Genomic DNA, 144179 nt, shown 5'->3' on the forward strand with positions numbered 1-144179 from the left:
AAACGGCCACGGCAGCGGATTAGATGCATTTTGGAGTGTAGGCATAGCTTGCTAGCTAACTGCATGTCACAAATGCACCAGGTAACCACTAATATGAACAAAGGCACTCAAGTTGTGATATCGTGGGTGAGGTGCTACTTGTGCAAGACTCCAAAGTGGAGTCTTGCACATGTGGCATCATTTTTGCAAAGACCAAGAAAAATCAGGAAGGCTGAAATGGTGAAAAACAGTAATGCTACTTCTCCACAATTGAGTACTACATAGTTCTAAGTTTATGCACATTTTCAACAATAGGGGTTATGTGCAAGCAACTTCTGCATTCGGCAAAACAGGTCAATGCACTTCCTTCCTGTTCAGGTGACTGGCGGAGCCCTATGGCAGGATACTGGGACAAAACAAATGTACAATTATTAAACGTCTTCTGTTGTACACAGGTTGATTTCAAGATCGGTCACTGAGGGTGTAGTGGTACACTCGCCTGACTTTGGTGCGAGCAACGTGGGTTACGTTTTCTGTAACCTCGAAAGGTCAACGTCGATACTGTCACAAACCCCCTGTAATATTTTACTACCTGTCAGCGACCCACCCAAAATGGCTCTGCGATCCACTTTTGGATCCCGACCCACCAGCAGAGAATCACTGCTGTATATCTTATAATTTTTGCATCGAGTAATTAGTGGAACCTTGATAGAACGGACTAATAGGGGCGAGGGTCGTTCGATATAGCTGATTGTTACACTGAAGCACTTTTTGGAAGCCATAGGCACCCGTATTACTGTAGAGTACAAAATAGTTCTGTAGGTTTTTTTCGTGGCCTAAAACGCCTTTTGTACAGTACAAAATTATTGTAAATAATAATATTAAAAAAATCTTGAAAATGTTTGAAAGTTCCACATTTTATCCAAACTTACCATGCCGGTGTGCTTGGTCATGGTGACATTGTTGATGTGCAGTACTCATAACAGGCAAGTCACGTTCATGAGCTGCGAGGAATTACTTTGGTACCTAGTTTCAAATCTGTTGCCAAAGGCGAACGGCTTGACAAAAAAAAACTGTTACTGTACCAAAAATAGCATGTTACAGACTCCATTCCTCAGAGCCATGCTGATCTCTCTCTCTGCCACGCTCTGTGCACAATAGACAATAGATATAACCATCGTCACATGACTGGCACGTCAATGCCCCCACATTCAACATGGCCACCATGTAGGAGAGAGGCATGTCTTTTGGAATTGGATCTAGTCATACTGCATGTCTCTGACTTGGAAATACGTGAGAAATACGTCTCTGCCTGCATTGCGCTACATTGCCAGTAAGCAACAGCTGCCAATTCTGGAACTTAAAGACTTTGTCAACAGCAGTTTTAAGTGACCAATGGAAACTATTTTTGGAGATATTGTTCAGTCCCGACGGTCCGTTTTATCTGATATCCTTTATATCGGGGTCTGTTTCATCGAAGTTCCACTCTACACTTATTTAACTTTTGTTTGAACACACCAGCCATAAAGAAAACAAAATTTTAGCATGTATGGGTTCAAACCATCATGTTATCAACCCCTAGTTATCCTAGCAATTGCAGCATCCGCTAATCTGTTTTCCAGGTTTGATCACATGATGTTCCGCATACACGTATGATGTAGTTAGAAACAAATCTCTACTATTAACCTAACAGGGTCTTTGAAATGCTCGCATTTTAGCATTGCCCATCTGTCTAGTAAGGACAGCTGGAAAAGGACTCTAAAATGACTGCTTAAAATTAAGATGTCAGACTTCCTGTGTCTTGACAGGCATAAGTTCTTGAGACATTTTTGTGGGTTTATTCATGATTGACATACTAAATTTCCTGTCCGTAAGTGAAACTGACTTAATATTTGGTGAAAGCCACCAAAATGTGATTTATTTGGTCCGAAAAAACAATGAAGAAACTTGTCAATTTCAAAAGTGCCTAACAATAAACAACCTTTTTGCAGCTCCTGTAAACCCACAGGTCTCACAACCCAATTCAAATTCATTTTCTCTCTCCTTCCTTTGTGTGCGAGCAGTGCTTTCAGGCACATTTGGACTTGAGAGGCAGAGAAGTATTTAAAAAAAAAAAAAAAAAAAAAAAAAAAAGTAGTAGCAGCACAACAACCAAAAAGGTCGGCAAAAATACCCTAGTTTCATCTACGCCCACGCGCACATAGCTGTGTGTTGCAGTGAGTCAAACGGTGTGTTCTGACCCATGCGTTTGACCCCCCCTGCCGTGAATGAGAGGAGCACAAGCAGGCCCTGCCGCAGACCTGAAGCGACGGCGAGGAAAAAAATACACAAAAAAAGCCCCGCAGAGCCACCGTCTCTTCCCACATGCTGACCCCAGAGGGCAGCGAACAGCGAAAACCACAGCAGTGTGACGACACAGCTGACACCCGGCACCGACACACACATTGTCTTGTGTTCCCCCCGGCAAATTGACAAAAAAGTATAGACAGTAAATACGAAGAAAATTGGATGGCTCAAATTACATCACAAAAAGAAAATCCCCCTCAGCTGCACTTTTATAAGATTCCATAATTCAATTCCCACATGGGGAGAGGCCTAAAACACTAGCAACTGTCTGTCAAGAAAATGACAATGTAGAATTCTTTTGCCATTTGACTTTTGGGTAAAAGGTTAAATAAATGTAAGGTTTTATGATTCTATTTGTTGATCATTTTGCGGGAGCTATATAGGCTGTACATTTACGCCCGTGGGACGGAACACGGCTGAAAGCATGTGTCACGTAGCTGGATCTAATAGAGGGGGAGAGCTGGATGGAATCAGCTGAAAATGGAGCAGTATAGGAAGGGAGTAGGATCGTGAGCAGAGGGAAGGAAAGCATCAGGCCATAATCATCTGAATATTAGGGAAAATTGGATGTGAGAAAGGCGAAAATTGGACGCGGGGAAGATTTGAGAGGAAAGAAAAGCTTGAATGTATCATTACGTGAAAACAATGGCCCATTTTAAGAAGGGACAGAAACAAATAACGAGACCCGCCGGATAAATTGTAAAAGATCCTTTTGGGCTTCTAAAAGCCATCTTCGCCAGACCAATAAGAGGGTCAGGGTCAGGTACACATGGTGCACTGGTAATATGATACAAACATTGTTGCCGGTGTCCAATGAAAGCAAAGTAAGTCCGCAAGATTCCGACTAATGTGGAGAGGGTCCTCGGTTTACGACTTACAAGTTCTGTTCCTCTGGCGACGCAACTCAAATTCAAACGCAAGTCAGCACTGCAGTCCAGCACTATCCTACACTAACACAGTTTTAAAGTCATAACTATCGTAAATGTTTGTTTGAAAACACTTCTTGGCCATTAGTATCAAACACACAAATGAAAAACAGTAAGTACGGCAGGAACCAAGTGTGCCGTTTGCACGCTGCTGCGCAAAGTAGTTAGTTCCGTGGCATTCGTAACCTGGAAATGTGGAGTGTCTCGAACAATGGGGATGTACTGTAAAAAGTCATGTTTTTAACAAGTATCTCCTGAATGAGCAAAGATGGTAAAGAAAAACACCGTCCACGGTTACCTTATTTAAATAACCCAAGTTTTGAGACAAGCTTGTGAGTCTGCTTGGCCAGATTTACAAGTCAGATTTTATGCATACAGTTCAAACGCCAGAGGTTAAACCATCAATTAACCTTTGAAGTATGGTGATTTTAAATGTAAAACATCAATGTCGGGCTTTGATGAGCCTTGTGGATACATGTTGAATGGGGCAAATAATTTTGTAATCGGGCATTCTACCGATTATCCCTTCAATTAATCGCATTCAAATTGATATTACATTCCATCCAGCCATCCATTTTCTGTACCGCTTATCCTCACTCGGGTCGTTATTAAACACAATTACATTTTGCATGTGAGGTGCAAGTATTTTTGTCCACTTGGAGTCACCATCCTCACATTCGACTGTAGTATCTGACTTTGAGTGTGCGTGCTTATTACGTGTTTGTTTTACTATTTTTTTCAATAATGCAGTAACAGTTATTATTAAATTATCCCCGCAAAGCGTCGCACAGAGATTTTGCCAGACCTTTTTTTAACTGAATTCAAGTTTTTTTCGATTACACCTTGCTGCCCTACATTGTTACAAGCTGAGAGGACAACTTGTTAAGTGTCTGTTATCAGAGAAATCCATTACGCCGTTGTTCAAATCTGATTGTTGATCAAGCCTCAAATCTTGAAGCTCGATAACATTTTTTGCTTTCACACATCAGTATGGCGTATTGACCTGTTCTAATCTGCCTGCGACATAAGCTTCAGTACATTAGCTGGTGCTGTGGAATACCAACAAATAAGTATGACCACTTTGTACGAGAGGTGCAACAATTTATAAAATTAATCGAAAATGATTTCTGAGAATCGATTAATCATTTAGAGACCTAGTTTCACTTACAACTGTCCAAAGCCTCCTGTCGTTATGATCTGTTTTTGTTGTTTAGATTATATTTAGTTTCCTTGTATGTTACATCTTATTTTCTTTTGCCCTATGTTCATGTCTTTTCTTGATTAGGCTTTCTTTTCCACCTGTTCTCATCAGCTCAGTCCCTTGCGTCTACCAATCAGCTTCCTCCAGCCACTTGTGTCGAGCCCAGGTGTGCTTCGTTGTCAATTTGTTTGTATTTATTTCCCTGCTTTCTCTCAGTTGTATTTTTTCTTCTACGTTTCATACTTTGAAATCAGATTTTTGGACTTGGTTAATTTAGTGTTTGCCTTTTTGAAAATAAATCTTATTTGAGTAAATCCTGAACTCCTGCCTGCCTCTCTTCTTCACTGCGCTTGGGTCCACCTTTTGCATCTACACCACAAAAATCACAATTTGTGACACGTTTTATCCAAATAAGACAACATTTGCAAACATCTGCTTTTACTCAGGAAAACAACATTTTTGCCTATTTTCTGCCATGTTAATGACCAAACTGGTAACTAAATCATCATCAATTTGTGTTTGTGCATTTTCTGCACTTTCAATTTGAAATAATGTCCTGTTTTTGAAGAAAGGATGGAAATTTAAAATACATTTTAAAAAATCTGATTTATCAATTAATCGAAAAAATAAATGACAGCTTGATTACTAAAATAATTGTTAGTTGCAGCCTTACTTTGTACATTACCATGCCTGTGTAGTTGCAGTGCTAAGTACAGTGGTTCCTTAATTTACAAGTTTAATTAGTTTGTGAGTGAGCTCATACTTAATTTACTTTGTATCTCTAATCGTGACACATGGCATGATAGGCGGATGTGGTTTTCTCTGCCATCTGTTGCCTGTTTCATGAAGCTCCTCCCCTCACTTCAACATTGTTTACTGCCACCAAGATGCCACAAGATGGTGCCAAAGCAATACTTTTATATTAGACATGGCAATGGCTGGTCTAAATGAAGTGCCTGCCCTCACTTCAACACATAGTTCCTTGGCACCAAGATACCACTAGATTATGCCAAAACAATACTTTTATATTAAACAGGGATTTGGCCTGTGTAAATTTGGCAACAAATAACTTAGAATGGGTTCCAAAAGACAATTTGTGAGGAGGTGAATCTGCAAGTAGCGATGATCTAAGAACACTGTAGTTATCTTTCTTTTCCAATGCAACAGAAAAACAGAACAAAGCGTGGGTGTACTTGATGACAAATGAATGAATTCATGTGTTTATGAAATATTCTTGAAAACAATTTGCTCTTCCTCCTAAAATGTAGCATACACGACCATCTTCATAACGCAAAAACAAATGTTTTCTCTTTGCAACGTTGACTACAGGCGACCTTCGCTTTTAAAAGATGGCTCGACAAACTTTTCCAAAGCTTGCGTCTTCTTCCACAGTGATTCATTTCCCCCTGGTGCCTCGAGAAGGGAACTGCCACTTGCTTCTTCAGTGCAGGTTTTTGAGGTGTCAAACACAAGACAAACAACAGAGACACCTTTATTCACCGGGGTGCATTCTCAAAGACAAACACCTCTTCATCCCAGGAACATATTTGTCCTGTCGTAAAGGTGGAGAAAAAAATTGAAGGGGAAAAAAAAAAAAAAAAAAAGACAGTGGTAAGCGGCGTGATCCATCTCAATTTTCAAAATCTATTAGCTTTCTTTGTGGGGCCTGCCTCTCCTCGAGCCCGATCTTTAAAAGCAGCCCTTGTTCAACAATTATGATAACTGCAACCGGGCGAATTAGAGGCTCCAACCCATTCATCTCTCCGCCCCTCCCACATGCGGCCATGACGCGGCTAAATGAAAAATGGACACGCTTTAGAAAGTATTGATTCCAGCTTTAAACAAAGGTACAGTCAATATTATTTACTCCAAAATATATCTTTGTTATCTGCGCGGGAGTCCGTCCCGCTCGCTGCTCAGTCCTCGTAATTGCGGACATAAAAATAATAGAGCAATTGCCACAGAATTGACGGTGACAGGTTGGACGTCAGTGTGTTTTGCTGTGATGTAAATGAATGAGAAGGCACGTATCAACTACGATCAAAACGGGAGATAACGAGAAAACGCTGGGGAAATAAACGAGGTCTTTCAAAGGTAATTCAATGCACTGAAGTGCCAATCAATCTTCAGATGTTTCCATATCGTTGCTATCCAATAAAAACCATGCATTTCCAAATTCTGTATTTCCTTTACTTGTGAAACCGAAAGAAAACCATTTTTCTGCAAAAAAATTAATTAATTAATCAATTAATTTTTTTAAATAAAATAAAATCTGAAATGATCTAATAATTACAGGACCCGTTTAAATTTGTCAGAATTGTCTTTTTGACAAGAAATGTAAGTTTGTTTACAACAACATCTGTGTTTATCGTGTGTGCAGAATTATTAGATATTTTTTTGTTTTTTTTATTTGTTATTTATTCAAATTTCTTTGTGTGTTTATGTAACACAGAAATGATTTGTTTTATTATTTATTTGCTTTTTATGTTTATCAATTAATTTCCAACTAATAGAAGATCAAATTAATGGTGAACTATTTTGCTCAATACCAAATCTCATTTAACATACAAGCCTAAATTCTCCAACAGATTAAATAAGAATAAACAAACAGCACTAAAACCTTCAATAGAAATCATGTATTTGAATATTTAAGACTTGTTAAAGATATTATTTTTGTCTGCATTTGGCACCAAAATCAAACAAAAAATTACAATACAAGACTACAATTTATTTAAATTGTGTCCCGACAATAATCCCAGCAAGAGCGATTTAATTAACTTCATGTTTGGAAAAGAAAGGGGCTCCAATCTGCCAACTAGTGAGCAATACTGTATATCCACATTAAACAAGTTGTTGACAATAAACTAGGATTTAGTGGGATTTGTTTTATTATATCATCCGGCCAATGTTTTTGTATGACATGTAATTTGGCCAAAACTTAATTAATTTTGCCATAGCTTTTCCGCCCCCCAAGCAGTAATAAATGTTCAAAGGGAGGCAGACACAGCTCTCTGGTGGCTCAAACTGCACACTACAATACATTTGAAAGCCACAAATTTGCACCGTCAAATCAGAGCTAATACAAAAAGTGCCAATTTTAAGTCAAATGATTTAGTTTGACTGTCCTAGTAAATTGAGTTTTTACATAAACGGACTCATGTTGATATTATTGTGATCTTATAAAGTGAAAATCTCAGAGCAAGGAATGAATACTCCTATGGGGCTCTACAAATAAGGTTTTTAAAAGTGACCTGCACCTGTGGACCACATCTTGTGCGATCTTACCTCATAGTGCTCATGAAATTCGCTGAAATACGATCCGGTGTGTCAGGAAGGGGTTTCATTTGCTTCCATTAAGTAGCGACCTGCAGAGCAAATGTCAAAAAGGATGTGGACGTTAGTCCAATATTTAACTGAAATACAGTGAGGGGAAGTTTAAATGTGACATATAACTGGGATGCACAAACCCTAGCTATCCACAATCCACTGAAATAATCTGAAACTCAATTTTACTTGAATTGTGAGGCGATTTTCTGTAGTTAAAAGTACCTTGCTGACATGCACTTCTAACACTAACAGCATGGCTCAAATTTACAAGTTTTGCACAAGTTTTATACAGTGGGGGATGTGAGACTTATGCTCGGGACCCAGGTGCTTCAGTGCCCAGTTTGAACCACAAACCCCAAAAACAAACAGTTTAACACTATTCACCACAATTGAGCAATAGATATAGTTCAGTCTTGCACCTTTTCAGCAATTATCGTCAAACACGTATAACGTATTTAGAAACAAATCTCTGAAATCACTTTACAGCCTTTTTAAAGTTGACAATTATCTTCTACCTATGTTATGCCTAAACTACATGTACCTCAAATTTAGTTAAAAGTGCCCGTTCCTTAAAACTAGATGACAATAAAATGAGTATCTGCGATTTCATACTTGCATGTAAAAAAATGAAAAAATAAAAATGTAAATTCGCTTGAGTTCCAAGTTGCACCAGCAACAGCCTCAGGAATTAAAAGTTGGCTAAAATATGTTGTATATGTGTATGCTACGTGGGGGTTTGAGGCGTTGTTAAAACATTATTTTACATTCATTTTTATGAGTTAGAATTTGACGAAATGTGACTTACTTAGGCTACTTAATAGAAGGGGACTAGTAGTGCTGTGGGATAACCACAGCTAGCTTCCCCGGTCCCTGGTCTCATGACGGTACTGGTCACCCAAATTCAAATTAGGTGTGTTTGTTTTTGTGCCCGGCGCCGCGCTTGTTTCCGCAGGCGGCACTTCTACTGCTCATACAGTGCGGTGGGAAGTGTACCCGCCCCACAGGGACACACCTAAATTAGTGAGCTAATTTTCGCTCACATTTGAGGTAAATTACACGATGAAGCTTTTCATTGTCGTCCCCCGTGGAGTAACGCTCATTGGCCATTAATTAAAAAAATTACACACACACACAGTGTTAATGCACTGGTCATATAATTTATTACAAGTAGAACAGCACGAGTTAGTAGAGACGAATCAAACATGTACATCACATTGTATACCACATCACTTTGTACTATAATTGTAATTTAAAAAATAGTGAAATAAATAGTTTAGAGTACTGTAGACCTACCAAATTATTAAAAAAAATAAAAAAAAATAAAAATAAGAGCATCAATTTCCATGTAGCGTTTTTTTAAAATACAGTGGAACCTCGAGTCAAATTTGTAAAATTTCCCTTGTGGGTGATTTATGTCTGGCCTCCAAGTGGTAAAGATTCCACCAAAAACCTGGCAGGTTGACTTCAGCTTAGTAAGCATCTAACCGATTCAATTCCACAAGTGTTTTCCTTGTTCTTTGGCTTACTTCAAAATTTTGTGCGAGTGCAGCCACAAATGAAATGAGGACAAAAAGTGTGACTCTAACCATAGAACTGAAAATGGAAAAATGCCAAACAGTGGTGCATACGCCTCTTTCTGTCCTGGCTGCTCAGTACAACACGGTGAAAAGCCACAATAACTCGACATTAGGGCAGCAACGAGTAATTGGGTATTTCAAGTACCTTGAGTATAAATAAAAAAAAATATTGTGAAGCTCAAGGGACCCACGGGCATTAATGTGACACAACGCGCTACGTCACTTAGGAACTAGGAGATGGAAGCGGAGCTATTTGGTTGACGAAGCAGGAACATGGTGACAACGAAGAGAAGAAAATGCAAGAGAAAAAAATGACAGAAAATGGCAAAAGAGTGGAAGCATTTCAAGGCGAACACTGTGACGTTTAATCGTTTCAACAAGACACCCATTGCCCCAGGATTAATCCGTGAAGGACCCAAAACATGGTAAATTAAATGTTGCGCAAATCAGTGAGACTAATATTAACGTACCTTACTAACACAGAATGTTAGCCCTGTGGAGGGCTACTCTCTTAATTATGACTACGGTCAAGTTTGTGGCTGGTTTATTTACGATGGTGACAACAGTATGCCTGTCACCATGACATTACTTCATACAGGGTGCTTTTAGTTTTGCTCAGGCACCGTGTGAGATATGGCCAGTGTACTACCATCTGATCTTTAACACGTTCACTGCCATTGACGGCTTTAAAAGTCAAATATCCATGTTACTGGGAAGGCTGGCAGTGAATGAGTTAAGTGGCTACATTTTGATACACGTCTTTGAAAATCTTTGCTCGAGTACTAAAATATTTGATAGCTGCCCAAACTGACATCAGTCATAAAAGAACCTAATGTACACTGTAGTCAGCTGCCTTGAGTTATGCTTCTTATCATCTTTTTACAGGTACGTATATGACAGTTCCTAACACTCCACAAAATACTTTGCAGTCATCAAGCATCTCCAAAGGGTGAGTAGTTTTACATTTTATTACACTAATCATTTGTTTTTTAAATTAGTCTTTTATGGTTTATGTACAGCACTTGGTTGTTAAAGTGCTCTACCAATGCTAATGTACTGCTCTAATAAGACTGAGTTAGGTGACAGCTGATCATGTGAAAAGGGAAATATGGAAAATTTACATTTTAATATAGCTTGCATCTAAATAGTTGGGCCTCTGAAGGGCTTGCTCAATATATCTGTAAGCGAGCAGCTCTGGATTTTGCCAGAGTGTGATGTTACAGTGTGTGAAATTTATAAAAATAAAATAAATAAATAAATAAAACATCTTCGAATAGAGTGAATTTGTGAATTCCGAACAACAAATTACCGGGGGTGAAAGTAAGTTGACGGTGAAAGTAAATTGAGTCATGCGCTTGGTAACGGGACAAATTAAACTCAAGCCATGGTACCACAAATAAAATAATTGGGGGTAGGAGGGGGGTGTCAATTACTTGCGGGAGGGCTGGACAATAAATCGAATATCATTTTATTGGGTTAGGGTTAACACGTGTTGTGGCCATTACATTGACACAATGTAACAATCTTATCACAGTACTGCACTGTAACTGTACGAGTGGGAGGGGGACAGCATGAAATAAAACTTCCCATGGCTGAATAATAGATGCTAGAAAAACCTATCGCTAAGGGAATATTTTTGTCAATACAGTGATGGTAAGTTCTTTAACATTTACATTTTTTTTAATTTAAAATGTATAAAGTGTTGTGTTTAAAGGGCCACTTTCTGCTTGTTTTGACAAATGCTTTATTCATTTGCTTTTTCTTTTTATCGAATGGGGCAGGGGAATCAATTAAAACCAGAAATTAAAAAGATCTGGAATTTTATTGAAAACCGCATCACCCAACCCACACTCATGGTTTTTATGCTATTCGCAGCAATGCTCGGTCCCGACTACTGTACCCCAGTTCAGAGGTTCCACTGTAGTTTTCACATTGAAAGATTTTGATAAGTACACATTTTTCAAGTTAGCGACACTTAGCCACGTGTCCGGAGAGATGGTGGGAGCGGGCGAATCTGCGCAGACAGTTGGGGCAGGAGAACGGTTTCTCACCGGTGTGCGTGAGCATGTGCGTCTTCAAATGACCCGACAGGCGGAAGCTCTTGCCGCATTCCTGACAAATGTACGGCCGCAGGTTGGTGTGAGTGCGGCGGTGCTTGCCCAGGTCACCGGATGACGTGTAGCGGCGGTGACATTCGGGGCACTCGAAGGGCTTCTCCCCGGAGTGCGTCCGCTTGTGCTTCACCAGGTCCCCTGACTGCGTAAAGCTCTTGTCGCACTGGTCGCACTTGTAGGGCCGCTCGCCGGTGTGCGTGCGCTGGTGGTTGCGCAGGTGCGCCAGACGGATGAACTTGTTGCCGCAGACGGTGCAGTGGTAGGGCCTCTCGCCAGTGTGAGTGCGCAGGTGGATCTTGAGTGCGCCCAAGTCGCTGATCTTCAGGCCGCAGTCGCTGCACTGATGCGTCTTGTCGCCGTTGTGCAGCTTGCTGTGCACGCGCAGGTTCTTGCGGGTGTTGAATCTCTTGGCGCAAACCACGCAGTGAAAAGGCTTCTCGTTGGAGTGCGTCCTCAGGTGGAGATTCAAGCTCGCTTTGAGTCCAAACTCCTTCCCGCATTGGCTGCAGGAGAACTCTTTCTTGGCCGAGTGTGTGGTGAGGTGGCATTTGAGCTGGTGTCCCCTCTGGAAGGCCTTCCCGCACACTTGACACTTGTGCGGCTTCTCGCCCGTATGGATCAGGGCATGTTGGCGCCAGCTGCTTCGCTCCACAAACCGCCGGCCGCAGTCCTTGCACACGAACGGCCGGTCGCCTGTGTGGGTGCGCATATGGTCCTCTAGACTCTGGGGCGTGCGCAACTTCTTGCCACACACGCTACACTCAACACCCACATCCAGACAAATTGGCTTCTCCTCGCATTCGGTGTTCGGCGCATTGCACAGGTGGGGCCCCTGTCCCCAGGTGGCCTTGAAGCTCTTCCCGCAATGCATGCAGCACAGATGCCCACCTCTGATGACCACCGACATGTCGTGCCAGCGCTGACAGTGGTTCTTTAGGTTCTTCAAGTACTGGAAGCTACGCGCACATGTCGGGCAAGGGTGGAGCCGGCGAGGTGGGGCGGAAGGGTGGGCTTCTTTGACGTGGACCCGCAGGTAGACTTTAGAACTGAAGGTGCTACCGCAGGTGGTGCAGGTGTGCTCCGGGATGAGGCTTTGGTCACGGTCAGAGAGACATTTCTTGAGCTCGGCGAGGTACTCCTTCTGGTGGACCCACTTGACATGCTTCTCCAGGAAGTCCAGGTTTGTGAAGGAGACATCACAGTGAGGACAGGGGAAGAACTCGGACAACAACTCTGAAAGGAAAGAGAGAATGGGGAAAGAGAGCGGTATATTAAAAATAATGTAATTTATATTGGTGATGGGCAAAATGGTGAGTTAGTGGTTAGAATGTCTCACTCACAGGCAAAAGGATCTGGCAAATAAGGGCTGCAACAACAAATAGATAAAATTGATAATTAAAAATGTTGGCAATCAATTTCATTATTGATTTGTAGTGTTGCACAAATATTACATCAGTCACCCGTTCTGTTGGACACAGCAGCGGACCCAGAGGCTTCCCTCATGGGGAAGACATTTGCGTATCTAAACCAATAAATATGCTGAATTTGGATGATTTCAGCACTGCCAGTTAATGACTGGATCCTGATTAACCAATCACAATCAAGTCTTGATGCTTTCAACGCACACAGAGGCAGACTGAAGAGACTTAATGGCGACAGATATTCCAGCAAAATGTAAGTGCTGTTTTTCGATCAAAAATACATATTTACTGTATGCTGGCCATGCTAGCCAAATGAACTTGCTCTCACTATAATTTTAAGTGTTACAAGTGTCAATATTCAAAGTTATTGTGGATATTATTATAACTACTACTACTAATGTTGTTGTGAAAGTGCTATATAAATATGGTATCATCGATTAGAGAAAAAAATAACGGAGCGGGGGGGTTTCGCGGGGGGTCATCCATTCTGTTCTGCTGAATGCATTGAAACCACGCCCTGCTCAACTTTCAATTGTCAAGCAAATACCAATTCTACGACCTCGAAAAATGGATGCTACTTCATCGAGCATTTTTCTTATTCCTATAAATAACTATATGTTTGAGCCGCGTAAATATATCCGCTTAAAGCCTGGGGTGGCTGGAATATATCCCAACGGGTCGTTGCAGGGCTTTTCCACACCGCAACAAAGCGGCCTGCTTGCTGCCACATCAGACATTTTTTATTCCGCTCGCTCTTCTGCGCGCGCTCACGGCTGACAGCGAGGCGCTCTAATGCAGCCACGCCTGCGCACGAGTTGAAGGGAAGTTCCATTTTCAGGGTGTAAGCATAGCCATTTAGAAAACCACGTCGCAATTACGTCGGAAAACTGCTGAAGTGAATGAAGGCGCTCAAGTTCTTAAATAGTGGCGGAGAAACGACTAATGCCGGACTTCAAAGTACATAACAGAGTGTAGTTTTAGCCACACCCAAAACAGCACATTTCCAGCAATTATTGTCAAACGTATAATGTATTCAGAAATGACCTGTGGCACCGGCAGGAGTGTAGGAATTGAGCATAGAGGTAAGCCCCTCCCCCCGAAAAAAAAATAATCATGGAACACTTTCACTCACATTTACGCAGTGTCCCTGACCATACCTTGTGCACTCACACAGCTGTGACGTGCCTGCCTGCAGTAGCTTCATTCTAAAGAGCGAAATAGGGGCTGCTGACCCTGCGATTTGACTATTGCGCACACATATATCACAATGATATACAATTATAATGTACCTTTAAATGAAATGGTAAAGCTTGTGGCAACAATGTACACAAGCAGTACGTAATGCGCTGGGGAAATTCTAATAATTGGGAGCAAGCGAGCCTTTTACATCCCCTCTCTAGCACCCCGCTTCTTTCTTAAATATTTTAATATAATATATTTTTATGCTTTAATACATGTGGTAAAGTGCAATATACTGTGTCCTGGGCCTCAAAACGCTATACAGGCTCACCGTTCTGGGTGTCAATATATCAAATCACTTTATGTGTGGGGCTGAGTTGTCAACTATCATGTTTTTGCATTGGTTGGGTCCAAGTCAGGTGGGCTTAAGGTACAAAAGCTGCACTTAACTCCTACACTAATTTGCAGACTCAATTTAAAATCACTGTCCAACATGAAACCAATTTGATTGTTGGCTTCAGTCATGCGCCTTTTCAATTGGACTGGTTCTAACCCTAACCCGCCTCGCTCCACCCCGTTTGGTCCCTTATCCATTGCACTGTTTCGAGGTGAAATTGGCATCGCCTTTCAGAACCTCCTCCAACCTGGTTCTAAAACGCAGGTCGAGGGGGGCCGTGACATAACTGTCGTCTGATTGGCTGATAGATGTAGGTGGGGTCGTCAACTCTCTCAATGGTCCGGTCCAGTCGGGTTCGACCACGTTGCGGCAGGCTTAAAGCAGCTTTTGTTCTGTGGTGACTGAAGAGGTGCGGGCATTTTTGTCCATGTTGGCAGAACATGAAATACAGCAAGATGGAAGGCACGACAAGAAACTAGCCGTCACCTTCTTCTTGATCCGGCCCCAATCCTGCCCACTTTTGATTGGTGCCTGTTGTAACAGAAAAGCAACAGGGGCAGAGCACTTAAAATCTGTCGTCTGCATACCAGTGAAAGGAAACACCAAGCAAGTCAAGATGGAACCATCCATCCATCCATTCTCAATACCGCTCATCCTCTTCAGGGTTTCGGGGCGTTGGATCCTATCCCAGCTGACTTCAGGCAAAAGGCGGACAACACCCTGAACTGGTCGCCAGTCAGTTGCAGGGCACATATAGACATGGACAACTATTCGCACTTACATTCACTCCATCACTGAGTGGGAACTGAACCCACGCTGCCCGCACCAAAGTCAGCCGAATGTACCACTACCCCATCAGTGACAAGATGGAACCCAGAGGGGGGGGGGAGAAAAAAAAAAAAAAAAAAAAAAGAGAGACAACCAAGGGCTCTAAATATTGAACCTTAAGACAGCGAAAAAACACAAAAGTAAAAAACTACTATGGCAAAATGACAAAATATAATCTATATACTCTTTTATTATATTATTCCATTGTTGTGTATTTTAATACTTCAATAGTTTTTTGTTCTTGTGTGGCCTTTTCAAATGTACTTAGTAGCTTAATTGTTTAATGTAAAAGGTGGTAACTAGGACAGCATGTGACAGCAATGACGTAAATAACCTGAGTTGTGTTAGAAATTTTTTTTCCTGTTCACTGATTGCAGCTAAAAGTGTATGCTAAAGACCTCTTTATACTCACACGGCCGACAACACCCGAATTGCATCACGTGACCGACTAATATGCCCGCGCGGCCCCTCTGCGTACCCTGACGCGCACACGCAAAAATTTTTGCTGCGCGTCGAACGCCGCGGAGATCATCTCTCGTGATTGGTCCGTTTTAGTCACATGCTGTGATGACGTACTCAGTGTGCCCCTTGTTTCTACATACCATCTACACCGCCGCCTTCTCGATCGATTTTTTAGCATAGTTATCGTATCATCTGGTCATCTTGGTAAATTTGTTTTAGCAGACACTGTTCTACGGTCGTCATTGTTGTTGCTTTGTTCCTTGATACTGAAAGTAAAGTAAAAACGGCTACCGAATATGGCCAAATAAAATGCAGGAGGAAACTCCACCCTGTGGTGTCCTAGCCAATACCAGCCGTAGCGACACCCCCGACTTGGAGGTGAACTGCAGTACATTTTCAAAACTGCGCGCGTGGGTTGCGCTCGAGTATAAAGGCAAACTACGTGAGGGATAGCCGCAGTGACGTCTGCGCGAGTTTAAAGAAGCAGTGAATCCTCTTTCTTAGCTCTTACTTTGCTCATAGCAGCTTGTAACCTCCCTTGACTGTCTCTCTCTGCGCAAAGATAGTATTAAAACTACAAAAGACAAGATTGTTTCCTGAATTAATTTCCAAAACACTGCCAAGACTTGTTTGTCTATACCAGTGATTTCCAACCTTAGTGGAGCCAAGGCACATATTTTACAATTTAAGAATCTCACAGCACACCAACAAACAAAAATGTCACAAAAAGAGGAGGCATTAATTACTGCCATCTAATAGAAGACCATTGATTTTTTCTGTCTGTCGCGATGCCCCACTGGCATAAATTGATGAACAAAGATACATTATTTCTTGTAAAAATAAAGATTTTTTTCAGGAATTAGATACAATTTGGCGGCACGGTGGACGACTGGTTAGAGCGTCAGCCTCACAGTTCTGAGGACCTGGGTTCAACCCCCGGCCCCGCCTGTGTGGAGTTTGCATGTTCTCCCCGTGCCTCCGTGGGTTTTCTCCGGGCACTCCGGTTTCCTCCCACATCCCAAAAACATGCACTAATTGGAGTCTCTAAATTGCCCGTAGGTGTGACTGTGAGTGCGAATGGTTGTTTGTTCGTATGTGCCCTGCGATTGGCTGGGAATAAGTTCAGAGTGTACCCCGCCTCCTGCCCGATGACAGCTGGGATAGGCTCCAGCACGCCCGTGATCCTAGTGAGGAGAAGCGGCTCAGAAAATGGATGGATGATTTGTTCTGTCTGTCGCGATGCCCCACTGGCATAAATTGAGGAACAAAGATACATTATTTCTTGTAAAAATAAAGATTTTTGTTCAGGAATTAGATACAATTTGGCGGCACGGTGGTCGACTGGTTAGAGCGTCAGCCTCACAGTTCTGAGGACCGGGGTTCAATCCCCGGTCCCGCCTGTGTGGAGTTTGCATGTTCTCCCCGTGCCTGCGTGGGTTTTCTCCGGGCACTCCGGTTTCCTCCCACATCCCAAAAACATGCATTAATTGGAGACTCTAAATTGCAAGATACTTTGCAAGATTGTTCATGGCAGACTAATGTGCCACACCACACTGGTTGGGAATCACTGGACTAGAGAATGAATACTTTTAGATATTCAGTATACATTACACAACTATATACAGTAAATTAACAAGTCATTTAAATAGACTCATTGCTCCAGCTTGGTGATCTGTTATCAGTTTTTTATTAAACTCGCTGATCGGCCCCAAAAATCCTGATCGTGTAAAGCCTACTTCAGAAGCTGCTTCAGCTTCAACTACGTCACTGATGTCAATTACAGGTTTCTCACACTACGGCCGCAAAAAAAAAAAATTTTCATAATAGATTAAACTGACTATTATTTTTTTTAATGAATTGATGATGATTCAGTTACTGTTTCGGTCAGTAACATGTCAGAGAATTGGGGGAAGTGTTGATCTTTTATCCAAAATAAAAGCAGAAGTTTTTAAATGTTTCATTTTGATGAAACACAAAAGATAATCAGTCTGCTTTCATGAAGGACTATAAAAATCAGAAAATATTTACTGTTGAGAGGCTTAAATCGGAGGATTTGGACTATTTTAAATTAAACAATGGCTCTATACGATTGATTGATTATCAAAATTGCTATTGATTAATTTGATGATCAAGTAGTTGTCGATTAACCGATGAATTGTGACACCTCCATGTCTGACTCACGCTCAGTCATCTGGGATCGTGTCCAGCTCACCCGCAACCGTAATGAAAACAAGCGCGATTGACAACGGATGGAGAATTCGTTGTTTGTCCATAAGTGGCCTGTGATTGACTGGCGATCCGTCCAGTTTACCAAGTCACGTGTCCAAAACTCATAGGGTGCACCAGCAATCATTACACCAAATGGACAGACTTCTTTTTTTGGATCTCTTACCTGTGCCGTCCTCCTCTCCGTCATCCTCCACCTGGTCTCCATCTTGTGAGTCCTCGTCCTGTCTGTCGTCGTCGTCTGCTTCTTCTTCTTCTTTGATGACGTCCTCCAGTTTGACAGCCACCTCGTACTCGCATCCCGCCTGGAGGTCCAAGTCGGACTCCTGTTTGAAAGGACGGTCACCATCTGGCGTCTCTTCCAAATAGCTTAACGGGACGCCACAACGGACCTCGCTGATCTGCGGGAAGCGCGGCTCCTCCTTGATTCGGATGTCGAGCATCTGCCCGTCCGTGCAACCGTCCTCCGTGCCATCACGTGACCCCGCTTCATCCTCACTTTTGAACATGACCACGACGTCGTCCACCGTCGCCCGATTCAGCGACTCCACAAACTCCACCTTCATCTTGTTCTCCTCCGAGGAATATGCGCGAACAATAACGGCGACGATAGTGAAGCTACACTGGCGACAACAACAACGCTGTGATTGAGCCGCCCAAGGCTAGCGTGATGGCGTTAGCATCGTGGCTAACCGCATCAACCTGCCTGCGGTCGCGAGACTGAGTGAACCACCGTCGTGCCGTCACATATCCTGGGTTCGGCCGCTATGCGTATGTTAATATTATGTAACTGTCTTTAAAGCTGCTGTTTTAATAATATTAAGAAGTACCACCCCAGCTCGCCCCCCGTTTACTGACCTGCTTCATTCGTGAGTTTAATAACATATAAGGGGATGAGAAGGGAGTACTTCCGGATGACGTGTCCAATCAGCGCGTAGGGGGGGACGTCCATATTTAAAGCTCCCCAAGGAAGACCACGTCCCTTTCAACCCATTTATGATTACGTTCTAATAATAAGTATTACAATTGATAATAATAGTATTGGATATTCCATTATACACGATAATACAAATATTTATGTAACATAATAATAACAATATAATACAGTACATAATCAATATCCATCCATCCATTTTCTTTACTGCTTATCCTCACTTGGGTCGCGGGCGTGCTGGAGCCTATCCCAGCTTTCTACGGGCGAGAGGCGGACATTTGAAGATTTAATAATAAATACTAGATAACATTTCCGCGAACCTATTTTGAATTCTAAAAAGAAATTGAGTAAAAATAGTATGTACAATAATTAACTATGGATTATACTAAAAAGAGTTACATTTTTAAACAATATTTTACAATTTGAATAAAACAAACGAGTTCATGATTTCTCAAGGTTGCATTGTAGTAATATGCAGTATAGAATATTAATTCATTCATTTTCCATTCCGCTTATCCTCACGAGGGTCGCAGGCGTGCTGGAGCCTATCCCAGCTATTTTCGGGCAGGAGGCGGGGTACACCCCGAACTGGTTGCCAGCCAATCGCAGGGCACATACAAACAAACCATTCACACTCACATTCACACCTTTGGGCAACTTAGAGTCTTCAATTAACGTGTATGTTTTTGGGATTTGGGAGGAAACCGGAGGGCCCGGAGAAAACCCACACAGGCACGGGGGAGAACATGCAAACTGCACACAGGCGGGGCCGGGATTTGAACCCCAGTGCTCATAACTGTGAGGCAGATGTGCTAACCAGATTCCCACCATGCCGCCCAGTATAGAATATATATTTTTAATTTCATTCTGTAAATAAATCAGTTATAACATATATATATATACATTTTCTCTACCGCTTTATCCTCACTAGGGTTGCGGGCGTGCTGGAGCCTATCCCAGCTATCTTTGGGCAAGAGATGGGGTACACCCTGAACTGGCTGCCAGCCAATCGTAGGGCACATATAAACAAACAACCATTTGCGCACACATTCACACCTCGGGGCAATTTGGAGTCTTCAATCAACCTACCATGCATGTTTTTGGGATGTGGAGGAAACCGGAGTACCCGGAGAAAACCCATGCGGGCACGTGGAGAACATGCAAACTCCAGACAGGCGGGGCCGGGATTGGAACCCCGGTCCCCAGAACTGTGAGGCAGATGTGCTAACCAGTCGTCCACCGTGCCGGCACACATATACACATTCACACACACACGTACAGTGGTGTGAAAAAGTGTTTGCCACTTCCTGGTTTCTTATTTTTTGCATGTTTGTCATTCTAAATAAATACATTTAAATATTTGTCAAACAAAACACAAAATGCAGTTCTTAAATGGTTTTTATGATTAAGGGAAGAAGGAAAATCCAAACCTACATGACCCTGTGTGAAAAAGGTGATTGCCCTCCATTTAAACATACCTGTGGTTTATCATACTAGAGTTCAATTTCTCTAGCCACACCCAGGCCTGATACAGCCACACCTGTTCTCAATCAATAAATCACTGAACTTGGACCTGCCTGACAAAGTGAAGTTTACCAAAAGATCTTCAAAAGTGAGACATCATGCCAAAGATCCTAAGAAATTCAGGAACAAATGAGAAAAAAATAAGCTATCTATCAGTGTGGAAAAGGTTATAAAGCGATTTCTAAACCTTTGGGACTCCAGCAAACCACAGTGAAAGTCATTATCCACAAATGGTGAAAACATAGAACAGTGGTGAACCTTCCCAGGAGTGGCCGGTCGACCACAATTACCCCAAGAGTGCAGTGACGACTCATACAAGAGGTCACAAAAGACCTCACAACAACAGCCAAAGAACTGAAGGCCTCACTTGCCTCAGTTAAAGTTAGTGTTTATGATTCCACCATGAGAAAGAGACAGGGCAAAAAAGGACTGCATGGCTGAGTTACAAGACGAAAACCACTGCTGAGAAAAAAGAACAATAAGGCTCGTCTCAATTTTCCCACATCTTGATCCCCATGACGTCTGGGAAAATACTCCGTGTGGTCTAACGAGACAAAACTTGAACATTTTGGAAGGTGTGTGTCCCATTAGAGCGGGCGTAAAAGTAACACTGCAAATGAGAATCATGAGGTCAAAGGAACTGCCTGAAGAGCCCAAGGACAGAATTGTGGCAAGGCACAGATCTGGCCATGGTTACTGATAGAAAAATGTAAATAAGTTATCATGTGTTGTGCTTACTGCTTACTTCTAGTTAGAGAAGTGTTTTGATAACTGCGTGCAAAGCTTTTCCCCACAGGATGAGTCATGTGCTTGCAGGTGCAAGGACAAACTTGAGCCGAGGTGTTCCCTGTTTTCTGATAAGAAGCATGATAACCCCTCAACTGTCTCAACCGCAACAAAATGTGTTATGTGCTGATCACGAGTTGCAACGAGCATGTTTGCTCCCACCTTTTTGACGTTGCAACTCGTATGTAACAAGGGAACCGCCCTAAAGAAATAAAAAGAGGGTTCGGCAGAGTGAATTTAGAACGGGTTAGGGATTGTAACAAAGTACACTCTCGTCCGTCCTCTTTGCAAGTCTGAAAACGCAACTGCCTCTGTGTCTGTCTTGTTTTTACAAATGTTCTAGGTGTCTTTAACCTGACAGTTACAAAAAAAATTCTGCTGCACTAAAGGTTCCTAAGAGCACAGTGGCCTCCATAATCCTTAAATAGAAGACGTTTGGGACGGCCGGAACCCTTCCTAGAGCTGGCCGTCCGGCCAACCTGATCAATCGGGGGAGAATAGCCTCGGTGAGAGAGGTAAAGAAGAACTTAAGATCACTGCGGCTGAGCTTTGGAGATGCAGTCGGGAGATGGGAGAAAGTTCTAGAAAGTCAACCATCACTGCAGCCCTCCACCAGTCGGGGCTTTATGGCAGGGTGGCCCGACGGAAGCCCCTCCTCAGTGGAAGATATATGAAAGGCCGCATGGAGTTTGCCTAAAAACATCTGAAGGACTCCAAGATGGTGAGAAATACGATTCTCTGGTCTGATGAGACCAAGATAGAACATTTTGGCCATAATTCTAAGCGGTATGTGTGGAGAAAACCAGGCACTGCTCATCACCTGTCCAATACAGTCCCAACAGTGAAGCATGCTGGTGGCAGCATCATGCTGTGGGGGTGTTTTTCAGCTGCAGGGACAGGACAACTGGTTGCAATCGAAGGAAAGATGAATGCAGCCAAGTACAGGGATATTCTGGATGAAAACCTTCTCCAGAGTGCTCAGGACCTCAGACTGGGCCGAAGGTTCACCTTCCAACAAGACATTGACCCTTAGCACACAGCTAAAATATCGAAAGGAGTGGCTTCAGAACAACTCCGTGACTGTTCTGGAATGGCCCAGCCAGAGCCATGACTTAAACCCGACTGAGCATCTCTGGCGAGACCTGAAAATGGCTATCCACCAACGTTCACCATCCAACCTGACAGAACTCGAGAGGATTTGCAAGGAGGAATGCCAGATGATCCCCAAATCCAGTTGTGAAAAACCTGTTGCATCATTCCCAAAAAGACTCATGGCTGTATTAGCTCAAAGGGTGCTTCTACTAAATCTTAATTTATATAATAAATCTGTGATATTTCTGTTTTTCGTTTTTATAAATCTGCAAAAATTTCAACAATTCTGTTTTTTTCTGTCAATATGGGGTGCTTATGTACACGAATGAAGGAAAAACATGAACTTAAATGATTTTAGCAAATGGCTGCAATATAGACAAGAGTGAACAATTTAAGGGTTCTGAATACTTTCCGTACCCACTGTAGGCTCTGGGGGCAATCACTTTTTCCATGCAGGGCCATGTCGGTTTGGATTGTTTTCCCTTAATAATAAAAACCTTCATTTAAAAACAGCATTTTGTCTTTACTTCTTTGACTAATCTTTAACTTTGTTTCATGACGGGAAACATTTAAGTGTTACAATGATGCAAAAAAAAAAAAAAAAAAAAAAAAAAATCAGAAAGTCAAACTTTTTCACACCACCGTGTTTGTGTGTATATATGTGTATAAGTGTATAATTATTGTTGTGCATGTATTTTTGTGTGTGTGTAAAAACACCACAATAATATGTCACAGATTTTTATTTCATCCGACAAAGGACAGATAATCTTCATGCAATCTTTTGTACAACACTGTTCCCTTCTTACAAAATCAAACAAAGGTTATGTACAAATATAAAGCATGGTAACAACAACAACAAAATACATCCATCCATTTTCTTCACCGCTAATCCTCACTTGGGTCGCGGGCTGGAGCCTACCCCAGCTTTCTTCGGGCGGGAGGCAGGGTTCACCCTGAACCGGTCGGCAGCCAATCACAGGGCACATAGAAACAAACAACCATTCGCACTCACATTCGCACCTAAGGGCAATTTTGAGTCTTCAATCAACCTATCATGCATGTTTTGGGGATGTGGGAGGAAACCGGAGTGCCGGGAGAAAACCCACCCGGGCACGGGGAGAACATGCAAACTCCACAAAAGCGGGGCCGGGATTTGAACCCCAGTCCCCAGAACTGTGAGGAAGATGTGCTAACCAGTCATTCACCGTGCCGAACAAAAAATCATTAATGCTTATTCAAGGGGGTTATAAAGTGACAGTATTCAATGGAAAATGAATGTTGCGGGATTTACGTAGAACAATTCCTAATTGTGTCGTCCATGGATGAGGCTGGGTGACTTTTAGTGACAGTAAAGGGGGCTCATTGGCTCTATGCAGCATAAAAACTAACTCAAACAAAAGTCAACCAGTGGGGTGGATATGTCATTCAGTCTCACTTTTGTTAATAATACTATCAATATCTGTCGCCAGAAGAAGTTTTAGAGAGAAATATCATTGTACTTGCACAATTTGGACACTATTTAATTTGTTGTACAGGATCTTTTAAACAGTAGCTACGATTGCTAATACAATCCTCTGTAAGAGGCGAATTGCCCCAAATAAAAGCAGTCCCGCAAAACAAGCCAAACAGACATTTCCCACACAAAGGCTAAAGTTTCTCTCTTTTATTTTCATGGACAAATGTGCATCTGTAAGTAAATTATGAGTGTCAAAACAGAACATTGCTTTTTTTCTTCTCTTTTTACAAAACCATAAAAAGAAGTCCATATACTACTCTCGTGACAGGAACTCAACACACTTCCATTAACACGTGTATTTAGAGGAGAGGCGGGGAACCTTAGCGTCTCCCATCTGTCGCGGTACGATAGCTGCCTCTGATTGGGGCTCATTTAGGTGAGTTCCCCAGTAGTTATTTGTCAAGAATGACTGTTTCAAACCAAAATTGCCCAACTTTCTGTTAGATTTCAGGCACTGTCACTTTATACTTTTTGGCATGTCCTATTATGATAGACATGTCCACTAAATTTTGTATTAAGCAGTGAAACTGGGGCACTATTTTTTTTCTAACATTCCAGGAAATGCTGCTGAATGATTTTTCTCTATTTATTTATTTGGGGGGCATGTTGGGGATCCCTACCAAACCTGCAGAATCACCAAGATACATCAGCATGGAAAAACACAGGGCCTCAATATGGCAATTTAGCTGATGAAAGAAGAATAGCTAAAGCTGCAAGCAGCGATGAACGAGCCCTTGCATCATCCCTTTTTTTTTTTTTTTTTAGTGCGAAGCTACAAAATGATCATCGAATTTTGACACAATGCTCTGCCCACTTTAGACCCTAAAAAAAAATAACATTAAAATAAAACAAATATTTTCATAATTTAGCCTCTCCCATCTGAGATAATTTATTCCTATTGGGGCTCATTTGGGTGAATTCCCAAGTAGGAATTTGTCTAAAATGGCTGCATGAAACCAAAAATGACCTTCTTCCTGTCTGATTCTCAGCATGGGTCCTTGAAACTTTTTCATGTGTCCTGTTACAATAGACTTGTCTACCAAATTTGGTGTCGATTAGTGATACTGGTGTCTGGGACAATGTTTTTTCGAACTTTCCAGGTGGTGCTCCTGAGTGAGTTTTGGGTGGTCTTTTTCAGGATTACTAAAATTGGGGCATGTTGAGGAGCCCCTAAAAGGGGATTCAGTCATTGGAAAAATGACAATAAATAGTGATTACAATAGCTCTTACAAAAATGCTCATGATACTTCATTGCATAATTTTTTTTCCATAAATTTAGTATGGCCCTCAGAGGCCATATTTACGTAAACTGCAATGGCCCCTGATGGAGGTGAAAAGATTCCCCACACCTGTATTAGAGTAAGCCACAGACAAGGCAAGCAGTGAAGGCAGATGTGCTGGGAAAAAAACAATGTAACAGAACAGGTGGGTGAAATATAAAATAATAAATATCAAATCATATAGACCAAGATATTAAAAAAAACAAAAGTTGTTTTCCAGCTGTAACAATCACAAAAAGATTTGTTTTCTCTACTGCAACTTTGACTGTCACTTTTAGAGGTACAAAGCACATGTTAAAAGCCCAACTTGGTACCTCCCCAGTGAACAACAGAGGCGTGACGTCTATAGTACGTATAGTATAGTGCATTCTAAAGGACAGCTGGCTTGGTCACCGGGGAACGTTGGAATACAGTATGGCCAAACATTATAGAGGACACTCAATAGCCAAGCATTATACAGTGTATGTACATATTATGTTTGCTCACCACAGGTGATAAAACTTTCTATTGGATTCTTGTGAATGGTTTTTACAGGTGTAGTAGCCCATTGAATTGACCGCATTCCCTCAAGTAGTGGCCCCTACACGCTCTGTCTTCAATAGATAAATGCCTCCAAACAGACACCTCTACAGAGACCAAGATATAACATGGGGAGGGGGGGGGGAGGCATTTTATAAAGTGGTCACGTTATTGATAAACGGCACACTAAATGCTTATCTGTGGCCACAAATTAGAAATTATGTCAAACGTACGCACGAGATATTAATTTGTGGCCACAAAGTAAGTATATATAACCTGCACACAAAAAAATATTACAAAAAAATATCATTGCTGGACAGTAAGCGAATCAAGGGCACCTTCTCTGGAAACAGTAAGCTCCTGTAGAGCAGTGATTCTCAACTGTTGGGTCGGGAGAGACCTATTATAAGTGGTTCGTGGAGAGATAGTAAAAAATTACAGGTTTACGACAGTACTGACATATGACGTTTTGAGGTTATGTCCCACAATGAACGACTGTAGTTTCCGAGATATAGTGCCAAGATATATGTGAATGTTTGGGGCTGTATTTTGTGCAATTGTGATATTTGACTATATTCGTGTTTGTATGTGCAGATGTCATGTTCATCCTCATTTCTTAACAAGGTGCCCCAAAGGTACTTTAAACATATTATCACGTATAGTCATGTTTAAAAATAAGATACAGAGTGAACCCACACCCATTTGCAGTTCGTTATTCACGATTTCCGCTGTTTTGTTTTTCCTGTGGAACCTATCCCCAGCTTTTCACTGATAAACTCACCTAGTTGTGATTTTTGTGCTCTTTCTGTTATGCTCTAAGATGCCACCAAAACCCAGGCTTATAGCAAAGCAATAATTGGTGTCAAGGAAGTACTGTATGTTGAAGTGATAATCTCAACTAAGAGACTAACATCTTTGTATGTCGGTGAGTGGCTAAATTTAGCCTGGGTTGTTAGTGGAATTTACAGAGAGTCTTTGCCGCATATGCATGTACACGCTTGGTCCATCCCCTGCGAATTTGTTGCGGAACACTGTACCTATTTTGTGGCCATAAATTAGTATTTTTGGTACCACAATTGGATTGTACTTTTTTCCTCGTGGTGTCTGGGGCTCCGTAACCCTTCCTTTTACCAGTCATTTGCTGACTGTTGCTATGTAAAACAGCAGCACTTAGCAGTCTCTGAGAAGAATTAGGGAATGTGCCCTGCGCAGTATCAAACATGATCTTACGTTATGTGGAGTTGACGTGTTTAACAGGGATTGGTGTTCCAGTAGACTCAGGCGGGGTCGCTCCACAATGTCCAAACTTGCCATTTCTCTACATTTCTCCATTTTCCTTATGCTTTAAACTCGACTTTAAACACCCTTGTAACTTTTAACGCCCCTGTACAAAATGAAAATGCCTTGGCCCAAATAAATGCTTCTTTGTTCTCCTCAGGAATAAATGGTAGCTTTTGTATATGGACATTAAGGATTTCGCCTTTTGAACTCCGTTGCCAACCAAAATAGCAGCATATAACAAAACAGAAAAAAAATCGTTACACCAATAGATGTCTCCATTTCTCTCCTCGGGTAAATAACAAAACAAAACACGAAAGTGAATGTAATTATCTCAGGAGTTTGAAGACACAATCGTGAGGATGCTTTGAACTCTGTTGCTAACCAAAACAGCAGCACCTAAGCAATTGCTCAGAAGAATGACAGCATCTACAGTATTACAGATGATAAACTGCTGCCTGCCTGTCACTATCCATCCATCCATTTTCTACAGCGCGTGTCCTCATTGGGGTCATGGATTAGCTGGAGCCTATCCCAGCTAACTGTGGGCGAGAGGCGTGGGCCACCCTGGACTGGTTGAAGGGAAATATAGACAAACAACCAGTCCCACTCACATTCACACCTTTGGACAACTTAGACTCTTCACCGAACATGCATGTTCTTAGAATGTGGGAGGAAGCCGGAACCAAGAGAAAAGCCACAACATGCGAACTCCACACGTTCCAAATTCGAACCCCGATCATCTGACAGTGAGGCAGATATGCTTAACCACTTGCTTCACTATGGCCCTCTTTATCTTTAATGCGTCCATTTTCTACAGCGTTTGTCCGATCATATCCCAGCTGACTGTGGGCAAAAGGCGGACGACAACCTGGACTGGTTGCCGGCTAATTACAGGGGACATGTAGACGAAGAAAAATTCACTCTCACATTTACACCTGTGGGCTATTTTAAGTCTTCACAGAACATGCATGTTTATGGAATGTGGGAGGAAGCCAGAGTAGCCAGAGAAAACACACGCAAGAATGGGGAGAACAACAGATCTTAACCTCAATCTCCTGACTGTGAGGCAAACGTGCTAACCGCTAACCACTAATCCACTGTCAGCCACTATGAGGAAAATGCAGTAATTCTTTTCCTGCCTTGGTGTTCGCCCGCGTCCCTACATGGCCATAGTGGTAAGGTGTTGATGCCCGATCAGCCCCTTGCGGCCGCCACCCGCCCCCGTGTGCCCGCCTCCGTTGCCGTGGCCGCAGTATTCCTGTAGGTTCTGCCGCAGTGTCACCAGCGCCGAGCCCAAGCAGGCCCGATTGGGAGCCAAGACTCCGCCAGGGAGCTGGAAGAGGACGGTGGCCACCCCAGCCATGCCGTCGTCTGTGGGCTCCAGAGTGATGGGCCCCACCTTGAATGAGGAGTAGGAGAATCCCATGAGCTGTGAGAGGAAGGGGTCGGAACGGCAGAAGTGCTGGTAGCCGCTGTATGTGGAGGGGTGGTGTTGTAGCGAGGCTTGTGTGCCGGTGGTGGTACCAGCGTAGTGGTGGGTGTTCAGGTAGTGCAGAGGGAGGTGCTGGCCATTGTTGCCGCCGCCCGGGGCAAGGTGGTGCCCCGCCGGCCCCGAGCCAAGGTCGTGTTTGTAGGACACTGCTCCGGTGCGGCCCCTCTGGCCCACCATCACCCCTCCGAGCTTGGTGGAGCGGGAGTGAGTGACCGACATGCCGCCGCCCGGGCCGCCAGTCGACGGGAGATAGATGAGCTGTGGCTCGTCCGGCTCCAGGTAGATGGTCAGCTTGGCAAAGGGCCGCGACGCCATTTTAGTCATCTCCTGGATATGTCGCCGTTGTTCTCGCCGGAAGTCCAGAAACTGCTTGACCTTCCACAGGAGCACGCAGACGGATAGGAAGAGGAAAAAGCAGGAGAAGAAGACGGAGAAGAAGACAAATAGGTCGATGTGGGCTTGGTCCTGGCGCAAGAAGAGCAGGCCTTGGGACTCGCCATGGTTGGCCACTGTTCCCACCCCTCGGAGGGCGATGTAGAAGCGGCTGGACTTCAGGGAGTGCACCTCGTGCGGGAAGGTGATGACCACCCGGTCCCGCACACCATGGACGATCAGAACTGTCTGTGGTTTCCATACGGTGATGTAAGAAATGAGGCCTTTGGCGTGCTCCTCACGAATCTCCCTTTCTGAGCCCGGCGGCTTTGCCTGCAGCTGCAGTGGATTATGTGAGATGATGCCCCCACCAAGACTGGACGAGGCGTTGGCAAACACCTTGATCTGGGATTGCAGCGAGTCCTTGTCCACCCCCACGGTCGTTGTCCCTCGCGACTCCTCCTCGATCTTAATGGCATGGACGCCCGAGCGGCGGTCCAAGTCCACGATGAAGGTGTCGTGCGAGTTGGACACGTACACCTCCACCTCACCAAATGTCACATCGATGGTGACCCTGATGTCAACGTTGGTGAACTTGGGCTGTGCAGCAAAGAATACCGTGCGACCCTGCGGCAAGTTGCGGATAGCTGGGTCATGGAAACAGTTGGTCTGCGACGTGGGGTCGAAGCAGCACTCTGTGTCCACGTTGAACTGCCGGTAGCACTGGCGTCCGTTCACCGGCGTGCCATTGAAGGAGTCTTTGCACTTGGCACACTGGGGGTAATTTTACAAAGTTAATCAACAAACTTGACAAGCTGTCGCACACTATTTGAGGTCATTGTGGCTTCATTTTCATTAAGCAATACAGTTAATTTTGGGATGCTTAACACTTTCACACTGTCTATCTTAAGCCTAGAGAGAAATAGCCCCATTTGAGCCCAATTTCCCCCTTACAATCAAAGCCAGCAAAGGCCTGATTGACGGATGTCTCTAAAATTTCCTCCTGAGCGATTATCCTGTGGTGGGGAGTGTTCTAAGAGTGACGTTTCCTCTATGATCTGCTCCGAAAACGGTCTGGCAGACAATCATAAAACTGGAGTACACACATGATTATTGGGCCACATTTGAGCACTCCCTTACAATAAAAGTCAGCTAAATCTAATGTCACTAAAATATTTTTCTGAGCGATTATCCTGTGGTGTGGGGTGTGCTTAGTAATTTCCTCCCCTATTTGCTCGGACAGCAGTCGGGCCAAACAATCGTGAAAGTGGGGTACACGCACACCAATAATTTATCAGATTTTTAGCCCATTTCCCCCCCTTCCAATCAAATTCAGCAAATGCCCGATTATCGGATCCTGTGGTGTGGGGTGTATTAATAGTGATTTTTAATCCCCTTTCTGCACGGAAAACATTAATTCCGATAATCATAAAAGCAGAGTACAGTAATCTCTCGCTATATCACGGTTTATTGACGATTCAATGCCTCGGGGCTTTAGGGCTATAGTTCAGTGTCGTGTAGTTACTCACCTACACATCTCTGATACAGTTAGCTTTAGCGGCTATATGATTTTAGGGTGGCAGCAATGACGCACATAAGGTAAATTGGGCTCCTATTTTTAGTCGAAAAAGAAACCTTGCTGAGCAATCTCAACACATACATTTGGTGACTCACCAAATTGAGGGTACAAAGAACATGAATGGAAAGTCACTGTTTAAAACACCTTCCACAGTCTGAGTTTCATGAAATAAATTCACAAATTCCAACCTTAGCCCACGGATAGCTAATGCACACACTCATAACAATATAAACAGGAACAAACGCAATTAAAGAGCAACGTTTAGCTTCATTTTCTACAACTGCAGTACTGTACTTAAAGCTGAAATCCACAACTTTTTTGTGTGCGGGGAAAAAAAAAAAAAAAAAACTCAAACACCAATACTCGATGAGATGACAAAATGCTGATTAAGCTTGTCAGCTCCTCTTAACATCTTGTAGTATACTTCAATAGTTCATTTTTTTATATTAATGAATGCCTGATTCATTTTCCGTGCTGGCCCATGTCAGATTTCGCTTACCCGCAGCACTAATCGGGAGAATTGTCCTGACCGACTCTCCGTTTAAAGGGTCAAGCTCCCCCTTTTTTCCCTTTACCGGCACCAACACCGTACGCGCAAGGGGACGAGGAGCTATTAAGCCGGTGTCGAGATGAATTCGCCTAGCTGTGCTAACTGCCTTTAGTTTTACGGAGCCAATCCGGTCTGCCCTCACTAATCACCCCTTGATGAGTAACCGCACCGAGTGAAAGGGTAATTAAAATGAGTACTCCATTTTTACAGCAGCTTCATCCCTTAAAAATCATTTGCACTTGTTATTTGACCTAGTAAATTTAACAATCCTTATTAGGACCGTACGGATTTGTTTTTGGTATTAAGCCGAAGTGATATCGATGAGTTACTTTTGTGGATAATATTACGACACGGTGATGTTAGTGTCGTCGACGTTCATTCACTTTATAAGAGGTTGAGTGGCTCGCCAAAAATGACGTAGAAGGAAATGAAGGCACCGAAATTAGGTATTTTGCCGAGCAATGGGCGGAGCACAGTTGTTAAACGCTCACTAAAAATATAATTTTGCGTTTCTGTAGGATAAAATATAATTAATAATTACCGTGTAAATGAAAACAATAATACAAATTGCCGCAAATGAAGAACATTTACCTCTTTTCGAGGAACAGTTGGCTGCTAGCAGCAGTGTGGGTGGTCATGTGGTCACAACCCAGCACTCCTCTTGTCCCTAATGATCTGTTTTTAGTGCTTTTGTCATCTCATTTCGTTTAACGTGTGTATGCAAGTTAACTTGCTAATGACCAGCAATGTGGTTTGTGAGAACTTTTATCCACTTGATTATAACTGTGAGCGTCATAACGCTGCTGGCTCTCCATTTTCTATCATGATGTGGAGAGGTTCTCCCAGCCGGCTGCCGCGACTTCCTGAATCTCCCTACGGACATCGATCACCGTTGACATACAGCTGAGGTCCAGAGACTTGACACAAAAAGCATGATTGCGATGGGAAAAGAGGAACTACAGCAGGAAGACAGGCGAAAAACATCTTCCACATCCGCAAAGCGACAACACACACGTTGAGCCACTGGATACGTGGCCGGTGCATTTGATGCTGCACAAATAGTATGTTGTACTTTATCATATTTATTAAACCATAAAAAGATAGATTAATAGTTGGAAGAAAAGGGGTGCTACAGAATCAGGACGTGCACGCAATAAAGTATTTTAAAAGATGCTCGCTTATTGGAACGGCCGGTGAGAGGCACAAACGTATGTACGGATACCGCCCGTGTACATGTTGGCCACAGGCTTCACTTTTTTATGTACGTTATAAAAGTAGTTAAGTATTGCTGTAAAACACAATAATATGTTTACTTTCTAATGCACATTATTTTAATGGTTTAGCGGGGAATCCGGAAATGTATGTGTATGTCTCCACATCAACAGGTACTGTAACACTGCAATAGTTAGAGAATGTATTTGTACGTTGGATATTGAACCATAGACAGTTTCTCTCGCCCGTTTTATTTACCTAGCGGGTTTCAACAGCTCTATTATACACTACGTTGGTGTATATTCACCCGGAGTGTTGGGAGAAGAGGAGACGGGGACAGTTGGACTCGGCACAGCCTACGTCACATCGAAGCGAAGGACTGCTTTGTTGTAATGCTGAATTCCAGCAGTATGTGGCGCCAAATATCGTGGATTATAGCTACATCGCCGCAATGAATTCTCGGTTCCCATAATGCTTTTCACTGACGACACTGCCGGGACCATCTGTGTGAGGAACAGTGCCAATGCTTAAGGGAGGAAATCACCAAATTGACAAATGCTTCATTTTGGAAGATTGTGTTGAACAATAATAATGGATATGACAGAATTAAGGTTGAAACAATCGTTTTGTATACTTAATCTCCGCTTGAGACAGTATCAAAGTTGGGAATCGTTTTTGAAATTGTGCTGAGTTCAACCTGTGCTTAGGGCGTGACCAGAGCTTGAGCAATTTTGAATGAAAATCAGAGTCGATGGGCGTGGTCTCTTTATTATAAATTATTAATCAGTTTATTTGAAATGGGACAATGCAATTTCATAAAACACATGAAGTACACATGGTTAAAAAAAGCCAGAATTAGCCAGAAGGCTAGTTTTCATCTGTAGTCCCCTGGCCACGATGTAAAAAAGCAGTAAAATACATCTACAAGACAATATAATACAGGATACATAATCAAAGACTTACTTTACTATTAAGAGAGAATAAAACCACAAATCATTTGATCATAACAAAAAAAAAAAAACCATCATAACATACTTGTCTTTTAGTGTTGGCAGCTATAGGTGTTAACTAACCACATTTTCAGTTTTTTTGTGAAGGCCTTGTATGTTGTGAGCAGTTTAACCTCCTCAGTACTGAGTTCCACTCACCAGTGCCCCTCACTGACCAGGCTGACTTACTGCACGTGCTCCTGCGCAGAGGAATGAGACAGTCACCTCTGACAGAGCCTCGAGTGACACGCTCAGAGCTGTTTCTTTGGCTGATGAACTCAGCCAAAGGAGCTGGAGCCAAATCATGCAGTACTTTATAAATCAAATTTAAATCTGCAAATATGTAAAAGTTGTCCCAGTTTAAAAGACTGTATTTTTTTTAAATTGCACAGTGATGATAGTGGCTTGGTTTTTTATCCATCACTTTAATTACTTGTTTGTACAAAACGTCCAATGTTTTTTTTGCATTCTGACCAGCCTGGGACCAACTGGTTATGCAATAGTTAAAGTGACTAAGAATCATTGAATGCAAGTACATTTTTGCGGCTTCAGTTGACATTTCATTTCGAATTGCACGAAAATTTTATTTGATGTTTTTACACAATTTGGCAATATGGGCTTTAAAGGAAAGCTGTGAATCTATAATTAACCCAAGATATTTGTATTGGCTGACAATTTGCATTTTTTCTCCATTAACAAGTATGTCGGGGTCAGGTGATACTCTATTTGTTTTAGTGAAATACATGCCTACAGTTTTAGAAACGTTTAGTTTCTCCTGCGTCTCAGAGGTATAAGAGCCTTGACATTTCTTCTCTTGCTCTCCTGCTTCCTCGTCCAACTTCTTTAAGCTCTCGGCTCCGGCCAACCAACCCTCTCCCCCTTTTTCCTTTGTTGTCGCCATGCGGCGCATGGACCCCGAGCAAGGCTTGGTCCGACGCCAAGCCTGGGGTGCAACTCATCTTCCTAGCCTCCTCTTATTCCTCGCCAGGTGACCAGAGAAGCCTCTGGTCAACTTACCAGTTACGCAATTTCCGCGCAATTTCCCACAACCCGGATGAAAATCAGCGTTCCTTTTGTACCCCTCTTCTGTTTTTCCCTTTTTCATCCATTCCTTGACTCAACCTGCCTGCTTTTCTCGAGAAAACTGAGGAAAGATCATCCCCGGACCGGTATGTGATCTACGAATAGTGAGTAAACATTGGAGCCACTACCAGAATAAGTACAAACTGGTGCATAGTAGCTTGGGGTTAAGTTAGCGATCTCACGAGTCCCAACTTTATTCTCTCTCAACACGCATCAATTCATTCACGCTCATCTCACGAGTTAAGCCATTTCACCCTATAGCCAATTGTGTTGCTTGTCTTCAGAAAATTTTAGAAAAGTTTTTATGATAGACAGGGTACGTAGTCAAGTCCTTCTGTATTTGTCCCCAAATTTCACTGTAGTTTACATTACATTTTCTCTGTATGAAACATCCTATTGCGTACTGTGTGTTTGAGTCAAAGATATTGACCTCTGCAATTGAGAACTAATTCTACATAAATGTGGCAACCCTTTCAGAAAAAGATTGATCCACAAGGTTTTATGCCATTTTGTCCTCATATCCCCTTTACATTAATTAGGTTTTCCATTAAAACCAATATATGCTACAAACCCAATAAATGAGTGTTTACTCTACACAAATACCAACATCCATCTATCCATTTTCAGCACCGCTTATTCTCACTAGGGTCATGGGCAAGCTGGAGCCGTCAAGCAAAATTTGAGCATTGTATTGCTACAGAAACCCTTTTCTGATCCATCTTCCCAACACAGTGCTTACCTTCTCTTGATCATAGTTATTCATTTGGGAATGTTAAAATGACAAACCATCGACTGTATATTTAAGAAAAGGTTTTATGATAGACAGGGTACGGAATAATTCACTTGATATTAGTTCTTTTGATATAATTTTAAAAATTCCAGTACGTACCTGTTGTCTGTAACAGTCTTTACGGTCATTCTGTGGGCTACTGAGACAGGAGGAGGTCTCAGTGTTGTTCTGGCATGGACAACCCGTGCCGTCGTGCTCATTGCAAGTGTCTGCGTGGCCATTACACTGACACCTGGAATTGGGAGGAAACTTATTTTAGTTTGTTATTGGAAAAGTTGTAACATTTGGACCAAAAACACAATCTTGTCTTGAGGCAGTTGAGATGCTCTTGATTCAAACTCGACAACAGTGACTCCCAATTTATCATGGGGGATATGTTCCAGACCCACCCGCACAATAGGTAATTAAAAACACTTTATCGACATACTGCAAATTTAGTTGTAAGAATCAAATGTATAGAAAATACTGTATGTTTTATAATGTCTGTGTATATGCATTTGCCTTTAAGAGGTGGGGCCTGGTGGGAAGGCATGGGCGTCTGCGAGGCTGTGTGTAGGCTGTGGCCGACGGCAGCTTCTGCGTGAGTGCACTCACTGTGTTTTACTCATCGACCGGCGTTCAATAAATGGCTGAAAAGTGCATCTGCGATTGTGGCTCTCCTTTCCCACGTGTGTGGGTATCACAGTAAGTACACTGTAAAAACCCATTAAAAAGGATCACTGAAATAACGCGACATACCAGGGATTTGGTGTCCTAAGTACAACATGACGTTAGCTATGGGAAATTTATCTACCACCCCGCTCCTCCAGAGCACTCCCACATAAGGGCGTCATACACCAATAATTAATTAATTAAAATGTATTAAGTAGTATTAAATTAGGTTGTAAAGCCTTAAAAAGAGCGATTTGTCATAGTCGAGAAATGCGAGTAAGTTACTGCTTGCCAAATAGCGAGCCAACCATCATTGTGTCACAATTTATGTTTGTCCTTTATCCTTTGTTTTGATCTTATCTATTTTTTTTTTTTTTTACTCTATTTATAGTTCACAAGTCTCGGGACTTATTTGGACTAATCTGGGAATGGGTATCGTACTTCATGCCATATCATGTGTAAATGTGTGTTGGTATGACAAATAAATTCCTTGAATCCTTATTCTGATGAGACATTTTTAGTAATGTTTTCTATGTGTTCCCTTATTGAACAGTGGCACCTTATGTTTTTTGAGCACTTATGTATGGTACCAGTGACTTTATAAGGGGTCCTCGGTTTAGGATGTAGTTCCGTTCTTGCGGCTGCCACGCAACTTCAATTTGTATGTAAATCGCCGTAATCTATCACTGACCTAATACTAAAGCAATAGTAAAGTCATAATTAACATAAATATTTGTATGAAAACTGAATATAAAACAATCAAATAAAATAGTAAGTCAGCAATAGCTGAGCGTGCTGCAATGCCACGTATTCTCACGCCGCTGCGCAAATTAGTTCCTTGCACTCCATTCTTAACCTGGAAAAGTTTGTAAATCAAGGAACTCCTGCATTGTTAGTCACTTTGCTTAACATCTGTTAATCACAATAGAAATGGCTGCCACTCACTTCTCGCACTTTCCCTGCAGCAGGAAGTAGCCACTGAGGCAGCTCTCGCACTTGTCACCAACGCTGTTGTTTTGGCAGCTCACACACACTGCGTTCTCCTCGGTGGGACCCTCGGACACCCAATTGTGGATCTGTTAAGAGGGCAGCCCTTTGAGACCCAATGGGGAATAAGAAACTAGGCGGCGGTGACCAGAGGTGGGAGTACGTCATATATGTGCAAGTCATACGTTACTCTCAAATTTTCACCTTTTAGTATCAAGCAAGTCCCAAGTTACTGTGGCAAAAATCCCTGAGTCTCCACTAAATGACAAACAGGTTGACTCATCACAGCATACCAGTGGGTTGCCATATTTGTATGCACTGCAGAAAACATAGCTTTTTGTTCAAAAACAGAACAAATGACACACCGTCTTGCAAACAATGTCCAATGTAAATAGACGAGCCTTGGTAAGTTGGTAAGTTCAGTAGTTCAAATCTAAGTTAAGGTGAGTCTCGTGAATACAAGGTCAAAAAGTCTTTCAAAAGCCAAGCAAGTCGTACGTCGCTAATATTGACAACTTAAGCCTGACTCGAGTCGCCCACCTCTGGGATTGAGGTTCGCTACTCACGCTCTTGGGCTCCAGGGGAAAGCGGCGCGGGTTCTCCTGGGCTTTCTTGTGCTCGTCGCGGGACAAACACAAAGCGCTGTTCCCCCGGCAGAACTCCCGACAGGGCCGACAGGTGCCACCGCCTTTGGCTGAGCCCACGAACAACGGCTTGCACTTCTCGCAATGCTTCCCCTGCAATCACAGGAAGGTGACAGTGGGGAAAAAAGTGTCAAAGACCCAAGGAGTCTGTGTTGGGCAAATCATGTCCACTTACGATGGTGTTGTTGTGGCATTTGAGGCAAATGTCAGGTTTGGCAACGCTGTCGCAGTTGCTATGTTTATTGCAACTGCACTGGGAGGAGCAGTTGTCCCCCACGAAGCCAAAGTGACAGCGGCACATGCCAGGGGAAACGCACGTCCCGTTCACACAGCCCTGCGCGCACACCGGCTCACACTGACCACTCACACTAGGCAGGAGATAAAAGGAAAATGCAATTGAATATTAAAAAAGAAAATGCAATTGAATATTGAATAAACACTAGGGATAGACCGATTATCAGCCAGACCGTCCGTCTATCTGCGCCACTATTCAGAATTTTGATGCATATCGACAACTGCCTTTTTTCTTTTCTTTTTTTTTTTTTTTTTGTGCAACAGACCTAAAGTAACACTGTTGGGTCTCTGGAGTGCCTGTCAACCTATCAGGTGTGAAATTAAACAACCAAGTCAATCGTTTGTTATGTGCCTATTACTGAAAATGTGTCTGTGAGCAAGCTGGAATGGAATAAAGGAATAAAAATGGTTTCTTGGTCTTTATGGGTGGACCCTGTTTTGCCTGGTCCTTCATGTTTTCTTTAAATAATTGTACCCATCTTACAAATTCTGCCTGGGTAATCAAACATATGAGCAGAACTGTGTGTTTTCTCTTTTACTAAAAAAAAGTAGGGCTGTGAATTTCAAAATAAGAGCAAGTGAGTAAAAAGCAAGTATTACGTGTTCAAATAAGGTGCTTAACTTCAGAATAATTCTTTGAAAAAAGTAACTAAATACAGATAATACTTCATGCTTTGATCATATGGGTAGAAGCAAAATCATGCATTGTAAAAATGCATTATAAAAAATGGATTATACATAAGTAGAAGGGTTTTCCAGAATGTTGAGGTCAACTTTAGGGGTGCGTTTTATACATGGGTGTGCATTATTAGAAATTACAGTAAATGCTATTCACCTAGTCTGTTCCAATACTTTTGCTCACTTGAAAAGTGGGTGGCTTCAAACAAAAGGTGCTCTGTCCTGAGTTGTTTAAAACATCTAGTTGTAATTGCCATGAAATAAAAGCTGGAATTCTGAACTTTTGTCTCATATTCATCTTTTGATCTGAAACCTAAATATCTTCAGTATACAACAAAAACAAAGGAATTGACCTTGCAGTTCCAATACTTTACATGGCCTGAAAAATTGTCTGATTTTAGCAGGACAAGAAATAGTGTAATTCATGCATCATTAGGGTATTTTGCAAAAAAAAAGGCAAAGAAAAAGCAAAACACAGGCCGGGAATTACTCATTTGATACTTGCTGAGTTGAAGTGTCGCTGGACATGCTGAGTAGGGTTGGACATCGAGAATCGAGAACCGATTGGAACCAGGACAAAAATTCCGGTTCTCCCGGAATCGTTCAAATTAAAAAAATTCGCTTCCCAGTTTAAATGCCGACAATCCGCCGATCCCGAATAAGAAAGTGTCGAAAACCTACGAAGAATGCGCACGAGGATGTGGTTGTGCCGCCGAAGTGTCTTAACTTAGTTAAAATAAACGACCAGTCGACTCAGAGCAACACTTGGAATAAGATTACAACCCCAATTCCAATTAAGTCGTGACGTTGTCTTATGTTCACAGATGCTGGCTTTTGAACTTTGCGTCCATAACAGTCCGGATGGTTCTTTTCCTCTTTGGCCCGGAGGACACTTGGCCACAATTTCCAAAATGAATTTTAAATGTGGACCCGTCGGACCACAGAACACTTTTCCACTTTGCATCAGTCCATCTTAGATGAGCTCGCGGCCAGAGAACCCGATGGCGTTTCTGTGTGTTGTTGATAAATGGCTTTTGCTTTACATAGTAGAGTTTCAAGTTGCACTTACGGATGTAGCCCCGAACTGTATTTACTGACATTGGTTTTCTGAAGTGTTCCTGAGCCCATGTAGTGATATCTTTACACATTGATGTCGGTTTTTGATGCAGTGAGGGATCGAAGGTCACAGGCATTCAATGTTGGTTTTCGGCCTTGCCGCTTACATGCAGTGATTTCTCCAGATTCTCTGAACCTTTTGATGATATTATGGACCATAGATGATGAATTCCTTAAATTCCTTGCAATTTTACGTTGAGGAACATTGTCCTTAAACTCTTCAACTATTTTCTCAAGCACTTGTTCACAAAGAGGTGAACCTCGCCCCATCTTCGCTTGTGAATGACTGAGCAATTCAGAGACTTTCCTTTTATACCCAATCATGGCACCCACCTGTTCCCAATTAGCCTGTTCACCTGTGGGATGTTTCAAACAGGTGTTTGATCAGCATTGCTAACCCTTCCTCCCACATCCCAAAATCATGCATTAATTGGAGACTCTAAATTGCCCGTAGGTGTGACTGTGAGTGTAAATGGTTGTTTGTTTGTATGTGCCCTGCGATTGGCTGGCAACCAGTTCAGGGTGTACCCCGCCTCCTGCCCGATGACAGCTGGGATAGGCTCCTGCACGCCCGCGACCCTAGTGAGGAGAAACGGGTCAGAAAATGGATGGATGGATGATTTGCAAATCATTGTATTCTGTTTTTATTTATGTTTAACACAACGTCCCAACTTCATTGGAATTGGGGTTGTAGAATGTGCAAAGGAGGCTTTCACAATCTGTAGACGTCTGCATTCTCGCTCCCGCTCCGACCCTCAGCCTACACTGTGCAGAACTTCAGTGAAGTCAAATTGGGTGAGTGTGAAACAATAAAATATGCCAGCTAACAAGTTTAACAGTGGGTTGCATTTTTGCACTGGTGGTTTTTAGCGTTAATTTTCATCTTCAAACCAACATAAGAGCCGATGACAGAAAAAAAAAAGCTTAACATTGAGCTAAAACTTCACCAAATGTCAAACTAACAACTTTACATCACAATGAATTGGGACATAATTCACATAAACGTTGTCTCACAGTATCACAAACACTAACCGTGTGCCTCATCGGTGGATAGCTAAAGGAATCAACGTTTTATAGCATTTGGTTTGATTCATTTAATCTTTTTCTTGCCATGTAGGTTTTCTTTCTTTTTAAAAATTCACCAGTGTTGTGTGAAGTTATTTTTCGTGCCAAAATTCTTTTAAAATAAAAGGCTACAAGCTTAAAACAGGAAGTCAAGTTAAAACCTAAAGATTATTTAAAACAGTTGGAAATAACTATTTTAACAGTGCTGTATTCAACTTTTAGCTGAAACATGAATATTCTATTCTTAAAGAATATTAATTCAATTGGGTTAGTTCAACACACACTGCCTTTTAGTTCATAGGTTTGATATTGATACTGGTTACAAGGAACCCTGAGTCAAATCTTCATTTTAATTTGTGCTGTGGGCTGCTCAGAAAATGCATTTTCATAATTTGGACACCCTTTATTTAAACCATGCTAACTTTTTTGACCCAGCCCCCTCAAAGAATCGAAATCGACAATCGTTTAGAACTGGAATCGAAATGAGGAATTAGGACCGGAATCGCTCAAATTCAAACAATGGCCAACACTAATGCTTTTTTTCCCCAGAACATTTTGAAGTAATCCCTAACTGTACGATCTCAGTAGCGTTCAACTTTAAGAGGTACTACTGTATTGCCACACTTGGCCTTTTTAATAAGGTGACCGAGTACTCACCTGCTGAGAATGTATCCCTGTTTACAAGTGCAGTGGTATCCTTGAGGAAGATCATGGCAGTCCTGGGTGCTGTTGCAGTGGTGATGGCCGTTAGCGCACTCGTCCTCCCCTGGACAGTGCAGGAAGGACCAGCTGCTGTTTCTTAGCGGACACACGCCCTCACTCACTCCTGTGAGGAGGATAAAGTGGTCAAAACCTGGGCTTAAAACATTTGTGAAGAGGCCATCTAAAATCAAACTCCTCTCACCGTCGAGTCCCCCTTGAAGGCAGTATCCCGCCCCATTTCCCCCCTGCGTGGCACACCAGCCGCACTGAGGCCTGGCGATGCAATGGGAGCACTGGGTGAGCTGGGAGCATTGGGGAGAGCAGGAGTCGTCGCCGGAGAGAAGACGACCGCACTGGCCCGCTTCACATCGCAGCGGCACAAATGACGGACTCATGCACTGCAGGAAGGGGACCAGATAAGAGCAAAGATTAGAAAGATTAGAATTATTTATCTGCCTTTGCCTATTAAACAGAACCTACAGAAGGCCGGATTTTGGTGCTGCATTTTTCTAAAGTGCAGACAGTGATGACCCTCTATTGCGTTCAGCTTTCAACAGAATGGGAGAAGTAAGTGTCAAACTTCAGCATTCCCTTACTCAAAAGTGACATCCTGCCTCTGTTTTGTCTCTGATAGTAACTGCAAAGATTTTAAAAAAGGTGGTGAAATGTCAGCTTTTACAGGGTAAATGTGGTTTCTGATTCTACCGCAGAAGGTGGAAAGATGCCGGCTTGAGTTTTCCCCACATTCAGTGTCAGTTTAAGGCAGAACGACACTGGAAATGGGCGGTAAATAGAGGAACAAAAGGTGGGGAAATGCTGGCTTCTGCAGGCAGTGTAAGAGTGGTTCCTACCTCAGAAGGCAGACAATTTCCAGGTTGACTTTGTTCGCCTCAATCCGTATCAGTGCCGTTCATACAGAACAGTGAGATGGAAAATGTTATCTTTTAGAGGCTAATGTAATAATATATATGTTAAAATTTCTAAATGTGAAAAATTGCTGTTTACATAGAAAAGCAAGATGGAGGGCAGGGAGAAATAAGCATCCAAAAAGCTTGGAGTACCTTCTATGAGGTGTCTCGTTTCACATGTTGTATGGTATACTTTGGTAAACCCTGGTTTCTGATATTACCTCCTGAAGTGGAAAAATGATGAGTCGACCTCATCCAACTCATTCCATCTCAGTGATGTTTATACAAAACAGTTCTTGGGGTAAAAAAGTGGGGAAAAATTGGAGCTTCTGCAAGCAATGTAAAAGGGGTTTCTGGTACTAAATTTGCCAACAAAAAGTGGATTTTACAAGCTTAGCTTTTAGTCTTACTTTTTAACAGAGAAACACCCATAGTGCGGCGGAACAGTGGACGACTGGTCAGCACATCTGCCTCACAGTTCTGAGGACCCGGGTTCAAATCCGGCCTCCCCTATGTGGAGTTTGCATGTTCTCCCCTTGCCTGGTTTTCTCCAGTTACTCCGGTTTCCTCCCACATTCCAAAAACAAGCATGGTAGGTTAACTACGATAAGACTCTAAATTGCCCATAGGTGTGAATGTAAGTGCGAATGTTTGTTTCTCTATGTGTACACTGCGATTGGCTGGCAACCAGTTCAGGGTGTACCCCGCCTCTCGCCCAGAGTCAGCTGGGATAGGTTCCAGCAAACCCGCGACCCTAGTGAGGATAAACGGTACGGAAAATGGATGGAAGGACACCCATAGTACACTTTCAATGCGTCTGTCTTACCTGCTGCAGGGCCATGCTCCACACACAGTGTTGCCAGCCCCCGTCAGAGCCTCTGGAACTCAAACAGAGGCTACAGTTGAGGAGGGTGTGGCAGGGCGGAGGGCATGGCAGCGGCGGTGAGGATTCCACCTGCATCGGCGAGACGTTGACCAGGGCATAGCTGAAGCATGTCCAGTCGTAGGTGGGGCTCACGCTCAGGATGCGCCGCGTCTCGCCTGGTGAAAAAAGTAGAAATAAATGCTGTTGTAACGGATATACACAAACACAATTATAATTACGCTAGGGCAAAGAATTAGTTTGATTCAGTTGAGTTTGTGTCTTTCACTAACAATATGGCTGCGAAAAGAGAGTTTACAAAATCACAGTGTGTTGACAAATCATGGACTTTCCCTACACCTCTAGAAGCAATTTTTCAACAAAAAAAAACAACAAGCGTTTAGTTCCTGCTAAGAAATAGATGAGTAGAATCATTTTCATTGTTTTGTGGATGACAATAAAAAAGCTCGGTGGAAGGCAATCACAGAGTCAATCGCACTAAAGCTTTGCCAAAGAAATGGTGGCCATTTATCTGCAAAAGCATTGATTTTAAGTAGAAAGCTTTTGAACTGAGGTATGTGCTTCCAAGCCGCAAATATTTTGATGAGATCTCTGTGTCTCATCTGTACAATTGTGAATAAGAATAATAATGCAATACACTTATATCGGACCTTTCTAGGCACTCAAAGATACTCTACAATGTCATGCATTATTCATTCACTCATTAGTCACACCCTGGCGGTGGTAAACTACTTGTGTCGCCGCATCTTCCCTGGGGCAGTCTGGAAGCGTGCCTGCCATTATGCGCCTATGACCCGCAAACATCAACCATATTCATTCATAGGCATTGTGGGTTAAGTGTCTTGCTCAGGGACACACCGACGACATGCACTCGGGCGAGGATAGGAATTGGAGACCCTCCCGGTGTTTATCTTCTGCGCCATGCCGCCTGTGAAAAGACAGAAGGCTGGAGGGGGGTGCATTGTTGTTCTGTGACAACAGACCAACGAAGCCATGCGATTGATATTAAACTATTTAAAATGTGAATTTCTTAAGAATCTTGTTTACATACTTGTCCGACAAAACAAAGCCCTTATTTTCACATTATCTGTAAAAACAAACTGAACAAAAAAAATATATTTCTGTGGAAGTTGATCCACCTTAACACTAGAAAACGTTTTTACAGTTCATTGTATCAGGAGAAATAAAGTAATGGGATGAAAACAAAAAGCAAAACGTTTTGAACAATTAGTCCTGCTCTTTTTCTATAAGTGACATATGCGAAATATAATAAAATTGTAAATTGGATTTTTGTGAAGGAAAAAGAGACTATTACCTGTGCGTTTGAACTGGCGGGTCCACATGCATTTGCCAGATGCCGTACACTTGGGGCAGTCGGACGCCTCGCAGCTGGTTTCCGTGCAGTTGCTGGAGAGGAAGATCTCACGCTGGTTGATGCGACAGTCGTGTTCAGACATGCAGCTCACCGAGCTGCTGATGCAAGCCCCCTCGGGGCAGTTGGTGCACCACTTGCACTGGAAAGCAGGCTGGAAAACAAAAAGATAAACAAAGATTTAACACAGAGGAGTCGTGTCAATTGGATTTATGCTAATCGGTGGGAACAACCTGCGATGGACCGGAGAATGTCTTGGGATGTCGGGCGAGGCATTCGCTGCAGGTCTTAAGTCTACGGCACTGATCTGGCTGGCGAGGGGTTGGCGAACAGGGCGACTGGCCAGTGAAACATCCCATTCTATTAGAAATGGTGAAGGGAATTAATCTATTTGTACATAAGACAAAGATTAACAACACAGTGGTGCCTTAAAATATGAGTGACCCGTCTTGCGACTTTTTTTTTTTTTTTTAGAAACGAGCCATCGTGTGGCCAATTATTTGCTTTGACTTGTGAGCAAAAATTTGAGATCACACTTTATGAACCCGGATGGCCACAATTGATTTTCAAAACAAACAGATCCACCAGGTCATTTTTAGATGAGGTTAAAAAAAGGTTTAACATTTTAATAATACAATACTATTTCAGGGTATATGTTTTAAATTATGCATAATTTATGGAATTATTATTAGTTAGTATATTTCATTATATATGTTTTTATTTTACTAAGATTTTAGATTTTTAGATTTTTTTTCTTTACAATAAATCACACATACAATAAAATAAAAATAAATAAAAATGCTTTTTAATTAATTAATTTTAGGGAAAATGAAAAAATTAAAAAACAAATATGCTTAATTGCAAAAAATATTAGAGGACTCTTGATAATGGAAATGCTTGGTGGGCCGGATTATAGAACAGAGCAGGCCATACTTTACCCACTGTAGATGTAAATAATCTCAACATTAAAACAGCGCTAATCTGTTACCGTTCAGCACTATCGGAAGATGTGCAGGCCCCTCGGCACCAAATGCAGCTGCCGGTGGTGGTGTTACAGGTTTCCGGCGTGGCCATCACGGCACATGGGTCAGCTGGCATCGTTAGGTTCAGAAGACGACCCAACGTAACCCCGTTGAAGCCCCCCGACAAGAAGAGGCTGCCGCCCCAGCTTGTCATGGCGAGAGACACCGAGCGATTGACCGGATCGCCGATGGCAGAGTCTGGCCAACAGAGATATGATGTTAGGACAAACAAATAAATAATAAGGAAGACACAGAGGGACGAGATGGATTACCCGGCTGGATCCAGGTGTTACAGTTGATTTGGTACAAGGACACAGAGTCACTATAATCCTCCGATTCTGTCCTTCCCCCGACGATTACCATAGTGTCTTTCATCAGGGCTGCAGCATGGAAAAAACGGGAGAGGGGCTGCAAAACAAATTCAGTGAAATAGCAGAAATGGATGAGTGACTTTTTAAAGGCTTGTGCAAAAATAGTTGCCGCTGTGGGGAGCCTGACCACCTAATAATTGTGAAATAAAACAACCAAATACACCTTTAATTATCTCTCTCTCTTTCTGAAAATCCGCCTGCGAGCGAGACGATTTTGACAGTTTGACTTTAAATTGTGGACAAATTGCTCACACTGTGACATTTGGAAGGTAGATCTAATTACCTTATTACCCTGCGAGGGTACCAGGAGGGACCACGTGAAGTTCGGGTAGTACAGGCTATAAAGCTCTCCCGAGGGCTCCACAGCTTCCACGTGGAAACGGTAACCTCCAAACACATATACGGAGTCAGTCTGCTCGTGGTAAACGGCCGAGTGGCCGTATAAGCCTGTTGGTGGCATTCCCGTGTGCGCCACGACGGTCCAATTTCCAGTGTGAGGGCTGAACTCGAGAAAGTGGTGGTTGAAGCCGTTCTCTGGGGAGTAACCCCCAATCAAGAGCACTGAGTTGTCCCGACGCACTGTCAGCGTGTGGCCCGCCACTGGGGGCAGCACTGAGCTCTGTAATGATGGATAAAGGTTGGGGGTTAGGGTTGGGGGGAAATATAGGGCTACAACTAACAAATATTTAAATAGTCGATAAATCTGTTGATTATTTTTTCGACTAATCAGATTAAAACAATAACTTTTTCTATTTAATTTCACCATTCAAAAACAGGACATAATTTGAAATTAACAGTGCAGAAAATCCACAAACATAAATTGATTATGATTCAGTCACTGGTTTGGTCCGTAACATCCATCAGAAAATCTGTAAAAATGTTAATAATTGTTTTCCAAAGTAAAAGCAGATGGTTTCAAGTGTATTTTTTTTTTGATGAAACACAAAGACAATCAGTATAAATATAATGACTTATATTTATTACTTTATTATTATAATAATCCATCCATCCATCCTTTTCCTGAGCCGCTCATCCTCACAAGGGTCGTGGGAGTGCTGGAGCCAATCCCAGCTATCATCGGGCAGGAGGCGGGGTACACCCTGAACTGGTCGCCAGCCAATCGCAGGGCACATAGAAATTAACAACCATTCACACTCACATTCACACCTACGGGCAATTTAGAGTCTTCAATTAACCTACCATGCATGTTTTTGGGATGTGGGAGAAAACCAGAGTGCCCGGAGAAAACCCACCCAGGCACGGGGAGAACATGCAAACTCCACACAGGCGGGGCCGGGGATTGAACCCGGGTCCTCAGAACTGTGAGGCTGACGCTCTCACCAGTCGGGTCACTGTGCCGCCAATTATAATAATATCCATCCATCCATTTTCTGAGCCGCTTCTCCTCACTAGGGTCGCGAGCGTGCTGGAGACTATCCCAGCTGTCATCGGGCAGGAGGCGGGGTACACTCTGAACTGGTTGCCAGCCAATCGCAGGGCACATACAAACAAACAACCATTCACACTCACATTCACACCGACGGGCAATTTAGTGTCTCCAATTAATGCGTGTTTTTGGGATGTGGGAGGAAACCGGAGTGCCCGGAGAAAACCCACGCAGGCACGGGGAGAACATGCAAACTCCACACAGGCGGGACCGGGGATTGAACCCTGGTCCTCAGAACTGTGAGGCTGACGCTCTAACCAGTCGCCCACCGTGCCGCCTTATAATAATATAATTATTAATATTTAATGTTGGCTTAGGCTGAATTTCTGATGATTTGGACAATGTTAAATTAAACCAGGTCTCTAAACGATTAATCGATTATAAAAAAATCATCGATTAATTTGATAATATTAATTTAATTAATATTAATATTAATTAATATTAATTAAAGTTGTATATTAATCATTGCAGTTCAAGGGAAGTGTAATCAATTTGAGGTCCAAATATTGCAGAGTCTACACAAAATGCCCGTTTCTCGACCTTGTGCTCTCTCCAGACCAAACTGCTGAGGTTAAGACTCCAAGCGTCCATGGCAACAGAGTGCTGAGTGACTCCGCCCACCACCAGCATGCAGCTATGACTGGTTCCCATTTCGTGGCTGTTCAGCAGGGCAGCGGCGTGGTGATAGCGAGCGGGCGGGGTAGAACCCTCATCTGGCGAACTTGTCAACATTTGAGTCCAACGGCGGTCCAACACGGAATATCTAAAACAAGACGTAGAAAGCTGTTATCATACACCTATGGACAATTTAGTGTATTTCCACCACTGGAATAAATAAATGCAGCACCTCATAGCCTCATTATTTTACCCCAAAGAAAGAAACAAGACTACTTTTGCCTCATCAATGTCTCTCACCAAGTACTAATTTGTAACTGGCGATTCGAACAAAGAGCAGTCCTGCTGTGCAGAAGCATTTAACCAAAATGTTGAAAATGTTTTCAACAAATAGAAGAAAGCAATTGGGAAGTGATTGTTTATTAGACAATGCACAGTGACGGTGGAGTACCATAAAAGTGCAAAGAAATGCACGATTTCACTTCTGCCACACTATTTTTGTTATTTTCCTTAGTAAAAAAGTGTATTTGATTGTTGTTCCTTTTTTATTTACACATTAAGAATACAGTTTTACTAGCGGGTTAAACGCGCAATGTATTGTGGGTTAATTATTCATACCAAAGTGTGCGGTCATGGAGGGTAAGGACTGACTCACTGAAGGACTTACAATATTTAGCTTAAATAATATTTACAATGAAATGTGAGAACTTTCAACTTCATCTGGAGTCCGGACTGTGAGCTGGTTTAACGCGCTGCACGGCTGACGTCACGTAGTAAGTGCTTCTCTAGTTAAAGAGCTGGTTAAACTTGTCACTGGGAGCATTTTCTCACTCTTTGCATCAAATTACTGTGGTGGGAGCAATGTAGTGTGTGTGTGTTTGTGCGTGTCTGTGCGTGCGTGTCACTCACTTTCACGTTTACGTACATGCACGCACACACACACAGTTGCCTTCATGGACCACAAACAGCATCCATCCATCTATTTATCAGTTAAGAGTCTTTAGAGAAGTGTCCTGGGAAAGGTGTGCTTCTTTACATTTAGTAAAAAAGTTCCTGAAAGTTCTGAAAGTAACTAAAAAGTTACTTTTTTCTAACTTAGTTACCTTTGAAATGAAGTAATCATTAAAGTAACTAAGTTACTTTTAAGCTCAAGTAATCAGTAAAGTAACTAAGTTATTTTTTCAAGTTAACTGTGGCAACACAGTTTATGACTAATTTTACAATACACTGCCACCTGTCTTTTTTTAAAAAAAAAATTAAAAACTGTCTTTTGGGGGACTGGAACAGATTCATTGCATTTCCATTCATTTTAAGGAGAAATGTGTTAAGAGATATTTTGAGAGAAGAGCATGGTCACAGAATGAATTAATCTTGTATCTCAAGGCACCACTGTATTAGTTGCAGGGACTAATTGTTCCAGGGCTGGGACTCATTATTTACAGACATGTGCATCCTCGGACTCACATTCTCTAAAGTGTAAAATTATCTTAGGCTGCTTGGGCACTGACCATTAGTAAAAATTCATTACAAAAATATGAAATTGACCAAATGTGGAGATAGGTTTCCGCCCAACGCCAGTGATATGTACATGTGAGGTGCAGGTATTATTTTTGTCCACATGGAGTCACCATCCTAACATTCTACTGTAGTATCTGTGAATTTGATTCTAAATGGCTTTAAAAGGCAGGGCCTGGCCTGGTGAGTGACATGGGTTTCAGCAATTGAGAGTGTAGAGTTGGCTGGCTGTTAACTGGCTAACCAGTTAGCCGTTTTGCATTTTGATATACTCGGTGTAAATAGTGGCCATCGGCAGCTCGTGACTGAATGTCCTGATTACATCTTTGTTTTCTTACAGTTTGTTCAATAAAGGGGTTGAAAGTGCACCGGCGGCTGTGTCTATTTTTGACCATTTGCAGTGGCATTAGAATACGTTCTAACATATAGTGTTCTAGCGATGGTAGGCTATATTAAATTCAATAACATCCATACGTTACCTTCTGTGGTAGCGTTTGTAGACATGTTTTTGCACTCTCTTGTTAAGTGTGAAATGATCCAAAACTTTGGACATTGTGTCTATTTGGCCAAGGACTTGGACTCTCCTCCTGTCTCGTTGCCATTGCGCTAGCTTATTTCTACTCGGAGTGGCGGGTGCGACTGCAGCAACATTAGTCCGTGTGGAAAAAATTATGCTTGCGAAGTGAGGCAGAGACTTTGCTCCGACCTTTTTTGTAATGGAATATTTCCAAGTATTTGAATAGTCGTTGCAAGGCTACTTAATACACAACAGTATTGATGATGTGACTGTTGCTTACCTGTAAATATTTCCCAGAATTCCCTCTGAAAGTGAGAGTCCTCCGTACATCCAAAGGTTGCCATGAGGTCCAGACACCAGAGAGTGGCCCATCCTGTGGAGGAACCTGTGAGCCTGGTTCTGTGTAGAAAAAAAAAAAGTGTGTCACAATGTCCAGTGCTCCACGGCAGTTTCCGGGGGGGGGGGGTTGTGGGTTGTCGTAGCTATGTTGTACCACTGTCAGTTGCGTGTCCAGCAGTGTCTCCCAAATCAGGCTGTTGGAGTCCCACGGGACAGCGCAGTCAGAACCGGCCCAGTTCTCTGAACACACGCACACTCCTAGGGTCTGAGAAAAAACGTAAAAATAAGACATTGCCACTCAATGCATCCATCCATCGCATTTTCTCTGAACCGCAGAATATAAAGCGCAGGAATAGTTCTGCCTGTCCAGAGAAAGGCATGCAAATTAAAAATAAAATCTAAATGACTAAAAACAATAATTCTAACCACACTCTTCTTTAATACTTTTACTTCCAACACGTAACTACATTTAATAACAGAAACTGTCTGATATTAAGCCCATCAAATGTCAGGTACTTTTTCTCAGGGAGAATTCTGTTACAACACTTTTCGTTTTACCCAAGTATCACTTCCGCGTAGTTTATACAAGACTGTAATGTGGGAGGAAGACAAGAGTACTAAGAGAAAAACCCACGCAAGCACTGGGTGAACATACAAACTGCACACTGGAAGCCTGAAGCCGGGATGTTCAGACCCATAACCTCAGAACTCAGAACTAACCACGAGACCGCCGCCACTCAATGCAATGAATCGGAAATTATGGTCACCACACGTACTATATTACAAGCTCCTCGTCCCTCTGCAATGCCACAGTCGTGGGGACACACGGGCCGGTCACAGTGGGGGCCTCCATATCCCGGAGGGCACTGGCAAATCCCCCGCTGGCACTGCGCGCCACCAGGACATGGGTGCGACCCGTCGTCACCCTCGTCAGAACTGTGGCGACACCGCCGCACCCAGAAAGACGCATTGAAGCCTTGGGGCTTGTTCGATGACACGTTGGCCTCAAAGTAGACGGAAATCACACCTGGTGGGCGGGAGATGAGGGAAGCAGAGAGGGTCAAGTGATCTGTTCAGCTGCTTTTAAATGATGAGCATATGGTGATGCGGGATACCTGATGTTGCCTCCACAGTGATAGGCTGTGTCCTTGTTGTGCCGCAGAATGCCCCGAGTAGGTTGTGGTCCGAATGTACGACACCGTTGCCCAGGAGACGAGGAAGGCCGTCAAAGACATACACATATGAACTCTGCAAAATAAATACTTGTATTTATTAATTTAATGTGAATCAGATATTTCTTAAGGCGGACATCTTGTGAAATATTTACTTCATCATTGTTTTTATACGAATAGATGGGTGTCTGGAGTGAAAATGTGTTTCTGGGCAAGATGTGACATAAGAGTGGGACTACTTTACTTAATAACCACCCCGACATTGAGCCGCTAGGTTCGTAGATCTGCCACTATCAAGAAAGAATGTGAATAATGGGAGTTCCACAGAGCGTTCCCACAAAGGCAGAAGAGCTAACATGTTAACTCACTTTACAGTGAGTATGGGAGTCAGGATGCAGCGTGAGGGCAACGGGCGGACACGGCTGCCTCGGGAGACAGGGCGCCAGGTTCTCAGTCACTGACAGGACCCATAGGCAATGGGAGAGTCCACCGTTTCCCTCTGTGCCACTCCGCCAGCCCAGGGATGAGGAGAGAGGTACAACAGGGGAGGAGGAGCTGGAGGAGAGCAGCACAGAGCGCCCCTGGCACTGGCGATAGCATGTTCCGTTGTTGCTAAAGGAGGGAACAAACATGTCAGTACAGACAAGCTATGATGTTTTACTATGATCATGACGTTGAAGAAACAGAAATGAAATAAGAAAACGTTGTCCACCTTACGAAAATAGTTTAAGTCTTCAGATAAGAACAGGGAGTGTTTCCTCATGCTTGCCAAACGAGCCCACATTTAGCACTACTGCTTTTTTGTAGCTCATTTTACACCATTACCATTGTGCTCCTTTATGCCAATTTTGTGTGGCAGTGATTTTCAAAGTGTGGTACTCACGTGGTATGAGCCTGAGACACATAGGGCCTGATTTAATAAGATCCCAAATACCAGGGCAAAATTGTGTGTTCACTCGAACAGATTGCATGCGCTCTTGTTGGGCGTTTTGCACATGATCCCAAATAGCAGCGCTATACTGGGTCTTTAATCACTCTAACAGCTTGTGCGCTCTGTTGACAACAGGTGTAAAAGTGGTAGAGACCGCTGTAAAAAAATGTTGGGCACTTTAGGTAGCACTGATGGTTTTCACTATGGAACATTTGGGACAGCACCACAAGCACAAAAAAATTTTGGAATTGATGGATTTGGAAATGTTCGTGGAAGACGAACATTAAAATGTTACTGAGTTACAGAAAATAAGTATATTGCTCCGATAATTTTGGGGAAGCCAGAAAAACTACATACAAGTCATGCTTTGTTTGATTTCACTCGTTCAGAGTGTGCAGGATTTGGATGCATCTGCCCATCTTGTGTAACATTGAGTTTAAAACTTTGGACAGAACACCACAAAAAGAAGTCTGGGAGGGGCCAGCACCAATTATCACAGTGTGTTGAAATAATTCAGTCGCATGGAAATGCAGAGTTGATGAGTTTTGTCACAGGCAATATGGTATAACTCCTTCTTGTGACTGGCTCCAAGACAGCCATTAGATCATTCAGAAGCTCCAAAACTGCATTACTGACAAAACAAAACGTTCTCCCCGCTGCCTCTCATTTGACCTGCGCTACATTGGCATTGCTGTCCGTGCTGGTTTGCACCTGCCTTTCTGACGCAATACTTAAAAGAATCAGTCATCGCAATTTGGTGTCAGGTTTGACAAATGACATGGCACATGTTAAATTCATCTATTGGCACATACTCCTCACAGAAAGCACAAAATTAACTGCAGAGCAATTTTGCGCGTTAGGCAGACGCACTCCTGGGTGTGCCTGGTGAGTAGATCAGTTTCCCCGTCTGTTTGTGTGAACAATCAAGTACGCACCCGTTTCTTCTTAAGTCTGTGAAGTATAACCTTAAGTAAATCAGCTCTTAGTATTTCAAACTACATTTAGAACTGCACAATATTAATTCTAAAGCTTTTATAATGATTATTAACAAATCCTTTCTATGATAGTTACATCAATCTGAAATTAATATTATTAAGTAGTGAACCTGTTGATATTAATTTCATTTTTAAAACATTGCTTCCCATTTCTCTTGCAAAGCATTGCAAAAACTCCATGGCTGCTCTTATGAATACTTTCATACTTAGTTATACTTATTTATTGTTAATTAATATATTTTAATGTGTTTGACAACTTTAAGCAAGCACGCTGTGCGAGTGAGGGAGAGCGAACAGGCACAAAGAAATACTTATAAAGTGTCCTTAAAGAGTTTAAATGTGTTTAAAGCATGTAAGAGGGGTACAAGTATTTTTAAAACGGTATTTTTATTAGTCTCTTAACTCATTCATTGCCAGCCGTTTCCTGAGCAGGGAACCCCTAGACTGCCAGGCATTTTCGAACAATTTCACTCATTTCAACCCCCACAGAATACTGTGTAATATGACTATGTAAACACCAAAACAAAGATCAGACTCTCTTCTTTCATCAGAAAAAAAATAGCTTACACCATTCTTTAGTAATCAGCACTCAAATATAGATTACTTTCAGCCAAATATAGATTACTTTTCAGCCAAATCTGTTTCTGGAGGAAATAAACTGAGAAAACGGTATTTTTGTAAACTAATATGTTTTTATTTAGTTTTTATTGATGACGTGTTTTGCAAGGGTAAATAAAACCATTACTAGTCTTCGTCGCAATCGTAAAGGACGTTCGACTCGCGGGTGTTGAATTCCTGCAAGATGGACAAAAGGGAAAATTCAAATCAGTACTGGCAACGGATGTTACATTGTAATGTAAACTAGTGGGACTAAATTATGTTTTTATGTAACAAGGATTGAAGGAGCGTGATTGCTCGCTAAATGTAGCTAACGCAAGCTGCAAACGAGTTACCTTCATCTCCATATCATCCGGAGGTATGAAGCTCGGCTGGCGATCCAGAGGGAGTTCACTCATCAGACGATTCCGGGTCCGATTTACACAAATCCTGGTCAGCAGACGATCAGCTGGCAAGCGGCCGAGGATGATTGGCCCGGCATTTTGCGCGAGCTATCGCTCGGAGTGTCATTCTGACTCGGCGCGCATGATCTAAGGCGTCATTCATGTCGGTCGCAGGAATATTTGTCTTGCATTGGCACAATAAATTTCTCGTACCGAAAGCTTTTTTGTTAAGATTCTTTTTCATTTTGTCTTTTCTCTTTTCTGCGATTATGTTTGTCTTCTCTCATTGTTTCCTGTACCCCGCTGGCCCGCCCCCTCCTTCTTCCTCTGAGGGAGGGACGTTCACCTTGAGGCATCGTTGCCCTATACAGGGTGCCAATCCTCATTGCAGTTATCCAGAGGCTCGACGATCACACACAAACTGCACAAGACCCTCCCCCACCCATCCCCGTTAAAAAACACCATTGACGTCTTTAGACGGCATTGGCAGGGAATAGATGGATTCTGAATGACGTCTTTGGACGGCATTGGCAGGGTATGAGTTAATATTGCGGATTTTCATATATTGCGGATGGGTTTGGAACGTATCCTCCGATCCGCGATAAACAGGTGTTACTATATTTGTAAAATGTGCACTCACCTGGGGTCACCGTAGTAACCAAGTAGGCAGGACTCACAGTGTGGGCCCTGGGTGTTATGTGTGCAGTAGCACTGGCCCGTCTGGTTGTGGCAGTATCCTCGCAGCGGGTCGCCGTGGCCATTACACTCGCACTGCACGCAACCACCGCCGCCGGCCAGGGCCGAGCCGTAGCTCCCCGGGCGACAGTGCTCACAGTGGGGCCCTGTTGTCCAGTCTTAAAAGAGAAGCCAAGAAGATTCATTTGTATAGATCTCAATGGAAGGAAATAAAATCATCCTTTGAGGTTCCACCTTGGCATTCGTCACAGATCCCCGGCGCAGTGATGCAGGTGGAGTGGAAGTTGCAGCCGCAGTCCACATCACACTCAACGCCACTCAGAACTAGAGTGGCAGGGTCAGAAGTCCAACCCAGCGAGCATTCACATTCGAAGCGTGGGCTGCCGCTGCATTGACCCTCTCTGCACTCATTGTAGCACCTGCGGGTGGAGAAGGTTTTAGTTTAAATATCTGGATCTTAAATTGGACATACAGTGAAACCACAATTCATGAACAGCTCAATGTTTGACCTATTCCATTCTCAAACCACAGACCAAACAAAAATTTTGCCTGATGGTCAAACCTTGTTGCAGTGGGTCAACTTTTCATTTATTGCTTTTGTGCTGGCAATGCACCCATTGTGGGGAGGCGGATCCCCCTGAGCCGCTCCAAGGTCACAATTGGTTGCCACTTTATTTAGGGCGTCATTGTGTGGCTTTTCTGTTTTTCATCTTTATTTTCACGTTTTGCTAGCTCAATATGGGTCCAAGAGAAGCAACTGACAGGCGTGGCATGAGTGAGGGACTCACTGTGGACTTACAAATAACTATTGACGCATTGCAAAGTTTGCTTGCAAGTACAGACCAGTTTGGACCAAACAAGTCAACAATTGCCACTTTTGTGGAAACCTTGTTGTGAAAGTTAAGGGGTTTTGTGATTTCCGACTGGCTGTGAACGGATCAGAGGAACTCGTGACACTTTCAGAACAATTTGACCAAATTTGTCAGAATTTCCATGTTTTCTAAGTTTTGTCAAGAACATTACTATGTGACAGTCATAATCATTAATAAATTATGGCTTCAATATTTTCATTTAAATGTTTTTATTATATCAACCTTGTAATGGCGGACGCAGTTGCAGCATGTATCAAAGTACCAACATATGAGATTTCGACATTGCATTATGAAAAATATCTGTGTCTATGGATTAATTCTCCTTTGCCAATTCTGTTTTCAACCCTGATTTAAAAAAAAAAAAACGCAAGTCTATTAAGACAGATTAATCAGATCTCAAACGTCAAGATTAAAACTCAGCACTCTATTTTGAAAACAAACAAATATTGTTTATAGATTGAATTGGATAGTTTATGTATGGATAATACTTTTGGTTTCTATTTTGTGCAAGGTACTTCTTGTACATGTCTTCTCTTCCATGCTATTTATATTACATATTTACACTTCCTATATCCACAATTGCTGCTGAAACGATGCAAATTTCCCTATTGTGGGATTAATAAAGGTTATTTTATATTAAAAATATTTAATAATATTACACTTTTAACCTGCCCACGGCGCGAAAAATAACTTCACGACACCGGTAAAAATTAAAGTAAAACGAAAAAGAGTAACGAATGGAACCAAATGCTCTGTAAAACGTTGATTGCTTTACCTACCCACCGATGAGGCACAAGGTTAGTGTTTGTTCTACTGTGAAACAACATTTTTGTGAATTTTGTCCCAATTCATTGTGATATAAAGTTACTAGAATGACCTTTGGTGAAGTTTTAGCTCAATGTTAAGCTTGTAATGCGACTGTTTCTACTTTCTTTACAGTATGGTAAAGTAATTTATATTTTATTTTTGTGTATGTCATCAGCTCTTACGTTGGTTTGAAGACTAAAATAAACCATCAGTACAAGAGTGCAACCCAGCGTTCAACTTGTTATGTGCCCCAATGTTGGCAGAGACGTATTTTGTTTCACTCACCCAATTGACTTGACTGAAGTTCCGCGCGGTTAGGCTGAGGCTCGCAGCGAGAGGGAGCACGTGAGACTTCTACATATCGTGAAAGCCTCCTTTGCACAATATAATCTTAATCCAAGTGTTGGACTGAGATGACTGGTCAATTTATTTTAACATAGTTAAGACACTTTTGTTCGCCGCTGCTGTTGGACACAAGCACGTCTATGTGCGCGTTCTTCGTTGTTTTTTGCCGCTTCTTCGTTGCTTTTCGCCACTTCTTCAAGGTCGGCGGACTGTCGGCATCAAAGCTGGGAACCAAATGTTTTCAATTGGAACGATTCCGGTAGAACAGAATGTTAGTCTTGTTCCAGTCGGTTCTCGATTCCCGTTCCCCAACCCTACTAATAAGCGGCACATGATTGCTCGGTGAAGTTGTCTACGGTGGTGGTCGATGAGGAGGTACTTGTGTTTGGTGATGTGTCCATGTGCCACACACAAACTGCAGTATATGAAGTGCTGCATCCACGAGTACAGGCGGTTTTACTGTTCTTATGGGCGCTCACTTTCTTCCCCAGTTCGGGTCAGCCAATTAAAAGAGGCCAATTTCAGCGAGCAAGTGTTCTAGAATTTGTATTTATTGTATGTACCGTATATGTATTTGTGCATGTCACAGACGTGTTATTAAGTGTGAAGTCTTTGAAATTGTGAAAACAATGCATAATGTGTCTCCTTTACGATTAACAAGGTCTTACGTCTGGTTGCAGTGCAAAGTGCCGTCCCCCATGTAGCCTCGCTCACAGTGGCATTCGTAAGAGGTGGGGGTGTTGATGCAGGTGGCAAAGAGGTGACAGTTATGTAGGCCGAGGCGGCATTCTTCTACATCAGGGCAAGTGGGGTAGGACCACACGGCATCCTGGTCTTCGCTCTCCATGTGCTCCAGCTCCATCTCCATGTCCAGAGGACGAGGCGGGGCAGAGGTCTGTGGTTCAGGGCTGGAGAAGAAAAATATTTCAGAACAAATCCTCTATTTCTATAGTGCTTGTCCTCGTTAGGGTTGTATGTGAGCTACAGCCTATACCAGCTGACTTAGGGCGAGAGAAGCCGGCTACACCCTGGACTGGTCGCATTTTGATTGATACTTTCCAGTCAGTCTTTAGGTCCCCATTACAGCACCAAGACAGCTCTTATTAACATGACAACTGAAATCTACCTGAACACAGTTGCAGGCAAAGTCTCTGTTTTAGATCTGCTGGACCTGAGCGCTGCCTTTGACACAGTCGACCATTTGATTTTATTACAGAGGTTAAAACACTCAGTGGGAATCTCTGGTACTGCTCTAAACAGTTTCAATTCCAATCTCGAGGACAGGACGTACTTTGTTGAAATTCATAACGGTGTCAAACACCAAATGGCAATGACCTGTGGGGTTCCCCAGGGGTTAATCCTGGGACCATTATTGATCAATCTGTACATGCTTCCATTAGGTCAGCTAATACACAGCTATAAAGTGTCCTACCACAACTATGCAGGTGACACTGAGATTTACATGGCAGATGAAGATGGGCCTGAAGAATCACTCTGTCACTGCATCGAACAAATCACTGTGTGGATGCAAAATCATTTTCTCCAGCTAAACTCAGACAAAACTGAAATGAGTGTCTGTGGCCTACAGAAACAAAAGTGTTCAAGTGTCACTAAGCAAGCCCAAGAAAATGACACGCAAATTCGACACACCACAGAGAAAAGTAATGTTAACAAGCCTGCCAAATTTGAATGGAAAAAAAAAAATCAAATAACAAAATAAAAAAATAAATAAAACATTTTAAAAAATTAAAAAAATCATAAACAAACCGCTAAGTATATAAAATCAGGTTTCAAAACATGTATAATAAGGGCCAGCTCACAGATGCTGTGGGCGTATCGAATGGATGCGCCATAAGGAATTAAACATACTGAGTGGGTGATAGACAATACGACAAAAAAATCACGTTAGGAGGCTCAACCTAAAAATGTAATTGTTATTGTAGACTATAATCATAAAAATAAGCACACAAGTCAACTTACCCTCGTTGTTGGTGAAATAATATCACAGCCGAACACGGCACCTGACGACAGAGGGATGGTAGGAGGAAGCCCAGGGAGTTATGCCTGGATCAGACTACAAGACAAATTGGATCTTTCCTGATTGCACTATGTCAGACTACTGGCATAAAATCCTGCCGTATCTCAGACAGACAGTGGCAACACTACAGAAGTGTATTCAGATACCACCGCATCCCATCTTTTCCAATCACAGGGCTTTATCTTGTCAAATCAAACACCGTCGGAGAGGCAGAACCAGAAAACGTGACACCGGTCAACGCGACCGGATACACTCGTTACAATGGCGACGACGACAATAGGTGAGAGAGACACCACACACACACCAATGTATCGTGTGTGTGTGGGGGGGGGCAAAAAAATGTGTGGTGGTCATCACCGGTGCTCGGGAGAAGACGTTTATTCAAGGATTTCTTTCGGGATGTTCACGTATTTTTAATATGATACGGCTCACAAGCAGGCAACAAAATGTTATGTAGCCTAGCAAGCTAGTGCTAGCACGACTGTACGGTTGTACATATAAACATGCCAGCGTTCTGTCGTATCATGCTCTAAAGCTTGGGTAATCAATGGTTTGTGTTGCACCCTTATGCTTGAACATGGTGTTCGTTATGGACAATCCGTGACGAGCACAGAAGTCTAATAACAGAACACAGCTCGGGTTCTGATCGGGAGGGCCGTTCCTCCCAATCACGCCCTTCCAGGTCTTACTGTCATTGCCCACGTGAGCATTGAAGTCCCCCAGCAGAACGATGGAGTCCCCAGCGGGAGCGCTCTCCAGCACCCCCTCCAAGGACTCCAAAAAGGGTGGGTACTCTGAACTGCTGTTTGGTGCATAGGCACAAACAACAGTCCGGCCCCGTCCTCCCACCCGAAGGCGGAGGGAGGCTACCCTCTCGTCCACCGGCGTGAACCCCAACATACAGGCGCCGAGCCGGAGGGCAATAAGTATACCCACACCTGCTCGGCGCCTGTCACCATGGGAAACTCCAGAGTGGAAGAGAGTCCAACCCCTCTCGAGAGGACTAGTACCAGAGCCCAAGCTGTGTGTGGAGGCGAGTCCGACTATATCTAGTCGGAACTTCTTGACCTCACACACCAGCACAGGCTCCTTCCCTGCCAGAGGTGACATTCCACGTTCCTAGAGCCAACTTCTGTAGCCGGTGATCGGATCGCCAAGGTCCCCGCCTTCGGCCACCGCCCAGCTCACACCCCTATGGCCCCTCCCACAGGTGGTGACCCCATGGGAAGGGGGATCCACGTTACCCTTTCGGGCTGTGCCCGGCCGAGCCCCATGGGTGCAGACCCGGCCACCAGGCGCTCACCTTCGAGCCCCACCACCAGGCTGGCTCCAGTGGGGGGCCCCGGTGACCCGCGTCCGGGCAAGGGAAAACAAAGTCCATTGTTTGTCATCATCATTAGGGGTCTTTGAGCCGTGCTCCACCACGACAAGGTGACAGCTCAAGGAGGGGCTCATTATTTGTGAGCTTAAAAAATTTGTGAGCTTAAAAAAACATCACCGTGCTGTTCTGTAAATTGAGGCATCCAGCGAAGAGGGATTTTCGGGGTGTAGCCATCGTTAACTTGCTAACTGGACGCTGGAGTGATAAATGGGCCTTGTTATGGAAGCTAAGCACAGCTAACACAACTGAGCAGCCAAACGAAATGTCACTTTGTCCTTATATAGTAGGGGAGGGAACTCACGCTAGAAAGTATACGCTACAGCCCTGTGAATCTACGGGGCTGTGTTTTAGCACCGCCCACAAAATCAGGAAAATTCCAACGGTGAAAAATATGCTGAAGCTATATCTCACCAATTCAGCCACCCTCCCACCCTTGGGGCGCTCGCCTGTCCTTGCTCACAACGGGCGCTGAACATGGGCTCGCTTTTGACAGCCTGTGACCTTTTTCAGGTCACAGGCTGCTGCGTTGGGCCCTGTTGGTTGCTGGGGCCCCCATTCTCTCGAGGGGTGGTGGGGGCGGTGGCGGGGCGCGCTGGGTGGGGAGCGGTGGTCCTTTGCCCGTGCCCCTCCCTTTGGGACTGGTTGGGGTGCTTCGGTTGGGCTGGGGACCTCCCTGTGTCCTGGGGAGTGGGTGGAGTCCCCTTGGTTGGGTCCCCCGCTGCTCGCTGGCTTGGTTCAGCAACTCCATACACCAGTTGACAAACATGCATGTGATATGGTGTCCATTCACTAATAAGTTCGATAGACACGCTATAGGCTTTAATTGCTTGTGCTGGGACCAATAACATTAACATATCAACTCACGTGTTTTGACACTAAAACGAATCCCACCACACCGCTCATCAGTAGCACTGCCTTGCTCATTTCCCACATCCTGTCCTACCCTTTTCTATCCTCTCTCATCTTGTTCTCTTAGTTCGTTGTTGCATGTCCTCACGTGGTGTATATAAATAATAATACGATTTGACTATTGTAACGTTACTTGTGCTCACATATCTAGACTATTGTTCTGCTGTGGTTCGCACCCCTATTCCCCATGTCCACTCTGTCCCTCTGTCTGTCTCCTAAAACCCTTTTCTGTCCGGCTGCATTTTCAATAAACGTCAGAATAATTAAAAATTAAAGAATAAGCAGCGGGAATATTTCAAATTTTCCTGTTGCCCAGCAAAACTGTTCCACCACAAAATGGATCCAGATCCACGATTCTGCAAGGCCATGCAGCTGAAAAGGACAGGTTAAAAAATAAATAAATAAAAATCCAGCACTATACTGTTATTAGTCTTTGCATACGTTTTCAGTAGGGTTGGGCAACGTTTGAATTTGAGCGATTCCGGTCCCGATTCCGGTTCCTTAGTTCGATTCCAGTTCCAAACGATTCTCGATTCTTTTCGAGGGCTGGGTCAAAAAACTTTGCATGGTTTAAAAAAAAACGGTATCCAAATTATGAACATCCATTTTCTTAGCAGCCCGCAGCTTAGACTAAAATGAATATTTGACTCAAGGTTCTTTATAACCAGTATCAATAACTATGACCTAAAAGGCAATGTGTGTGGAAATAACCCAATTGACTTAATATTCATTAATTGTTTCAGCTAAAAGTTAAATATTTCAATCAATATTGTACATAATATAAATTGTTAAAATAGTTATTTTAACTGTTTGAACTTTTTTATTTTCTTGTTTCACTCACCCAGTTGACTGAGAGTTGACTTCACTGAAGCTCCGCGGGGTGTAGGCTGAGGCTCGGAGCGCGTCAGACGCGACACATTGGGAAAAACTACTTTGCACAATATAATCTTATTCCAAGTTTGGCACTGAGGCGACTGGTCATTATTTTTAACAACTTTTCAGACACACTTTTGTTCGACGCCATTGAGCACAAGCACGTCATCATGCCCGTTCTTGTTCGTAGGTTTACGAATATATACGAATCATATTAGCCCAGTGCTCAAAATAGACTTCAAAGCAGCTCTGCGTGTACAAGTCTCTTCATGGTCTTACAAAGCACATCTTTAACATGTTAGCGCCATATGAACCTTCTCAGGCTTCCACCCAGCTTCTCCCCAAAGTCACCTGGGTTCGGCTCCAGCTCACTACCAGTAAAGACAATATACGAATCATATTAGCCCAGTGCTCAAAATAGACTTCAAAGCAGCTCTGACTGTACAAGTCTCTTCATGGTCTTCCAAAGCACATCTCTAACATGTTAGCGCCATATGAACCTTCTCAGGCTCCCACCCAGCTTCTCCCCAAAGTCAGCTGGGTTAGGCTCCAGCTCACTACCAGTAAGGACACGCACTATAGAAAATGGATGGGTAGATCTCAATTGGGAAAAATACAACTACAATGTTCCCCCACATTTTTTAAATTTGTCCTATTCACATATTATTATAATTTGTTTTTACCTGTCCTTCGTTATTAGCTGAAAATTTCCTGTTTTTGTGCTCAGGCCAAAGCGCTGTCTAATATAGAAGTATTGGTTTGGCGCCCTGCGATTGGCTGGCGCCCAGTTCAACGAGTACCCCGCCTCTCGCTTGAAGATAGCTGGGATAGGCTCCAGCACGCCCACGACCCATGTGAGGATAGGCAGTACAGATAACGGATGGATGGATGCTTTGGCGCCATCTTGTGGCATTTATAGGCAATTAGAATTATTTGTGGAGGGATGTGTCATGCTCAGGGATTTTCACAATTTGTGGCAGGGTCCCCTATACCTCTAACACTGTACGATACTTACTTAGCAACTCGGGCTTCAGCTACGGCCACACTGCAGTTAAACACAGATGGGTCATCCATTCCAGCCCAATCTCCTCTCAAACATCTAAAAAACAAAATGGGACAACAACATGAAAATTAGATTATCACACTGCATCGTCTTTGTTGTCAACTGTACTTACTTTCCGATAGTGGGGTTGTTGTAGTCGCCACACCAGCCGCACTGGAACGTTCGCAGGCACTCGGTGCAAGTGTTTAAAGCAGAACATTGCTTGCATTGCGGAACCGAATGCACACTAGTAAGTCAGGAAATGGCAAAATTAAGATTTAGAACATATTATAAGTGTCCTTAAGTAGTGTTGTGTGATTGTTACCTGTCATACCAGTCCCTGCACTCTCCATATGGGTATTTGGTCAGATAGGCGGCGAAATAGAAGCAGGCCTGGGCTGACTCACACCATGCACACTGGCTGGAGTTGGAGAGACACTCTGAACACGTCTTCCGCCTTGGTGGAGGAAATATAAACATAATAGGAATTTGTTGTAAAATTGTTACACTAGTCTTTCTATGAAGATGATTATTTATTATTTTCAACTCACTGGTTGCAGACTCTGGGACAGCCCGCTGGATGGCGTATGGACCCATCCAGGCGTCCTCTCCTGCTACACTGGTAGTCACCTTTCTTGCTGGAGTTGATCTGCCACTCACAGTAAGGGTCCTACAGGACAACAACAGGCTAATTGGCCACAGGTAGGTGCCATGATTGGGTATAAAAGGAGCTTCCCTAAATTGCTCAGTCATTCACAAGCAAAGATGGGTGCGAGGTTCACCTCTTTGTGAGCAAGTGCGTGAGAAAATAGTCAGTTTAAGGACAATGAAAAAATAGTCAGTTTAAGGACAATGTTCCTCAACGTACAATTGCAAGGAATTTAGGGATTCCTACACTCATACAATTATGACTGTTTTCTCATAGAAATGTGATGTTACTCTATTATTATTATTAAGTAAATTCCGACTTTTTTAGTAATCTGAAAATTTATTTTCTCGTAAATTTGACTTTATTTTTGTAAAATGTAATCTTTATTCTTGTGAGTTTTCAACGTAAACAAAGAAAAATAAATTAGCACTTAACCCTATTTTCATAAAATAATTTCTCCCCCTCGTATTATTATAGCTAAACTCTAAAATTAGGATTTTCTCACTAATTATTCTCTCTCTTCTTCTTTTCCTTTCGGCTTGTCCCTTTAGGGGTCGCCACAGCGCGTCATCCTTTTCCATGTAAGTCTATTTCCTGCATCCTCCTCTCGAAAACAACTGCCCTCATGTCTTCCCTCACGACATCCATCAACCCTCTCTTTGGTCTTCCTCTAGCTCTCATGCCTGGCAGCTCCATCCTCATCATCCTTCTACCAATATACTCACTATTTCTCCTCTGGAAATGTCCAAACTATCGAAGTCTGCTCTCTCTAACTTTGTCTCCAAAACATCGGACCTTGGCTGTCCCTCTGATGAGCTCATTTCTAATTTTATCCAACCAGGTCACTCCGAGAGCGAACCTCAACATCTTCATTTCCGCCACCTCCAGCTCTGCTTGCTGTTGTCTCTTCAGTGCCACTGTCTCTAATCCGTACATCATGGCTGGCCTCACCACTGTCTTATAAACTTTGCCCTTCATCTTAGCAGAGACTCTTCTGTCACATAACACACCTGACACCTTCCTCCACCCGTTCCAACCTGCTTGGACCCGTTTCTTCACTTACTGACCACACTCACCATTGCTCAGGACGGTTGAGCCCAAGTATTTAAAGTCCTCCACCCTTGCTATCGCTTCTCCCTGTAGCCTCACTCTTCCCCCACCATCCTTCTTTCACTGCAGATCACAATGTCATCTGCAAACATCATGGTCCATGGGGACTCCAGTCTAACCTCATCTGTCAGCCTATCCATCACCACTGCAAACAGGAAGGGGCTCAGGGCTGATCCTTGATGCAGTCCCACGTCCACCTTAAATTCGTCTGTCACACCTACAGCACACCTCACTGCTGTTCTGCTGCCCTCGTACATGTCCTGTATTATTCTAACATACTTCTCTGCCACTCCAGACTTCCGCATGCAGTACCACAGTTCCTCTCTGGGTACTCTGTCATAGGGTTTCTCTAGATCTACAAAGACACAATGTAGCTCCTTCTGACATTCTCTGTACTTTTCCATCAACATCCTCGAGGCAAATAATGCATCTGTGGTACTCTTTCTAGGCATGAAACCATACTGTTGCTCGCAAATACTCACTTATGTCCTGACTCTAGCCTCCACATAACTTCATTATGTGGCTCATCAACTTTATTCCTCTATAGTTCCCACAGCTCTGCACATCACCCTTGTTCTTAAAAATGGGCACCAGCACACTTTTCCTCCATTCCTCAGGCATCTTCTCACGCACTAGAATTCTGTTGAACAAGCTGGTCAAAAACGCCACAGCCACCTCTCCGAGATGCTTCCATACCTCCACAGGAATGTCATCAGGACCAACTGCCTTCCCATTTTTCATCCTCTTTAATGCCTTTCTAACTTCTCCCTTACTAATCATTGCCACTTCCTGGTCCACCACACTTGCCTCTTCTCCTCTCCCTTCTCCTCACTGATCAACTCCTCAAAGTATTCTTTCCATCTATCTAGCACGCTACTGGCACCAGTCAACATATTTCCATCTCTATCCTTACTCACCCTAACCTGCTGTACATCCTTCCCATCTCTATCCCTCTGTCTGGCCCACCTGTATAGATCAGTTTCTCCTTATTTAGTGTCCAACCTGGCATACATGTCATCATATGCCTCGTTTGGCCTTTGTCACCTCTACCTTTGTCCTATGTCTTTTCACTTCCAAGACATTCTTAGCCAACTCTTCTTTTAAAATAACCCCGACTCCATTTGCCTTCCCATCTACACCATGGTAACATAATTTCAACCCTGCCCCTAAACTTCTAGCCTTACTGCCGTTCCACCAGGTCTCCTGGACACACATCAACCTTTCTCCTAATCATCATGTCAACCAACTCCCGAGATTTTCCTGTCATAGTCCCCACATTCAGTTCCAGACTCTGTGCTTTCCTCATCTCTTTCTGCCCAAGAACCCACTTTCGACCTCTTCTTCGACCCACTGAATTTGGGGGACGTTGTTAACCCGGGCCACGACCGATCCGGTATGGAATTCTTTGGATGAACGCTCATATTTGTTTGCCAAAGTTTTAAGCCGGATCCCCTTCCTGACGCAACCCTCTGCATTTATCCGGGCTTGGGACCGGCCTACAGTTTGCACTGGCTTGTGCCCCCCATAGGGCTCCAATTAATTATTCTCTCTTATGCTTGTAATATTCAAATTTTATTCTCGTAATATTACAACTTTATTCATGAACATTTCACATTTTTTTTAGTAATTTAATGTATCAACTTTATTCTAGTAAAATTTTAACAGTATTCTTGTAATATTTCAACTTTTCTTTTTCTGACTTTTTGTCGTAATATTTCTGGCTTTTTTCAAGTAATATTTCAACTTTACATTTTCTTTATTTTCTTGTAAAATTACGCCTTGAATCCTATGTATCTTTGACTTTTTTTCTTTGTGAAAGTGACTATTATATAATACATATAATAATATATATCTATATAATAAATACACACACACACATATATATCCACACTACAAAACCTTGTGCGGGATTGAACACATACCTGAGTACAAGCTGAGCAGTCCCTGTACTCTTCACACAGGGTGCAGTGCTGGGGCGCCAGCAGCAGATGGCGCTCAGCCATCTCTTCCATTAATTCTCCCAGGTCTGCCTCAGGGCAGGGCTCCAATTCGGGGCTGTTCCGAACCAGGCAGCGGGACAGAGATGGGCACCAGCCGCAAGACTGGTCCGACAAACAGGCCAGACAGGACATGTAGCCTGAACAGGAACCTGACCGGTAGGGCTCCAGGAACAGGAAGGAGATTTCCTGGAATTCAGAAAGGGACAATATAAGATACAATTGCTGTCCCTGAGATGAACTGGGTGAAAAATAATACTCACGCTCCCTCCCGGCAGAGTTCTGTTCCAAATGAGGGCCATCTCACTTGTCTGCCCCGACCCTGAGTTGTTTAAGTAGCCCTCAGCCTGGACCAGGTAATGGTTACCTCTGGTCAGGTTGGAGAACAGCCTACTCCCGTCGGCACGAGACAGCACCTTTAACTCTTTCTCCTGCTGAGCCACCCAACGACCCACCAACTCCTGCTCGAAGAAAACAAAACAATGACAATGTCTACTCGACCAGTGGGGGGGCCATAGAAGAGCCGCTATATAGGGTCCATTATATATCCAGTGGGTACGCAAAGTATTCAGACCCCCTTAAAATTTGTACTCTTTGTTATATTGCAGCCATTTGCTAAAATCATTTAAGTTCATTTTTTCCTCATTAATGTACAAACAGTACCCCATATTGACAGGGGAAAAAAACGGAATTGTTGACATTTTTGCAGATTTATTCAAAAAGAAAAACTGAAATATCACACAGCCATAAGTATTCAGACCCTTTGCTCAGTATTGAGTCGAAGCACCCTTTTGAGCTAATAGAGCCATTAGTCTTTTTGGGAATGATGCAACAAGTTTTTCACACCTGGATTTGGGGATCCTCTGCCATTCCTCCTCGTAGATACTCACTCTCCAGTTCTGTCAGGTTGGATGGTGAACGGTGGTGGACAGCCATTTTCAGGTCTCTCCAGAGATGCTCAATTGGGTTTAAGTCAGAGCTCTCGCTGGGCCATTCAAGAACTGTCAGAGTTGTTCTGAAGCCACTCCTTCGTTATTTTAGCTGTGTGCTTAGGGTCATTGTCTTGAAGGTGAAATCTTCGGCCCAGTCTGAGGTCTGGAGAAGGTTTTTGTCCAGGATATCCCTGTACTTGGCCGCATTCATCTTTCCTTCGATTGCAACCAATCGTCCTGTCCCTGCAGCTGAAAAACACCCCCACAGCATGACGCTGCCACCATCATGCTTCACTGTTGGGACTGTATTGGACAGGTGATGAGCCGTGCCTGGTTTTCTCCACACATATCGCTTACAATTAAAGCCAAAAAATTCTATCTTGGTCTCATCAGACCAGAGAATCTTATTTCTCACCATCTTGGAGTCCTTCAGGTGTTTTTTTAGCAAACTCCATGCGGGCTTTCAAGTGTCTTGCAGTGAAGAGAGGCTTCCGTCAGGCCACTCTGCCATAAACCCCGACTGGTGGAGTGCTGCAGTGATGGTTGACTTTCTAGAACTTTCTCTGTGCTCTTAGGAACCTTAACTGCAGCAGATTTATTTTTTATTTTTTGTAACCTTGGCCAGATCTGTGCCTTGCCACAATCTCTGAGCTCTTCAGGCAGTTCCTTTGACCTCATGACGGTGTAGAACCATCTCAAGGATAATCAGAAGGAATGGACAGCATCTGAGTGAAATATATGAGTGTCACAGCAAAGGATCTGAATACTTATGTCTGTGTGATATTTCAGTTTTTCTTTTTAAATAAATCTGCAAAAATGTCAACAATTCTGTTTCTTTTTTGTTTTTTTCTTCCAATATGGGGTTCTGTGTGTACATTAATGAGGGAACAAAATAACAATGATTTTAGCAAATGGCTGCAATATAATAAAGAGTGAAAAATTTAAGGGGGTTATACTTTGCGTCCCCACTATATATCACAAAGTTGAAATCCATCCATCCATCCATCCATTTTCTGAGCCGCTTCTCCTCACTAGGGTCGCGGGCGTGCTGGAGCCGAGCCTAGCCTAGCCTAGCCTAGCCTAGCCTAGCCTAGCCTAGCCTAGCCTATCCTCTCTCTCTCTCTCTCTCTCTCTCTCTCTCTCTCTCTCTCTCTCTCTCTCTCTCTCTCTCTCTCTCTCTCTCTCTCTCCTTACTATCTATATTCTTCTTATATTATATATATCAATATATCATATATATTACATATATTTATTTATATGCTTATTTTTAACTTTATTCCTTTAATATTTGAACTTTGCTCTGGAATGTATGACTTTTGTCTTGTTCTATTTGATGTTAACCATAAAATTGTTTAAATAATCTGTTTTGCTAAATTTAGTAACGCTATGGGATGACTTAATAAAAGTCATCCCATACTTAATAAAAAAGGAAAAAGGCTCCCCAAGTATGTTTTCAACTGTCACGTTGTGCTCCTTTTACTCACCAGCTGGCTCGAGTTGGGGCCTGATGCCATTCGAGCCTCAAAGTGGAGTCTCTGGATGCGAGCCCACATGGAGACAGTCTCTGTGGGAGGGGTTGTGGGCACCCCCCACAGAGGGTGGATAAAGCCCCTGAACTGCAGGGCCACGTCCATCTCGGTGGTTGGGCTGAGAATGATGGTGGTGCTGCGCAGGATGGAAACCTGGCGAGAGCACGGGGGACAGAGTGGGGGAAGTGGAGACACATCAACAGTGGGACTATTCCTGAAGCACTATTCTCTACACCACTGAAATACTTGAAAGGTGACATACTATGGAAAATGGACTTCTTAATTGCTTGTTAAGAAGTAGTTGGGTCTCTGGACTGCCTGCCGACCCACCAAGTGTGAAATCAAACTACCAAGTAAATGTAAATGCTGCCTATTTCTAAAAGTGTGTCTGTGAGCTTCTCCGCCTCAATACCGCCCTAAGACAAAGATTCTCTGCCCATGATTTGGCAGCTAGACTGGGTGACAACCCCCATTTTCAAGCACCAGTCAGACTACACAGAAGCTGTATCATGTCAAAACCAAGAGAACAAATAAGCGTACACCAGTCCGTTCAGATGTGTCTTCACATGAATCTGGTACGTGGTGCAAAAAAAGGCTGGGGACCGCTGTACTGTGCAGAGAAAAATATAAATTCGTCATCGATTAATCGATTTCGACTCAACTTTCATCACATTATAGTCGACTACAAAAAAAGTCTTAATTCATTCAACCCCTAGGGAGCGGCAGCGGTATTCATGTCCAGTGACGTGTTCGCTGCATGCGCCACATACACGGATCCACACACTAACTGATATGTGTAATTCGGCAGATTGGTGATGAATTGATGCATCCACTGGTGAAAATACAATGGTTGCTTCTACTATCTTTAGGGAAGCTTGGGTGGGCTTCAAAGTTTGCACTTGCTATTATAGACTGGGTGAGAAAAATACCCCTTGTGTTAATCGTAACAAAAGCATTGGCCCCGCAGTAGAATGGTGAACAGTGGCTTATCTGCATTGAACAGGATCGTTGCCTCAAAACGTATTAAGAAACCTGAATACTGTTTTCAATTATAAAAAACACAATGTGTCTCCTTTACAAGTAATAAACTATGAGAGGATTATAAAAAAGACAGAGAAAAGGAGAAAAACTTAAAATGCCAAGAGCACAAGTTGAATTCGGCTGGCTTTACACTACATGGTACAAGTGACAACTCTGTAAAGAGTGGGTGGGGGGCGGGGGGCATGGTTAATACAGCATGTGGATAAAAATTGGATATCAGACTCGATAAATAAACCCTGTCAATGCTAGATTAATGCTTAAACCAATGAGGGTAAGAGTCAGGGCCAGGCCAACTAAACACTATAAAACAATTGATATTTTCATTATTTATTTATTTATTGTTTACTTGTGTTGTTCCTACCCAACGATGACACTTACGTAGCTGTTTGCATGCATTTTTTACACACGCAGCAAAGTCCTACCGTTTCAATTTATTTTATTCTTTATTTCAGACACAGGAGGATCCAAAGCACAGAGTAAAAAAACAATTGAAACCAAAAAAGAAAAGAAAATGTAGTCTGGCTTTTAGTTGAATTTTAATGTATGCATGAATCTATATTTTCTTTCCGTTTTCATTCTCAGGGCATTGAATTGCTCACAACTGGACTGTTCTCCTTGTTTTCGAATATATGGACTCTCTCACTCCTCTTTCAAACCATCTGTCTTCCCCGTTCAGAATATACACGTTTGTCCTCAAAAGAGTCCTCTTTCTCTTTGAGGTGCAGGCTGACAGCTGAGTCTTGACCTGAGGAGTCTACCCATCTGTGTTATGCCATGCGTCTGCTCAGTGGTTGCTTAGTTTCCCCAATGTATGTATTTGTGCATTCCTCACTGCAATTGACCGCATTCTTCTGAGACAAACAGAACAGTCCAGTTGCGATTGATTCAATGCCCTGAGAATGAAATGAATTGAATGAATATTGAAACATCTATTCAATATTAATGAACATTCACAGGCATGTTTCTATTTTTATAAACTTTCATCAATTATTTACTTTTATTCTTATCCTGTTTGTTGTAAATGAAGTAATTAAATCATCTTTTTTTGGGGTAGGCTGATTTTTATTGTGATGTGTCATTCCCTTTCTCATCATTTATACAATATATATATATATATATATATATATATATATATATATATTATTCAATTATTTTTCTTTATTCTTGTAGCACTTTTACTTTATTCTCGTTATATTAACATTCACAAAATTATTACTTTGTTAAATTCTTACTCTGATCATTCTAAAATTGTGACTTTCTTGGAATATTTCATCTGTTCATTCATATGGATCATCAGTCCTATGGCGCTTGTACGGTGCCATGAAAAAGTATTGGTCCCCTTCTCAAATTCTTATATTTTTGCATAGTTTCCTCATTTTAATGTTTAAGATCAATGCTTACATCAGAGAAATTTAAGCCAAATGAAATTAAAATGCTGTTTTTAAATGGTAATTTATATTTATTAAGGGAAAAACAATATTCAAAGTTACCTGGCCCTGTGTGAAAAAATAATTACACCCTTGTTAAATCATGAATTAATTGTGGCGAAAAATTTTGGGTTAATTTTCACTAATCACACCTCCAGACCTGTTCGATCAAGAAAGCACTTAAACAGAATCTGTCCCGACAAAATCAAGTTGGACAACAGATCTAAAAAAGCTGCAACAAAATGACACGATCCAGAACAGTCGAGAAATAAAGGAATGGAAATCTATCATTCTGGAAAAGGTTACAAAAGCCATTTCTAAATCTTTAGGATTCCAGCGAACCAGAGGGAGAGCCATTATCCTCACATGGAGAAAACGTGGAACAGTGGTGAACCTTCCCAGGAGTGGCCGGCCTACAAAGATTACCCCAAGAGAAAAGCAATGACTCATCCAGGAGGCCACAAAGGAACTCAGGACAACTTGTAAAGAACTGCAGGCCTCCCTTGCCTCAGTTAAAGTGAGTGTTTATGAGACAACAATAAGGAAGAGACTGGGCAAAAATGGCATCCATGGCAGAGTTCCATGGCAAAAACCATGGCTGACCAAAAAGAACATAAAGGCTCGTCTTACTTTGCAAAAAACATCGGAATGATTCCCAAGACATTTGGGAGAATATTATATGGACTGACGAGATTAAAGTTGAGCTTTTTGGAAGGTGTGTGTCTCGTTACATCTGGAATAAATGTAGCACAGGATTTCAGAAAAAGAACATCATAACAACAGTCAAACATGGTGGTGGTAGTGTGATGGTACTGGGCTGATTTTCTCCTTCAGGACCTGGACAACTTGCTGTGATTGATGGAACCATGAATTCTGCTCCTTAACAGAAAATCCTGAAGGAGAATGTTCAGCCATCAGTTTGTGACCTCAAGCTGAAGCGCGCTTGGGTTCAGCAGCAGGATAACAATCCAAAACACAGCAGTCAACTCCCGAATGGCTTAAAAAAACAAGATGAAGCTTTTGGAATGGGTTAGTCAAAGTCCAGACTTGAATCTGATGAAAATGTCGTGGCATGACCTTAAAAAGGCCGTTCATGCTCAAAAACCTTCCGTATTTGTTGAATTCAAACAATTCTGAGAGGAAGAGTGGGCGAAAATGTCTCCACAGAAATGTGAAAGACTCATTGCCAGTTATAGAAAATGTCTGATTTCAGTTGTTGCTGCTGAGGATGGCCCACTTTCAATCGATGGGTAACAGAATCATTTTTTCCCCTTAATAAATCACCATTTAAAAACAACATTCTGAGTTCATTTGGGTTGTATTTGTCTCATACTTACAAGCTCCACACAGGAAGGGCTCATCCAAGATTTAAATGCAGAACTGTCAATTACTTGCGGATTTTTGTTTTTCGATAACAACGAAATATAATAGCAGGGCCCATGGTTCAATTTATTTAGCATCAATAAGACTTTGTTTCTGTAAAATTCTGACTTTAATGAAATTATGTCTTTGCAATGTTTGATTGAATGTTATATTGTAGCTATGTCACTTTGTAATACATGTAAATGTCGAAAACAAGGCACCAAATGGGAATAGGGCATTTAGACTTGGTGTAAATCCCAATTTACATTACAACAGTAATATTGGAGGAAGGAAGGAAGGACGGATACGGTGAGTAAAGAGGGGAAGGACTTACAAGCATAACTATTTGAGACTGGGACTCCGTACCTTGTCAGGCTGGGAGTCGTTGCGGGGATGCTGGAAGGTGAGCAGGTGCAGTCCTGGGACATAGTTCTCGGTGCGACAGGAGTGGAGGGAGGTTAGGAAAAGGGTACGCTCCCCCCACCAGCCGTACGCTCCTGAGATCTGGTCCACACGGCACGCAAATTGCTCTGCGAGATCGAGAGGGAGAGGTCAGTAACACTGGGGAACACAATCTGACCTCGTGAGATCTCAAAATACTGAACTGTGGTGGTGGCGTAGGTGGTCAGACAGGCGTCAGAGAGAGGTGAAACACTGGCGAACATGCGCCGGAGAGATGGAAGAGGTGAGTCAAATTACCTTTTTGAGTGACCTCTACTATCTCAACTGGGTGTCGTTGAGCCAAGTGTTCGTGTTTCTCAGAGTCAAGGACACTACCCTCCCCTCAGTACATTGAATATTACACACAATGAAATAAACCAGTAGTGGGCAACTGTTTCATGAAATAACTTTTGACTAACTAAAAAAAAACAATACAGTGGATCCTCTCAAGTAGATCAAACCAAGATTTTGCAACAAAATTTGCCATTTATGGCACACAAACTCTACATTTTGCTTTTTCTTTGGCTTTTTGTAAAAGTTGAACTGTATCCACAACAATTGGGGCAAGGTTGCTTTTTAATAATATGGTACCTTGACGTACAAATTTAATTTATCCATGACTAAGCTCAAAACTCCATTTTCTCATATCCCAAATACATTTTCCCTCCAAATTACCTTACTTGAAATGTGATAATTCATTCCAGTCCCCCAAAAACATCACTACTTAATTGTTTGTGTGCGTGTTCTTAATGAAGTAAAATAGCACTGTATAATAAGAAAAAATTATAAAACATAACAGGAGAAAAAGTAATTAAACTGGCGGCACAGTGGAAGACTGGTAGCACATCTGCCTCACAGTTCTGAGGTTGCGGGTTCAAATCCGGCCTCGCCTGTGTGGAGTTTGCATGTTGTCCCCGTGCCTGTGTTGAGTTTTCTCCGGGTACTCCGGTCTCGTACCACATCCCTAAAACATGCATGGCAATACTCTAAATTGCCCGTAGATGTGACTCTGAGTGCGAATGGTTGTTTGTTTATGTGTTCTGCAATTGGGTGGCGACCAGTTCAGGGTGTACCGCGCTTCTCGCCCAACGATAGCTGGGATAGGCTCCAGCACGCCTGCTACCCTAGTGAGGAGAAGCGGTATGGAAAATGGATGGATGGACGGGCGGTACATAAACTGTCCATCCATCCGTCCATTTTCCGAGCCGCTTATCTTCACAAGGGTCGCGGGAGTGCTGGACCCTATCCCAGCTATCATCGGGCAGGAGGGGGGTACACCCTGAAGTGGTTGCCAGCCAATCACAGGGTAAATAAACTGGTTTTTGTAAATGTAAAGACTGCACATACTATTCCTGTGTTGGCTGAGTGCCTTTAAAGGGTGTGCCCTAGTGAGTGAGGTCAGGAAATTGAGTTGGGTTGGGCACAGGGGCAAAAATTAACTTTGACTCACCGGCCAAGTTAGCCGGTAGATGAAAAAAAATAATAATAATCCACCGGCCAAGCATATTTTTACCGGCCAAAATATTAAATCATTTTACATATGGTTCCACAATATTTCGAAAGAATATCATCATCGTGATAATGGCACGTGTAATACGTGTATATGTGTGCAACCCTAATTTTACATATATTTCTATAATGCAGTATTGGATGCAAACTGAAAGAAGTCACTGCAACATTAAACAAGGGCAATAAGAAAAAGGAATTGTTTTATTTAACATCCATAAAGTCTTGCCTCCCTTTTACTGACACGGTCCTCGTGCCACATCATTACAGGCTCCATGGGATCATGCTCCCTGGCATGTGTGCTTATGTTTAATTGTTCACACAGGGTCATGTCGGTTTGGATTTTTTTCTTCTCTAAATAATAAAAACTATTTAAAAACTGCATTTTGTGTTTTACTGTGTTGTCTTTGACTAATATTTCAATTTATTTGATGATGGGAAACATTTAAGTGTGACAAACATGCAAAAAAATTTGTAACAATTCTGAAGCTTGCTTGTAACACAAATTTTGCCCCACACCACAAAGCAAAACCAGAAATAAATCAAATTAAATAAAAAAAATATAAAATCAACCAAGCAGCAGCTCATAACCCGAAAAACTGAGTTGGGGCACTCATAAGTCAAGGTATTTGTCGAATTTGTCAACTGCATTTTTTTTAGTCTGACCCTCTATTTCCAGTAGTGTTTGTGTTGGGTCGCGAGTGAAATAGAACGAGGCAAGGGTACACGCTGGATTGGTCGCCTACCAATCACAGGGCTAAAAAGATAAACAAGCATTCACATTCATACTCACACCTATGGACAATTTAGAGTCTTCAATTAACCAAACACTCATGTTTTTGTAATGTGGGAGGAAACCTAAGTACCCAGAGAATATGCAAACTCCACACAAAGCCGGGATTCGAACCAGAAACCTGTGACTGTGAGGCAGACGTGCTACCCACTCTCTCCCATGCTGTGTATTTTACATTTATTGAAATATCCATCCATCCATACACTTTCTGTACCAATTATATATTTTAGTTATTTGTTTTACTCATGGAGTCATTTCCTTTATTGTTCATTAGCAAATGACTTAACTTCAAGCCAGCCAAAGGTAAAATAAAAAGTGACTATGGAATACATAATCCAATTAGTCAACTACTTAATTCAATGATCTGAATAATTGCCAATAAATAGTCGTTAGTCATAGCCCTATTATACTGTATGTTGGCAATATTAGGACCCTAGAGCATATTGCTGAGTAGTTTCTATGTTGTAACATATAATACTGCAATAAACACTGGGACAAACCAAGAGTATTTTTTTTTTAGTCCTACAGCATATTTTTCTTACTAGACCACATGTACTCTTACATCTTAAATTATATGACCACAAGACTGTGGGTGACATAGAGCTAGTGAGGATGGCTAGCAACTGTCCATTGATGTAAGCTCCGACAAGAATGCTTCATCCATTTGAGAAGCCCTTCCTTGACACTGAGAAAACACCCCAAAACAAAACATTTCTTCTCTGACACGCACCCAACCCGTATCTAGTCCCTCCTAATATAGTTCCGTCAATGTGCAGCGCAGCCCTGGGACCACCGCTGCAGGTCCTTCCTCCCTCCCTGTCTCTCACCTGACACAGGCAGGCAGGACTCGTTCTGAACACACCAGCCGAATTCACCGGGTGCTCGGGCTAGCGTGGCCGGCGTGCCGCTGAACACTAGGCAGGACTGACAGTCGGACAGGAAGCGCGCCAGGCCCAGACAGCCGGTGCTCCCGCACTGTGAGTGAGAAAAAAGGGAGTTGGACATTAGTTGTGACAGTAATCCTGACAGCCGGTAAAGAATTTTGTTTTCTCTACAATGTTACCTGATTAGTGGGCTGATATTCTCGACAACGGCCTTCACACCAGCTGCATTCTGGGTTCTTCAGACACATACTTTCATCCAGGGCCTCAGCGCAAAGAGCATCCTAGTCAAGAAACACATATGGACACAAACATATTTTTTTTCAATACAGTTTCGTGGCGCCTTCACGTACATGACACTTTAGCCCCTCTTCCAGTTTGGTGGTGGTATCATAAGCTCCTTTTACACTTTTTTTTTTTAAAGATGGGATTCAGCCGCCTTTATTCTGGGTTGCTGTTCTGTTTAAATGGCATTTAGATGGAATGTGGCGATGAAATGCATGCATGCATGCATCCTTCCATCCATCCATTTCCTATACTGCTTATCCCCACAAGTGTTGCAGGTGACTTGGAGCATATCCAAGTTGAGTTTGAGTGAGAGGCAGGGTGCAGCGTGGACTGGTTGGCAACCAATCGCAGTGCACACATAGACAAAGAGTCAATCAATCTCACATTCAAACGTATGGACAATTTGGAGTCTTCAATTAACGTAAAATGCATCTTTTTGGAATGTGGTTGTGGGGGTAAAACAAAGTACCTTAAGGCAACTCACACAAGCAAGCACAGGGAGGACATGCAAACTCCACACAGAAGGCCAGAGCTTAAATTCAGACTCCAGAACTATGACGCAGATGTGCTAACCACTCTCCACCGTGTTGCCAGGGACAAAGTCGACCCAGAATTTTTCTGCCTTTAGAGGTAGTTTTGGTAGCTGTGACTTACAGTGAGGTTCATGGTTTATGAGGCACTGACATTAGAGTCAGATTAACAGATCTATGAGCCAAACAATGTGGCATGGAAGGTTGACATTTAAAACTATATGTATCAGCATTTGCAGCCGCACTAGGTCTCTGCGTCGAAGAAGAACAGACTTGAACCTGCGTGGTCTCATATGTGATGCCAGAGTAGTCTGCTCACCACATGCTTGTTTATCTGTAATTTTATGTGATGAGCAAAACTAATACGTAACACATAAATCTACAATACATTAGCCTGACAGTGGAAAATTCGACTGCATATTAAAAGTGTCTGAATATATTATAATGGAGATGTGAAGAGACAGAAACAGGCACTTGCCAATACAAGCCTCTTTAACCGAGTTAGGGGGGATTGCATAAACTGAGGTGAGTTTGGCTGCTCGCTGCTGCATTTGGCGTCTCACCTATGTATTTGAAGAGGAAATGCGGTGGACCTGAACTAATTCACAAATAACTGACAGCCATTATAATTGCATTGAAATAATGCTTTATTTATTTATTTATTTTACCCAAAACATTCTTGAATACGTGGGATCTGCCGACAATAGGCGTTTTCAGGGTTGCCTTCCCCGCCCCCCAAAAAAAATTGAGGGGAAAAAAAACACGGCAAAATAATCTGCCAATAGGCGACTGATGAAGGTGAGGCTCTTTCTTCCCTGCCTCCCCACACAACATCCCTGATCGGAAGCCCATTTTACACTTTTTTTTCCCCAGGCTGCTGTTCTATTTCAATGGCACTGACATGGAACGTCACAATCTGAATCAGCTTTATTGGCCAAGTATGTTACAAGACACAAGGAATTTGTCTCCGGTAGTTGGAGCCACTCTAGTATATAATTTAGGAGATAAAAAACACAAATGTGGACAGTTACTGAGCAATGAAAGTGTACCACTAATGTGGTGACACTGATATAATGGCAATTGTGCAAATGATGGAGTCCTCAAGCAATTTAGAGCAGTTTAAAGTGATTATAGTGCAATGATTTGGTACAGTGATGATTGTGCAAATGGTGCAGACAGTTCAGTTGTAATCAACAACAGAATGCAAATAGTGCAGTGTGATAAAACAGTGAGTGTACGAATAATGTATCCCGACGTAGGGACAAAGTCAACCCAGTGATTTTGCGGCTTCAGAGGAAGTATCAGACACCCTTTTTACAGTACCTTTTGAAGCTGGGAAAGTTTTTCCCAGTTGCTCTTTTAAATGGAACTGAAATTTAATGGGGAGGGGGAATAGGGGAAAAATTAACAGGGTCATTTTCCACCTACGGAGGTAGTATGGGAAACCCTTTTATCCTGTCTACAACTTTTTCCAAGGCTGCGGTTTTATTTAAGCTGCACTAACATGGAATGTACAGTCAACACGGTGATTTTCACTGTGATCTTTCGAAGTAGTAACAGAAAACCCTTTTAAAGTGCCTTTTAAAGCCGCAAACCATTTGTTTGCTATTATAAAGGGCAAAAATGAAAGTCGGCGCAAGAATTTTTCAACATTAAAAGTAGTATCAGATTTTGTGTTTTGTGGGTCTGATGCGACTGTTTTTGCTAGATCACTGTGTGAAAGAGCCTTTTCTCTTACCCTGTCACCTTCATCGCTACTGACAAACAGCGGGACTTTGAAAGCCACCAGGTCTCCGCGGGTGACACCGTTGTAACCCCCGGCAACAAGCAGCACCCGCCCCTCCATCATTGCGGCAACGTGGGAATAGCGCCCGTTGATGGCCTCCCCGACTGAGAAAAAACAAGGATACAAAAAAGGCTAAACCAGCAAGAAAGGGAAGAGTCAAAATAAAGAGAAGAGCAACTCACTGAGTGACCATCTCTCGCCTGGCAACACCCACTGGTGACAGCCCAAATGGTAAAAGAAGATCTCTTCGTCGTAGCACTTCTCCTCTTGGTAGTGGATGTGAACATTACCACCTAGACAAACACACAAAGATTTATTAAGACCGGGAAAGATTCGTTAGCTGGGGCCTCGGTCCCCCCCTTTGGCTCACCATAAACCACCATGTAGTTTCCAATGACAGTTGCTGAGTGAAAGGCTCTCTCTCGCGGTCCCGTCGCCGGGTAGCGGGAGCGGAACGCTGTCCAAAAGCGTTGGTCCACGTGGAATGCGTCGGTGTTGTTCACCCTCACGCTGAACCTGAGAAAACACGTAATCCCATCAGTTTGTGCCGTTTGACAAGTAGTAGCACTGAATGGCTATGTAGATATCTACTTCGGCTGCTTGCTACTTTCAGATTTGTGTACGTGATAGGACTCCCTGGCGGACTCCGTATTTACCAGATTTTCGTGAATAAATTTAGATCTCTATGCATTTGAGTCCCATCTGTTAGTGAAGAGCACTCAGTGAAGATGTAGGCTACTACGTTAGCTTCTTGCTACATCTTGTTTTGTGTGAAGTACTAGCACTCACTGACTTTTGTGAATAAGGGACTTTGATTTGAATCTCCATGCATTTGAGTTCTATCTATTTGTGTTGTTTGAAAAGAAGGAGCCCTAAGTGGAGATGTAGACTGTAATGTTAGCTTCTTCCGCTAGCCACCAACACCAAGTGTTATAAATAGAAAGAAAGTCTAGCATGTTTCCGCCTTAACCTGACATTTTTGCCTTTTTATTTTCGGTTGTGTACCTGGCGGTGGTCGGCCGGTGACCCCCGTAGACCAATAGGGTCCTGGAGGGGCTGTGGAACACCATGGAGTGGCCAGCAGTGGATGGAGGCTTCCCACCGGTGGGCTGGACGATCTCCCACCGCCCAGAGCCCCGCAGGCTGAACCGATACAGGGAGGGGGAAAACATATCCTCCTCAGTGCGACCTGACATATAACGAGTAGAAACGGCAGTGATGTAGAATCATGCTTGCAAGCTCTGCACATATAGTATTCCCTCACTAAATTGAGGGTCACCTAACACAGCCCTGCTATAGCACAGAGGAAGCTATCTATTTCTCTGTTAAAAACCCACCTCCAAACACATAGAGATAACTGTCCACTACGGCTGCTGCGTGATTGGCCAGACTGGGGGCACCTCCGGTATTGGGAAAGCCAAGCTGCTGCCAGTCGTCCTGCAGGGGACGGTACATCCAGACGTCGCTCGCCAAGGAGCCGCTAGACAACTCCCCGCCGAAGATTACCATGTTCCCCGCCCACTCCACAGCAGTGTGGGAGTGCCGTGCCAACTGTTGGCAGAGAGAGCGAGCCATTAAATTAATCAGAATCACACAAACAAACCCAGGCATTTTGGTTAGAGTTACAAACTGGGATGGCCATTCAAACTATTCAGGGCTAAGCGACTTCACATTCAAAAGCACAAGTCAACTTATGAAGTGGTATAAAGGGAAAAAATATTAAAGCAAAAAATATATATATATATATATGTATATATATATATATATATATATATTAATTCATTTCTAGTTCTCAAAATAGTGCCGGACCAAACTTTTTTATCCTTTATTTCTTTAACACTACTGTTTTTTAGGGCTTTAAGCATTGATTCCTTCGAGGGAAATAAATTAAACTACAATGCACCAAATTTAAACTGTACTTAAGCAATAAAGCTAATTGTTTTGAGTTGCTCTGCAGCTAATTTTGGCATCAAAACTAACTTTTTAAGCCTCTCATTCCTTCAAGCTTCTTGCTAAATTAAATATTGTACAGTGTACTTAATTTAAACTACACTGAAACAGAACTACTTTAGTGTTTTTCGTTTTTTATGCTTTGATTCCTTCAAGCTTCAAGTAAATTAAATATTCTACAATGTGTCATGGTCTGTGTTTTAGTTTACCAGTCGATTCCATTCAGTTTTGTTTGATGCTTTCCCATGTCCCATGTTGTTCATGTCTTGTGTGCTCATTGGGTTATTGTGTACACCTGTTCTCGTCAACCCTCTATCTTGTGTCAGCCAATCAGCGCCCTCCACCCACTTGTATCTTGTCGAGGTGTTCGTGACTTGTTTTAAGTTGTTTTGCAGCCCATTTCGCCAGCAAACGTTTTTTTATTTTTTCGATTCCTTCAAGCAAAATTTTATCTTGTACAATGTATTCAATTTAACTTGTACTTATGTAATTTCCTGACTTGTTTTGAGTCGTTCTGCGGGTTGTTTGGGCAGCAAACTAAAGTAGTTGGGGCTGAATACTAGTTTATTACTACTCTATCCCTTGGCTATTTGGAAGAAAGCATGTCACAGATATGTCATCCAGGAACAGTTTTAAATTTGGGGGAAATTCTTTTAATATATGTCTCCTTTAACAGTACTTACAGGCGAGTGACCGTAAGACCTGCTCTCCCACTGGTTAGATGTGAAGTTGTATTTATTCAAGTCACCAAGTGCTCTGTTCAGGTCAAATCCTGGAGGTTTTGAAAGATAATTAACATAGGAGTCACACTGTTGACTTCTAATGGAAATATATTTAAAAAAAACAATTTTACTCTCACCTCCAAACAAGTACAATGCTCCCGTGGAGGACAGGTACACGCCAGCGGAACCCGTCCTGGGCGACATGTAGGGGTCTCCCTCGCTAACGCGCCACCACTGTCCCGCCCCGCTGTCGTCATTGAGACCAAGTTGGCAACTGTGACCCAGGAATCCGGAGTTACAAAGGCAGCGCTCTCCTTTCTGAAAAAAAAAAAAAAGACAAACAATCAGTACCTACTGGTGACTCTTGTGATTTGTTGTGTTTGATTTGTTGTGCAGTAAGGCCTTGGAAAAAAAACATCTGTATTTTTTTCCACAAAAGAAAATGACAAAGACATTATGCAGAACAACTTTTGTTTTTAATTTTTTTTTCCTTCTGGGATTTTTTGGGGGGTATTTCTACTGATACCAAACAAGCTTTGAAAGTTTTTTTTCCCTCACCATTACCTTCCACAGAAATATTTTTTTTTCTTTACAGATAATGTGAAATAAGGAGGAAATGGAAACAGGTATGCAAACACGATCGTTAATAAATTGGAATATTGAAAGTTCAACAATTTTACATTAAGTGAGCCGTCATACTGCATGGCTCATCAGGTTCATATGGCTGATAAAGACTAATACCGCACCCCCTCTAATATAGAAAATACTGCAACTACTATATTGTAGTGGAGTACATGTTCTGCAGCCCATTTAACCATGCATGTGCCTTCAAGAGCCCGGCCGGGCCTGGTAGAGTGGCGTGTGCCATCATCAAGTCTGCGTGAGTGTCTGGGTGTGAACTGTGGCTGACAGCAACTTCTGTGTCAGTGTGCTTAAGTGTTTTACTGTTCTCCCAACGTTCAATAAACGACTGACAATTGCATCGGCAACTGTGGCTCTCCTTCCCCAAATGCAATGACATTACAGTAAGTTAGTACAATGAACCCGTATTTGCGGTTTGGCGTTCACAAATTTGCCCATTGGCAGATTTTGGGGGGAACCTTTTCAGTGTTCGCTGAAAATCTCTCCTATTCACTCGATATAATCAGGACAACGCAATAGCAGTATTATTTTGGCATCATCATGTGGCATCTATACAAAATTAAAAAAAATTTATGGGGAGTGTCAATTACTTTCGCTGAAGATATATAAATATATATAATAAGATTTATAAAATAAAAGGCTATAAGCTTAAAACGGGAAATCAAGTCAAACCTTATGTACACATATCAATCATTTGATGTGATAAAACAGTCCCAAATAACGATTTTGACAATGCTATATTTAACTTTTAGCTGAAACATTAATTAATAAATATTAAGTCAACTGGGTTGGTGTCACACACATTGCCTTTTAGTTCATAGGTTGGATATTGATACTGGTTACAAAGAACCCCAGAGACAAATGTTCATTTTAGTCTCTACTGCGGGCTGCTAAGGAAATGGATGTTCATAATTTGGACACCCTTTATTTAAACCATGCAAACTTTTTTGACCCAGCACCCTAAAAGAATTGGAATCGAGAATCGTTTTGAACCGAAATCGAAATAAGGAATTGGGACCGGAATCGCTCAAATTCAAACGATGCTCAACCCTAGCCCTGAGCAATAATTGGTAAAATCATTTAATTGACCAGCCCTTGTGTGTTAGTTCCAAACCTTACCTTGTCACATTGGCCATGCGCTGCGCAGGCTTGAGAGCACAGGGGCGTCGAGCAGGCCGCCCCACCCCAGCCCTGGTGGCAGTAGCACTTGTGCGTGGACGAGTCACAGCGCCCGTGGCCACCGCACGCGCCGGGACACACGGAGAAGGTGTAGGTAGCGTTGAAGCCAAGCAGGTTGTAGTTGGCATCACTGAAGAGATGAAGCAGCATCTAGAAAAACATGAAGACAGAACGTCAGGTTCCAAATTCAATGTGTTGGGACGATTGGTAAAAAGACAAGGACCTTCCCGGACGTAGCCTCAATCGGCTGCGGCAGGGTGTTGCCGCTCAAACTGGCCAGCAAGGGGCTTTGGTAGGAGTCACCGTCGTATACAAAGAGGTAGTCATATGTACACTCTGTGTCCATGAAGGTGAAGTTCAGCACAATGCGACTCCTGCTGCTCGGTGCTGGAAGGACAGAAAGATGAGGGGATGAATGTGATGTGGAACCTCTTAAGTGCACCATTGGGTCCATTGGCGTTCGAATGTCGGCTACGGCCTTTCTGTGTGGAATTTCCATGTTCTACCAGTGCTAGTGTGGGTTTTTTCTCAAGGTACTCCAGTTTCCTCCTACCTTCTAAAACCATGCACATTATGTTCTTTGAAGAACCTAAATTGTCCCAAGGTGTGAATGTGAATGGTAGTTTGTCTATACGTGCCTTGTGATAGACTGACAACCAGAAAATGGATGGAAGTGTGAACTACCCCAAACATTACAACAAAAAAGAAAGCTGTATTTGTTTTTGCTTTCTTGGGCCGGCATTTTGATTATTCATGCGTATGCGTGCACAGAGTTTATCTACGGGGAAGTGTGGAACGCCTACAGACGTGAACCCCGAAATGTAGTATGAATGGAATCGTGTGCATCTGCGGTTCGTGTGCAAGTCAAATTGGTCTGCGGACGCGCAATGCGGAAACTATGATAGAGCCTTAAGGCCCGCCTCACACCGCACACGACTGAACTGGACAATCGAAAACAAATTACAGTTGCCAACTCACACCTGGCGATAGACTCTTGCACACATAGAGTCCCCTCCAAAAGTATTGGAACGGCAAGGTCAATTCCTTTGTTTTTGTTGTATACTGAAGACATTTGGGTTTCAGATCAAAAGATGAATGAGACAAAAGTTCAGAATTCCAGTTTTTATTTCATGTTATTTACAACTAAATGTGTTACACAACTCAGGACAGACCACCTTTTGTTTGAAGGCACCCACTTTTCAAGTGATCAAAAGTATTGGAATATGTGACTGATGGGTGTTTCTCGTTGCTCAGGTGTTGCCTTTTAGATTGATTGCTTAAACATTAAATATTGCTTGTTTTTGGCTTTGGGTTTCAACTGTGAAAACTGCATTTGCTGTTAACCAAAGGCATGAAAAAGGTGACCAAAAAAAACAAAAAAACATTGTGGGTCTGGGGGAACCCCCAGGCCTCCCTCCGCAGAGAATTTCTTTTATTTCAACATAAATTAAGAAATCTGAAAGACTCTGAAGAGTACCATTAGGCAAGAAAAAATAATTAAATAAATTCTTCACGGAGAAAAACATTTATTTACACCGCTCAAGTACATGTTGATGTACAAATTTAAGATTCAAATTAAATTTGCCTCATTTCTCTGCTTTTTTTTGGACCTCCAAATTGAGCCAGGCCCATCTCCACCTGAACCTGATGCCTGCATCGAGCTGTGCCACATGAATAGCATAATCTTTAAGCAGTCATTCTGGAAAAGAATCGACTAAAATCTGTTTCAGTTCATTTTTCACTATTACCAACTTCAAAGGGGAAATCAGGGACGATTTTAGCTGTCACGTTTTCATTTTATTTAACAACATGGCATGATTGTCAGGGAAGAAACCGATTTAATAATTGCTCCATTTATTTATTGCATTCTTTCATTTCAGCAAAAGAGACTCTCCATCACTTTTAACCCACCAGTACATATGAAATTATAAATATTATAAACGTAGTTAATTGTAACATTTCAGTTTCATTTTACTCAAGTGGGGTTGTACATCTAAAGCTCGTAATTCAAATTTTGCACAAAGCAAAAAGTAAGTTGTGACACGTAAAATTAGGTACCAGTATTTTAATGAAATAAAGACGTAAGAAAAACCTTTAATGAGCCATTCACAGTTGCCATTGACCGAGTAGTTCCCCGGTCCATCCGTCACATAGCCCGCCGGTCCCCTCAACACCTGCCGGTGACCCTTGCAGTCACCTGCCTTGCACGTGGGCCACCTGGCCAGAAGCGCCAGTACGAGGAAGAAGCAGAGAGGCATGGGGGAGGCCTTCACCGGAAATGCCTGTGTGTTTGGAGAAAGGAAATGAAATTAATATGAATCATAAGATTGATTTTAATGTGTATAATGTACATTAGGGATTCCTACTATCCTGAAATTTCAGTATATTGGTCCAAAAACATATTTACTACAAATAATTAATTTTTCTTCATCTATTTATGCCAGTGACATATAGTGACAGGCAGAAAGAACAACAACATTTTCTTCCACTAGACAGCACATAATTAATTTGTGTATTCAACTGTTGCCAATCATAAAGCCAAAAAAGTAATTGAATTCTTCAAGTGATACTAATAATAAACTGTTTTCAAATGCAAACTGGGTCCTGGAGAAAATTCTGACCCAGGTGTGTGTCTGTGTGTGACAGACAGACAGACAGAGACAGAGACAGAGACAGAGAGAGAGAGAATTTTCATTTTCTGAAAGTAAGAAAAAAAATAATAATTCAACAAACTAGAAAATTCCATTTGCCTCGATTCAACCTTGGCAGATTATCAAGACCTGGATGATTGGGAATCTACACAAACATGAAGAAGAAACCCGGGCTGCAAAAGCCAATTATTTTAATAATTAATGAATCTGTTCATTATTTTCTGGATTAATCGAATCGAATTTAAACAATTTTCATTTCCATCCCTTTATTTAAAAACAGGACATTATTTCACATTGACAGTGTAGAAAATGCAAAAAAAAAAAATTACATTGATTATGATACAGTTACTGGGTTGATCCGTAACATGTCAGAAAATAGGCAAAAATGTTGATACAAGGTAATTTTATTGTACATTTTACAATATGCGTATCACATACAGAGGATTAAAATCATGGTACTCAAGGGCCCACGGTGCTATAATAAATAAATAAATAAATAAACAAAAAGATCCGTTTTCCAAAGTAAAACCACTCATTTATATGTTTCATTTTGATTAGAAATATACATAATCAGTCTGCTCTCATGGAGGTCTATAGAAATATGAGAATATTTGCTATTGAGAAACAGAAATCAGAATATTTAGACAATTTTAATGTAAACAATGTCTTGAAACGACGAATTGTTTGTCTTTTAATTTGACAATTAATTAGATGTCGATTAATCGCTCCACCGCCAGTCTTTTTATTGATATTGTGACAGTAAGTTGAAAACGGCTTGGGCAACTGTGCTAACGATATGTGCCTTGGCTCAATAAAAGTTGGTAAATACTAACGTACATCAAAAGCAATTAAAATGGTTGACAAACAGCCTCGATTTGCAAATGACCTGCTAGATTTATAACAAAACTTTACAATGAACACTCAAATCACACGTTCGACCAGTTAACTCTTGTCATGTGTGTATTCACCGCAACAAAAAATAATGTTATGAACACGAAGTGTTGCGAGAATAATACCAACAGCGCTCCAAAGCTAAATAGCTAAGCTAAGTCAGAACCGTTAACCAGCTATGGCCCGTTAGCTCGCTAGTTAGCTGCCTAGCATCTGTTACGTTACATTTAGCAAACATACATTACGTACCAGTTCCCGTCTCTCCGGTACTCTAGCCATTTACATCTTTTATCTTCCTCTCTCTTCGTCCCCAAAGCTGAATTAGCCACTCGCCGGTTCGCCGCTGTTATAAACTGAGAGGAAGTCGCCAGGCTGGCTAACTGCTAACAACAACAGTCTTGAGTCAGCGCAGCCTCAGTCCGAATCCAGATGCGCAGTCAATCCGGAGTCATTGTTGATGCAGGGCGGCGTAACACGTTCTCCGGTTGACTCGTTATGGCAAGGCCAATAAAGATGGGAAGTTAGGCGTTTTATTGTCGCCACCGCACCAGCCGAAGGTACAAGACAAGATGCCCGTTGTTGTTTTGCTGGTCGCCAACACAAAAGATGGCCAGGCAGTGACGCCTGGCTCGGCGGCGTCACCCAGTGGAGATGCAGCACACCGCACATCTGGATCCCATCCTAACATGGTTTTGGGGTGTACGAACTTCAATCCCACCCCCAGGCCCCGTTGAGGATTCGTTTTCAAGGTTTGAAAAGTTACTTCCACACTCCCCCACCCACCACGTTTATGATCGGTGTTCAAGTTTGGGTAAATTTCATCCTCCCTTTTCAATAGACATTGTGCTGCTCCTTCTCGCGCGTGCCCCTTGTTCAACTGGGGACAGTATGATACAGATATATAGGTATACATGGGGGCAGCAGAGTGGGCAACTGGTTAGCACATCTGCCTCACAGTTCTGAGGACCCGGGTTCCAGTGTGGAGTTTGCATGTTCTCCCCATGCCTGAGTGGGTTTTCCCCAGGTACTCCGGTTTCCTCCCACATCCCCAAAACATGCATGGTAGGTTGATTGAAGAGTCTAAATTGCCCGTAAGTGTGCATGTGAGTGCGAATGGTTGTTTGTTTATATGTGCCCTGCGATAGGCTGACGACCAGTTCAGGGTGTACCTTGCCTCTCGCCCAGAGTTAGCTGAGATAGGCGCCAGCACACCTGTGACCCTAGTGAGGATAAGCGTATGGAAAATGGATGGATGGATATACATGGAGACGGTCGGAGCTACTCAATAAGATGTAGTAATAGTTGTCGTTTTCTGCAGGCACTAAAGCATAAATGCCTGTGGGTATTGTTTTATTGTCTCTCTACCTGCGTTTGCTCCACCATTTGTGTTCAAATATTAACCGCTGCCTCTTAACACTAAAATAAAAGTAAAATATTAAATTACATCCAAAATCAATGGAATTATGGATTAAAATGGGTGTTAATAAATTCTTATTGGAATGAATATATCAAATGTCTCTTCATTAAAACATGACATGAATGTATCTGAAATAATTGAATTAAAATTAAATTGAGCAAAATAAAATCGTATTCAATTAGATTCAGGCTGTACACTAAAAACTAAACTAAAATAAAAACTGAATTAATGTAAAGGTATTCACCAATTGATGGATTAATTTAATAACAGCTATTTTATTTTCATCCCATTATTTACACAAGAAAATAATATACAGTAGTCATCTTTTTACTAAACGATCAATAAATGCATTATGTGATTCCATGAATAGCATAATATATATAAAGGACTAAAGCAGTAGATTTCTATATTGTGGATATGACCTAAATTACAAACCGTCATTGTTTTCGTCTTGCTTTATTGTCTCAGCAAATACACAATTAGATTAAAATGATTTATTTATTTATTTTATTGCTTTAATTCTTAATTAACGAACATGTAAGAGGGAGCACATAACTCTTATTCTGGCCTCCTCTGCACTTTAGAGTTTAGTTTCAAACTTGTTGAAACCCACTTTTATTCCTTGGTGTTCAACACAGTATGAGACTTGGGCCCTTATTTTAGTGTCTCATTTCTTTTTGAAATATTGCCATTTTATTGTTTTTCACTTATTTTGTCTATTTTATGTTTGATTTTTATTTAAACTGTATACAGCACTTTATTTCAGCTGCAGTTGTTTTTAGGTGTTCTATAACTAAAACTAAGTTGAGTTATTTATATAATGCTCAACAACATAAGTAAATTAAATGTATCGCTGTGTCACGATTTGTTTTTGAAGGAGAGGAAAGCAGAGTCCGCCCCTCAGGGTCAGTCGGGTGACCATCCAGGCCACCCAAGGTGAGGTGCTTGGCTGGGCAGTTCAGGAGGTCGGCCAGGACGCCAAGCACCAGGGTCTTCACAGGGCCATTCAGGCGGACGGCCATGATGCCGAACCCAATGGCAATGCAGGGGCCAGGCAATAGGGTTGGGTGGCGGCAGCTGGACGAGCGCAGCTGCCGGGGAGCAGGAACGGGAGCCTGGCGCAGCTGGCGTGCTCCTGGTCTCCGTAATTCCTACCATCCTGCCGCCAAGCCAGCCGCCTGTCCTCGCCACTGCCTGCTGCACATCCCTTCCTCCGCTGCCCGCCAACACACCTTAAGGACCACTTCCATTACCTTCTCTAATACACTGTTCATCATAACCTATCCATCTCCGCCCGCTCTTGGGTCCAGCTCCTCTCTATTTGTGACAGAATACTTTGGCGATCATGGACCCAGCAACCCCGGAGGCGCTTAAGAATGCTCTCACCCTCCAAGGCGTCCACATAGGACGTCAGGAAAAGACTTTGCAAGAAATAACAAACTCAACTCCCTTTCGCAACAGTCTCTCTCCTTTCGTCAAAGATGCAATCTTTTCAACTCCCAGTAAGTACCCATTCTGAGCCCGCAGCCTCAGAGCCACCCCGCTTCCCTTGCAAAGAACTTCACGTGCCTCCACCTGAACCCTACTCCCGGGACTTAGGCGCTTGTAGCCAATTTCTTCTTAACTGCACCCTGGTTTTCAACCTTGCTGTTATCCCACCGAACAATCCAAGGTAGCAGATGTCACTAACCTCCTCCGCGGCCAAGCAGCTAAATGGTCCACTTCCTTATGGCACAACTCCTCCCCAGTACTCCAATCATTTGATTCCTTTTCCTCTGAACTCCGTAAAGTATTAGATCACCCAGTTCAGGGCAAAGAAGCCACCAGTCGCCACCTCACGTTCACTCAGGGCGCTAAATCCGTAGCAGGGTACTCTATTGAGTTCTGCATACTTGCGGGTGGGATGACGCTGCGTTTAGAGGGATTTTTTCGAACGGCCATTCTGAACAACTCAAGGATGAGCTCGCGATCCGGGACGAGCCCTCCTCTCTCGAGGGTCTCATCGCGCTTTCCATCCATCTTGATAACAGACTGCGCGAGAGAGCACAAGAGAGGGGGGTCCGCTCGCGTAAAGTCCCTTCCACTCCGAGCACCGCACAGTCAGCTTCTCACCTGCCTCCTGCACAGTCTGCTGCCCTTTCCTCAATCCCCGTGGAGCCCACGCAAATTGGAAAAACACGTTTAGATCCCCAGGAGCGTCGGAGTCGTGTCGTCCAGCGGCTGTGCATCTATTGCGGTCAATCAGGCCATTTAATTTCCTCTTGCACCCTATGATCAAAAGACCAAACCTCCATTTCCTCTAGCTCTTCCTGCCACATGACCGTTCCCACTCGTATTCTAGTTTCTGCTCGTAACATCCCCATTACAGCCCTTATCGATTCTGGTGCCGATGACAATTTTATTCATGAAGGTATAGTTCACCAGCTCCAAATCCCTCTCCATCCACTTCCGTCCCCCGAAGTCACAGCCCTGGATGGCCGAGTCATTTCCCGTCACCCACCAAACTGTGCCTATCACGCTACTTATTTCCAGCAATCACCGTGAGAACATTTCACTCTTCGTCATTCCTTCCCCTGAGACTCCCTCAGTTCTTGGAATTCCTTGGCTCAAACATCACAACCCCACCATAGACTGGACGCATTTATCCATCACTGGATGGAGTCCTCATTGCCATTCACAATTTCTGCTTTCCGCTGTGCCACCCTCAGAAGACCCACCAACCTCTGTCACCCCAGTGGACCTCTCCCGGATTCCTGAAGAGTATCATGACCTCTCCCCAGTATTTAGCAAGGACTTGGCAATCTCTCTACCCCCCAGCGCCCGGACGACTGTGCCATTGACCTCTTGCCGGGAGCTCCACTTCCCACCAGCCGGCACTTCAAGCTCTCCCGTCCGGAGAAAAAGGCTACGGAGGATTACATCCTAGACTCAAATGCTCCTCCTCATCGCCGGTCGGGGCCGGGTTTTTTTTCATGAAGAAAAAAAAGACACCACTCTCCGCCCATGCATCGACTACTAAATGACATAACTATTTATAAAAAAAAAAAAAGAAAAGAAAAAAAAAAAAAAGGAACATGGATAAAGCAAACTAAACAAAGTCAAACAGATAAGTAACAGATAAGTAACAAAGAAACACTTGACTAAAACTGGAAACAAAACATGAGTGGTAACAAAGCCGTGGCACAGACAGAGACGATGGCACCTGACAAGGAAAATGAACCGACAAGAACTGAACGAAACCAGGGAACTAAATACAAACAGCTTGACGAGGCAACGAGGAACACCTGGACAAGACACGAGTGGCTGGAGGGAGCTGATTGGTTGACACAAGGTAGAAGGTTGATGAGAACAGGTGGACGTAATCACTAAATGAGTACACAAGACATGAAAAACATGAAACAAAACCAAACACAACCCAAACCAAAACATAGACCATGACACGCTGTATTTATTCATTAAAAATAAACAACAATAAATCCCCCACACCAAAAAGCAATGTGATATTTGTGATGTATCCAGCAGATGGCGTGACAGTCTTCTCGTTTGTCGTCAAAGGCCTTGTGAAAAAAACAACTGCTTATCAACAGCAAATGCCCCCACTATTGCACAGTATTTGCTTATATGATGAGTCAAATTTGTGACATCAAGATGAGAAATTGTGAAGCACCAATGTTCGAGTAAACATGCCTTATCTGGAGTCACAGCAGGGGTAATATTCTGGTCATACATCTTGACAATCTGTCCAAAAAATATTTTGACTCATCGAAACCTTCTGCCGCTGCCGCTGTAGGGTTAACGATGGAGGATATGACTGCAAGTGCAGTCAACGTTTAGCAGGAAATCAACAAAAATGTGCCAAAGGTTCTCTCTTGCTGCTTCAAATTTCTTTGTAAAGCTTTCTTGCAAAGGTCTGACAAACTCAATCCACTCAATGAGCATTTGACTCAAAACATGGAAGGAGGATAGTTCAAATTATATGTAAATTACATATCGTATGTCCGTTTATTTGCCAGGTTGTTAACTTGAGGGCCTCTTAGTTGGTATATCGTACCTATTAAAAACTATTTTGCAAAATATACGCCATATCAGTGTTAATATTAGACTTTACACCGATTTTATCGGGATGATCGGTGATCGGCTGATCAGCTTTAATGTCATAATTTGCTATTGATCGGCTCCGCAAAGACATTTACTCCGCGTCGCCGCGTGTACAGTGTATTTGAATCCAAAAGCAAGTTTATTTTTAGCCTTGCCGTGTGTCTTTTGACGTAGTATATATCTGATGGCTAATAAAGTTATTTAAAAAAAAAAAAAAACATGCCGGCGGTGTGGAACAGACAACACGTCTGAGACAGACAACACGTAATGCCGGATCAAACTACAAGACAAATTTGCTCTTTCACGATTGCACTGTCAGACTACTGCAATAAAATCTTGTATTCCGATACCACCGCATCCCGTTTTTTATGATCATTGGGCTTTATCTTGTCAACTCAAATGCGACCGTCTGAGCCGCTTCTCCTCACTAGGGTCACGGGCGTGCTCGAGCCTATCCCAGCTGTCATCGGGCAGGAGGCGGGGTACACCCTGAACTTGCCAGCCAATCGCAGTATATATATATATATATATATATATATATATATATATATATATATATATATATATATATATATATATATATATATATATATATATATATATATATATATATATATATATATATATATATATATATATATATATACTGCGATTGGCAGTATATATATATATATATATATATATATATAGATATAGATATAGATATATAGATAGATATAGATAGATATAGATAGATATAGATATATATAGATAGATATAGATAGATATAGATAGATATAGATAGATATCTATCTATAGATAGATATATCATAATAATATATTTTTTAAAATGATACATTTAGGACAAATATTTATTTAGTTAATTAATTATTTGATGACCAATAAATACATACACAACTAAATAATGTATTTTTAAATATCCATAATAAATAATAAATAACAATAATTGTTTTATGACCAATAGCACACTTCTCTTGCTTTCTTGGCTCCCAGCATTTAAAATCTATGAAAATTAAATATTTTTAAATGAGTAGTATTAATAGTAAAAATAAAATTGTAAATAAATAATAACATATGTATGTCTTTATTTATGTATGTATTTAATGGACAATAAATAAATCCACTAATAAATATTATTTTTAAATAACACATGAAATAACAGTATAACTGAATAAATAACAAATAATGTATTCATTTATTTAACAGCCTCTAAAGACATACATACATAAGATATTAATTATGGTCTAAATGATTTGGGATGGAATAATACATTTAGGTCCTAATGTGAGAGGGGCAAAACTTTGCCATGGATAAAATGAAGGAGGAGGCCTATTACAGTATTACGACAGTACCTTATGTACCTTTTGTCAGGTTATGCATTTTCAGACATTGTGGTGTTGTACATAGCAAATGATCAACCCATTAAAAAAAAAAAAAAAAAAAAAGTGTCCTTTTTAATAGTGTGCTAAACGAGATGATCACAAGCTTGTGTCGGCTCTCATATGCACTGACTTCTGTGCATTTTGAGATAATGTAGCTATCCATGCACTGACTAGCGACATACGCCCTAAAATGTGGTCAGACCAAACCACCCTGAGTCAAAAGAGGAAGGGGTTTGTAAAACCATACCTGCAAAATTAAATAAATGAATAAAAGGCATTTAGGTGAAATGCGTAAGTCAGTCATAATTATTGTATTTTGTACAGGCGCAAACCCTCCAGTTGTTCTTCAGACACATGCTTAAGGTTAAATAAACAACAGTGTCATTGTGTATTTTCCACTTAGTGGTTGTTAACACAAGGTCTCCTTGTTGTGTACAAGTGCTGTTACTTACCCAGAAAATTGTCATTCTTATGTGCGATGTGCAATAAGCACGGAAAGAGGGCCACGTGCAGCCAGAGCAATGCGTATGGCAAGCCACTTTTGTTTCACTTCTGAATTTTATTATGGGATTCATACAAAAGTACATCAGTCAATCAGGCTACGCTGAAACAATTGATCTACTCTTATTTTGTGTGGGAATTACCATGAGATATAAGTTATAGAGTGTATATATAAACTAAACCAAGCTAAAATGTTAAATTTGATCCAGGGTATGTGCTGTATCTCAAAGCTGAAGTAAAATAAAACCAAGTATAATTTAATCAAGGGTACACATACAATAGATAAAATAAATTCATGTCAATCATATAAAATAGAATCATCAAGTGTAATCGTCTGTAGTGCTGCACTATGTTGCTTTCGGGTTAGGTGCAGGTTAATAACAAAACAAGAAGTGGAGACGAGAAGGTGCAAAGAAAACAGGAACACGTCTCAAAATGAGGCTCGCACGCAGGTGTTGGCTCAATGCAAACAACAAGAACTAAAACCCAGATTTCAGAAGAAATGATATACTGATAAGGTTGTTCATAAAGAAGGTCTAAAGAGACAATGATAAATATAATTAAATCCACTTTCCAGGATATGTAGGTAGCCTCCCTCTTCTTTACATCAGAATACTGCAAAGATTTTGAAAATTAAAGTTCATCCCCCATTAAAAAAGGGAACATGAGAAAATTCTTCTATTTCCAGCGCTAGACAAAGTCCTTAAAATCCTTTGCAAGGATTATTATCAAACAAGTAAATCATCTCAATGCTTTCACTGTGATTGCTAAGAACATTCACCGATATTTACGGTAATACACTTCACAATTTCGACTGTTTTAATACACACATCTTTGTGATGGAAAGTGTCACTCGTGTGACTTGCTACTGTGACTGGCAAGAGCATCTGGCTCTTGCTGTTTGTTGGTTACGCATGTTCATTGTCACTGTGAAAACGTTTGAAATCTTGGGTCATGTTGCTTAAAACTGTTTACCTCTCACCTTTTCCTTTTCTCCGCTCCAACGGGGTAATGCTACATAATTTTCCTCACATTTTACTTTTGTTTTGCTAATTGCTCCCGTCTTCCAGAAACAAGTCTGGACGTGTCGTAAGAAGATTGATTCGTCTATTGCATGAGGAGGAAGGAGGAAAATTCTTCCCATAAGTTTCAAGAAAGTATCCAAATCATCTGCTGCAGTCGCAGTCTGCCATGAGCATCCATGCGGCCCCTCATGGCCATTGGATGGGTGAGAGTACAGCTCCGTGATCCACCTGATCGGGTGTAGCGGTGGCTATAACTGCGCGTACTGTATGTGTATGCGCAATAAGTCAAAATGGCGGCGGAAGTAAACAAAACATTGCAGCTCGTCACAATAAAATACGGACTTTGATTTGATTTCATTCGTCTGCAAAAATTATGATTCGCGGTTCGGTTTTTCAAGCGGATTCGCAAGTGAATCCGAATTGCCACTCATTCGTTTGTTGTTCTACCGGGCACATACTGAATAGTCAAACAACCATTCAAACTCACATTTACACCTATGGACAATTTACAGTCTTTAATGAACTTAGCATACATGTTTTTGTAATGTAGGAGGAAGTTGTAGTATCTGGTAAAACTCACACAAGCACCGGGAGTACTTTCAAAACTCCACGCAGGAAGGTCAAAGCCCAGATTCAAACTCAGAACTTCAGACCTATGAGGGAGACATGCTCGCCACTACTCCACAGTCAATCATATGGACACAAAAAATATATAATTCTTTACGATAAAATACAATCATTCATTCCCGAGGAGGTAGCTTGTTGAAAGCAGAAAAAAATGATGCATATAAAATTGCCCTAATCGTCCTTATCTTAACATGACAGCTTGTTCTTGAAAGATACCACCCATTCGCCTTTTCCTCCACAGTTATTATGGCCTTCAAGTAAACAAGACATACGGCACTCTAATTGTTTTCTTTAGAGATTGTCTAAATCCTGATTTTGCTAATCGGCAAAGAGTTTGCGTGTTCAAAGTCTGCCTGTTTTCTCTGGGTATTACAGCTTCCTCCCACATTCCAAAAACTGGAATTTTGAGACTCTAAATTTTCCATAGGTTGAATGTGACGGTGAATGGTTGTATATGTCTACAGTATATCTACATGTGACCTGTGATTGGCCGGCCACCAGTCCAAGGTGTATCCCAGCACTCGCCAAAATCTCAGTTGGGATCATCTCCAGCTCACCAGCGACCCTAATGAAGAGAAGCCCAAGGAGGTGCTTTTGGAGGTGCTGAAGCACTCCTAAAATTTGAGAGATTAAAAAAAACAAGGACTTTACGGTAATTGAGAGTCCTCATTAAAAGCCTTCATGATGGTGGATGGTTTCTTTATGGCAAGTGATGAAATAAATGCATTCGGCACTGTTGCTCAGTATTAGGCAAAAGCACCTTTTTTAAATTTTAAAAATCTCACGGCACACCATCAAACAAATATTTTACAAAAAAGAATATAAAGTGTACAATGGCGCCTTGACTTACAAGTGCCCCAACTAACAGTTTTGTCGAGTTACGAGCTGTCGCATGGTCGACTGTTTTCTTTGTGTTGCAAGCTCAAATTTGTTGCAAGCTAAAATTTGAGCCAAGTGTGAAAAACTGGAGCAATTAAGGCACCGTGATGCCCTCTCACGTGGGCAAGGAGAGCCACAGTCGCCGAAGCATTTTCAGCTGTTACTTGAATGGGACAAACAGTCAAACACACAAATACAAATGAGAACACTTGCAAGGAGCTGCTGTAGACCACAGCTCACGCCTCGATGCTCACATGCAGGGTAAGCAGCCAACCCGAATCCATCTTGACATTGCTCACTTGGTCATGAACCTTAAAGGCACATACCCAACCCAATAATTATACTTCATAAAAAAAAAACAGTTTATTAATTACACTTATATTTTAACTTTTTCATACTAACCCCAATTCCAATGAAGTTGGGACATGGTGTAAAAATTGTATACTCGAGCTTTTCCTGTGATGTCATTTGCATCCCCCTGAATGCACTCAGCACTCTGCACACCTGCCTTCACGATTTGGTTTTCACGTTGTTTTTTTTTTCTCATATAACCTCAACTTCCTCTCTTTTATAGAAAGTTACTGTCCGCATTGCGTGTGTATGGTGCATGAATCTGCTGTAATCAACCATGTCACATGATTTCAGCCTGGTAAGTTATTATTACTATTTTAGCGACCCCGAATCGGGAAAAAGCTAGTAAGACGTTATTATTATTATTGTTATTATGAGACTTGCATACCTTTTATTGTTTGCAGTTTACACATTCCTACTTTGTATTTCAGGAACACCCGTATTTGTGTTTAATTAACTTAACTAACTTTATTAACATAATTAGTTTAATAACAGGTTAATTATCAGTGTGAGTGCTTCCTTTGTGTTAAACAAAAACTGTCAGTTCCACTGAGGTTAAAAGTGACAATGGCAGATAATTCAGCAAAAAAAAAAAAAAAAGGAACATTGTGGCAATACCATTGAAGTGATTTATAAATGCCATATAGATGTGGTGCAACTGTGTAGACTGCAGAGCAGGGGTCACCAACCTTTTTGAAACTGACAGCTCCTTTTCAGGTAGTGATTATTGTGAAAGGCTACTAGTTCGATTGACTTCTGAAATAACAAATCAGCTAAATTACCTCAATTCTGTTATTACTATTAATTAATTATATTCATTTTTGTGAAGACCCCGACCATGTTAATGATTTCTCATCATAATGTATCAACAATGACATAAGAAGGTAGGGAACAAAAATATAACAATATGCAAAACTTAATTTCTAAAAACATTACTGTGGAACAACGCAGTCACTGGACACTTCAATATGTACGCCTGCACAATGTCATGCTGATGTAGTGCTTTGATTGGCACCATTGTAGTTGTTTTAATCATCATCTGCTGCTGGAGGTGTGTGAGCAGCAGGTGCTTTCATCTTGTCAGTACTCTCCGTGGGTAAATTGTGTACCTCGCTCTGAACAGGCAGGACGATTTTTCCGCTTTGTGCTCTGTGGTTCAGGCATTTTGTCAACATACCATTTCGTGTGATTTTTAAGTAGAAATGCAGTGGACTTAAAGTGAAAGTTGCCAGAAATACACATAAGAAAGGACAGACACATGAAAATTCTGTTCTACAGTGAAGTATTTATACTCCATTACAAGACTGTTCCTCCTACATTCCAAAAACATGCAAGTTAGGGTCCTTCAAGACTCAAATTGCCCATAGGTGTGAATGAGAGAGGGAATAGTTTTTTTGTGTGTCCTGCTGATTGACTGGAAACCAATCCAATGTGTACGCAGCCTCTCGCCCAAAGTCAGCTCGTGGAGGCTACAAATGATTGTTCCTCATCGACATGAAACAATTATGTGTAAATATCCTACTGTTATGACAGGCTATAGATACACAGCAGCATCATGTGGTTATATAAAAAAAAAAAAAAACCAGCCATCCATTCTCGACACTGCTTACTTACCCTGTCGAGGGTTGGGTGGGAGCTGGAGTCTAACTCAGCTGACTTTGGGCCAAAGGCAGACTCCACCCTGGACCTGTCGCCAGGCAAATACAAGGCACATATAGAGAACCATTTGTCACTGAGTGGAAACGTAACTACTCCACCATCGGTGACATGACACCCCAACGTGTCTATCATAGGACCGATGAAACCAACAAATGATAGCTAGATAGAATGACTGATAGATCGATGAATGGACTAAACTGTGGACTGGTTGCCAGTCAATCACAGGGCATATTAACAAGCAGAAAGATGAAAGGTTAGAGCGATAGCTAAGACAGACTGACAGACAAATTCATGGATTGAAGGACCGACGGATTGCCGAACTGACAGATGTATCAACTGACTGACAGATTGAAGGACATATATATAGAGAGAGACAATTCACGCTTGCATTTGAACCGTTACTGAGTGGGAACTGAATACATGCTGCCTGCACAGACGTTAGGCAAGTGAAACAACACCCAAACACTGTGTCATATTTTCAGAGCTCTTTGCTGGAGAGCGGTGAAGCTGTTACCTTAGACCTAGACTCATGGTTGTTGGACGACATCGACCTGCTGGAAGGAAGTGAGTACGACAGCAACGAGTCGTACGTCAGCAATGAGTCGTTTGTCAGCGTGTGTGACCCGAAAGAGGTCCGGCACTTCGAGGCGATCTTCATACCAGTGCTGTACTCGGTGGCCTTCGTCGTGGGCATCATGGGCAACGGGCTTCTCCTGGGAATTCTGGCTCGGAGCCGGAAGACGTGGAGCGTGACGGACACCTTCATTCTGCACCTGGCCGTGACTGACGTCCTGTTGCTGTTCACACTACCCTTGATGACCGCACAGGACGTCCAAATTGTTGGGTGGACCTTCGGCACGCCTCTCTGCAAGATCACTGGAGCTGTTTTCACAGTAGGACAAAAGACATTATCATTATTATTATTATTATTATTATTGTCATGTGCCCACCAGTGGTGAAACGTGCTGACTGACCGATGTATCGATAGATTGAATGCCGTATCGATGTACAGAGACAGTAATACAGTATGTAATGACATACGGATTGATTGACATATGGACGATCTAATGAATCAAAGGACATACAGGCAGCGAGACAGAAGGTTAAACAGACAGATAGAATGACTGACAGATGAACTGACGGGTTGCCGGATGTATAAAGGAGCAACAGATTGAAGGACTGACAGACAGAAAGATGGATGGACAGAGCAACAGAAGGTTAGACAGACAGGTAGAATGACTAACAAACATATTGATGAATGCATCAAAGTATTAACAGAAAGATAAGATAGATCAACTGATAAAGGGGTTGATAGATGGTGTGTCAGACTGATAGATGGTCAGACAGAGAGAGATAGATCGATAGACATAGATGGACAGACCGACAGATGTATCAATGGTTTGATTGACAGACAGACAGACAGACGGACACCTAGACAGAGAGAGAGAGAGAGACGGATGGACCGACTGAAGCAATGATGGATTGAATGCCAAATTGATTAAGAGAGACAGATACTGTATATGTACTGACAAAAGGATGGAGTGACTGAATGTATAGGGAGCCTGACGGACAGACAGGCAGTTAGATAGACAGATCGATAGCTATAGTGACTGACAGAGATTATTCCAAAGGTAAATTCCAAAAAACAAACCAAAAGCGTTGTCTTTCTATTCTCAGATCAACTTCTACTGTGGAATCTTGCTTCTGGCGTGCATCAGTCTGGACCGCTACCTGTCCATCGTGCACGCCACCCAGATGTACTCTCGCCGGAAACCCTGGCTCATCCAGTCCAGTTGCCTGGCCGTCTGGCTTTTCTCGGTTGTCCTCTCCGTGCCTGACTGGATCTTCCGGGAGGCGTTGCACGATGCAAGGCGAAACAAAACAGAGTGTGTGTCCAACTTTCACTCGTGGAGACTGGCCTCGCGTCTCCTCGACCACATCGCTGGCTTCCTGCTGCCGTCGCTTGTCCTCATCTTCTGCTACTCGTGTATCCTGCGCCGGTTACGCTGCGGTACAGGGGGCCCCCAGAAGCAGAAGGCGTTTTGGGTCATCGCTGCCGTGGTGGTGGTGTTCTTTCTCTGTTGGACGCCGTACAACATTGTCCTCATGGTGGACACGGCTTTTTTGGACGACACCAGCACCAGTTGTGAATTTAGAGCCTCTCTGGCGAAGGCTATGATTGTCACCCAGACTATAGGCTACCTCCACTGCAGCCTCAACCCCATCCTGTACGCCTTTGTGGGGGTCAAGTTTCGCCGTCAGCTCCTGGACATCATGAGGATCCTTACCTGCAAATCCGAGAAACTCCTGTCAGTGGTCGGCAGAAGGAGAACCTCCATTTGGTCTGAGTCTGCAGACACCTCAAACTCCCTAGCAATCTGAAACACATGACAACAGAAGCATGCACACACCAGAACCAACCTCCTGCAAAATATGTATCTAGAGACATTTCCATTGTACCAAAATCCTGAAAGGTCATACCTTTATACTTCTGAGCATCTCTTTTGTGTATACAACAATTTTCTTCTAGTATCGCTTCGATTTCAACAGCATACATACCATAAGTACTGTATTACACTGTGCCATTAAATAAACATGAATACATTTTTTGTTTCACATTTGTATACCCCATCGGACACCAATGATTAGTTTGCAATAACAGAAATGAAACCGGCCAAACCACTAGGTATACCTGCACAATCCTAATTAGGGTACAGTAAAACCCCTACTAGAGTATTTGTGGGGAATAGGGACCAACCCTGGTCACAAATAACAAAAATCCGTGAGCAATAGATGCTCCCCAAAAGGTTTTTGATTGTACTACTATGTACTACTAGTATGTACTACTACTAAATACTACTTTTCAGTTAGACAGGGCTTTGGTCTTTCTACTATAAGGTCCTACCCTCAACATGGTTCCTTGCCACTGAGATGCCACATAAGATGACTGTTACTTTAGAACAAGATGGCGTGATGTTAAAAAGTAGTCCTCTAATAAAGTACTCAGTGAAAAAAACTAATCAAATAAAGAGTGACTGGTGAGTAACTTCTGATTTTAAAAAATAAAAATAAAATCAGAGTAAGAACCTCAAATAAATGTCAACGTCCTGGGGGGCCAATTGGGACTGTCCCAAAACAAACACTTGGGTGGTATATTTTAATTTTGGGGGCTGTATTGAAGCTAACCTTGGGGGTGTGAGAGGGGGGGCAAGCACAGTGTTTGGGGGGGACTGGCCCCCAAGGTCCCCCCGAGAACCGCCACTTCAACACTGAGCCACGAGCTCCATGACTGTGACGTGAAACAGAACAATAGCCGATCAGGAAGCTCACGCTGTTGCCGGACACACACAATAATGACAAGGACTTTGCAACCTTAATGCAATTACCAAATAAGCTAACAACTAGATTCTTCTATTTCTACTTCTGCTACTCCACTACTCTTTCTTCTTTATATTTTCAGGTAGTGTAGATGTCCGGTGGGACCATGTCGCCTCTCACAGGTCAGTTTTGGTACTACGACAAAAATCAGTACGTGTGGTGTGTTGTGCTCATCATCTTGAGTACACCGCACACAATAAAAGCAGTAAGCACACATCTGATTTTTCTCTCATCATGTGTGAAGTCTCTCACATAAATATATATATATATATATATATATATATATATATATATATATATATATATATATATATATATATATATATATATATACAGTAAGATGTTAGTGAGAGCTAATAGAAGAGTTGTTACCTTAACAGTGATAATAGTGCTCTTTTGACATTGTCAGAGGGGTGGGTATTCATTAACAAAGTGTTGCTCCATTACATCATATTCAGAATTGTTGTATTAGGAACAGTTGTACATGACTGCAAACTACATAGTACAACCACAATAAGAAACATCTCAGTAAATTAATACCTCTCTCACAGTGTCATTCAAAATGACCATTATCTTTGTGTAGGCATAATTTATGGACAATCGTCAGATTGCAGATAACACTTTTACCAACGTCATACACGGGAATCAGTGGTGGTGAAGTAGAAATACTTCAGTTACTAAAGTACTCATAGACTAATAAAATACTACTCAGTTTTTTTTTTTTTTTTTACACATAACTTTGCTTATACTTCAGCACAGAGTGGAATTACTTCAATGCCTAAAAGCAAGTTTTGAAGACATGTTGTCCTCATACGGCGTGTAGACTTTCAATGACTTCATGGCACGAATTCAACACCTTCAAGAAAAACGTCTTGTGTGATTCTGACAGGAAACAAATGTAGGGAAAACAAAAGCACAGCTTTGCACCCTTGTGCAATGTGCGGTTTATGCAAGAAAAAAAAAAGAGATAATACGGAGCAGAGTGGGGGCATGCAAACCTCACCCAAATATGCAAGACTGATCAATTTGTCATGGCTTTAAGTTGTAATGGCTTGTAACATGGCTTTTTCTGTACTTTCATCAAACATATTTATTTGAGAGGAAACAAAATAACATTTAACTCATTGTTACTCAGAATACACATTTGTTTGATTGTTTTCATACATTTAGTACAGCCATTGGAGGACTATACAGGATTAACACTGTTAACACTCACCCTGTTTCTTTCTTTGTATCGTGTCTTTGCATTTACACAACCTCGACTTACAAATCAGGTTGGTCTGGTTGACTGTGAGAGACAAGCCCTCCCAAACAGACAGGGAGTCAACACATCAGAGCTTTTAATAGTCTCGTAGAAACATGACCAATGACATTACCGACATATCTGTGTCAACCTGCTGTGTGCCCTCCACGATCATGTTGTAACAGTGAATAATAAAAATAAAAAAGCACTGCAGGATTTGCCCAGCAGGAAATTCCCTCGCAGACACCAAAACATGCTTGTTACGTAACTGCGTGGTTCTTGGAGTAAAATGGCCAGATTACTTAGTCGTCACTGTCGACTTTACCAAGTGCCTCGGCACCGTTGAAGATGACTGATAAGGACAGGAGCTTATCTTCCCAACATATAATAATATTTAGCTACTAAAACTCCTAGAATTACACTGCCCAGTCATAAAAACTGCTCTAAACACACTGCTCTATACAGATTGCCTGTCGCTTTGATTATGATACAGCATCGTGTGGATAAATTCCATTTGTATTGGGCCACAGCTGTAAGCCTCCTTCAGCACAGTCCAAAGATTCTTACAGTCTGGATTCTGGGAATGTGGTGGTGGGGGTCAATCCCTGTGTGAAAATGTGGTCTCATGCTCCCAATACCTTCAAGTTTTCTTCGGACTTGGAGAATTACTGATACTTCTCATTATTAAAGATGGTCAGGATCAATGGATGACTCACCTCAACTTTATTTTTAGAGCACTTTGAAAAACAACACAGCTGAAACAAAGTGTTGTACATAAAAATACACAAACATTAATAATAATAATAACTATTATAATAATAACTGAAGTCATGTGAAGACCAAGACTTTGAAACAAGTCAAGACCAATATGGTACTTTCAGACAAAGAAGGCAGGTCAAGACCATGACTTTGGGACTCAGACTTTCATATAAATATGAAGAAATTGAAGATAAGTTATGATCAAGACTTTGAGACCAATACTTTGAGGCCAAGTCAAAATCAAGACCAGGATTTCAAGACCAAGACTTTGAGCCCAAGTTAAGACCAAGCCTTTGAGGCCAAGTCAAGAAGAAGACTTTGACACCAAATCAAGACCAAGACTTTGAGGCCAAGTCAAGACAAAGCCTTTGTGGCCAAGTCTTTGAGGCCAAGTTAAAATCAAGACCATGATTTTAAGACCAATTCAAGACCAAGCCTTTGAGACCAAGTCAAAAAGAAGACTTAGATGCCAAGTCAAGACCCAGACTTTAAGACCAAGACTTTGAGGCCAAGTCAATACAAAGTCTTTGTGGCCAAGTCAAGACCCAGACTTTGGGAACAAGACTTTGAAGACAAGTCAAGACCAAGCCTTGGAGACCAAGTCAAAATCAAGACCACTTTGAGACCAAGACCAAGAATTTGAGACCAGGAAGAAGGGCACGTATCTAATTGCTTTGGTAAAAGCAGACTTTTTTTTTTTTTTTTTTTTAGGAGGGTTAGGCAGTGTATGAGACAACACAAGTTTGCAATAACAGCGACTATTAAAATACAGGCATTAAAAACATATGTACACAAAGTGACAAAGAAATGTGAAACAGTGGTTAAATATATTACACACTCCCCATGACAATAAAAGTCATCACACCTCCTCGGTCTGTGACGCACATGACACTAACTTCCCTTTGAGAGTGCATCAGTAAGAAAATAATCATGACCTATGTGGCAGAGGTACTTATCATTATTATTCTGTTACTTTGGCAAAAATCAAGCAAGTCAATTTCGAGTTTCCACTAAATGTCAAGCAAGTCGAGTCGAGTCATTACTTGGGTTAAGCAGCTCACGAGTCAAGTGTATTCTTGCTCAGTTGCACGTTAGCCACTTGGTATTAGCATGTACTGTCAACACTATCGGTACTTGTGTTCGTTAGCTGTGCCAACATGCTCACAATTACCGTTTTTAATGGTTCCAAACTCGTCTCCACATTGTCTATTACTTGATTGTGTTTTCAATGAAACGCATAACTGTCTTCAAGCCTACATTTGACCAGCTGTAGGTTAGCTAAACTGTGAAGTTGACAGTTTACTCATGAAGTTAGATGTTGTGGGTGTTGGGTCTCATCTCTCGAGTTGCAAATCCTGCATGTTGCTTTTCTCTTTTTCTCTATTTCATCAAAAACATAATCCTCGAAACCAAATTGAATTATCTTCTGAGCTCTTCACATGTTTTTTGCATCATAGCGTACTGGTGGGTTGCCAGGTTTGCATGCACGACACAGAAAATAACATTTGTTTAAAAGCAGAACAAATGGCACATCTTGAAAATGCTGATTTTGAAGTGTAAACAGCCAAGACAGTGCTACCTTATGAGTTTAGTTTGTTACATGACCAAACTCGCAACTCAAATTTACTCATATATCAAATACATTTTTTCCCCAATAAAATGAATGGAAATGCCATTCATCGTTTCAGCCTCCCAAAACCACCACAATATTTGTTGTATGTTTTCATAAAGAAAAATATCACTGTATTGAAAAATATAAATACATAATAAAATAGAATGTAAAGAAATACATTAGTTTTAAGAAGTGCAATTCAGCCGCAAGTCTCACACGCAAACACACAGAGCGGTGTATTTGTGTTTGACGGGTGCCTTTAAGGGGGGTGTGGCCTCGTGAGTGAAGTCAGGAGCTCTGACTTCAGCTCAGGTCAGCCATTACCCACATGGTGACATCTGTTCCATGCTCCTTGTGCGTGTGTTTTCATTTTTTTATTTGTTTAGCTGCTGGTCCTGTTCAATAAATGGCTGAAAGTGCATTGGTAAGTGTGTCCTTCCTTGCCCACACGGGAGTGTATTACAGTGCTCCATTTTCTTCCCTCTTCACTTGTATGTACAATTTTGGCTCGCAACAAAATGCTCAAAAAAATCGACGATGCAATAGCTTGTAACTCGAAAAACCTGTAATTGAGGCATTGGTATGTCAAGGTACCACTGTAATTCAGGTTGAAGTCGTCAAGGCTCATGAATATCAAGTCAAAGTCAAGTCGATTCGAGTCTATCATATGTTTTAGCCAAGCAAGTCCCAAGTCTTAAAACTGGTGACTAAAGTTTGAATTGAACAACTTGCTTCGAGTTCCCCACCTCTGCTACGTGGCCATTTTAGACTGCACTTGCTGCTCCACACTGGCAATCTGCTTAAGCTCCTCCGTCTCGGGGCTCTGCTCGAGCGAGGCGTCGTCGCCCACGCCCAATTCCCACACCGACCCCTTAGGTTCTGCTCTGACGCAACTCAACGCCGCCAGGGTCCACTTCCTAAAATCGCTGCTCAGGCCGAGGTAGAGCAACGGCCTGAGGCAGGCGTGGACGCAGCCCAATGCCGCCGTGACTGTCAGAGAGGTCCTCCGGGAACTTTGGGGAAGACCGGACGAACCGTTGGAGGTGTTCTCTGCCCCTCTGAATGTGTCTGCGACGAGCGCGACATTATACGGAATCCAGCAGAGCGAGAAGACCCCCACTAGGATGAGCGTGACCACCCTCTTACGGAGTGTTTTGGCAGGGCGCTGGAGCCACGGCATCGCGCACGAGAAGCCGATGACGATGGCGGAGGCCGCGCTGAGCACGTGGTGGGGAAGGCGCGATGCCAAGCGCTTGTTGGTGGGGTAGAGGCTGAGGACGCACTGGGCCCTCTCCTCCTTCCACGGGTGCCGCTCCAACGCCACGGAGAGCCACTCGGGGACGGTGAGAAGCAGGGAGACGAGCCACACCGACAGGCAGCTGAGGTGGGCCAACATGGGCTTCTTGTGGGAGTACAGCTGCTTGGCGTGGACCAACGACAGGTAACGGTCCAAACAAATGATGGTCAGGAGAAAAATCCCGCAGAAGAAGTTTAGCTAGGGAGAGGAAAACAATGTGATTTAGTTTAAAGGGGGCATATGATGGAGGATGTACTTTTTAACACATTTACGACTCAAAACGGGGCTTCCAATATCAGCAGCTGTTTTAGAGCATTTTGACTCATCTTTCAAGACCCACAGAATATTGTGTTCTGTGAAAATATAAACACCAAATCTACCAAGTCTCTTTTTTTTTTTAACCAGTAAAAAAAAGTCTATTACGATATTTTTTCATTCTTTAGATGGGTTGGTTTCACCAAACCAAAACTAGCTTTTTGTCAAAAGAAACATGTCATGCAGAAAAGTGATTTTGACTGATACTAATGAGTTAAATTTGTATTGTGATGGGAGAAAAAAAAAAAAAAGAGGAGGCACGATGTTAGCAACTAGTTAGCACATTCGCCTCACAGTTCTGAGGACCGTGGTTCAAATCCCAGCCCCGCCTGTGTGGCGTTTGCATGTTCTCCCCGTGCCTGCGTGGGTTTGCTCCGGGCACTCCGGTTTCCTCCCACATCCCAAAAACATGCATTAATTGGTGACTCTAAATTGCCTGTAGGTGTGAATGTGAGTGCGAATGGTTGTTTGTTTGTATGTGCCCTGCGATTGGCTGGCAACCAGCCCAGGGTGTACCCCGCCTCCTGCCCGATGACAGCTGGGATAGGCTCCAGCACGCCCGCGACCCTCGTGAGGAGAAGCGGCTCAGTAAATGGATGGATGGATGGGGAAAAAAAAAAAAAGAGGAGGCACGATGGACAACTCGTTAGCACATCCGCCACACAGTTCTGAGGACCGTGGTTCAAATCGCAGCCCCCGCCTGTGTGGAGTTTGCGTGTTCTCCCCGTGCCTGCGTGGGTTTTCTCCAGGGACTCCTAGTTTCCTTCCACATCCGAAAAACATGAGTGGTAGGTTAACTGAAGACTCTAGATTGCCCGTAGGTGTGAATGGTTGTTTGTTTCTAGTTGCATTTCCATTTATTTCAATAGGGGAAGATGGTTTGAGATACAAATGTTTTGAGATGCATACAAATTAAACTTGTATCTCTGGGCACCAATGTATTTGAATTTGCATGTTCCTATTTTATATTTTTGTTCTGTTCTATTTGATATTCATGCTTTGACTAAAAACAAAAAATGGTAAAAATGGTAACCTATATCATTTACTCAGTACTTGAGTAGCTTTTTCACTGAATACTTATTATTCATAGGACTAATTTTTATTTTTACTTGAGTTATATTACTCTAAAGTTACAGCAGTATTGTACTTTTAGTATTAGTATTAGTTTTACTTAACTACAGAGTGAAAGTAGTTTTGCCTCTTCTGAAGTTACATATTACATTTCGGATGTAGTTTTGCCTCATGTGTTCAGAAAGTGAGTGTGAGGGGGGAACAAAACAGCCCAAACCTTAAAAATAACTGCGCTGATTCTGCAAAGAGCGAGTCCGATGCACCATCCGCAACTCTGGGTGGCCTGTGCCGCCCACAGTGGCAGCGTGACCAGCAGCAGGATGTCGGCGACACTCAGGTGGAGAATGAAGATGTCCGACGTCCTCCACGCTCGCTTCTTCAGTGCCAGTGTCGCCAGCAGCAGCCCGTTCCCGAACAGGCCGAGGATCAGAACGACCGAGTAGACGAGCGGGATCCACACTGCCTGGCTGCCCTGGGACTCCGGGTCATCGTCTTTGTACGCGTAGTCATCGTCGTAGTCGTAGCTGACGTTAAGCCGGAACAATCCGTCCAGGTTGACGTCCATCTTGGTCCTGCTACTGCGTAGACAACAGTGCCGTCTTCAGAATGCGCTTATACAGCTGAACTGGTTTAATCCTCTCTGTCTGTGCGTGCGTGTGAAGTTTTGAGAACGTCCATGCCAGAGTGCTTTTAAAGAATACAGGCTGAGGTCTCACATGGTGTACTGTGATATCATTGTATGAGGCAAGAGCAGCGAGTGGGTTCAAATCGGAAGCCCCCCCCACACACACTCATTGACAAAGCTGAGCGTCAGGAACACCACCCTGATGTGAGCAAATGAGAACACTTCTGCTTTTTAATTCACATGCGGTAAATGCAAATGTCATGGGTAATCTATGCAATGATCAGATGACAAATTGTAGCAATAACACCAAGCAGTGAGATGTGTATCAAGAGCTTCCAGTAAGTGCTGCTCTTATGGTGTGTGGTGTACACTAGAGCAGTGGTTCTCAAACTATTTACACCAAGTACCACCTACAAAAAAAACTACTGATCTCCCCAAGCACCACCATACTGGCCAACATTCAAACTCAATAAAGTATTAGGCCTAAGTGTTCAATTACAGGTTGAAAAGATTGAGCGAATAAATTAAATAATTCAATTACAAAAAAAGGCAGCCGTAAAATCTCTGCCTCGAAGCTTTGGAGAGATGTGACTGCACACACCGCTCCGTGTAGAAATAAGTTTTACATTTTTATCCGATTAATCAACAGGATAATCGGAAGAATACAAAGTTCGAAAAATATTTGAGAGCTGCAGCCCAAGTGTTCATCAGAAGCGAGAAAGAGGTTTTATTGCTTAAAAGTTGAGTTAATATTACTGTAAGCCACTGTAACATTATGTACATTATGAACACTAGCTTGAAAATAAGAAAATAAAAAAAAATTAAATAATTCAATTAAAAATGTATTGCACGTAAGTTAAATAGAAATTTTACTTCCAATAAAAAATTTCAAACAAACCGTGTCAAACTCCATGCCCGGGGGCCAGATCCGAACATAATTCTATGTGGCCCGCGAAAGCAAATCATGTATGTCAACTAAATGTTTTGTGTTTTTCTGAAATGCTTAACAGTTTAAATTGAATCCTATTAAAATAAAATGAAATGTGTTTCGCCTGGTCCTTCATGTTTTCTTTCAAGAATTGTACACATCTTACAAATTTTGCCTGGGTAAACAAGCATCTGAGCACATCTGAATGTTTTCGCATTTACTACATAAAAGTAGGGCTGTTAATTATATTGACATCAACATTATATTAATTATTTTTAGATCTAGCTATTGAATTTTTCAAATCCAAAATAAAACGATACATTTTAAAAATATTTCCAATTAAAAAAATATTTGCGCTGTTATTATATTATTTTTTTTATAATTCAATAATATTTAAAATGAAATAAAATACAAAAATATTTTAACATTGTGTATTTTTGTAATTTCTTAAATATTCAAAACTTAATAGTGGAATACAGTATCTTGCAACATGTAACCTTTTTTTAACATTTGTAAAATATTTCCAATGAAAACTAAAGTGTAATCTCTTGTAAAATTTAATTTTGTTTTAGATTTTTTTAAACACTTTAAATAAAACACATTTGGGCTATCTTGTAACATTTAACTTTTCTGTACATTTAAAAAAGATTTTAAAAACAGTGAAATATCTTGGCACATTCAACTGTCATGCATTTTTTAAATATTCTTTAAAAAACGGACTTTTTCCAAACATTTCTTATAATATTTAAAAATATAGCAATGTCTTGTAACATCCAAACTTTTTTAAAAAACAAACTTTTTTAACAAAAATAAAAACAGAATACAATGATTTTCAAATCATTTTCAACTTATGTTTAATGAAATACACTACAAAGACAAGATATTTAATATTCAAACTGATAAACTTTATTGTTTTTAGCAAATAATCATTAACTTAGACTTTTATGTTCCAAAAAAGCTGGGACAGGTGGCAAAAAAGACTGAGAAAGTTGAGGAATGCTCATCCAACACCTGTTTGGAACACCCCACAGGTGAACAGGCTAATTGGGACCAGGTGGTTGCCATGATTGGGTATAAAAGGAGCTTCCCTAAATTGCTCAGTCATTCACAAGCAAAGATGGGGCGAGGTTCACGTCTTTGTGAACAAGTGCGTGAGAAAATAGTCGAACAGTTTAAGGACAATCTTCCTCAACGTACAATTGCAAGGAATTTAGGGATTTCATCATCTACGGTCCATAATATCATCAAAAGGTTCAGAGAATCTGGAGAAATCACTGCATGTGAGCGGCAAGGCCGAAAACCAACATTGAATGGCCGTGACCTTCGATCCCTCAGGCGGCACTGCATCAAAAACCGACATCAATGTGTAAAGGATATCACCACGTGGGCTCGGGAACACTTTAGAAAACCAATGTCAGTAAATACAATTCGGGGCTACATCCGTAAGTGCAACTTGAAACTCTACTATGCAAAGGAAAAGCCATTTATCAACAACACCCAGAAACGCCGCCGGCTTCTCTGGGCCCGAGTTCATCTAAGATGGACTGGTGCAAAGTGGAAAAGTGTTCTGTGGTCCGACGAGTCCACATTTCAAGTTGTTTTTGGAAATTGGGGATGTCGTGTCCTCTGGGCCAAAGAGGAAAAGAACCATCCGGACTGTTATGGACGCAAAATTCAAAAGCCAGCATCTGTGATGGTATGGGGCTGTGTTAGTGCCAACAGCAGGGGTAACCTACACATCTGTGAAGTCACAATTAATGCTGAAAGGTACATACAGGTTTTGGAGAAACATATGCTGCCATCCAAGCAACATCTTTTTCATGGACACCCCTGCTTATGTCAGCAAGACAGTGCCAAACCACATTCTGCACGTGTTACAACAGCGTGGCTTCGTAGTAAAAGAGTGCGGGTATTAGACTGGCCTGCCTGCAGTCCAGACCGGTCTCTCATTGAAAATGTGTGGCGCATTATGAAGCGTAAAATACGACAACGGAGAACCCGGACTGTTGAACAGCTGAAGCTGTACATCAAGCAAGAATGGGAAAGAATTCCACCTACAAAGCTTCAACAATTAGTGTCCTCAGTTCCCAAACGTTTATTGAATGTTGTTCAAAGAGAAGGTGATGTAACACAGTGGTAAACATGACCCTGTCCCAGCTTTTTTGGAACGTGTTGCAGCCATAAAATTCCAAGTTAATGATTATTTGCTAAAAACAATAAAGTTGATCAGTTTGAACATTAAATGTCTTGTCTTTGTAGTGTATTCAATTAAATATAGGTCGAATATGATTTGCAAATCATTGTATTCTGTTTTTATTTATGTTTAACACAACGTCCCAACTTCATTGGAATTGGGGTTTTCCTTTTTTTAGATTTTAAAATATTTTATTAATTTAGCCATTCATCTTCCATACCGCTTATGCTCACTAGGGTCACAAGCGTGCTGGAGCCTAATTTTTGGGGATGTGGGAGGAAACCGGAGTACCCACGCAGTCACGGGGAATACATGCAAACTCCACGCAGGCGAGGCCGCATTCGAACCCATGTCCTCAGTACTGTGAGGCAGATGTGCTCACCAGTTGTCCACCATGCTGCCTAAAATATTGACAAGGATGACAGTGAACTTCCCACACGCACCAAAAGAAATTTAGACTGTCAGTGTTTGGTTCACCGTATACTTGGGTTGTAACATTACATGTAATTGTATTCAGATTATTCGGCGTTCCCACATGGACCATATTAGGTCGCGTGACATAGCCACACGTCTATGTCGTACACAAATACAATGCAGCTCATTCTCTGGCAAAAAAAAATAAAATAAAACAAAATAAAAATTAAAAGATACTGCTGCGCAAACACAACTTCCAGCGATATTTAAACAGCTTCTCCTAGGCTCTTTCGGAGGAGCCAAAGCAATAGCAAATGCCATTATTAGTGATTTGATAGCAGAATAATTCACACTGTTCAAACTGTTAGTCTTGCACTCGATGTTGCACTTTCCGAAAAAGAAAGTTGTTTTTATTTCACTCTTCTTTATTTTAAAATCATTTATTGGAGAAGGTATAGCTCGCTGTTGGAAATGTCTTCTCGATAATACATAAGCACTTTTCTTCCTTTACTGTCCCCAACTTGAACCAAATTGAGACCTTAAAACCCAGGTAGATCTTGCACCGTGATTTTTGGTGGACTGTTCCACACCTACCATATATGTGTGGGAATATTTTCCCTCAAACACTAAACCACATCGTGAAAACAAAATATGGCTCTGTTGTCAGAGACACATGCGGACGAGTTACTTAACTGAAGTCAAGTCAAACCAACTAAATTTATTGAGCATTATGCCCAATCACAACTCCCCCACCAAAGTATCTAGGGCTGCGACTAATAATATTTTAGTAAATGATGAATCTGTCAATATTTTTTTTGAATAAGCAATGACTGGGATAAAACAATTTTTTTTTATTTCCATCCATTTTGACTTCACTTGATTCTTTATGTCAGACTCAGAGGGATGCATCTCACAGAGTGAAGAAAAACTATTTTAGAGAACCAAGAAAGGAATTTATAAAAATAATAATAACAACTACAATACCAATTGGTGGCACGGTGAACAACTGGTTAGCATATCTGCCTCACAGTTCTGAGGACCTGGTTTCGAATCCGGCCTCGCCTGCGTGGAGTTTGCATGTTATCCCCGTGCCTTCGTGGGTTTTCTCCGGGTACTCCGGTTTCCTCCCACATCCCCAAAACATGCGTGGTAGGTTAATTGAAGACTCTAAATTGCCCGTAGGTGTGAATGTGAGTGTGATTGGTTGTTTGTTTATAAGTGCCCTGCGACCAGTTCAGGGTTTATCCCACCTCTCGCCCAGAGTCAGCTGGGCTAGGCTCCAGCACCCCTGCGGTCCTAGTGAGGAGAAGCGGTATGGGAAATGAATGCATGAATGAACAATACTGATTCATTTATTCAAAAAGTTTTTAATTTAAATTTGACAGTGCAGAAAATGCACAAAGTGGTTATGATTCAGTTACTGTTTTGGTCCGTAACATGTCAGAAAATAGGCAAAAATGTTGATAATTATTTTGTAGAAAGGACTACAGAAAACTGAGAATATTTACTGTTGGGGGGTTGAAATCGGAGCATTGGGACAAGTTAAACAATGGTTCTCAACGATTAATCAATTATCAAAATAGTCTCAATGAATTTGATAATCGATTCGTTGTTGATTAATGGATAAATTGTTCCACCCCTGCAATTAACATAAGAATATTGTGTGGCAGACGTTGAAAAATAATGATCATAATAATTGTGCTCACCTTTAACAGAAGATGACAGCTGCAAGGTTCAGCGTGATAGTGAAAAACAGGGGGGAAAAATCACACCTCTCCACCACTACGCGCGGTCAAATTTAACTGTTTTTGGGGTGAGTTGGGTGGGTTCTGCAGGACTTCAAATCAAGACGTAAAACGAAACCCAGAAGATCCCAATTCCTTTTAAACTGACGGGGGGGGGGGTCGGAGTTGAGAAACGCGCGGTGGGGACTGAAGCAACCAAAAACAACACACGGAGAGAGAAAACTAGAACAATAAAGACACTCGGCAACAACGAGGTGTCTTGTTAAATTGCGAAAGGATTTAATGACTAATTAAGTCTCCGCCTCTCGATTCCTATAAACAAATTTCAGCTCAGACCTGCGAACAGCCATATTCCTCAAAAACCACGACCCAAGAGACCGCTTGCGTGCTTTTCAAATTAAAATCTTACCGCCTTTCCTACAGTACTATAACTCCGTCAAATGAACGAATTGTGATTCAGTCCTTAATTGTGATAGTTAAACATGTTATAGAATTCGAACCGAACGTAATATATCGGTCTAATGTGGAATATGTATCGGAAAAACTTTATTTTGAAGGCTATATTCGCGAGCTTCAAAACATCCGGACAAGGGAGGCGCTGACTTGACGCTTGTGAACAAAGAGGGACACAAAGCAAGCGCAATGACAGCAGCTGACCACATAGAGGGCGTCGACAATCTTTTTTCCCCCAAATATATATATATACACAAGTTTATATTACTAAGATTACAGCTTTTCCTTTCTTGTAAGACAGACTTTATTTTTTTTTAAATATACGTTTTATGTGAAAATTTACTTATTCTTGCCGATATTGCTACTTTTTTCTCTAAAGTATTATTTCACTTTAAAATATAATTGTTTTTTTCCTGAATAATATAGGACTATATATAACTATAACTATCGAGTAAGATTTAAAAAAAATACAATGATTACCTTTTCCTCCTTAATATAAAACTTATTTCTTGAAAAAAATACTACATTTTTATTGCAGTATCTCAACTTTCTTTTCTAAAAAAATATACATATTTTTTTTACTATTTTTTAAAAATAGTAATTTTATTATTACTATTTTTCGTAAAAATATAAAAATATACAAATTTATATTTTTCAACGTTTTTCTTGGAAATATTTTTATTTCTTGAAAATATACCCTTTTTCCTTAAATATGTAACTTTTCCTTCAAATGTCTCTCTCTCTCTATATATATATATAGTAGAAAGCATGATTTTTTTTCTCTTAAAAAAGTAACTTTTTTTTCGTAATATATATATATATATATATATATATATATATATTAGAATATTGTATTACATTATATTACAATATATATAGACCTCATTCTTGTACAATTAAATTTTCCTTATTGGAAATATATTGTTGATTTCTCAAAAAACACATCTTGTATTATGTAAAAGATAGACTTTATTCTAGTAATATTATATCTTTTTTTCTCAAAAATGTACAACTTTATATGAATAAGATTACAATGGCCATTCTAGTGAGATTATGACTTGGTTTTTTTTCTTACAAATATACACCTACGTTGTGGATGATCTGTGATGTGGAAAATCTTTTTTTCTCTATGATGTATGACTTCATTTTTGTAGAATTGAGACTTTATTCCTCAAAAATATACAACTCTTTCCTCGATAATACACACTTGGCATCATGCTAAAAAGTAAATCAGAAGAAGACAGTTTTATTCCCCCCCCAAAAAATCTATCACACAAATATTAGCACATAACTAATACTGACAGTTGGGTTCCATATTTAACCTCATACATGAGTCACAATCATTTCCTCTTTTGTTTTGCAACACAGACTGCAGGCATGCAGCTGTATGTTTGGAGCGGGGTGGAAAAAAGGGGAAAAAAAGACAAAGTCAGCAGAATTGTCCACTTTTTTTTTTCTTTTTTCATTTCACTCAAACCAGCTTGTTTTCATGCTAAAGGAGAAGGGCATGATTACATTCCCAGGTATGTGTCAGACTACGTACAAACGACTTAGCGAGCAAACAAGTGCGAAGAAATCAAACTATTTCATAAGATGACCATACACACAAAAAAAATAAAATCAACAACACAAAAGAGCATTCAAGGAAATATCGAAAGTGACGATAAAATGCATGAAGCGGCATCATATCCACAGAGAACATTTTCCAGTCTTTATTCACCTGACATTTTATTTCGCGGCAGTTTCCCATGCAGATTCACCCCTAAACTCTAACTATATTCCAGAGTCTCCACTCTGCTGCAACGGTCCCTTTTATCGCTGCCCTCAGTCTCCTCTCGAATAACATTGTTCTATTTTTCATTGAAAACATACAACTTTTAATTTTCAAAAATATGTCTCCTTTGATTACAACTTTTTCCAACAACACCATTTTTTTTCTCCCAAATGTACAATTCGATCAATGATTCTCAAAGCGCGCTCCCTCTCGTGGTATGCAACAGCATCACAGAATGAAATGTTCAAACTCTGTAACGTTACAGTGGCTTAAACTGTTTTCAAATCCAGCAATGTGCATTTGTTAAATGCAGTTCCGTTGTATTTAAGTTTTAAGTTCAATCCATTTGCATTTAATCGTTAAAAAATGTTAATTGAAAGAAAGTACATACACATTTTTATTTGATTTTACATTTCATTTGAATCACTATTCAAGAACAGTTTTTTCCCCCTTATTGAAGGACAGTATTCATGTTCAAACTGTACATAATGTTACAGTGGCTTTCAATAATATGAAATATACTTTTTAGGAATAAAATCTATGTCTTGATTTGGGCGAACACTTAGGCCCAGTACGCGACTGTATTTTAATGTTGTCATTATGGTGGTACATTGAGAGCTAATGATTTTTCTAGCCTATACCTGGTGTAAAAAGTTTGAGAACTACTGCATGAGGTGACTATATATTTATCAAAGATATGTGTGATTTTTTTCTTGGCAAAATATGTAATTACATGGTCAGAAGATTCGGGTTTTTTTTTTTTTTTTTTTTTAAATGCAACTTTTTGGCTAAACATATGGGACTGTTTTTCCTCAAAAATATACAACTTTATCTCAAAAGCTTTTCAAGAAAATACACCACTTTTAAAAAATACATATACAGTGTGACATTTTACTTTGTGGAGGGGGGGGGGGGGGGGGGGGATATAACGTTTTTCAACAATATACAACAATTTTGGGGGGAAATTGGTGACTTTTTTTTATTATTATTATTATTGTCATAATAATAACATAATATTTTTTTCTCAAAAAAACTAAGTGACTTCCATCTATCCATTCTCTGTACGGCTTATCCTCACTAAGGTTACATGTGTGCTGGAGCCTTTTGTATCCGACTTGTTTTTTTGAAAATATCTGGGGGTTTTTTCCCCTCAAAGATGTACTTTGAGAACTTTTTTTCCCACATACGATTGGGACTTATGTCCTGAAAATACACTTTTTTTTTTTTTAAATGAGGGAAAAGTTGTTCATTTATTCTAGTAAGAGAAGAATGTCATGCAACATTGAGAGATAAATACCAGAGAAGCTCATCCTCCTCTATCGTTATTTAATTATTCTGTGTGGTGCATTCAATACAACTTGGTTTTCAGACTTTTGCGATCTACAGCGTTCCCCCGCCATGTCGCGGTTGATCGTTCGCGCCCCTGCTAGATCGTGTTTTTTGAAGCGATCTTTCTTGTTTTTTTACGGTAAATCTACTGAATGTAATGCTCTCACATATGGGAACGGAGAGACACGGTTGCCGATGCACTTTTCAACCATTTATTCAACGCAGGGAGAACAGTAAAACACAACAAGTGTACCCATGCAGGAGCTGCTGTCGGCCACTGCTTACACTCAGACACTCACGGGCAAAGCAAGGCCCTAATTAAGTTTAAATGTGTTTAAAGCTTGTGGGAGGGGCAAAATGAGTAGGAAAAATAAAATCCAATAAAATGGTCTCTCTATATCGCAGATTTGTACCTATTGCAGATGGTATAGGACAGGTGCGTCAAACATACGGTCCGTGGGCGAAAAGCAGTCGACTATGGTGTTTAGGATGAAAACATACGAGAGAATTTTACGAATTTTAAGAATTATGATGCTCATGTAGAAAATGGAGTGGTAATAATTCCTCGGTCTTCATAACTTGATTTAATTTCAAAGTGAAATTACGACAGGAAGTCCTCGATTTACGAACGACTTCCGTTCCTACGCTGGCGACGTAACACGAATTTCCGCGTAAGTCGGATTTCACCGTTAAAGTCCAAATTTACGTCGAAATACTTCTGTTACGGGTATCGTCCCGCGTGATTGTGACAGCAAGCTCAGTGTGTGTGGGGGTGTGCGTCGATGTGGGAGTGAGACGGGACTGCGAAGAAGGAAGGAGTGCGCGCAGGTGCGAGTGCGTACAGTAGCAAGTGTAGTGACGGCGACCGGGGAAGAGTAGCGTTTAGCGGAGGACCCGTTGACGTTGAATGTGCAGATGAGCTAATAAAGCCATTAAAGCGCTTTATTGTTGCCGCCACCCATTTTAGCTGTGCAACGAGAGAAGGGAGTTAAGCCCTGCGTCTCCCGACCACGGTCAGGGGACCGTAGCAGGAAAGGTTAACACTTCGTATAAAATACATTAAAATAAAAAAAATAAGATGCTGTACTTACCATTACTGCTGAGAGTGAGAAAAAAAGGAGGGCGAAAAAGGCAAAGATACCCCCGCCGCACAAACACAGACAAGCACTATGCACTAGCGAAGCAGAAACACTATGGTGCTGGGGACAAAATGGCGGACGAGGCGCGGGCGTCGCCAAATCGAAACGTCGTAGGTCGAGTACGTCGTAACTCGAGGACTTCCTGTATATCAAAACTATATTTGTGGAGTCCCAAATACCTTTGACTTCAAGGTTTGTGCCTTTTAGATACAATCGCTGTGATCAGTTTTTATGCACACATACTTTTCTTAAGAAATCTTTTTTTTTGTTTTTTTTTTTGCAAAACGATCATAAAATTTCATTGAATCTGAAGATTTTCTTCATGTACTTGCATTGCTTTAGATTTTAAAAAAGGAAAAAGTTGATTGTAATTTAAGTATACTATGAGTTGAGTGGCTCATCTACTTTGACATCAAATTAATGTGGCCCCTGAACTACAGAAAGTATCCCAGCAAATAAATGGGAGTTCACGGGATTATGTTTTTAAGTGCAAGGCATTTGAAAATTTGCATCTGACTTGAGAGGTTCCATGGTTGGCCACAGCGGAGTGGAGCAAGTACAGCAAAGTGAAAAAGTGGAACTCTTCTTGAACCATTTGACCAGCTACTCTAAAACATTTGGAGAGCTACCTTTTGGACACACTGCTTCTCAATCATTTTCCCACCATTACCGAGTAGGAGGTGTTTTCGCTATCGGCCGAGCTGTAGGAGCTGGTTGTTTTCCGCTTCCTCTCCCTCCATTCCTCCATTCCTAGCCAGCCTCTCTTTCCCAGCAGCCCCTTGCACATCCGAGCCATCTCCCTGCGGAACTTGACCCCCACGAAGCCGTACAGCAGCGGGTTAAGGGCGCAGTGCGACAGCCCCACGCTCTCGGTGATCACCGTGCCCATGTCTACGATGCGGCCGAACCGGCAACCCCCGAGCACGACGTCCAGCCTCTGCAGGCTGTCGGCCAGCTGGAAGCCGTTGTACGGCGCCCAGCAGACCACGAAGATGGACACCAGCGAGATGATGAGACGTAGGGACTTGCGCTTTTGCCGGCGGGTGGCATTGCACAGCGAGCGGAAAATCCGGATGTAGCAGTAAAGCATGATCAGGAGCGGAAGTCCGAAGCCCAGACTCACACTGACCAGCTGCAGGCCGGCCTGCCACTGCGCAGCGTTGTCGGTGAACCACACCTGGCACAAGAGAGGCCCCTGCCCGTCTCCGATTTTCACCTCGCCCACCTGCTTGAAGGCAATGTCCACCCCGCCGAGGGCCAGGCAGCCCACCCAAATAAAAGCGCAGGCCACCTGGGCCTGGCAGGTGTTGTTGCGCTTCCAGCCGGAGCCGACGGCGTGGACGATGGCCATGTAGCGGTCGAAACTGATGCAGGCCAGGAAAAGGATGCCACTGTAGCGGTTGAGCGAGAACAGAGCGCCGGAGATCTTGCAGACCGCCTCGCCGAACACCCACTGGTGGGCCCACTGCGTGGCGAAGAGCGGCAGCGTTAAGGCCAGGAGCAGGTCGGAGATGGCCAGGTGGAGGAGGAATGTGTCGGTCAGGGAGAATGAGCAGACGCGGCCTCCGCGGGAGTTACGGTAGCGTCGGATCACGCAGAGCACCAGCACGTTGCCCGCCACGGCCAGGAAGAAGACCAGGCTGTAGACGACCGGCAGGTACCTCTGCGCAAAAGTGTAGATGTCCTTGTGGGGGCAGGGGGCCGCGTACGTCTTGCTGGTTTCGGGGGACAACGTGTAGTTGTCATAGTCAAATATCTGCAGATGGGGATGACACACAAGATCGTCGTTTCCTTTAATCAACAAAATTCATATACAGTCTTCCGTCTCTCTTCCCATGACGTGAATAGTGATTGAGGCATCTTGGTGCCAAGGAACTATATTGAAGTTAGTTGAGGAGCTTCATGGACTGCTTTGGCGCCATCATGTGGAATCTTGGTGGCACGGAACTATGTTGAAGTGAGTTTAGGAGCTTTATGTACTGCCTTGAAGCCATCCTGTGGAATCTTGGTGCCAAGGAACTATATTGAAGTTAGTTGAGGAGCTTCATGTAGTGCTTTGCCGCCATCATGTGGAATCTTGGTGGCACGGAACTATGTTGACGTGAGTTTAGGAGCTTTATGTCGTGCTTTGAAGCCATCCTGTGGAATCTTGGTGCCAAGGAACTAAGTTAAAGTGAGTTGAGAAGTTTCATGTAATACTTTGGCGCAATCTTGTGGCATCGATAGGCAATTTTAAACTTTTTTGTTGTTAGAGGAGGGGAATCTCAATCACAATTTTGCATCCCCTAAAAAGGCTTCCAAACAATTTTTTTAAAGAGCTCTTTTCAAAAATATGATTAACCTTTGCTATGCCAGCCATTGTGAAGACACTAAGATATATTTTTTAATTGGCCGCACACTGAGCCAATGAATTCCTTGTAAATATAAAGTCTATGGAAGTTTTGGAAAAGGGTTCCTCATTTGTATCACAATGGCGTGCACCATTGGACTGGTTCGGGCAGTTTTTTTATTTTATTTTTATTTTTTGCGTGTGTGTACCGGCGCCACGGTGGACGATTGGTGAGAGCGTCTGCCTCACAGTTCTGAGGACCTGTGTGGAGTTTGCATGTTCTCCCCCCGTGCCTGTGTGGGTTTTCTCCTGGCACTCCAAGTCTGCAATTAACCTACTCTGCATGTTTTTGGGATGTGGAAGGAAACCGGAGTACCCGGAAAAAAACCACGCAGGCACGGGGAGAACATGCAAACGGGATTTGAACCCCGGTCCTCAGAACTGGGAGGCAGATGTGCTAACCAGTTGTTCACCATGCCGCCGCTCTAGAAACTAATCTTGTGATATAAAACAGGAATGTTCTGATATCGTGTGATTTACGTTATATTGAAACATATTCTACAGCAGTTTGGCGCTTAGGTAGAAAAACAAAGCTACTCACCCAGTAATCCTCTGTGGTTGCCATGTAGTCATCCATGCTTGCTACAGATGTGGAGGCAGCGCAGTGACCTGCAGTCTGCAAAGTGAAGCAAAGCCTTTTTTCACAACCACACTGGATGGATGAGAAAAAGAAGAAGTCACAATTTTGGGAACTGAATCCTCACACGCTTTAGGACAGATGCAAACATAGCTTGTCGTAGGAATGGATGTGTGTCTTATTTTTGCCTTGGAGGAAATTGTGACACGCTTTGGGCAAAAAGGTGCTTGCAGACAGGTTGGAAAAATCATTTAGGGCAGACAGTGCATGACTGATGTGGATGCTGTGGAAAAAGGTTCTGCACCTGCATCACCAGTTTTTTATTTTTAGGTTTTTTGTTTTTTTTTTATATTTCAGGGTTCATCATACAGCCTAAGAAATAAATCCTACATGAAACAAACAATGCACATCAAGAGGAAGACAAGATTGACTCACCCTCTGAGACCTGTGAAGACGACAGGTTGCAAGCAGAACTAATGCAGAATAAATAGAAATACAAAACAAAGAGGAAAAGGAAGAGTTGTTTTTTGCGGTTTATCTACAGCAGGGATGCCCAAACATTTTGGCTCAGGGGCCACATTGACGTAAAAAAATTGTCATGCGGGCCAGCATTAATTTTACATGCTACCGACGAGGGGAATGCCTTTTTGTATTTATTTTTATTTTACTTTGTTTTACTATGCTGTCTGCTGCTAGGTAGATCTGATAACTGCCTGACCTGGATAAATGAAGGTTAAAATAAAAATTAATGAAATGCAAAATAAAGTATTTTTATGAAATTTGACTCAAACTCAAACTTTATTCATCAGAGTCAACAAACAACATGTTTGCATTAATGTGAAAGGTGACACTTAGATCTCGACTGCAGTAAATGGGGCAGGTCTGGCTCAAAAGCGGTGGTTTTAATGCGCAGGTGGGAGTCACTTCGTCTTGTCCTCACGCGGTTCTTATTCATGTTCATGACTGAGAATGTCTTCTCACACAAGTATGTCGAGCCAAACAAGCGCAACATTTTTTTAGCAAATGTACGAATCTCTCGGAACCTGTCTTTATCCAGCTGCTGGTAAAAGTTGACAAGAGGGAGTTGTTGGTACCGGCTGCGACACTCCGTGTCACACTGCAGCTCAATGAGCTCCAACTGCAGGTGGGCTGGAACGTCACTGAGATCCACGGAAACGGGAGAAGAAAAGAGCGTGATCTCCTTTTCAATAGTTGCAAAATCCCTGAAACGCTGTTGAAACTCCTCAGTCTGAGATGAGATGTTTGCGGCATACCTCCTCATTTGCGCACTGATATTGTGCGCTGGTCAAACAGGTCATTATTTCTTGCAGAGATTGGAAATGTGTGGTGTTGGGCTGCGTTTGTGACAGGTGGGTTATGAAAAGTAGCAGCTTGGTCCGAAAGGCTTTCATATGTGAATACAGTTGGCTTATCAATGCATTTTGCTCCAGAAGGCTTGTGTGCTCGCCAACCATGGCAGGTGCGCCATCCGTAATAATCCCCGTGATTTTATTCCACTGTAATTTGATGTCATCTACGGCGGAACAAACAGAAGCAAATACATCTTTCCCTCTTGTTTGGTCCTTAAGGCTCTGGAGGTCAAGTAGCTCTTCACGCATGTTCATTTCACTGTCCAATCCTCTAAAAAAAAAAAATCAGTAACTGAGCGCTGTCGAATGCATCCGTGCTTTCGTCACAGGCTCACGAAAAAAATTCAAACTCCACTCCTTTTGCGTCCAACTGTCTCTTAATATCAGAAGAAACTTCTTCGCCTCTTCGTGACACAGTGCTACGAGCCAGGAAAACATTGGCGAACTGTTGCTTTTTCTCAGGACAAATGTTCTCCACCATTGTCATCACACAGTCTTGAATAAATTCACCCTCAGTAAAAGGTTTGCAGTGCTTGGCAATCAGCGTTGCCACCTCATAGCTTGCCTTTGTTGTATTTTCATTCGACTCACTGGCTCTTGTGAAAAAGTGTTGCTGTGCCGTTAAACCAGCTTCCAGTTGCTTCAATTTTTCACTGCATTCGTTCCCAGTTAGCTTGTCGTAATTAGCATGTTCCGTCTGGTCGTGCCTCTTTATATTGAACTCCTTGAACACAGCAAATTAGGCAGACGCAGTTGTTTCTAAACTCAGTGAAAAAATATTCAGACTTCCATTTGTCCTGGAAACGTCGGCCCTCGCTATCAACTTTCCTTTTCTTACTTCCAGTTGCCATTTAAGAAATGGGCAAAAAACAGATCATGAACAAAACGACCCCGCGAGAGTTCAGCCACAAGTTTACTGCCATCCTGTGGTGAAATATAAAATTGCGCGTGTATTTTGTACTGCCGGGCCACATATTATTGGTTTTATGACAGAGGCTTCGGGCCAGTGGAAATATGAACACGGGCCGGATTTGGCCCGGGGGCCGGACTTTGGGCATGTCTGATCTACAGTGTATAAAATAAAATAAAACATTTTTACTCTTTATTTATCTTCATATGGTTTTATATTTTTTTTATTGACTTTTAAATGATTACAACCGGCAGCAGAACGGTGGACGTCTGGTTAGAGCGTCTGCCTCACAGTTCTGAGGACCGGGGTTCAATCCCTGCCTGTGTGGAGTTTGGATGTTCTCCCCGTGCCTGCGCGGGTTTTCTCCGGGCACTCCGGTTTCCTCCCATATCCCAAAAACATGCATGGTAGGCTAATTGACAACTCTAAATTGCCCGTAGGTGTGAATGTGAGTGTGAATGGTTGTTTGTGTGTAAGTACCCTGCAATTGGCTGGCAACCAGTTCAGGGTGTACCCCGCCTCCTGCCCGATGATAGCTGGGATAGGCTCCAGCGCGCCCGCGACCCGAGTGAGGAGAAGCAGCTCAGAAAATGGATGGATGTTATAAAATAAAGATTGTATAACATACATTTAATACACAATAATATGATAAAACACAATTTTTATATTTAATAATTTTATGTAACATCATTTTCATGAATTTTATTTTTTTATCAATATTGAGACATTTTTAAAATTCAGTTATTTAAATATATTATTTTAATACTGCAATGAAACAAGGAATATACAGTACATATACATGAAGAAGAGCTTCATAGTTAAGTGATTCACTAAGCTGCAGTAACATTAGTCATTTTACAGAGTGGATAAAGAATATATGCCTGTGGGTATTGTTATATTGTCTGTCTACATGCGTTTTTGCAATGTTAGTTTTTAAATATCTATTGCTTAAAGGGTTATAACGACCATGACATTGATGCTAGTTTCGTTACCCCGTTTATGGTATTTTGCATTTTGTGTTAGCATTAAGCTAGTAGACTTTCGTAAGGTATGTTGTTTGCCTGAATACATAATGTGTAATTCTCCATTTTTAAATCTCTAAACTTCACCTGGGAATGGAAAAAACAGCTTGAAGCAAGCACTTGCCCGAATTTTTGGGAAGAATTGTTCAATATCTGCTGCTTGGTGTGAAGTTCACTTCCACCATTTAGCCTACGTACCGTCGCTATAATTTGTGTTTGCAACTCAAGCGATGGCTCTTACCTCGAAAACTTGTAAGTTGAGCTCCCACTGTATTTGTATTAATTTATTAAAATATAAACTAGTACGTCTATATACATATGTATGAATATACAGTTGAAACCAGAAGTTTAGATAGTGAGAAGAAAGTAAAAAAAAAAAAAAGGAAATATATACTTACAAGTATGTAAATAAAGGACGAAGATGGAATAGTTACAAGCTTTGAAAACTAAAAATAAACAGCATAAAACGAAATAGAACTTACAACGGTATGCCCATGGTTACAAGGTTAAGAGAAAAGCCATCACAAATCATCTTAATTCCTACTATGCCAGCTTTCTGTTTGCAGATATTGATAGTACTGACCTATTGGGAGCTGCACACACCCCTCAAAGCACTGTCTCAATTGTGACTGCACAAATAAGCTGCCACGTAGCTAAAGATGAGTCCGATTGTAATCAGCTGGCAAGTCTTACGGCAGCTAATCAGTGGCATTTTGCTTATCTGGAGGTTAAGCTGCGGAGAAGAAACTTGACGTGCTAGAAAAAAACTGACTCCAATTTCCGAATCAGCATGCCAACTTTAGTTTTAATCAGCAGAGAAATCTAACTCAACAGAATTTTATTTTATTTTTTTCAAATTGTTCCCCAGTGTTATCATTCTGTTTTTTTCCCGAGTTTCTGTACAATTTCAGAGTGGTGATGAGTAAAATGTTCCTCACACTTCCACATAATATGGCTGAGCTTTAAAAAAACAATAATTCATATTTTCTCCCAGATACAAGCATCTTATCTGCCAAAAGTGTGAGGAACTGAATCGTCTTGTGGTTACTTTTCTCCCGACTGAGGGTCTTCTGGTAAACTCCGTGCTTGCACAATAGTGCAGATGTTTCTTTTACTTCTGCTCTGGTCAAAGTTGTTTAGAACAAGTGCAGTGTTATTGAAACGTGTATTCTGATCAAGTACTTGATGCACGTTGCACTTTAATCCACATTAAAAAGGGAAATATGATGGAAAATTACAACTTCTTAATGTTTTGTATACAAATATTTGTGTCTCTGTAGTGACTGCCCACCCTTCAAGTATGAAATTAAACAACTATGTAAATCTTTTGAAACATGCTTGACTTACGAGTGCCCAAGCTGCCAAGTTTTTCGACTTACGAGCAGTCGTTCGGTTGATTTTTCTGCTTTGTGTTGCGAGAAGAAACTTGACTTACTGAGCTTTCCTTTTTTTTTTTTTATTTTTTTAATCATTATGTCTATTCTGCACTTCCTGTGTATATATATATATATATATATATACACACACATATATATATATATATATATATATATGTATATATACACATATATACACATACATATATATATATATATATATATATATATATATATATATATATATATATATATATATATATATATATATATATATATATATATATATATATATATATATATATATACATACATATATATATATATATATATATATATATATATATATATATATATATATATATATACATATATATATACACATATATGTATACATACATATATACACATATACATACATACATACATACATACATACATACATACATACATACATACATACATACATACATACATACATACATACATACATACGTACATATAAAAGCACTAGTGTAAGTGTGTAATAATGTGAAATGACAGGGAAAAAGTGTTGAACACATGAAGAAAGAGAAGTGCAAAAAGGCATGGAAAGCCAAGAAAACAAACTCTTTCAATAATCAAACAGCAATCCAACCCCTTGTCTGTGCAAATGAATATCAGCTGGTTCAGCCCTAATTGATGGCCTATATAAAGGTCTCATTGTCAAGGGATGAGTCACCAATGGTCTTCAGACAGCTCTCTGCTCTTACCCAGCATAAGATGTGTCTGAAAACCATGACAAAGTAATTGTTGCAAAACATAACGTTGGCATTGGTTACAGGCGCATATCTAAGCTTCTGAACGTTCCAGTGAACAAGGTTGGGGCCATAATACGTAAGTGGAAAGCCAATCATACCACCATCGATTTGCCTTGATCAGGTGCTCCTCGGAAGATTTCTGACAGAGGAGTACAAAGAATAATCAGAAGAGTTGTCCAAGAGCCAAGGATCACCTATGGAGAGCTTCAAAAGACCTGGAATTAGCAGGTACTGTTGTTACAAGGAAATCAGTGAGTAATGCACTGCGCCGCCATGGCCTGTATGCACGCTCATCACGCAAGACCGCTTTGCTGGAAGAAAAAAAAAAAAAAAAAAAAAAAAAAAGAAAAAGCATGTCAAAGCTCGTTTAAAGTTTGTTGAACAATATTTGGACAAGCCAGTTAAATACTGGGAGAATATAGTCTGGTCTGATGAGAGCAAAATTAAACTCGTAGGATGCCATAATGCACACCACGTTTGGAGGAGAAATGGCCCTACACATTACCCTAAAAACACCATACCAAGAGTGAAGTTCGGAGGTGGAAACATGATGGTGTGGGAGTGCTTTTCAGCAAATGGTACTGGTAAAACTCACATTGAAGGAAGGATCAATGGGCAAATGTACTGAGACATTCTTGACAAAAATGTGCTGCCATCTACGAGGATGATGAAAATGAAATGAGGGTGGACATTTCATCAGGATAATGATCCAAAACATGCCGCCAAGGAAAGGCTCAATTGGTTTCAAAGAAAAAGAAATAAAGCCGCTGGAATGGCCCAGCCTATCACCTGACTTGAATCCAATGGAAAATCTGTGGAATGAACTGAAACTCAAGGTCCATAAAAGAAGCCCACGGAACCTTCAAGATTTGAAGACTGCTTGTGTGGAGGAATGGGCCAAAATCACACAAGAGCAATGCATGCGACTAATTTCTCCATACAGGAGGCGTCTGGAAGCTGTCATTTTCACGACATGATGTTAACGGTACCCATAAGCAAGCGGAGGCTGAAAGGATTGTGGTGACAGGTTTATTGAAGCGGATATTTAGGATGGATCCTTGGGACGTATTGGCAGGTCGTTGAGGCGGGGTGAGCAGGTTGGATGGCTTAGCAACGTGGCGGAGGAGGTCCGCACAGTGGGGAACACCGAAGGATCACCGAGGAAAACGAAGAACACTGGAACTGATTAGCAAGGGAGAGAGATAAGGTGAGGGCTGCGCAAAGCGCCACCCAAGCTCCACCAACAGACTGCAAGGTGCAGCTCATCACAGTCATTGCAAAAAAAGGCTTTTGTACAAAATATTCAATAAATACCAGTTGGCGTGTTCAATACTTTTTCCCTGTGTCATTTCACATTATTACACATAACTTACGTTCTGAGTTTATTTGTTCCACTTTATTTGCATGTGTGAATTACTTGGGTTGTTCCCAACATCTGGTGAAATTGTCATGTCAATATCACCTTTGGAAATATATTTGGTGATAAAAATGGTGACGTGTTAAATACTTATTTCAGCCGCTCTAAGTGTTTTGAATTGTAAAATAATAATAATAAAATGCAGAAAACAGGGTGCCCACAAAGTTTCATACCAGAATTTTTTTTTTATAAAAGCAACCAATTAAAATTGTTTGTCAATATAATGATTATCAAAGCTGCATGGATGTCTTCCATACTTAATTCTGTAGTTTTGCTGAGTCTGCAATTTTGTTTCAATAAACCATGATACACATTGTACCTCATTCATCATCACAGTATCTGAAATACACAAATGCAATGCGATTAAAAATGTTAATAACCACCTACTGGGTATATTGAACCAATATGATTAACATATCTCATCAATTTCTTTTTGTTTGTTTTGTTTTTTTAATTGCAAAGAGACTATATTACGAAGACACCTTAATAGACACCCTCACCGCGTCACCCATGGCACCGAGTGTGGCGGTTGTCAACTCAGCGCAGCTCCAGGAAGAGCAGAGGGATGATCCCGTCCTCGGCCATGTCCAAGGATGGACGGAAGAGGGCCAACATTGCATTGTCAGCTGTTCCCATGCTGGACCTGGAGATAAAGGGACTGTACTCCCAATGGTCCAGCCTTGTCACCCGAGGCCATCTTCTCCGCAGCCACTCGAGGAACCCGCTGGGCAACCGTGACGACCTCCAACTCCTCGCCCCCTGCAAGCAGACGCCACAGGTGGCAGGGGCCGGCCAATTTGGCGTGACCGAGACACTTCAGCGTCTCTGCTGGCCAAGATGCGGAGCTATACAATGCACAATGAACTTCACTTGAATGTTTTAATAATTTCATAATATCACCTCAATATAACTCTTAGCTGATAAATAACGTTACAAAATTGCTTGTCAAACACATTTCTCCTTTTTAAAACAAAGTACACATGAATTATCAACCCAAAATAATAACTAGGTTACATATATTAGATGTGAATCATACTAAAGGGTCTGAATACACCTTGTATGTTGTGTGCGTGTATTTGGACCGTTATGTCGTTATTTTGTGTGACCCTTAATAATCGGACTATGCTGCTCCCTTCTGGTGTGGAGAGGAGCTTCAAAGGGCCACGTTGCCTTGTTCCACATACCAGCCTGATAACAACAGCACTTTCACTTCCTCTGTTCTTATGTGGGGGTTTCATAGTGAAATGAGGCTAAATTGTCATGGTTCCCTTTTGAAATTTATTGGTATTGCTATATTTATAAAGCAAAAGCAAGAGAAGATTATAGCTACAGCTGCATACATTGACTTACAGGGTAAAATGAGTTAATTCACTTTCATATCAAATAAAATTTCTCCATTGCTCAATTATCGCAGGCGCTGATATATATATATATATATATATATATATATATATATATATATATATATATAAACACACACACAAATGAATCACGTTGGGTGCATTCTTTTGAATAGTGCGTTACGCCCCGATATCAAACACTTGAGGTGGGTCACGTGATCTTGTGCAGTGGGGTATAAGAGCCCAAACCAGCGTGTTAGCAAGCAGTGGCGAACATTTTACATCCAGCTTGCAACCATGTCTTTCCAGCCTAGCGTGATCAGCTCCCAGCCTCAAGTGACCATCCACCAGTACGCAGTTTCCCACTGGAGGGCCAACACGCTCGACCGCTGCGACGACTGCGGCATCTGCACGCATCAAAACCGTCGAGCAGAGTCCGGTGGCCTCGTGACGATGGCACTTTTACACTGTCTTTCGCTCGCAGGTCTGTGCGGGACCTTCGCGCCGTGAATCCTGGAGTGTAAGGTGGCCCAGGACAATGGGGAGAACTGCTGTCTGGCCTTCCTCCCTGGCACCTGGCTTTGAGGACCAGCATGCGCCACAAGTACTGCATTGAACTAAGTTTGGGCAAGTTACAGTGGTTAACAATTGTATTGGACCAGAAGTATGTTTTTTTTTTTGTTGTTTTTTTTTCCTTTGCGCCACTGACCAGTAAAAGTATTAAAAGTAAAATCTGATCGTATCGTTCCATTCCTGAAGAGGTACCTCACACACATAAGGGCACATGGGGTAAAGTACAAAAAATTAAGAAATGGGGGCCCTTCAGCCACCGCTGTTTACAATAGTATCAAATATACTTTTAGTATTCTGACATAGGCAAAAACAGAAAGAGTGACCCAGCTATGTAGGATACCTACTTATGACTAGGGCTCATTTGGACGAATTCCCTCGTAAGAGTTCGTCAAAGTACGAGCCCTGGAAATTACCCAAAATAGGCTCTTCTCACCAAAATTGTTGAGGTCCTATTCAATTTTCAGTGACAGTAGACTTACTTCTGTAATGCCCTCGCATAGGGGAAAGGAGAGCCACTGTTGTCAATGCACTTTTCAACTGTTTATTGACAGTGGCTATAACAGTGCAACACAATGAACACACCCCTCCTGGCCCCGCCTCTTGAAAGGTATCAGAATCAGAATCATCTTTATTTGTCGCTTGACTGACGTAAAAGAAATGCGCTTGCATAGGGGAATCGGAAAAACAACAGGGGCGGCTTCCTCTTTCAGACAGTGAGATCCAGAGAAGGCAACGAGGCACATTTCCTTAGATTGGGTAAGATCTCTCAATGCCTAAATAATACCCCAATCATCTTATTCTTTTTCAAATACTCATATTTGCTTTTTCATGTGAAGAGTATGCAAAGGGTGTGTTCTCACACGACGTTTACGCAGTTAAAGCATCCTTATTTTAGAATTAGTCCTTTTTGGGGGGAGAATTAGTTGTTAAAAAACTGTAAAGGAACTATCACATTCTGTACAACCGTAGTGATAAGGCATACTCATGTTGTTATGTAAAACGTGCACTTGATACAAATGGTAGCAACCTTTTTTTTATATAATTGCAGTTTTTTTCACGTCAACTGTCAAGCTCAGACAGGGATATTTCTTTTATGATGACTAATTACATAACTTAAACAAACCAGTGTATTTTCACTTTATAGCATTACAAACCTAAAGAGAAGTAATGGGAAAATTACGGCCAGTGGTCCACATACAGCCCCCCTCCATTCTTTAATCTGGTCAACCTAATATTTACATTATTACTCCTACAGCATTTTCTAATTTAGTTTTTTTTTTCTCCCTGAAATTGGGTGATTAAAATATATTTGAACATTTCTTATTCATTAATTTCATAAAATAATTGGTTAATTAAATGTATTGTAAATAATATTAGTAAAATAAACAATTTCACACACATTTAAATTTTTTAAATGGATCAAATCGTTAGTTAATTAAACATCATACTAATTATAAATCATACAATACAAAATGACAACTGAGTATTTTAATATTAAAACAATGTTCAATATTCTGTTTTAAAAATCAAATACACTATGAGCACAAAAATTTGCACCACCCATGCTATAAAGTGTTCTGCAGCTGCCAAGAAGGGCTGACAGCTATAAAAAAAAAAATCTACACATATGATCAAAACATGAAGTATTATCTGTATTTTGTTAGTTTTTTCCAAATAATTATTCTGAAGTTAAGCACTTTATTTGAACACAATACTTTTTAAAATTCATTTGCTCTTATTTTGAAATACACAACCCTACGTTTATTTAGTAAATTATAAAACACGCTGTTGTGTTCTTATGTTTGATTACCCAGACAGAATTTGTAAGATGGGTGCAATTCTTTAAAGAAAACATGAAGGACCAGGCAAAACACTTAATTTTATTTTAACGGGATTCAAATTAAACGGTCAAGCATTTCGGAAAAGCATTGTCATTAAACAAAACATAACCATAAAGAAATTAATGATTTTAATAGATAATAGATAATAGATAATTAACTTTTCTCATAACCTCTAAGCACTAGATGGCGGCATATATTTATAAAATGTGAAAGTTTTTTTCCATTTGCCCCTGTACCTATGTATAATGCGCACTATTGACTTTTGACAATTTTGTGGGGGGGGGGGGTGCGCATTATACACGAGAAATTACGGTAACTTCCAAGTTCTAGAAGAGAAGGAAAAATTATTTTTGTGGGAATAAATAAAAGAAGAGCTCACATGTGATAGCGTTAGCAAGACTATAATGTGGGAAAAGGCTAAGACGTTGCAAAGTGATTTGCTCGCGAACACACAGTAATTTCATCATGAAGTGCGGTTTCCCATATTTCTAAATTGTATTGCTTGAACTTCATAAATAAACAAGGTGAGCAAAACTTCGCCGTGGGGGTAAAATGGATTAATTCTATTTCGATTCATTTAAGTGAGAAACAATGCATTGGTTTAAGAATGTTTCGGAACAAATGAACCTTGTGAACTGAGGTTCCAATGTACAAGGTTTACGTTGGAGGGCGGCAATATATAAAACAATCTAGTAAATGCTATTTCTGACAGATGTAAACATTGAAGCAGCAGAAGTGCGATGATGAAAACCTGTGAATGTATCTTTCGTTTGATGTGACGCATGTCCTGTCCTCATCTCTGCACTCAGATTTACCCTGATGAAGATCCAAAATTAGTATCCAAAGCCGCTGCCGGGAGAAGGTTGAACCATGGCGGCTCTCATCTATCAGCTGTTGTCGCTCACACTCGTCATGGTGGTGGTCCAGATGGTCACGGCGTACACGTTTAAGAACTGCATCGAGGTTAGGAACTCGTCGAGGCTCATCTTCAAATGCAACCTGCGAAAGGAGACAAACATATCTGCCATCATGGAAGACCTGCCGGAGTCCGTCACCAATCTCACCATTTTGGGCAATCCCGTCCACTACATTCCCGATAAAGCCTTCGCCAACTTCCAGAACCTTCGCCAACTTCGGTTGGACAGCAACCATTTGAGCACCTTTGGCAAATTAGCTTTCTGCAACCTGTCTCAACTCAATTCTCTCAATTTATCCTTTAACAAAATCTCCGAGCTGAGCCCCTCACTGTTTGTGAACCTGCACAATCTCACCTTTCTCTCGCTGAGGGGCAATAAACTCAAGCAGCTGCCGGCGGGAATTTTCCTAGCCATGCTCAAGCTCAACACTTTAATACTACAGCAGAACCACCTGACAAACTTCTTAGGGATTGTTGAGTCTGTGTCACACTTAAGGTATCTATGGAAATTGGACCTTTGCCAGAACAACTTCACTTCTCTGCGCCACAACCAAAATCCACTTCCTGGATCCCTCACAAAGTTGTACCTGTGTCGAAACAATCTGTCCACTTTAGGATGTGACCACTCCTTCCTCTCTAAGGTCAAGATCTTGGATTTGTCTTACAATTTTGGACTCACCGAAGAGGGGTTTGTTGGCGTGAACCTGGCGCACATCAACTACCTCAACTTGCACTCAACACAGGTAAACGTGACAACGTTTTTGAACGTCAGCAACATCTCCCCAAGCCACATGGACTTTTCAGGTATGAGTGTGAAAAATGACAGTCTGTTACTCGAGCTCTGCAAGCTATTGAGGCAAAAGGTGAGAAAGCTTAACTTGTTGCGCCTGGGCAGCAATGGCATCAGTTACATACGAAATGACACGCTGTCCCATTGCCCGATAATCACAAACTCTCTGGACCTATCGCGGAATAATCTAAGGAGCTCACAAAACAAGGTTTTAAATTGCCTTGGTTTTCTTGGCAAGAATAGATTTTTGAAGACATTTAATATTGAGCATAACCACATGTCTAGCCTTTCCACTTGCAAGAGAAAGCACATGATCCGTTTCGATGAGTTGGAGGAGCTCAGCTACCGCTACAACCGTGTCCTGTTTGTCAATGCTTGGGCTTTCTATCACACGCCAAATATCAAAACCCTGAAATTAAACATCAACAACATTGCCTTCCTCCATCGTAAAGCTCTCAAGGGGCTCTACAGTCTTGAGACACTGCGTCTAGATAACAACCTTCTCACCGACCTGTTCAATGAAACCTTTGAGGATTTGTCTGCTCTACAAACCCTTAACCTGCGCAACAATCGCATTTCAGTCATTTTCAGTGGGACCTTCCGCTGCCTCAACAATCTGACAACGTTGGACCTCGGGGGGAACAAGATTACCTGTGTTTATCCCTCTGGTCTTGAAGGACTCCGAAGCCTCTCAAAGTTGTACATGGATGGAAACAACATGAGACAGATTGACATGGCCCTCCACAACGTCTTTAAGGAGAGGCTGACAGTACTGGATATAGAAAATAACAAGATTCACTTCTCCACCATAAATATCAGCTCACCATTTGTAAACCTTAGCAGACTCAGGGACTTGAAGTTGGGCAGCCAGCGTCCCTATGGCCTCACACTATTGCCGCACAACTTCTTCCGTGGCCTTCGCAATCTCACTTCTCTTTATCTCAACAACAATCAAATCTCATACATTTCCACCAACGCCTTTGACGACCTGATAAGCCTAAATTTCCTCACCCTGGACAAGTGCTGCGATGTGAACATACCACTCCAACCGGGCATTTTCAAGAATCTTTATAATTTGTCGAGGCTCATTGTAGAAAATGCAGGCATCCAGACCTTTTCTAGGGAGGTGTTTGGAAATCTCACCCACTTGGAGACACTGCAGCTCAATCACAATGGGATGCAAAGCCTTGATGTGGGTGTGTTGAACAGTCTGTCCAATCTGCGTTACTTGGACATACGCAACCTTCCACTCAGCTGTACTTGCCAAAACAGCTTGCTGCAGAACTGGACGGTGCACAACCAAAGGGTCCAAGTGCTGTACGTCTACAATCTGCCGTGCCAGCAGGGTGAGAAAAACAACTTCTACAACTTTGAAACCAACGTCTGCTACATTGACCTAGGGGAGTATCTCTTCTTGAGCACCGCTGCCATGGTCGCTTTTTTAACGGCCTTCCCACTGCTTCATATCAAACTCTACTGGAAAATGAAGTATGGCTACTATGTGTTTCGCTCCTGGTTCGGCGAGCAGTGGCGCAAGCTCAAAGAGGAGGAGGAGAATTGCATTTACGACGCCTTTGTTTCCTACAACTCCAATGATGAAGAGTGGGTCATGGTGCAGCTGCTGCCCAACCTAGAGGGCAACGGCTCATCATTGAAACTTTGCCTGCATCACCGCGACTTCGAGCCCGGCCGGGACATTGTGGACAACATTGTCACTGCTGTGTACAGCAGTCGCAAAACCATCTGCGTGGTGAGCCGTAATTTCCTCCAAAGCGAGTGGTGCTCCCTGGAAATTCAGCTGGCCAGCTACCGGCTCTTTGATGAGCACCGTGACGTGCTCCTGCTCATCTTCCTGGAGCCAGTCTCAGAGCGTCAAATGTCCTCCTACCACCGCATGAGGAAGGTCATGCTGAAGAAGACTTACCTGCAGTGGCCTGCCTCAGACTGCGTAAACCCCGAGCAGGCCCAGGAGCTGTTCTGGAATCAGTTGCGTCGTGCACTGAAGACAGGGAACAAACTGGAAACGGAGGACAACAATGACACTCCTGACAGTGACGATTTGGGAGATTCTGACACTCAGACACTCATAGCAGATGGAAACTATAATAAGTATTAAATAGCACTTTATAACAATATGTCAGTGTTGATTCTCAGCCATCCAATCAAAGTCATGGTAATTCGCTGAGGCTGAGTCCAGTTACATCGTTTCAACTTTTTGAATTTTATATATATATATATATATATATATATATATATATATACACACACACACACACACACAGGGTGATTGAAAAGTAACTCCCTATTTTCAAGTACTTGTAATTTATTATTGAACTATAATTCTTACAAGAAATTGCGTTTTATTTAAAATTCGATACGGGTGCCACCATTAGCCACAAGTTTTTCAAGCCGCCTGGGAACCGCATTAACTGATTTCACAAGGATGGTGGAATGTTTTTTGGTTTGGTTGGAAAATTTGGTTTGGAATTTTCAACAATCGATCTGAAAAGAAAACAAAAATATAGATTTAATTCCCATACATCATGTAACATACACAAAACATTTTTGAAAAATCTTACAACAATCACTCTGTATATATATATATATATATATTGTATGAAATTGTGAAATAAAATATCTCCTTCTTTAGGACTTAATTTAACAGATTTACATTCGTGCCTTGAGATACGAGTGCCTTGACATAAGATTTTTTTGACAAGAGCCATCACTTGGCCGATTTTTTTGTTTTGAGACAGTCACAAATTTGAGAGGAGTGCACTTCAGACTTCCACAGCTAGAGGGCAGCAATATTAGTCGGTAGGAGTAATGGCCCATTAATCTGGTTTACCAACTGCACATAAACCCTATCTAACACGGAAGGACAATACATTACGTACAGTTGTGTTTGGTGCTCACATTGTTTGTGTTGGCAGGTTATGTGGTGAGCAAATGTTATGATAGTGTTTCGATAAAGTACAATATTTTTGGTGTTTTCATTTGGGTGGGGGAGGGGCAAACAGATTACCAAAATTGGGTTTCCATTTATTTCAATGGGAAAACTAGTGTTTTTAGATATGAGCGTGGTCAACAAAATCAATCAATCAAACCCATTTTTATGTAGCACATTCCATGCACAAAGTGCTTCACAAGACAAATAAGACACAAACACATCCCTCCTGCAGTCCGTGTGCACTTGCAACACCCATGTGTAAAAGTAGTTATGAACGAATTAAACTCGCTTCTCAATGTACCACTGTATGTGGTGTGTATGATTGCAGCAATGTGACACTTGAACAGACTTTTGTTTCCTTTTTTAGTGTTTTGGTATGAACTTGTATTGACATTCAATGTTTTGTGCTAGGTTTATTATGATTACTTTAATTGCAAAGAGAACACCTTTACTCTTCTTTATTTTTGGAGTGACAAATACAATGACTTACGATGAGTGTTTACAAATAAACAAAAATAAGCACACAAGACAAAAAAAAAAGTGAGTCAGGTGGTTTGTTAGTACAATTTCCTGGAGCCAAAGGGCCAGTGTTTGGGGCTCGACAAGGAGGTGAATGCAGGTGGAGGGCTCTCGAGAACAAAAGATGGTGGGCAACGGTGGCTGTGCAGAGAGGTTAAAGCGTGGGAGGGGAAGGTGAGGGTGACGGAGGACTGTTGGTTTTCAGTTAAGGTGTCACGCTCCAGAGGGAAGTGCTGCAGTGAATATCGGCCTGTTAGCTCCTGGCGGGGGCTGTGTCGCGCGCAGTTCGCCTGCGACTGACTCGTCCTACGCGCAAAACAGTCCTCAAAGGAATCCACTGCGGCAGGCGTTTTACCAAATCTGTGCGCCAGGGCTTCTGCTCGCCAGGCAGGAGATGGGGCAAACAGATGATGAGTCGCTGCAGAGGAAGGGCTGGAGGAGGAGCAGCCAAAATCCATGCTGAACTCCGGCGAGGCGCGAGGCCCAAAGATGTCCTCGTAGAAGTCTGCTGAGATGCCCGTGGGACTCATTGGCCAAGCGGCAGTCTTCACAGGAGACAAAGTGAGGTGGAGGTGGCTTAAGAGAGCACCAAAAAAAAAAAAAAAAAAAAAGAGTGATGTTCTTACCTGGTCCAAGTGCTGCTGTGGCGGTGGACTGAGATTCCAGAAAATGTGCTTCCTCCCCTTCCCTGTGTTTTCCAAAACGGGAGCATCCTCATTATTGAAATAGAAAGGATCCGCAGGGTGGATTTGAAATGGTGCTGGAAACGAATCTAAAACCAAAACAAAATGTTGCTATTTAATTAAACACCATTATGTCAGTTTTGCTTTTGATGAAGACAAAGGTAACACACAATGATTACACTGTGTTCCAAATGACCGGATTATACAAAATTATTACCAAATTATAGTACAAATAGTTTCCTCAATAGTTCATACAAATGACAGTCGGCATAATTTTCAAGTCATTCACTGTCAGAATATAATTCACATTTTTTTGAACAAATGTCCTAATGATAACAGTATTTTTTGCATTAGTGCATATTAAAACCTCTTGCGAGTACTCACTTAAAAATATGCATGCTAGGTTCATAGAAAACTGTAAATTGTCCATAGGTGTGAATGTATGATTCTGGAGCTTGTGTGCCTACCTGGGATCCAGCGTCGATCCCGGTCTTTCCGTGTGGCCTTCGGCTTGTGGACCGCTCTCCTGGGGTGAGGGTGGAGGCCTGTGCCTGAGTGTATGCGGAGGAGGTTCTGATGTAGGTGCTGGCCGTGCGTCTCCCGCAGGGCACGGAACAGCACCTCCCTGCTCTCGGCCACCGGGTCGCGCTTCTTCATTAAAGGGAAGCACAAGGCGTCGCACAAGCGCTGCGCCACCGCGCCGATGGACTCTGAGGCGATGCCTTCTCTTTGAGCACGAGCGTCGACCTCCCTTTCCACGGCGACGGTCCGACGGAGAATCGGCCTAGGCGGCCGCTGCGGATCCGTGGGTTTCTTCCTCGGGAGCGTGCGCTCCGCAAAAGACGACGGCTTCTCGCGTGGCTCGACTTTCCTGCTCTTCGCTGCCAGAGCCTCGCCTGAGCTTGCGAATGAAGAACGGTCTTGTTCTCTTTGGTCCGGCGTCATCTCTGACGTGTGACTTTTCTTGTCACGTCCATCATGGGCCTCTGCGGCTTGAGCCTCTTCATCGGGACCACTGGCATCACTACTAACAAATGGAGATGTCGCCTTTGCCTTAGTCTCCTTCTTCTCCTTTGCCTTCTTCTCCTTCACTTTTCTTCCCTTCTTCCCCAGTAACAGGCGCTCGATGTCGATTGACTTCACCTCATGGTTGAAGAGTCCGCGATGGCCGATGAGACGGGCCGTCGTGATGACGCTGGCTTCCTGCGTGGGCACATGCGTGTCGGAGAGGGGCGGCGGCGTGATGTTTCTCCTCCGGGCGTGATGGCAGCAGCTGTGCAGGTGCCCAATATCCAGGCTGCCCTGATGGTGGCAGGGATGCTGGTACGCTTTGACCGGTTTGCAGGCGTCTTTGCTGCCACCGACACCTCTCGTCTGACTGCGCTCCTTACGAGATCTCAGTCGTTTTATTTTGCGCTTGCTCGTGTCAGCATGGCATTTGCAGGCACCGATGGATTGGCCCTCCGCCACGTGGCTCATCTTGACTCTTGTGGAGACGGAAAAAAACATTTTTTAAATCTTTCACACAGAATAAATTTACTTTGGAAAAACGATGCCATATAAAGGCAATTGAAAAGTATCTCCCTATTTTAAAATACAGTGGCGCCTTGAGATACAAGTCACCCAACACAGGAGTTTTTAAAGATACAAGCTGTCTTTAGGCCAATTTATTTGCTTTAACGGGGGCAACAATTTGAGATACGAGCACTGTATGGCGGTAGTAAACTCAACTCATCTCACTTCACAACAAGCAGCAGTTTGGCAGATAGTGGCAATCCAACCATTTTCCGTACCGCTTATCCTCACTAAGTTCATGGACGTACTGGCGCCTATCTCAGCCGACTTTGGGCGTTCAGGTCTACCCTGAACTGGTTGTCTGCCAATTGCAAGGCACACATAGCCAAACAACCAGTCGCACTCACAGTCACACCGAGGGACAATTTAGTGTCTTCAATTGACCTACCATGCATGTTTTTAGAATGTGGGAGGAAACTAGAGTACCCAGAGAAAACCCACGCAGGCACGGGGAGAACATGCAAACTCCACACAGGCGGTCCTCAGAACTGTGAGGCAGATGTGCTAACCAGTCAGTACAATTCTTAAAAAAAAGACTCTTCAAGCGATTTATTGTCACTTGAAGTTTACTGTCACACTAAACACAAAGCAAATTACATATTTTTGTAATTAACCCCCCCCACCCCGCCCCACAGCTTTGCATTAGGATACCCCATTTAGCAACATGCTAACAATTAATGCAAAACGCCATGTAGACTGGCTAGTGAATAGCATCAATGTGGTGGTGTCATAACTGATAAGTCAACCACAAAACAACCACTCTGCCAGAACCATGTTTGCACCACCGTCCATGTTTCCACACAGACATTTCTTGCAGACACATGTGCGTCCAACTCCCCAACATGGCTGCCATGTAGGTATGTTGGTTAGCCGAGCTGCTACAGCGCGCTGCCGTGTCTAACATTCCTATGTATAGTTGGGACCATAGCTGTAATACACTGCTGTAGATGGAGGATGTCCAAGGTTTGAGATCGCTTTAAACTCAAAAAGGGTTCAAATAAAGCGGTATGCAATTACTGCAAAGCGGAGCTGGCGTACCATAACAAGTTATGTTACAGATAAGAAAATCTTTGAAGATCGGAAAAATCCTTATCTGTGTACCAGGCCGCAGTGTCTTAAAGGTCCCATATTTTACCAAACCAACATTTCCTAGTATTTGGGATGTAATATTGTCTGTACGGTGCCACAGTAAGCATGTGAAATATGAATTAAAATCGTCCATGGATTCCTGAGCTCCAGACATTTTTCTGCCAAAAGGCCTAAAATCATCCATCCATGCATTTTCTGGACCGCTTATCCTCACTAGGGTCGTGGGCGTGTCGGAGCCTATCCCAGCTATTTTTCGAGCGAGAGGAGGGGTACACCCTCAACCGGTCGCCAGCCAATAGCAGGGCACATAGAAACAAACAACCATTCGCACTCACATTCACACCTACGGGCAATTTAGAGTCTTCAGTTAACCCACCGCATATGTTTTTGGGGATGTGGGAGGAAACCGGAGTACCCGGAGAAAACCCACGCAGGCACGGGGAGAACATGCAAACTCCACACAGGCGGGGCCGGGAATCAGGTCATTTGAATTTCTCAAGCTTATCTACGTAACTAGTGAAGATCTCCGCTACCTCTCCACTCCAGCGCTGTCAACATAACAAATATGCCTACTCTCACAAGAAGTCTTCCACACAAAGGAAACCAATCTTAGGAAAGGGGGGCGTTCTTCGCGAAATATGGATAAAGCAGATACAAAAGTAGGTCAAACAGAAGTCAAAGGGGCCTTTTCTGGCCGACAACACCAAGGTGTTTTTTGATTAAATGAAAATTAACACTTTTATACTAAGTCCATGTTAGAGATTCACTTTATGGAGGTCTAAATAGCCAAAATATGGGCCCTTTAAGATTTTTTTTTCTTCTTTTACAAATATTCCTTCTGTCACGACTCACTAAAGCTGTCTTTATCGTGAATGGCACTGGAGGGAGCGTCACTATGTTGTTGCAATGCACCAGCGGGATCTGTGATCTAAAGTGCCAGAATATGGAAGCCATTTTGCATTCACACAATAACAGACAGCAAATTAGATTCGGTTATTTTTTTCGGTATGTATGAATTTGGGAAAGCGTTAGAACAATTGCATGTCTTTTACCGTCATTACGAATGTATAAAGACAAGAGTGTAATGGGGTTTAATGCGTAGTTATGATTATTTATGCACTTGTATCAGCACAGTTTGAAGGGGAACACATAAATTGTGCATCTCAAATTGTTTATATCGTTACCGTTATGCACAAATGTCATTACCGTTATGCAAGCAGTGTAGTTCAGTGGGCCACCACCATTTGTTCTGTCAACGGGTTCTATCAACAAAGCTGTGGAAAAATTCAAATTGTTAACATCTTTTATTGTTTTCCCATACAAGAAATGATCTTCAGATTACATGTGTATTGGACTGCTATGAAATGAGTGGATTTATCTCTTGATTATCTTTATGCCATTAAGGCAAAAGTTTTAAATCGTCAGTAACTTTTTGAAAATCGTTCAAGCAAGGCTGATTCAGCATGGGAGACATTTACAAATATAAAACCAAGGTGGCATGAAAAATTGCAAACATTTGTCTTTAACGCTATTATCTTGGCCTCCATGCATGCAGACCCCTCCTTGAACTGTCACCTTATCGTGGTGGAGGGCTTTGTGTGTCCCAATGATCCTAGGAGCTAAGTTGTCTGGGGATTTATGCCCCTGGCAGGGTCACCCATGACAAACAGGTCCAAGGTGAGGGACCAGACAAAGCACGGCTCAAAGACCCCTTATGATGATGACAAACGATAAACTTGGTTTTCCCTTGCCCGGAGGCGGGTCACCGGGGCCCCCCACTGGAGCCAGGCCTGGTGGTGGGCCTTGAAGGCGAGCGCCTGCACCTATGGGGCCCGGCAGGGCACAGCCTAAAAGGGTAACATGGGTCCCCCTTCCCATGGGCTCACCAACTGTGGGAGGGGCCATTGGGGTCGGGTGCAGTGTGAGCTGGGCGGTGGCCGAAGGCGGGGACCTTGGCGATCCGATCACCGGCTACAGAAGCTGGCTCTAGGGACGTGGAATGTCACCTCTCTGGCAGGGAAGGTGCCCGAGCTGGTGTGTGAGGTCGAGAAGTTCCGACTAGATATAGTCGGACTCGCCTCCACACACAGCTTGGGCTCTGGTACTAGTCCTCTCGAGAGGGGTTGGACTCTCTTCCACTCCGGAGTTGCCCACGGTGAGAGGTGCCGAGCAGGTGTGGGTATACTTATTGCACCCCGGCTCGCCGCCTGTACGTTGGGGTTCACCCCGGTGGATGAGAGGGTAGCATCCCTCTGCCTTCAAGTGTGGGGGACGGGTCCTGACTGTTGTTTGTGCCTATGCACCAAACAGCAGTTCAGAGTACCCACCCTTTTTGGAGTCCTTGGAGGGG

General features: G+C 42.2%; 7 protein-coding genes across 15 annotated transcripts in view; 2 read left to right on the top strand and 5 right to left on the bottom strand.

The window, feature by feature from the left end:
• Window positions 1-8936: 8936 nt before the first annotated feature.
• Window positions 8937-18847, bottom strand: LOC133401370 (oocyte zinc finger protein XlCOF6). Of its 3 annotated transcripts, XM_061674308.1 has the most exons (4): window positions 18376-18847; window positions 18150-18309; window positions 14954-14998; window positions 8937-12703 (listed from the first exon to the last, which is right to left on the bottom strand). In XM_061674308.1, exons 1-4 carry the CDS (start codon window positions 18547-18549, stop codon window positions 11322-11324), a joined length of 1761 nt encoding a protein of 586 aa, XP_061530292.1. In that variant the 5' UTR covers window positions 18550-18847; the 3' UTR covers window positions 8937-11321. The 3 variants fall into 3 exon arrangements, with proteins under 3 accessions (XP_061530292.1, XP_061530293.1, XP_061530291.1); XM_061674309.1 differs by having other exon boundaries at window positions 18150-18847; XM_061674307.1 differs by lacking the exon at window positions 14954-14998 and having other exon boundaries at window positions 18150-18847.
• Window positions 18848-23967: 5120 nt separating this feature from the next.
• Window positions 23968-88094, bottom strand: megf8 (multiple EGF-like-domains 8). 2 transcript variants are annotated; one of them, XM_061674311.1, is made up of 43 exons: window positions 87727-88094; window positions 86028-86217; window positions 84159-84322; window positions 83876-84085; window positions 82252-82432; window positions 82076-82164; window positions 80780-80993; window positions 80448-80631; window positions 79813-79958; window positions 79625-79735; window positions 79395-79546; window positions 77021-77122; window positions 76785-76932; window positions 73584-73747; window positions 69343-69540; window positions 67190-67387; window positions 66852-67115; window positions 63722-63840; window positions 63496-63627; window positions 63304-63417; window positions 63144-63227; window positions 57596-57835; window positions 55138-55322; window positions 54848-55061; window positions 51649-51892; window positions 51224-51356; window positions 50885-51135; window positions 50263-50373; window positions 50050-50168; window positions 47663-47885; window positions 45959-46294; window positions 45577-45712; window positions 45271-45502; window positions 44516-44642; window positions 44226-44436; window positions 42854-43068; window positions 41322-41517; window positions 41075-41243; window positions 37440-37632; window positions 37187-37357; window positions 36579-36709; window positions 35082-35214; window positions 23968-29553 (listed from the first exon to the last, which is right to left on the bottom strand). In XM_061674311.1, exons 1-43 carry the CDS (start codon window positions 87754-87756, stop codon window positions 28075-28077), a joined length of 8643 nt encoding a protein of 2880 aa, XP_061530295.1. In that variant the 5' UTR covers window positions 87757-88094; the 3' UTR covers window positions 23968-28074. The 2 variants fall into 2 exon arrangements, with proteins under 2 accessions (XP_061530295.1, XP_061530296.1); XM_061674312.1 differs by lacking the exon at window positions 23968-29553 and adding an exon at window positions 30995-33309.
• Window positions 88095-97963: 9869 nt separating this feature from the next.
• On the top strand, window positions 97964-102011 carry cxcr3.1 (chemokine (C-X-C motif) receptor 3, tandem duplicate 1). The gene is made up of 3 exons (XM_061675631.1): window positions 97964-98055; window positions 99899-100309; window positions 101094-102011. The coding sequence occupies exons 1-3, from the start codon at window positions 98035-98037 to the stop codon at window positions 101796-101798; spliced, it is 1137 nt and encodes a 378-aa protein (XP_061531615.1). The 5' UTR covers window positions 97964-98034; the 3' UTR covers window positions 101799-102011.
• Window positions 102012-103534: 1523 nt separating this feature from the next.
• Window positions 103535-115356, bottom strand: LOC133401372 (C-X-C chemokine receptor type 3-like). Of its 4 annotated transcripts, none has more exons than XM_061674316.1 (4): window positions 114959-115356; window positions 114503-114548; window positions 109309-109666; window positions 103535-107903 (listed from the first exon to the last, which is right to left on the bottom strand). In XM_061674316.1, the coding sequence occupies exons 3-4, from the start codon at window positions 109654-109656 to the stop codon at window positions 107160-107162; spliced, it is 1092 nt and encodes a 363-aa protein (XP_061530300.1). In that variant the 5' UTR covers window positions 109657-109666; window positions 114503-114548; window positions 114959-115356; the 3' UTR covers window positions 103535-107159. The 4 variants fall into 4 exon arrangements, with proteins under 4 accessions (XP_061530300.1, XP_061530297.1, XP_061530298.1 ...); XM_061674313.1 differs by having other exon boundaries at window positions 109309-109669; XM_061674314.1 differs by lacking the exon at window positions 114503-114548 and having other exon boundaries at window positions 109309-109669.
• A 1135-nt stretch (window positions 115357-116491) lies between these two features.
• Window positions 116492-122774, bottom strand: cxcr3.2 (chemokine (C-X-C motif) receptor 3, tandem duplicate 2). Its single transcript, XM_061674317.1, has 2 exons — window positions 122623-122774; window positions 116492-121448 (listed from the first exon to the last, which is right to left on the bottom strand). Exons 1-2 carry the CDS (start codon window positions 122656-122658, stop codon window positions 120345-120347), a joined length of 1140 nt encoding a protein of 379 aa, XP_061530301.1. The 5' UTR covers window positions 122659-122774; the 3' UTR covers window positions 116492-120344.
• Window positions 122775-132122: 9348 nt separating this feature from the next.
• tlr21 (toll-like receptor 21) lies at window positions 132123-138583 on the top strand. Its single transcript, XM_061674318.1, has 2 exons — window positions 132123-132222; window positions 134117-138583. Exon 2 carries the CDS (start codon window positions 134178-134180, stop codon window positions 137127-137129), a length of 2952 nt encoding a protein of 983 aa, XP_061530302.1. The 5' UTR covers window positions 132123-132222; window positions 134117-134177; the 3' UTR covers window positions 137130-138583.
• The window catches only part of si:dkey-250k15.4 (uncharacterized), a 9091-nt gene continuing 3165 nt past the window's right edge, over window positions 138254-144179 (bottom strand). The window contains exons 3-6 of one of the 3 annotated variants that reach the window (XM_061674322.1): window positions 143036-143103; window positions 139633-140651; window positions 139109-139170; window positions 138254-139027 (exon numbers count right to left, since the gene is read on the bottom strand). In XM_061674322.1, the coding sequence (XP_061530306.1) occupies window positions 138521-139027; window positions 139109-139170; window positions 139633-140644 (1581 nt within the window). In that variant the 5' untranslated portion in view covers window positions 140645-140651; window positions 143036-143103 and the 3' untranslated portion in view covers window positions 138254-138520. Of the gene's footprint in view, window positions 139028-139108; window positions 139255-139632; window positions 140652-143035; window positions 143104-144179 lie in introns of all 3 variants that reach the window. The other 2 variants (XM_061674320.1, XM_061674321.1) reach the window with 2 other exon arrangements.

The sequence above is a fragment of the Phycodurus eques genome, chromosome 4 (assembly GCF_024500275.1).
Source record: "Phycodurus eques isolate BA_2022a chromosome 4, UOR_Pequ_1.1, whole genome shotgun sequence".
NCBI classification, from domain to species: domain Eukaryota; kingdom Metazoa; phylum Chordata; class Actinopteri; order Syngnathiformes; family Syngnathidae; genus Phycodurus; species Phycodurus eques.

Excerpts from the sequence above, each read along its gene's own strand:
- LOC133401372 (XM_061674314.1), bottom strand. The coding sequence starts at position 109,656 with ATGGACGTCAACCTGGACGGATTGTTCCGGCTTAACGTCAGCTACGAC. Across the intron at positions 107,904-109,308 it reads TCAGCGCAGTTATTTTTAAG|CTAAACTTCTTCTGCGGGAT; the intron begins GTTTGGGCTGTT and ends TCCTCTCCCTAG.
- LOC133401370 (XM_061674309.1), bottom strand. The coding sequence starts at position 18,549 with ATGAAGGTGGAGTTTGTGGAGTCGCTGAATCGGGCGACGGTGGACGAC. Across the intron at positions 14,999-18,149 it reads CGGAGAGGAGGACGGCACAG|GCACCAATCAAAAGTGGGCA; the intron begins GTAAGAGATCCA and ends CTGTTACAACAG. Across the intron at positions 12,704-14,953 it reads GGGGCCGGATCAAGAAGAAG|AGTTGTTGTCCGAGTTCTTC; the intron begins GTGACGGCTAGT and ends CTTTCCTTTCAG.
- cxcr3.1 (XM_061675631.1), top strand. The coding sequence starts at position 98,035 with ATGTCACATGATTTCAGCCTG. Across the intron at positions 98,056-99,898 it reads TGTCACATGATTTCAGCCTG|AGCTCTTTGCTGGAGAGCGG; the intron begins GTAAGTTATTAT and ends TCATATTTTCAG. Across the intron at positions 100,310-101,093 it reads TCACTGGAGCTGTTTTCACA|ATCAACTTCTACTGTGGAAT; the intron begins GTAGGACAAAAG and ends TTCTATTCTCAG.
- cxcr3.2 (XM_061674317.1), bottom strand. The coding sequence starts at position 122,658 with ATGGATGACTACATGGCAACCACAGAGGATTACTGG. Across the intron at positions 121,449-122,622 it reads CAACCACAGAGGATTACTGG|ATATTTGACTATGACAACTA; the intron begins GTGAGTAGCTTT and ends CCCCATCTGCAG.
- megf8 (XM_061674311.1), bottom strand. The coding sequence starts at position 87,756 with ATGGCTAGAGTACCGGAGAGACGGGAACTG. Across the intron at positions 45,713-45,958 it reads TACCCTCGCAGGGTAATAAG|CCCCTCTCCCGTTTTTTCCA; the intron begins GTAATTAGATCT and ends TTTGTTTTGCAG. Across the intron at positions 44,437-44,515 it reads CATTCTCCGGTCCATCGCAG|CCTGCTTTCCAGTGCAAGTG; the intron begins GTTGTTCCCACC and ends TTTGTTTTCCAG.
- tlr21 (XM_061674318.1), top strand. The coding sequence starts at position 134,178 with ATGGCGGCTCTCATCTATCAGCTGTTGTCGCTCACACTCGTCATGGTG.